A 143250-nucleotide genomic window follows, 5' to 3' on the forward strand; every position below is an offset into this window, starting at 1 on the left:
ATTTCAGACTGCTATAGGGTAGAGTGGTATTAGGGTGAAGCCTTATAAAGGATAACTAGGTGCCTTGGGTGTCCTAGCCTGAAGACGCCCTGTCTGTACCCTGCCTTTGCTGTCCGCTACGTCAACAGCAACTATCATTCACACTTGTATTCCCTTCTCCTTCCTCTACCACTTCCAGCTTCCTAGCTCTGCCCCTGTGTCTCCATCCCTATGACAGCAGTTTCTGCGGCCCAGAGGACGTTTTGCACACAGGCGGATGGGATGTAGATTGATGATAGACGGGATGGAGGAAGGACGTGTGGGCAGAAGTCTGCTTGGGTAGAGAGAAAGTTTTGTGGGATTTTGTGGGAAAGGTGCAAGTTGGAAATGGAGCCCATATACTCCAGGGAGTAAGGAAGGAGTAAAGGGCACCAGGGAAGAGGTGGTGAGAGAACTGGAGAAGAGGAGACAGACCCCATCATCTATCTATGGGCTCTTACAGATCTGAAAATCCCACTGCCACCCTCTCTTGCCCACACTCCTCCTGAAATCTACTGTCCTTTCCATCACGCTGATGCCACCCAAAGTACCACTGATCCTTCCCTCGCTCCCCCTCTTTTCAGCCTTTGGAACTGCCTTCCTTGCCCTTTTGCACTGTTACAGAACTTACTTTTCTTACCCTAAACTTGTTGGTGGCAGGAAAATTCTCTGAAGCTGAAAACCCTTGAGCTGCCTGGGCTGCGACCTGACGCCCGGGAATTCACCTCTCAGGCAGCCTCACAGGATCTGAGCTGTGCTGGCTCTTGCACCTCTGTGAGCTGCAAACATCAACTCCATCTTTGGTCCTACCCCCACCCCCAGCTGAACAGCCTCTCTGACGGGGTGACAACATGCCCACTTCCTACACACTTCTGTCTTTAGTGTCCTTTCCAAGCCTCCATTTTTTTCTGGTCCCTGCCCTTCTGTATGTCTCTGCTCCTTTTGCTCTGTCGGCATTTCCTTCTTTTTGATAATATTCAGTTTTTGCCTTATCTCCAGACCTAAGCTTGTCTCTTTGTCAGTCATTGGGGCTTACCAGCAAACTAGTTAATTCTGACTAAGTGCTCTCGTTAGACTTAAAATGAGATTAATGATAGAGTACAGGAGTTTGCACTTCTCAGGCACTGCTTTAAGCTATCCATTTTCTCAACCAGAGACCACTGCTTCAGTTATACCTGCTTGTATTTGATAGGTTCTCTCCCAAATCAGAGGCAAGACTTCTTTTGTTTTCAGAGGAATTCTTATAAACCAAGAACCTGAATATGCCATTTGGGCCACATAAACGTATGTTGGCCAGATGTTTAACACCCCTATTTCAATGTGTTTTGCTGACAATAAACGTATAATGAACGTTCCTGCAGGACAGTTTGATGTAGATTAGGATACAACAAATGTATTTTGACATTCCACAGTGTGAGAACAGTGGAGACAAACAAAATGAATGAAATGTAAATTCTGTTCTTATTTTTCCTCTGTGAACTTGGTATTTTATCTGTAGGTCTGAGTATAACACACATTGTGAGTTGACCAGCAATATACTAGAAAAACAAGACAAACAAGACACCCTAGCCCAGTCACAATGAATGCCACATATATCACCTCACACAACGGGTCTATGCAATTTGCCCCTCCTGGCTATGCTCAGCGTGTATCATCGGTTGCATTCCAGCAAGACTGAACTTGGTGAAGTAAGTAACAATCTGGAGTGTTTATGTGTTCCACCTATTGAAAAGATGAGTGTTAAAAATACTGACACTACAAGGGATCAGATTCTGCTGTAATTTATATATCTCAAAATCCCACAGGAGTTACTGGGTGTGTGTTGGTGTAACTGAAAGCAGCATTAGGCCTTCGATTTATGGAAGCAGTTTAGTACAACGATAAGCCTAGCAGAGATTAACACACACATAGTTTCTGCATTTTGTAAGCTGCCATCAATCCCCAGTACTGCCACCAGAGCAGATAATATCTTCTCGTCTACAATAAAATAAACTCTTTCTAAATTTGGTACCAGAAATGTTTATTCCTTGCACAGCTCAACCATATGAATAAAGAACTCAAAATGACTAGATCAGTTCCAACAGAAATCTGTTGGTATGCAGTGTGGTTTATGTCATATGGAGTACTTCAAGTTACATGCTCAAATATGACACCAGTCAACATATCGGTAACTTGGAGTATGAGATCCTGGTTCTGCTAAAATCATGGTCTAGTTGTGCCACTGCTTCCAATCGAGTTTGTCTCTGGGCAAGCCTCAGTGCTGGAATCCTGTTGCAGGGCATGGATGAAACTGGTGGGTGGACATTGATGTGCTTGAACTGTATTGTGCAGCCAGGACTGATCCCTAATGGTGTATTATCTTCTAACTGTTTAGCTCCTTTGGTCCTTAATGGCATTGCAAAAGGGACGAAGACGGACACAGTAACACAGAGGTATAACCACCACCAAAAGCTGAGCTGTTGTCCATTATCAGGGAGCAGTGCTTTTCACTAGAGGAAAGGGCACTCAGCCATGAAATCAGGAAGCACTGAAGAAAATAGCAAAAAACAGCGTTCTGAGGTAGGACTTAAAATGAGACTGGGACTGGACTAGGTGACATGGCATGTGAGGCTTGTGGGACTTTATTTGGGAATTAAGAGACGTGAACTGTTTTTCCAGCAGTTCCAATGGGATCAGCTTTTCCCCAGCTTGTGTTCCCTCTCTGTTCTGCGGTGCCTCTTCTATTTATCTCTTTTTTTTGGCATCTAACTTTTCTGAGGAAAGACTCCTCTCTCTTCTTACAGGGTACTGCAGCGCACATTACAGTAAAGACCTGATCCCTGTTATGACACTAGGATCACACGGCAAATGAAATAAAGGGTAAACAGGTGAAGATGGAAGTGCCATCTCTGCAACGATATCTAGAGATCCAGTGTCATTAAAAGCTGATGTCACTAAAAGTCTCTTTAGAAAAAGCCTCTGTTTCCCAAAGGTGGGATTTCCCTGCCAAGTGTGTAAACCCAGAAGACTCTAGTCTCAGCCTGTGTTGTGTAAGAATATATAAAAACAGCTACAGCAGATGAAACCATTCTGTGCAGAGTTCTGCCTCTGACAGTGGCCAACAGCGATGCCCTGGTAAGAGTACAGAGCAGGGCCCATATGAACTCGTATGAACTCATATGAACTTCTAGCATCCATAAAATTGTGGGAAAATGTATGCCAGAGCTTAACTGTGCGTCACATAAAGCAGCATGTTTCTTTGCTCCACTTTGAACCTGCCACCTGCCTGCCCTGAACACGTGCTGTGCTGCGATTCCGACACAGTATTTCTGGCCTCTCCTCCAAGCTGAGGTGTAGGAAATCATGTTTGCAGACTCAGCAGTGTTATGTATCATACAGCAGCATCAGAGACACATAGGAGATGGTGTTATTTTCATACCACTCCTCTTGGGTTTTCAAGAACCAAAAGATTCCTATTCTTCTGATCCACATTATTGACTGGATCTGACTTTCTGTTTTTTATGGATGGATGGACATGATGGAAAGCCTTCTTGGCATAATGAGTGACCTGACCATCAAAAAAGAATTTGAAGAGAGTCTGCTATGATTTTCTTCCTTCCTCTGATTCACAGTCATGTTTCATTTCACCAGCTAAAAGCCCTGAAGTGACACAGGAGGTTATTCAGGGCCATTCTGTGGCAGCGCAGCTGAGTAAAAAGTACAGTTTCCAACCTTACTAGCAGCTGAGCCTGCTAAATACACAACTATCTTGCCAGCATGAAGAAGTCATGTGTCTCCACCAGCTTTTTCACTGTAAAGAGGATGAAATAGATCTTCCAAGCTGTGCACAAAACTGTTGCAGTACAGCCTCCTTCCTCCCTCTGCATCGCTCTGCAACGGGTGTGAAGTAACAGATTAAGCACCTTTATAGCCATGTTAAAGTCCTTCCAATTTTCTGATAAAGCCTGTTGGTGTATATAAAAAAAAAGCCCTTACACGCTTTTTCAGACCCAAGTACTGTTTACTGCACAAGTGCAAACGCAAACGCTAGTCTGCTGCAGGGCTTAATGAGGTTGTGCCCTCCGATGCCGGCTCATGCTGCCTGCCTCGGTACAGGCAAGCCTCTGCAGTGACCGTGACAAAACATCTGACAGCAGAAATACTAGCAACAACAGCGCGTCCATTTAGAGTTTCACTTTTACTGTTTTTTGCTTGCCCTCTCCCAAAACGCCCTCTGTTCCTCTCTGAGAGAAATTATGCCTCTTCCCCTCTTCCTCCTGAATATATCAGTCCATGCAGTGGAGTTGTCCCTATTGCTTCTCCCTCTCCCTCTGACTCTCGGAGTGCCACCATTCCTAGGAAGGGACATCCTTGCACCTCCTGTCCAACCCGCCCCTTGTGGGAATGGGCTGCTTCTTCTTCCTCTCCCTCGAGGGCCTCCCTGACCTGTCCTCTGCCCACAAACCACCGAAGCAGCACAAGTGCAGCACTACCTGTGTTTAACGTCTGCTGCAGCTGCCTGCTGCTAGCACAGGCTGGATGTGGCAGGCGAAAGGCTTGTCTCTGGCTTACGGCTGAGCTTACAAGAAGAATACGAGAGCGCGAGCTGTTTCTTCCCTGAGCGCGTTGTCCGTGCTGTGAGAGAGACTGTCTCAAGCTCCTTCAGCAAACTGGGATGAAAAATGGCTCTCCTCTGCATTGGGCATGATGCAATTTCTGCATCTTCCACTGTGTTAGGCTAGCCCAGGTATTAAAACAAGCCTTTCTTAACAGAAGCACAATCATGAGTATATTTGCATCTTATCCGCACCTCATATACAGAATCATACACAGCTGCCGGCGTGCAGAGCTAAAAGATCCTGTTCCTAGGAGTTCTGGTCAGTGGCTCTTCCTCTGATTGCAGCCCAGAGAACAGATTCAGGCGACAGCTGGATCTGGCACTGGCTTTCCAGAGACCCAGAGCCAGATCTCTCTACACAGCAACGTACAAAAAGTGAGAGTCACCAAAGCGGGGAAGGATGTGTAGTGGAAAAAAAGCATTATTAAAGGACACTGGAGGTTCTCTCTGCTCTGGAATATTTGGGAAAATATGTGAATATAGGACGAATAAGGATGTTCTACAGGTTTCAAATATAACACACAGGATTGCTGCACAGAGAGTGAGCGAGAAAAAGACAGTTGTATATTTGATGGCTGAAATACTGCCAGTCTCTCTCCCCCGCCTCGAAATATGTTCATGACGCCTAGACATAAAGTTCAGTGTTTCATTCCATCTCAATAGGGATTTTATGACTAAAGTGCCGAGAATAAGAAAAGACCAATTTGTAGTTTTATTGATCAGGCTAAAGGTCAGGGGCAGACGTGTAGGTCATGGTGCTTCCTCTGAAGAGACACAGGACCAAGAGCCTACCTTCTGGAAGCTGACGAATGAAGGAGGGAAAGGGGAACTTACACTGATGAAACATGACAGCTGAGATGTCAATCATGACCAAATTGGACAGGCTCAGAGATGGGAGGCCTCGCAAGAACCATAACTTTGCCCCCATGCCTGCACGCTCTGGCAGAAGGACTTGTACTACGTGCTTGCTGAGGCTGTGATGTGGTGTATGGGCAAAAGCCAGCACACAATTTAATATAATAAAAACATAATTCATGCTGACGAAGTTTATGAGATCAAGTTTCCCAGTCCCAGCTGAACCACATAAAGCATATACTGTCACTACAGGCATTTTGGCTGAAATGGTAGGGGCTTCTGCTGCATGGAGATAGCCTGGAAGGTATTTGTCACCATGGCCCACTCTGGGCTGGCTGCAATAGTAGAATAACACAAAACTACATTGATTCATTGTCAGGAATTTACAGTTTAGACTTAAAATGTCATGAAGTGAAATGGTTTCCACAGCAATGTCAGTTTTTCTCCCTTACATACATTAATTTTGTCCTCATTCGCCCCTGTGAATCACCACTGAAAGTGAGACTTGGTCTCTGTAGTATATTCTGTTCCTGGTCCCTCTGTGTTATGTTTGCAGTGTAAAGCTGTTTATGGCTGAGATTGTGCTTACTGTAAAAGAGAGAGGACTCAGCACAGCTTTAATTAAAATGGTTTAAGCTAACGTTTGTTCCTGCTGATTCTGAACTATGCCACAAGTCATCTTCATGCTTCTGGAAGACCTCCCTTCTGTTCTCCCTGCTTACCCCACCAAGCATAGCAATGGAAGGAGGCCTTCATACTTTCCTACCATTTAGGATGCATGCAGGCCAAGTAAAGCCACTCCATTTTAGGTGGCTTAATTTAGATATTCCTTTTCCCAACCTCACTTCTTCGGATTTAGTCTGTACAAAGCAAAAAATGGGACTTTGTTTTACGGTAAATTTAATCTTCAGGTACAAAGGAAGAAGGATTCCTAACGCATAAGTGACAGGCTAACACAGCTAAGTTCTTTGAAGGCGATCCAGAGAGCTAAAACCTTCCCTTTAACTTCCCTTCCCTACATTAAGTTGAAGGCAAACAGCCTGAAAATAGGCAAGGCCCCAAGTCCCTGAAGAAGGTATATCATTACATGTACAAAACATCTTTTAAGTATTTGTCCCATCACCCAGACTGTCAGATGGCTTGATTAATATCCCACTATTTCACTAAATTTGTAGTGAAGGAAACAATACTGGTCATTTCTTGGTATTCGATCCTGGCTTGTGGCAGGGAAGGCAGACGACAAGGTGTACTGGTATCCATTTGAGCCCTGTTTTCTCTGAATTTGGAATTAACAGAGAGCCAGTTAAAGGCCCTGAGAAGAATAAGTTTAGGAATGGTGTATGTTACACATGAGATCTATCAGGAACTAAGATGGTCTAGCATACACACTCGCAAAAAATTGCACGCCGAAATGGAGAACAGGCCTACTTTCATTTACACTTTCTTATTCCAGATCTTACACTGGCTGAATTTTTCTCTGCCTGTACCATCTTCATCCTGATGGTTTCTGAGCTCCAAACAAAATCTGGTTTTATCACACACACACAATCTAGCAATCTAATTCATCATCTTTCTTTTTATGCTGTATTTCCTTCTTCTACTTTTTGATCAGCTGAGTAATGACGTTTCACGGTAGGTTCTGGAGATTATGAGACCTGAGGTCTCATGTCTTGAAGCAGAGAGCTGCTTAGCTACACAGCTTGGTGGCTTCTAGGTGCCTGCTGCACTGTTAGTCAGCTGGAGCTTCTTCTGGCCACAGCAATTTCATGACTGTGGTCAGCTGCAAGAAAAAGACAGATGTCGTGTCTAAGCACTCCTAAAGAAAAAGGTGCAGTCATGTGGTTAGACAAAATCAAATAATAGTTATCTATACCTCAGTAGCAACATTTATGCCTAGCGGACTTGAAGAGTCTGGTGTAACTCAGCACTCATCTCCCTGTGATCTATACCTTCTCTCTGGACTGTGGAGCTAAAGAACTGTCCTAACGTCACATAACAAGGATTGAATAGTCTAGGCTCTGTGTGTCTTCAAATTATAGCCTCAATGCTCCATTACTGTGCATTTCTATCGCCTTCACTACTTACATACTTGAATGTCAGGTAAATAGCTTGTTCTAGTAAGGAGGAAGGAAGGGTCATATTTACTTAGTGTAATAAGAAAATATGAGAGGAGCAGAAAACAAAGAGCTGCCAGCAACTATACCCAGCGTTTTGCAGCTGAAGGAGTTTGTGTCTAACAGCCATGCCTATTAGACCACATCAGATCTTCTAATTAACTAAGAGCAGTGGGGGAGAGACATTCACTGGGTGAAGCCAAACAGCAGCTGCAGTGTCTGTGCTCTATCTTATCGGGGAGTGACCCCTCAGTGTGAGGGTTTGGGAGGACAGTATCAAAGAAGGAGATCCTGTGCTGCAAATTGTTCAGTCTATGGAGAAGATGGGTAAGAGGCAGAGACTGTTAGAGGGCAAACACAGGGAGCGAAAGCTGGAGGCCAACAGGCATGAATTTGGTTCAGAAGAGCAGAGACAATAGGGTATTCTCATGTACACAGGCAAAACCTTAGTCTTGGAAGCAGCTTAGGGATATGGAGAAATGTTCCTTTTGATCTCTGATGTATAATTGCCGGTTAGGGACACGGTGAAATATTACAGAGAAACGGAGCAGAAAGATTTCTGCAACCATGTAAGCAGGGATGTAAGTGAGATGAGGATGAGAACTTGAGAGTTTAAAATGAGGGCAGAAGAGGGGTTTAAGGCTAGAACAACATGTTCAACTCCAAAACTGGGGCTCTACTTTGACTTTACAGGCAGGATAGGTGCAACGAGTCTCTCAGAGCTGAAACTGGAGATATGTTTCGCTAGCCAGGAAGGTGCATTTGAGATAAGGGTGGTAAAAAAGACGTGACGCACTACGGGTAGTAGGACAGCAAAGCTGAATTTCCTATTTTGTTTCAACCTAATTTCAGGACATCCTTTGGCATATGTTTGCACCACCAGGCTAACTCTCCAGGCTGGCACGCAGATGAAAGCAAAGCCTGACCTGTTCCCACAGGATCTGCTGTCACCCATGCATTTTGTAAGGGCTTCTGGAGCCATTTCCCGCTTGTGCTGCACGGCGCAGCCCCTCCCCAAGGAGCCGCGAGCAAATTTGCCTGCGTGGGCACACACGGGAACTGTGCAAAGGGAGCCGGGGTCCCAAGGGGCTCGGGTGGGCTGGTGACAACTTCTGCCACAAAGAGGGTGTGTGACAACCCCCAGTAACAGCAACTTCCATGCTTTGGGTCTGTGTCTCAGATTGGGGCAACCCCACCCTAGAGGGTTTTTCTCAGTGGGTGGAAAACAGTTGCCACCCCTGAGGAAAAGCCTGGTTTATTTCCCCAGGGAAGGAAAGCCCTCACCAGAACATAAACCTCGGTAGGGGAGCCACAAGGGCTGGCCATGACTGCCATGTTTTTGTCATGGGGGCTACTGGTGGCCACGTGTGATGCTTCTGGGGAGCCTTTTCATCTGAAAGCCCTCCTCTTGGAGGTGAACGGAGAGGAGAACGCAGCCCGGAGCTCGGCTCCCCACCCCGCTTCAGGGCCAGCGCACCCATCCACCTAAACCTCCATTTTTCAGGGCAGGTCGCCCCGCCACGGCCACCCGGGCCGTCAGCAGGGAAGGGCGGGCCCAGCCGCCCTGCTTGCCCGGGCCGCCGCTCCCCGCGGCACACGCCGGGCCGACCGGTCTCCCCGAGGAGGCCGCGCAGGCTCCCCGCGCGGGGAGGAAAATGGCCTCCCGGGGCCGGGTCGCGCAGCCGCGGCGGGCCTCGCCGCCTGCCACGGCCTTCCCCGGCGACGCGGCGGCGGCCGGGGCGCGGCCGGCAGCTGCTCGGGGCTGGTTTCCATGGCGACCCCGGCGGGCGGGGGGGAGATGTCTGCGGGGACGTGCGGGGGGAGTGGTGGCGGGGAGCGATGGCGGGCGGGGAAGGCGGTGTTAACCCTTCGCTGGGGAGGAAGAGGCCTCCCCGCCGGCCGCGGAGGGCGGCAGGAGGGAGCCCGGCCTCCCGGGGCGGGGGCTCCAGCGCAGCTGGGGCGGGCGGGGACGTTGGTCCGCGGCCATAATGTAGGAGAGCGACAGGGTGCGCAGGGGAGGAAGAGGAGGGTGGGGAGTGTGGGGAGCCCGTGGGGGTGCTGCCGGCCACAGCCGCTTTCGTGGAGGTCTGGCCTGGCGACTGCTCGACAGAGCTCTGCGGCTGCGTCCTCGCAGGAGCTCTCCTGCAGCAGGCTGGGGAAAGGGCACCAGCCATTCTCGCCATGAAATACTGAGCGGGTCCACAAGTCCAGCCGCACCGTCTGGTGGGAGCCATGGTGGAGATATTCAAGCCCCACCTGGACAAGGTCCTGTGCAGCCTGCTGTAGGTGACCCTGCTTCGGCAGGGGGGTTGGACTAGATGACCCACAGAGGTCCATTCCAACCCTGAACATTCTGTGATTCTGTGGTGCCCGTGGTCATCCCCGAAATGCTGCGGTGCTGGGTCACTGGGTGCGGGCAGGCGCTGGGTGAAGAGCAGGGCTGGGGGCACTGGGCTGTGCAGGCAAGACAAGCCGCGTGTGTAAATACACGGGCTTGGTCTTCGCACAGGAGCGAGGTGCAGAGTTCAGCGTGGTGGTTACCGTGTAGAAAAGTGCTTGTCACCATGGTGACCGAGCAATGCCGCATCTTCCTGGGAGTGGAAAGTGCCAGTCCCAGGGATTTGCAGTGTGAGACCAGTAGGTTGAACGCAGCTGGCTTCACCTTTTGAAGCCAGGTGTCACAATCTGCATTACGATTGTATAGATGTCCATGAAGTGAGTTGGTTGGCGTCAGCCTGGTGCCTAGCCGATGGCTGCACACATAAGGACAACTGCGAGTGTACACTGGTGTCCATTGCAGGCAGTGTCTTCCAAAAAGAGCCTTGCACAAACACAGGCAGCAGCAGGGCAGGACGGTGGAGGTGGCAGAGCTATTGTCTATCTAGTACTTTGAACAGAAAACTAAGTTTTATCTGAAGGCTAAGATGTGTTCATGTCATTGAGTAGGGGTTGGGATTCACCAAATTGTGGTTGAGGTGCTTGATGCCTACCAAATGTTCAAATTTAGGTAGTTACAACAGTGTGTATTTACATATATATTTAACATAAATATGTTGAATGTTAAGCCCAAAAGGATCCAAGGAAACTTTTTTCCAGTTTTAATTGCTCATGAGGCGTTTAGATACAACTCCTTGCTATCTATCTCCACGTGTACCAAGAGCTTTCCTGGTATTTCAGGGTTTGTTTTGTTTTGTTTTTTACCAGCAGCATATAGTAATCTGATAAAAGTTATTACTGCTCCATACAGACTTTGGTCCTCTTCAGGAAGTGCTAAGTATTCACCCCAGAATGCCAGCGAAAAGCTCTCTAAAAACCCTAGTCTTTGGTGGCTCCCAAGAAGGGTGACAACAAACCTCCCGGATCCACTGTCAAATTCCTCCATTACTGCATGTCTAGTGAAGAAGAGGGTAACTAAACGTGACCTAAAAGACTCGTCGTTCACTGGTTCTCATACCTGGGAACCCAAAGGCTCTGGATCAGAGGGAGGGAAAAAAAAGAAAGAAACTCAGTGGATTCTCTGTTACCCAGGTCTGCTTAGGGTCACTGTGAATGTAGCTTGGCTGGTGGAAGTAGCAGCAGTTTCCCAAAGCGCTTTGGGAGGATTTTGATGAAGGTGAGAGGGGATTTGAGTTCAAGAACTGCTTGCACCGCAAAAGACGGTGCCCGTGAGGGACGTGAAAACGACACTCATGGATGAGCTACCTGAAGTATGTTCAGATGGGTAAGGCAGCGCTGTGCTGTGTGTACTTGAGCATGCTCCAGATGAGCTGGTGTATCTGTGCTCACCCATGCAGAGACATAAGTCCTGGAAGAAAATTAGCCATATTAGCATAGTGTGACATTGAGGTTAATCTCCTTCGTTTCTGAGCAGAATTCGTTTGGTCTTGAGGCACGCGTGGCTGTATTGCTTCCAGCTCTGGAGTTATCTGGGGCAGAACTGCCCATGACCAGCTCCAGGAAAAGTAGACAGTAGCTACAAGGGGTACTGAAACACCTCCAGCCCTGCTCTGCCAAAGCCGGGCTGGCAACATCACTCAGAGAATGTCTGAGCTGTGTAAAACAACATTTATGGCTGACGTTACTGGCCTCTCAGAAACATCCTTGCTGCCTCTGTTCTCTTCCTCCTGGAGTGCTGGGGGATCCCCATTCCATTTCCTTTCTGCCTTCTTTCCCTTCTCAATCCTTTTTCTTTCTTCTCTGCTTGCACAGGAATAGTCCAGCTGAAATCATAGAATCATTAAGGTTGGAAAAGACCTCTAAGATCATCAAGTCCAACTGTCAACCCATCACCACCATGCCTACTAAGCCATGCCCTGAAGTGCCACATCTACACGTTTTTTGAACACCTCCAGGGATGGGGACTCCATCACTTCCTGGGCAGCCTGTTCCAATGCTTCACAACTCTTTCACTAAAGAATTTTTTCCTAATATCCAGTCTAAACCTCCCCTGACACAACTTGAGGCCATTGCCTATTGTCCTATCACTAGTTACTTGGGAGTAGAGACCAACACCTGCCTCACTACTACCTCCTTTCAGGTAGTTGTAGAGAGCAATAAGATCTCCCCTCAGCCTCCTCTTTTGCAAACTAAACAACCCCAGTTCCCTCAGCTGCTCCTCGTAAGACTTATTCTCCAGACCTTTCACCAGCTTCGTTGCCCTGATGCTCACATCAAAACTGAATTTTACCTGCACTGCTGAGAATTCACCAGCCACTTCTGGCACAGCCTTGGGGCATCTCTGCTTGGTGTAGCCACATCCCTTGAGACGCCCCCAGCTCAGATATGTTCGCTATAGCTAAACCTGGCAGAAAGCCCCTCTCCCTGTCACCCCTCCTCCCTTCGCCAGGACACTGTGGGAATGGCAGCAGCAGCAGAATTACCTGGCTGCTTTTCAGAAGAACATACCCCAGAGCAAAGTAAGGCAGTGGCCTCAACCACTCGGTGTAATTAAGCACAAGCATCATTTCTGTATAGCCTGTGCCGTGGCAACCGTAGCAGTTATTCAGCTGGAAGGTTTAGGAGGCAGAGCTGTGGTATTTCACAAAACATCCTCCTTGCAGTCAGTGCCTCAAACCATTTCATTGAATGAAATACACTCGTGGAGCAGAGTGCCGGAGGGGGGAGAGGGGGCGGGAGAAAAACACGCTGGATAGAAGCACACCACTTCTGGCTGTGGTTCAGTAACAGCTCTTGGGGCCGCACCTGATATACTATTAGGGTGAAAAAGGCTTTTTATACGTAGTGGTTTGGCACCCTGATAGCATCTCTGTTTTTTCTCTCTTTCTCTCTTGAGTTCCCCAGAGAGGCAATATATTGTCTTCCCACTAGTTAAAGGGAGAGGGGGCTGTTTGCATACACAGGTCACTCTGTTTCTGTTGAAGGTGAAATGAAAGGGCTAGCTAATTCGTGCACACGGACTAGAGGATATAGCACTGTACTGTCAGCCATTACAGGAGCTGTCAGTAAGACAGGGTGAGGCAGCTCGGCACGGTGCAGACAGCACTTGCCAGAGGAAACCTTTGGGTCAGGGTAGCAGAAAGAGTGATGCTAATAAAGAAAAGCCAGTCAGAGAGGAAGGGAAAAGCAGAATAAAAGGCAAGGGGTCAGATTTTTTGGCTGCTGTATATGAGCCTAAATAATTCTGGCACCATGGTGGGGAGAGAAAGGGTGTGGCCACAGCACTTGTGCTTCCCGGCTGTTCTGGACTCTAATAGACTCGACTTAGAGCCGGCTGGTGACATTGCCAAGGACAGAGTGGCAAGCACAATCTGGGACGTGCCAAAGAGACTGCGAGATCCCTTGCCACCTAGGATGGGCTCTCTGTGTTATGCTGGAGGTCCTGAGACGGACAGCCAGAACCTGGGTCATGATCTGCTGAGGAGACCAGCAGGACTGGAGAGCCTAGGGTTGGATGCTGCTGCCAATGAATGCAAAGGAGGTTTGGCAATCACCCTCATCTAGTGCAGGAGAATAATACCACCTGCATCTTACATAGTACTTTTCATCAAGAGCTCTCATGTCTGTGTCATTACTGCTAGTTTTTTATGTCACAGGAAGCAGAGATGTGGAGAAGGCGAGCGGAGTTGTCCGAAATTGCCGGGTAAACTGGTGGTGAAACAAATAGGAAACCTGCTGCCTCACACTGCCAGACTGAATTCTCTTGTCACACACACGGGAATGAAACATAAGGCTGCTGTCTTCCTCTCAGTCCTTCCGAGATAAAGCAGAAAGCTCCCTCTGAGGTTGCGGATACTGAGGTCTCCTGTGCCAGGATAGCAGATGCCTGCGCTGTGTGGGTCCCACGCCCTAGGAGGATCATTGTCCAGACAGCATGTCTCACTCTGCAACTGGTCTGAAGTATTTGTTCCTCACGTGGGATGGCAAATGGTGGGGAGGTAACTAGATTGATCTCCCTTGTAGGCCTTTGCCTGGAACTTGGTATGCAAGTTCCAGATGGTGCAAAGCCCCTGCTGCTTGGATCTGCACAAAAAACTGCATCTTCCTCAACCTATTTCACAACATATTTGGCTTGCTCTCGGTTGGTTGCTATTTGTACGAATTAAGCTGAGCTGCCAGGAACGTTTGCAAACAGTGAAAAGCAAAGTGGGATGCACAAAGCAAGTCAAAAAAGGTCTCAAATCTGGCAAAATGCCTGCAGGTGCTTATAGCATTTGACTTACTCTAGCCCATATATTACACACCCACACACTCATTCATCCAGCTTTCTCTTGCCCTCACGCCCACACATGCTCACCCTTCTCAGGTTCATTCACCTTCTCTTCTTCCTCCCCACTTTCTCTGCTGAACACTGTCATTCCCACACACAGATCTATCCCAGACACACCCTTTGTTCCCCGTACACAAACACACACACATTTATGAGTGCTGAGTGCAGTGTCTGTAGGTGGTGTATATACATTCCTGTAGCAGACAATGCTGTAATCCTATACCTATGCTGCAAAAAAGCCTTTGGGATTAGTGAGCTGAGAGCTCTGATTGCTCTCGCTTTCCTGTAAAATACCACTGATCCAGTTTATGGGGCTGGCTGTTTCCATCCTTCCCTGCCTCAGCCTGATCTCTGCCATTGTTTTCCACAGAACCTCCTTTTTTGCTCACCTTCCCCTTGACGCTTTCTCCCTGTGCTTTTCCTTTCCCACATTGCTCCCCAAGACCACGTTGTCTCAAGAGAGCTTGGCCATCCCTGCCTCTCTCCATGACCTAACGCTGGCCCTGATTATCTCACCACGAGAGTGAGCAGGGGTGAGCAATGAGCCTGCAAGGTGTGGTGAGATCAGAGGCAGAGACGGTAAGCGGTGGGGCGGACCACGCTGCCATCCGAGCAGCGCTGAGTCCGCCTGGCATCGAGCCTGCCTCTAATGGAATGTGACCCACCGCTGGGAATGAGCTCATCTGTAATCCACTTAATTGAGTTTTATGAGCAGGGCTCTCGCATCGGGGAGGCAGCCTGCCTTCTTCCTAGCACTCACCCCCCTTTGCTTGCCACCTGGGGGAGAGATGGGGAGTGGGGGGTGCATGTGCTGCTCCACCCTGCTGTTGATCGTCTGGTTTCTGACTTTCTGCCTGCCCGGGAGAGTGTGCAGGGAGCTGGACAGACGTGCTCGTCAAGAGAGCCACTGCCTCGTGGTCTCACGCTGTTCACTTTTGCTGCTCAAATTTCCTTGTCAATATTGGCGATGCTGTCAGGACTGTAGAGCCTTAAGTTCTCACAGCTGTTTATTCTCTGTGGCAGTGCTGGCTGCTCAGAGGAGAGGCTTTGATGTGCCGTACAGATCTCACGTATGCATGAACCATCTTACCTGGGAGTCCAAGTGGGATGGGGACAGAGGCATTCAGATCTCACTCTTGCTTTCACTGTGCAGTGATCTGAGTGGTGGAGCTGTCAGGATCCCATAAGAGCCTTTGTTTACTCTGTAATGTCTTGCCATCTTTAGCATCTGCATCATCGTCTGTTTGTACTATGTGAATTGGTCACATAAGGGCCAGCAAACAGAGAAATCTGTCTCCTGTCTGCCAAGGGATTTGCAGGCTTGACTCTGCTTGTGAAAGATGCAGCCTGTTCTCTTGGTGAAGCAGAACAGGGGGAGAAAGAGAAAGTGACAGAGGGAGCCTTCTCCCCAAGGGAGTGTTACTTTCCTTGGAAAGGGCTAGTAGAGACCCTTTGGCATGCGTAATTTGGGATGCATTCCTTCCAGTGCTGGCATAAATGCCTGTATTAGAAATAAATGCTGGGTGCAACTCCTGCTGCTCTCTATCACTTCTGGTCTACCTTGTAGGAGGAAGCTTTGACATGGTTTCAGATCTGATGTTGCATACAAATCACAGAGCAATAGCTCAGCAGTTCCAGAAATCCATAGCTTTAAGGAAAGGTCATGGCTTATGGAAGGGAAAGTGTCCTGAGACATTAACACAAAGACCGTAACAGACCTGTGCTGGGAACAGCAGTGTCACCACTGTGCATTGAGTGATACTTCAGGTGTTTCTTAAAATACTCGGACACTGGAATAAGGAAAGTACATGATAATAAAAGATTTCATTTTTGCAAATGTGTGCTTCTAATCTTCACATTTGCAGACAACACTAAAAAAATGGACCAGATGAAATCTTGAGGACTCAAAACCCAGAGAGGAAATAAAAGAACCCATATTATGTGGTTTGGTTTTTCTGAATGGCGTGATTTTAAAGCCAGTCTCACATGGAGGTGCAGTGACTTGCCATTGACATCCCGACGCTGAGACACTATAATGACTTTTCAGGATGGTTTGTTGCAGCTGTGCTACAGCTGAAGTGCCCATTTTCTTCCCTTCTTCTTTCTCAAGTTCAGGGCTCCCTATATCAGCTGTTGCTTTTAAAGAGGAAGTCTTTTTGTCTCATAGGCACCTAGAATGTGAATCCAGCTGGGTCAGCAATTCTCCTGTCTTTCTTTTTTTTTCAGATCCTTGCAAAATGAGCATTGCAGGACTGCAGGGTTCTTCCAGTACCTAGCACCTCACCTTCACCCATCCCCTCTGTCCCAGTTCCCGTGTACACCTACGTTTGAGCAAGGGTTTTAAAGCAATGACTCTCCTACTGTACTACTAGCAACATAACGGATAAATCGGTTGGAAATTGGTGCTGAAAGACTGGTATTCAGTTGGACAAACTTAGACAGAGACTGCCTTGGAGTGAACAAAGATACTTTTTTTTTGCTTTCCTACCATTTACTCTAAAATCTGAAAACAGTCATCCTAGCCAAATGGCCATGCAATCTGGATAGAGGTAACAGTCTTCCAGTGAATCCAATGCTGGAAATATCTTCTTCCAACTTAAGTACATTCCTCTGCCATGTCTTTTCACTGTGAAACTCCTGACATCATGTTTGGTACTATTTTATCCCTTGAGTAGTAGTTAGCTTCAAAAATGGCAGGAGACCCTCGGTATTGCCTCCGGCTCTCTCTGTTTACAGGATCCGCACACAACATATGGTACATGGAGAAAGGAAGAGCTGTTAAAAGGATGAAAGCTGTTCCAGTAAATGTGGTTGTTAGGAGCCAGTGGAGTATCTGTCATTGATGAGAGCAAAATATTTTAGGATATTTGTATTTTATGGCACAAATGTTTTCTAGAGAAGTTTTGTAAAAATGATTTTTTTGAAAAGTAAACTGTCCAGGAACTTGCTTCTGTTGTATCTCAGAGCATTAAAAATGTCAAATTTTCTGCAAAGTTCTGCACGGTGTTTCACTCTGCTGCTGCTTCCAACCCAAAGAGAAGCTTGTGTATGTCTTTTCCTCCCCATCCATAGCAGTTGGCCGAATAAAAGATGCTGACCCTTTCTACAGCATTTGCCTCATGTTTAGATGTTCGGGCAGTAGCGGGGGCTATCTTGTTTATCCAGGACAGGCAATCTCAAAGTAGCCAAGTCTGAAATAATTACTGCTCTTTCCTCTTCCTTCTCCCGTTGAATCTTTTCTTTGCATAGTGATTGCCCAGGTTTGCTGGTGGTGCTGAGCTAAATGCAGGAGACCGAGTGCTGACAGGGGCTGCGCTATGCTGTGGAGGTCCATACCCCATCAGCCATGGAAGGTCATGCATCTCTCCACTCTCAGTAATAAACACACAGCTTGGCTCTTCAGCCTAACCCTCCCCCACTGAGCCCTTCTTATACATCTATAAAACACCCACTCACATGTATGCTTATAAATAAGCAAACAAATCATGCCACCTAAAAAGCTAATTGAACAATTCCTCCTACAGCCTGGGAAGGAAAAGACGAAAGGAGGATGGTGGTTGTTTCTATTTCTGAAATATTGAAGAGCTACTTAACTACTATTGTGACAGAAAGATAGATAACTAGGTTGATTAGACACTAAGAAAAGAAGAGGGAAAGTGTGGCAGAGAGGAAGAAGCTTTGTCACATGGGTCTGTCAGCTTGATTAGTGGCTTTCTTCTGAATCCTCAATGGATTGGCCTCCATGGGTCAATCTCATTAGAGATAAAAATGGAAGAGCTGCAGGAGTCCGCACTGAGCTTTACCTAGGAAGTTTGACGGCAGGGCCTCTGCTCAGGCTTGGAGGAACAACAGCAGGGTCAGGAGGCGACTGAGATGGAGATGGCAGTGACAGCAGCACTGCTGACCGAGCGACCTGTGGAAAACCATTTGTTCAGCAGGGCGCAAAAAACCCGGCTTTGTTCCTAGTAACAAACCAGTGGCCAAGACACCACGACAAGTGGATGCTGAGCAGACAATTTTCCAAATGAGCTGACTAACCCACAGGTGACATTTCCGTATAGGTCCTCGGAGACTTGCTGAAGTGCGTCGAAGGTGATTCTGAGAAACAAATCTGTCTCACAACCAGCAAGTAGGGTTTTAATGTCAGCAGCCCTCATGGGGCAGGGCAGTGTGAGGCCTACCAAATTTTCTCAAGCAGGAATGACATCTAAGTAGCATTCAAAATGAGCAGGATCCCTAACGTCACGGTAGTTGATCTCAGGGAGAAGTTGTCAGGGAGAAGGAAAAAAGTCTGGAGCTACTGAGGGCAGCTGAACTAATTCCCCAGCCTGTTTTCTCGAGAATATTTTCCATGCAGCAGATGACCAGGTGGCTATTGGATATCTCAGCAAAGGGGTCAGGAAGCCCACGGGCTGTGTTGTTAGGCTTGTGGTTGCTAAGTGCCACTGCACTGGGTTTCTCACTGTAGAAAGGGGCTTAGTGATGCTTTCCTATCTTGGGGGTAGAGCGAGATTGGGTCCTGTTTGTGAAACGCTCTCTTGTCCTCTAATGCGATGCAGCATGCCGGTGCTGTGAACGGCCTTACGGATGGGATTGTGGACACTTGGCATCTGTTCTAGGGGGCAAGAGGGGAAGAGGCAGGTGAGGGTATGTGGTGTGTGTGGGAAGTTTGCAGTGCATCTGCTCCTGCTCTGTCAATTCTGTGGGTAGAACGAGGCTGACGTTAACACTCAGTGTATGGATTTTGCAAGGTCTGTGGTGATATGTGCTTCCTGCAGTAGATTAGAGTAAATTTCTGTCTTGTCAAAAGTGGTTAGAAGTAGTCTAGTTTTGCCACATGCTTGGCTTTAGGTATTTGCGTGGTAGCTCAAGGCTGAGCTGGTGGTGTCAGGAAACCACTGCTTCAGACTTCCAGTGGGATTATAGCCTAACAAGGGCCAGAATACTGCTGGGCATAGGGTTTTCCCGTGACCTGTTCAGTGCTGCTGACAAAGCACCTGTGCTATCTACAGGTGTCATAGCCAGGGGTACCACACTTTCACCCTTGTACCCTCTGACAGCAGCTCCAGCCTTTCATGCTCCTGAGATGGGATCCAGTGTCTCTCCTATTCTTTGCCTTCATCCCTTTGCTCCAGTTGCCTGTGATCCCAGTTGGTCCTGGCTCAGCAATCTTTCCACTGAGAGCTGTGTGGCCCTGCGCTGATGCAGGTAACCAGACAGTGTGCTCAAAGCAAGGTATCGTTAATCAGAGCGGTATCGTAGGCCATAAAAGGACAACCGTTCTTTTAGTCCCTTCTGGTAGTAGGACAGCTGCTTTTACTTTTCCAGTCTCTCAGTGGATCATTTTTTTTTGCGATTTTGAGCTCCAAAAAGGTATTCCCTTTCCCATTTCTCCAAGGAGGTGCTCTTAAACCCATGTTGATGCTTTGGCTCAAATTCTTAGGCAAGATCCCCCTTATGACCTAAAACTAGCATTTTCCCCGTAGCAAGGTACTGCCTGGCAATGACCCTACTTGTGTTTAGTGAAGGGTGCTTATTTAGACCTAAGACTACACCTTTGAAGCTGGTTTCCTGAGGTTTTTTTTTAAATAACTCTTTCCTCTGCAGTTTTTCTGTAAAGCCTCCTCTATGGAGCTTGTAAAAATCCTTGTAACCCAACACGGTCCTGCAAAAGCTTCCCCTTTAGCTAGTGTGGTACATCACTGAACAACTCCGGGTCCTTTTCGTATCGATATTTGTTTCTATTATGAGGTAATTTGGATACTCAAAATCAGAGTGCGGACGTGAACCTCACTTTTGCAGAGGTCGTCCCAAAATTACCAGCTAACTATCCTGGCTCTGTGTCAATGACGTGCAAAAGAGCTCTGTGTTGCATCCTCTAATTCCTACTGTTACCACTCTCCATTGTGTAAAGAAGCTCACAGAGGCAGACACTCATCTAATATTCCCATTAGAACAATCCTGCTAATACAAGTGATTTAAGCGCAGACTTTTGTTGTAGAAATAATAGCTTAAGTGGAGGTGGAACCTTCTCTATACATCTTCCTTTTTTCTTTTGAAATCTCAGGGCCTACAGCATATTATATGTCACAGGAAATATTGGTGTAACTGCATATTGTAATTTGCTTGCAGCACGTATCGTGGAATGTATCAGTGAAGTATTTGACAATGATAGCAATACAGAAATAATCTGTTTTTATGTTCTAGCAGACATTTTTTTTATCAAGCTGTTTAAGTCTCTTATTATTTGTTGGTGGTATAATATCATAAGAAGAAGCACTGTGTAACTAATACTACATCTAAAGTGAAAACGTTGCTTATAACATCTTCTCCATTGTAAAAAAAAGTCTTGCCAGAAAAGGCCTTTTTACCTGAGCACACAGGCGTTTGTGTGTCAAGGACTTCCCTCCGCATCCTCACATCTCTGCAAGCATTTGTGTAGTTGTGAGTGATGGAGTCTACAAATGAAAATGTCAGGCAGAGAGTGTTTATGCAATTTTGAAAATAATGTAGATACTGTAGTTGAATCTGAGAGAGATAAGATTACACTGTATGTGTCTGTTTGTGTGTCTGTGTGTATGAAAGGAAGTGAACGAGAGAGAGATTACATTGTGTTAGAAAAAGGAATGACAGTATGTATTCGAGCGAGATAAAATTGTGTTCTCAGGGCCTCTGCGTTAGAAAGGTTTCATTGTGCAGGTGTGTGTGGAGCTGTGCTTACGCTAAAGAGCAGATTTGTTTGTGTGTGTTTAGAGGGTGAGATTATGGTGTATATGCATTTTAGAGACGCAATGTGTTATAGTATCTATGCATGTGTGTGCATGCATGTGAACAAGAGAGCCTACTGTCTGTGTTAAAGAGAAGACTGTCACACTGTGTGTCCTCTGAGAAAGATAAGGTCACAATGTATGTCTGTGTCAAAAATGTAAGTATAAAAACAACACAGCATGTATGTTTATATATATGTGTCTGTATGAATTTTAGATAATTTGTTAACTCTGTTTCAATTTTATTTACCAAAGAAACCACTGTCAGTGTTTTAGAAACATTTTTCCAAAATTCTGGAATTTCCTAGAGCTTTTTATACTTTTTCACTCAAAGCACTTGGGCTTTTAAAAATTGCTATTAAAATATTTGTTGAAGATGCAAAACTGTATCTAGGGAAATAGAACTTATAAAATTCCCCCTTGAAAAAAAAAGTCAATTGGAATAAGTGTTCATTTCATTGATGAACAGCACTTGGAGCAAACAGAAAAATCAAAAACTATCAGAACTTGTAATTTGCCCAAAGCAAATTTTAATGACACTTGTTGGATATTTCATGATAAATTAATTCAAAACAGTAAGTTACCAGAAAAACATCCTTCCCTCCAGGAAACATGAACATGTGCTGGTGATTCAGAAGCTGGAAGTTGTGGTATAAACATACATTCTTTAAAATAATGCGGTATATCCTTTTTCACAAGTAATTTATGAATCTGAACTGCCTGCTAAAAGCATTTCTTTTCTGTTCAGAAAGTAGTCACCTGAATGGTGTTTTTATCTGCGTTGAGAAAAGGTAACATTTTGGATATGTTTGAGAATAAGTATAACTGAGCCATATGATGGAGAACTAAGGTACTCTTTAGGTGCTGAAGAGACAAAGAGACTTCCACTGTCTTCTGCCTGACTCAGATCTCTCCTGCATCTTGACAGCAATGCCTCTGCTTCCCTATGTCTTACCCATATTTAGCTCTCAGCACCAGGCACCCCCATCTTTACAGCTCTACTTGGGTGAGATGGCCCCTTCAGATGTGCCTGCATCATGTTCTGCTTTCACGGACAAGGACTGAGTGTGCAGGGCAGTGTGGCCCTGGGACAAACAAAGCAGAGACCACTTTCCATGGCCTTTAGTTTAGCCGTTTTAGCTTTTGTCACTTTACTCAGGAACAAAGGTGTTGGGTTGACGGTTGGTCTTGATGACCTTAGAAGTCTTTCCGAACCTTAATGATTCTATGGTTCTATGATTCTAAAGTTGAAGTGGACAACTGACAACTGCTTAAAATATGTTAAGCTGACCTTGGCTTCATCATTCATCAGGGCTGAATGGCAGAGCTCAGAGGGTTGTCGTCAGCAGTACTGAGTCTAGTTAGAGGCTTGTAACTAGTGGTGTCGCTCAGGGGTCTGTACTCAGCCCGGTCTTGCTGATGACACAAAACTGGGAGGAGTGGTAGATACACCAGCAGGCTGTGCTGCCATCCAGCAAGACCCAGACAGGCTGGAGAGCTGGGCGCAGAGGAACCTGATGAAGTTCACCAAGGGCAAGTGCAGGGTCCTGCACCTAGGGAGGAGCAACCCAATGCACCAGTACGGGCTCGGGACTGACCTGCTGGAGAGCAGCTCTGCAGCGAGGGACATGGGTGTCCTGGTGGATAAGCTGACCACGAGCCAGCAGTGTGTCCTGATTGCAAAGAAGGGCAATGGTCTCCTGGGGTGCATTAAGAGGAGTGTGGCCAGCAGGTCGAGGGAGGTTTTCCTTCCCCTGTACTCTGCCCTTGTGAGGCCATGTGTGCAGTACTGCATCCAGTTCTGGGCTCCTCAGTTCAAGAAAGACAAGGAGCTACTGGAACATGAGGAAGAATTTCTTTACTCTGAGAGTGACACAGCACTGGAACAGGTTGCCCAGAGAGGTTGTGGATTCTCCTTCTCTGGAGATATTCAAAACCCACCTGGATGAGGTCCTGTGCAGCCTGATCTAGGTGACCCTGCTTTGGCAGGGGAGTTGGACTAAATGATCCCCAGAGGTCCCTTTCAACCCCTGCTATTCTGTGATTGAGGTGTTTTAGGCTGTCTGTAATCCTGTGGTTTCATATTGCTGCATACATGTGGAATCTGGTCTCCCTGTCCTCTCCTGCTTGCAGTCCTTGAGGTGACTGTATGTTGCCTTGTGCAGTAAACACTGGAGAACTGGATGGTTAGGACTTGCTTCTGCTAATCTGAATGCAGCATCTGCATGTAGGCTGGTGTTCTCCACAACCATGATTCATATGCCCATCACTTCCATGTCATGGCAACCTTAGGAAAAGCTGTCGAACTGCCAGGACTGTCACCACACAGGTTTGGAGAGAAGCACTTGGCATCCTCCTTCACACCTGCTTCTAACAAGGGAAAGAAAATCTGCCTCCAAGTGTGTAGAGACTTCTCAGTCCTGCAAAGACATGTGCAAGGGGCAGAGAGAAGGTGGTAAGGGGCACAAAGGGCTATTCTTGTTTGGCTAGCAGTGGTTCTTCTCTACCTGGGATGGAGTCCAAACATTACTGCTGGCAGCCTTTTACTGTCAACAGCCATAAATCATTAATTCTGTGGGTATTCAGACTGGATGAACTCCTTTGGTATTAACGGGGATCCCTCAGTATCATTCTATAAGGCCCTCATTGCAATTCAGCAAGAGTTAACTTGTCTGTAAGTTTGCCTTTTGGCCTATAGTCATCTCACCTCTGGCTGCAAACTTGATGACAGGCTTGAGGCGTGAAGAAGGGTGAGACTCTGTGAATACTGAAGAGAAGAAAGTGAAGACAGAGCTCTTTCATCTATTTCAGCGCTAACCCAAATGCAAGCCATACTGCTAGCCATGCAGGATAGCCATTAAACATCTGTGCCACTTCGTGCTATCATATGATGAAACCTTCTCTGTCTCCCATGCTTAAGATGATAGGCAGACATTTACTCAGTCAACCTTCTCAACGTTCCTTCACCAAGACAGCTAGTGTGTCTAATTCTGGACCACACTGGTTTCAGAGCTGGTGGAATCTGGCTCTGCTATGCTTTGACAACAGCTGTACACCTTGTCTTGGTGGCTGTGTCTCTCCACACGAAAACACCCAACAAATCCTCCCTGTTGTACTCACTCATGCACTTTGTAGCAGGTGCATCTGCTGGTTCTCGTGTGCTGTTGCGTTTATGTGCTCTGCCAGGCTTGCCAACTCTCAGCACCTTCTTGTGATTCTCCTTGTATTTGCTACTTTTCTGCAAAGCCAGAGCCCCTGGAGTCAGGTGGTTGCATGAAAATGCTGGCTATCATTTAAAAAAGGATGCAAATTTGTAGCTTTTCTCATTGGGGAGAAAGCATGTAAATGTAGCGCTATAATGGATCAAAAGAAACAAAATGAAAAGACAACCTTTTTCTTGTTTAATTGCTTGATTCTAAATCAACTTAATGATTTTTTGGGGGGTGCGCAACTCAGGTTTTTGACTATCCAGTGTGGATTTAGATATCCCTTTGTATACACATGTGCCTTCTCAGCTGCATACATAAAAATATATATACAGTTGGGTGTAGATATGCATGTGTACACCCACTCCTGCCAACTACACGTATCCCCTTCTCACAGGAACCTTCTCTCCCACTCTGCTTTTCTTCCGCACATTTCCCTTTCTGCAGCTTCTGTCCACCACCTTTCTCTGAGTTATGGAATCTCCACTGTTACTTGCAGCCAGTAACCTTCTCCCCCGCTCTCCCTCCCTCCTCTCCTTCACTCCAGGAAAGCTTTTCTGATTCTCTTTTCACTGATGTCTGGCATTCGTACCTCTGTAGACAGAGAATGGCAGGAAGACAGTGACGTGAGCAGACAGAATAACCAGGGAATAAAAAAGAGTTGGTTGAGAATCTGTAATTAGAAGCCCAATTTCCATTTCCTTCTCAGGCACTTTTAAAATCCCTTTCAGGGGTTTCTTGACTGTCTCAAAATTGAATGTCATTGAGATTTTTTTCTTCTATTTTTTTTGCATCTTCTCGTTTCCTTGGCAACAAGTTGGTGATGCAGGAGCTAGAAATGTGCTGTGTCTCCGTGGAGATGTTGGCGTGGGTGTGCCATAGTGACATCCACGATGGACGCACAGCTTTACCAATCCTACCCCACTCCTTGCAATAAGCACAATAGGCCCAACCTCGGAGGTGACGCTTATATTTTTAGCTTCATAGGTGTTAATCTGCTCTCTTTTTATTGCACATACACCATGATGATGGGTCGTAAGATCTAGACGCCTCGTTAATTACATCAGCACAAATTGACTGAATTCAGGAGGGCTTCTGGGGCCAAATCTTCAGGTTTGATTTCAGGAACTTCTTAACTTAGAAGAATGTACACTCCTGTCTTGGAGGGGCACTCGTTGCGGTGACTAAAGTCTTTCCCCTTCTCTTAGAGAAGAAAGACTTACCAGTCATTAATGAATAGGACTGTGAATCAGAGCTCCTGTGTTTCATTTTATTAGAAATGAAGTCCTTTGTCTCTTTCATAACTCAAGGGCTGCTCATCTGGAATGCAAAGACGCTGCTATTGCTCTTGGCCTGGGGCATGGGAGATTAAATTTTATTGAGATGTTTAACTGGGATGTTCCAAGGCAACTTGTATACTCCCATAAGACAAAACTGTCTCCTCCAAAGAGTGTGCTGCTCAGATTGCTTAGCCCTTGTTTGGGTCTGCCCAACAGCATGCAGGTAGCCTATAGAACTGTTCACAAAGCAGTAGTGAGTTGGGAAGACATCTGAGAGTAGACCTCCCCAAACGCCTCTCTCGTATAATGCTCTCTCTCTCTCTCCTCCCACACACTCAATATCATTACAATATTTAGTTTTGTTGTGCATACAGCCTGTTCAGCCTTGTTATTCTGTATTTTGCATTCATTAATGTTCTGGCTGCAAGCCAAGACCCAAACTCTGCTTTGACATAGCTCTCGATACATACATTACAGAGTGGGGGCTAGCCACGGTCTCACCAAATATGCAGAGGTCCTGCTGCTTTTTTTGCTTCCTAGGAGGCTTTGTGACATCACACAGAAACTGTGATGTCAACAAGGAACCCTCTGGGTAGGCTTTTGAGAGGTTGCTAAGGATCTTCTTACTGCCAAATGACTGTAACTTCATCCCAATGGGATTTGCAACAGGACTCATCCATGCAGCAATAAAGCCAAGTATCAAATTCTTCTTGCCAGAAAGACCAATTAAAGGATTAAATGTGAAAAGCTGAAACCCATAACATCCATGGTGACAGGGTTTTCTTTTCTTTTTTAGGCTGTAATCATCTTTGCAGCATATTGTTCTGGGATCAGCACCCTTGGGGATACATTAGTACAGCGATTGACGGAAAGAAGCTGGAGAGGGAAACCAAAGTGAATCCAGCCAAGGCAAGATAAGCTTCTCTTCCAGCCATGGTCACAGATTTCTTTTGCCTTCTTTCTTGCATTTCTTCAGTGATTCAGGCCCAGACTGAGTTCCTTCAGCTTCCAAGATGGCAAGGTGCTTGTTCAAAAGGTGGTTTACTGTGTGAAACCAGAGGAAACGTGCGGAACAATCAGACACCAGCGGCACATTAAGAAGATGTATCATTGACAGACTATGTCAATGAGAAGGAGTGAATCCAGGTTCTGTTTTTAGGGACATTGTGTTCCAAGGCAGGCACATAAATCTGACTCAGATACCTTGGTTGTTGGATCTGAATGGAGTTGATTCCTGACTGCCACTGAAATCCAGGTCAGATTTTTCTTTTCATTTGTACTTGTATTAACAGATGAAAGGAGCTGACACATCCGCCCAGCTCCAACAGTATGCTCAGCATTGTATCTAATGTTGTCTAAAGGAGGTCTCCTGCCTCAGGGAACTAGCAGCCCACAGGTGTGATTTGATAAAATGCAGAACACTATACAAGAGACATTTCTACTAACTTTGATTAGTTAGGGGAAAAAGGCAGCATGTTTACTGGGAGTGGAAGTGACACAGCAGTGCCCCCAGCTTAAAACCGATTATGCAATGAATTACCTGGAATCAACAGTAAAAGTAGGGGAAGCTGGTGGAAGACTTGGTAGAGGAAATCTGTCTAAAATCGTGTGACTAAAATTAAATGGAGAGGAAGATGAGCTCAAAAACTTAGGCAAAACTATTCTATGGGATTTTTTTTTCCTAGATGCACTGACAGACAGTATCTGCTCTCTGCAGAAATTTTTAATTAAAACATTTTAGTGTTTTTGTTTGCAGCCCAACAATTGTTACTGATTTTGCAGGAAGAGTCAAAACTTTCCCTAAAGAAAAAAACCCCTGTTCTTCACAGAATCACAGGATCACAGAATGGTAGGGGTTGGAAGGGACCTCTGGGGATCACCTGGTCCAACCCCCCTGCCGAAGAAGGGTCAACTAGAGCAGGCTGCACAGGACTGCATCCAGGAGGGTCTTGAATATCTCCAGAGAAGGAGAATCCACAAGCTCCCTGGGCAACCTGTTCCAGTGCTCCATCACCCTCAGAGTGAAGAAATTCTTCCTCATGTTCAGATGGAACTTCCTGTCCTTCAGTTTGTGCCCACTGCCCCTTGTCCTGTCGCTGAGCACCACTGAAAAGAGTCTGACACCTACCCTTCAGATATTTGTAGGCATTTATAAGGTGCCCTCTCAGCCTTTTCTTCTTCAGGCTAAACAAGCCCAGCTCCCTCAGCCTTTCCTCATAGGAGAGATGCTCCAGTCCCATCATCATCCTCATAGCCCTCCGCTTGACTCTCTCCAGTAGCTCCTCATCTTTCTTGAACTGAGGAGCCCAGAACTGGACGCAGTACTGCACATATGGCCTCACAAGGGCAGTGTAGAGGGGAAGGAGAACCTCCCTCGACCTACTGGCCACACTCCTCTTAATGCACCCCAGGAGACCATTGCCCTTCTTTGCAACCAGGGCACACTGCTGGCTCATGGTCAACTTGTCATCCACCAGGACACCCAGGTCCCTCTCCACAGAGCAGCTCTCCAGCAGGTCAGTCCCGAGCCTGTACTGGTGCATTGGGTGGTCCTCCCCAGGTGCAAGACCCTGCACTTGCCCTTGGTGAACTTCATCAGGTTCCTCTGCGCCCAGCTCTCCAGCCTGTCTGAGTCTTGCTGGATGGCAGCACAGCCTTCTGGTGTATCTGCCACTCCTCCCAGTTTTGTGTCATCAGTGAACTTGCTGAGGGTACACTCTAACTCTTCATCCAGGCCATTGATGAAGAAGTTGAACAAGACTGGGCCCAGTACTGACCCCTGGGGGACACCACTAGTGACAGGCCTTCAACTAGACTCAGTGCCGCTGATGACAACCCTCTGAGCTCTGCCATTCAGCCACTTCTCAATCCACCTCAGTGACCACTCATCCAGCCCATAATTCCTGAGCTTCCCTAGGAGGATGTTATGGGAGACCGTGTTGGAAGCCTTGCTGAAGTCGAGGTAGACAACACCCACTGCTCTCCCCTCATCTACCCAGCCAGTCATGCCGTCGTAGAAAGCTATCAGATTGGTCAAGCATGATTTTCATCATCAGATTGGTCAAGCATGACTTCCTCCCCTTCTTCCCCATCTCCTGTCTCTGGAGTGATGGGAATGAACCCTGCAAGGAAGATCCTGCCACCTCAGATTCTTCTCCATTTTGGGCAGTCACAGGGAAATCCCAGAGCAACGTTCCTCATACCCAACAGCAATAATCTTTCCCCATGTCATTTAAGAAGTGGATACAACATGAAATAAAGTTCAGTTCAGATTCTTCTGGCACCTTCTGCTGTCTACCTCTTTCATTTTTTAGCACCCTTTTGTGCTGGGTGCTGTATGCACAGAATACATGAGAGACCTCACCCTATCTCTTGCCCCTAGGAGATCAGACAAGCATGCACTGAGTATGTGATTGCTTTTGATTTCTCTTCCCTTCTCCTCCTTCCCCTGACTGAGATTCAGCAGCTTCTGCAATATGACAAGTTCCTGTTGGCTGTCAGGGCACTAAAATAAACCTTTATCTCGTCTCCACAGTCCTGAATGACAGGGCTGGCAATAGGTGCACTGCAGCCAGGCAGCCATTTCTGCCGTACGCTCTTTCAACCTTACTACATGCTAACAGAGCAATCTGTAGCCTGGCAGATTTGCTGTTTTTCCTTGCAAGACCTACAAAAGGAGGCAACTCTAGTTCCTATCTCTTCCTATTGCAGTATCTTGTTATGCTGGGTTATAACATTATTTCTTTTGCCTTCTTATTCTAGCATTGGGTGAGAGTCAGAGCCAGAACACCAGTCCAGTGCTAGAGGATGAAAACCCTGCTAATTCTCTTAAATTAGAACTGGCTGCAAAAATGGCCTTGGGGCACACATCATAAATTGAGTTGAAAGCATGCATCATGCAGTTGGAGAGAAAAAAAGAAACATCTTCCTTTAGGGAGAGAAGACATTACATATTCACACTTCAAGCATGCACATCGTTGCCAACTAATCCTTCTTATTCCACAAGGCTAATTTCAAAACAGCATTTGTATGGCATGGTTTGCTGGGGAGGGCACTGATGAATCAGTTAGCTGCCCTTTATAATAAGCCTTGCACAACTGCTTCCTAGGCTGCTCTTTTCTACTGTCTTGTCTTCCAGTCATCTCTGTGCCACATGCTCCTCATTCAAAGGGCACCTGTTGAATAACCATGCAGCAAAGTCAGCGAGCAGGGGCAACAAATAAGGTGAAGCACAAATACGCAGTACAGCTCAAGCCACTACTTTTCTATGGTCTTGCTGCAGGGACATGGGGATTCTGCTGAATGGCTGTGCTGAGGCTTGAATGAGGAATGATAAGCCTGTAATTTACTTGCATGGCTGTGCGACTGCTTCCTGCTGAGTAGGAAAGCCTGGAAGAGTGTTGTTAGCCCTAACACTGCCGCAGCTCAAAGCGGTTCTTTGGCATCACAGGCATCACACGTGCCATTGGCTAACTGAGCCCTACACTACAACATTTGGTTAAATATTGCTGCCCAACAACAGCTGGGAAGTCCAGAAATTGCAGAAGAAATATGTTTGGAGCCAGCTGCTCTCAGAGTAGCTTCTGATGGGTCGGAAATGCTGTATTCATTGATTTGGAAACCTACCTATGGAGCACGTTGTATCAAGCATTACTCAGTCTGTCTGGCATCTTGAGAATGACCATGCATAGACCAAAGGTCCATCTAGTCCATGCTGTTTATTCAGGAGCCAAAACCAGGGACAGAGAGCAGCGATAACAGAAACAGCAAAGATGCTTCCCACAGACATGCTACCAACCTCTAACTGTTTGTAGCTCTGATACTTTCTGAGGTAGAGAGTGTCTGACTAATCAACAGACACTTAGCTCTGAAAGAGCCATGAAAAGTTCTGTTTCTGCCCTTATGACTAGGTCAGAAAAAGTTACTAGGGGCTGCAGGAGTCACATGAGGGTACCATGTACGTTCAAAGAGATGTCTGTGTCAGGGAGAGTTTAGAGAAAGTATAGTGGAGAGGAGATTTTAAGAACAAGGAGTAGATTTGGGGATACTGTGTGCAAAGGTATCAGAATAAGAAAGAGTTTTGCTTCATGTGACTTCAGAAGGATCAGATTTGAGACACTGCATAAAGTGGCATCACATACAGTGATGTTAATTACCTTAACCATGGATATGTTCAGCAGTAACTAATAAAAAAGATGAACTATGATGTATTTCAAAGGGACTTAAAGAAAGATGGGTAAGGATTTTTGATCTTGTTTAGGAATGTGGTAATTGGGGAAATGAAGTAAATTTATCAAGGTCCCAAAGCATATTAGGAGCAGTAAATATCTCACTGCAGTGAAAAACAGATACAGAATTCTTTGAAATCACAGAATAAAGGAGTGAGTGCTCTCTAAACATGGCGGCAAATGTATAGAGCTTTTAAATAATATGAACTCTAGGCTGAGCCTTAGGAAAATAGGCAATGCTGTTGACAGTGCGTAAATGTATACACATTGAGAAAGGATTGTTTGTTGCTCAGCTTTATATATCTTCCTGTTAAAGAATTATTTCCTAAAGCCTATGAAAACATCTGTTTGTTTCAGGAGGTGGTGTTGCTTTACTTTAAGCTTTACTTAGGAGTAGTTGAACACTGGGGCCAGAATAAAGCAGCAGATGCTCTTAGGGCCCTGACTGGGTGATGCAGGAGAGAAAGAAATGTGCTCAAAGTCAACATAGTATGAGTGGATCAGGTTCAACAGGATGTCGCAAAGACATCTGAAAAACTGAGAGGAAGCGGTTCTGCATCCAAATTTGAAAAAAAACTTGTAAACTAATGTTTATCAAGGCATCTTTTGGGCAGTCTGAGGAATCCTAGCTTTGATCCATGTATAGATTTAACTCTAGGAAGAAGGAATAAGGATCTTAGAAAGACAGAATTAAGAGCAGATCCAATAATTTATCAGTAAAACAAACAAACAAAAAGATATGAGATTATTATTAGAACACTTGGATAGATTTTACAAAAACACAAGACTGCACTAGATATAATGAAAGACTTTTAAATCCTCGGTAAAGTTATTAAGCTAGGGCAAATCCGCTTTTGTGGTTCAAGAAGCAGAGTGTGACTACAAAGTAGAATATTCCACTTAATAACGTTATAGGAGAGGGAAGGAAGATTTACGATCTCTTACGCCTTTTAATAATGTCTTTGTAAAAACTATTGTGAAATTCTCAGGATTAGGTCAAATGACATGTCCAGCACGAACAACTTTGATATGTAGGTGACCTCACTGCTACAAGACAGACAGAAAAGCTTTTACAATGGAAAGGTGGAGGAAGTGACAGAAAAGATAGGATTTAAGATCAGTTTTAGGATCAATGAAGGTAAAACAAAAGCTTCCTAAATTTTTTGTGTGCAGAGAAATAGAGCTCTAATGCTGAGCATGATTAAAGTTTTCGAAGTACAAAACCATCCTCTAATTTTCCTGGGATGTGAGATCAGTGTACCTACACAGAAAGGACTCATAGATGTCCTGGGAAATAATGAGGCAAATTTCGGGCCAGTGAGGTTGCACTGCATGTGAATAAGACCTAATAAGAGACTGCAGGAGTTTGACGAGATGGTAGAAAGGCAGATGCAGCAAAGTCCCATTTTCAGTGTGCACAGCATGATCAAAATTAAGTCAGACACGGTAGCTTAATATCCCTTGGGAGACCATTTTGACTTCTTGGATGACTAAACATACAAAGGAGGCAATATTCACCAAAGATCTAAGAATTAATAACCTTCAGTGTCTTCCAAGCAACAATACTAAATGAGCAACATGTTTCAGTAACTTTCCTCTCCCTGTTGGGCTCAGTTTTAGCCTATTAATTCCCAGTGGTTGCAGGAAATGCTGGAAGACCTTGAGGGCATCACAGTGCCTCAAGCCATGGCTTGGTAACTATTGAGGTTAATGCAAGAACTAAAATGACCGTGCTGCTCTCTATTCAAAGTTAGTGGCTAACAGCTAAGCAGGGGGGTCTGGCATGTGTCATCTGTAATATGGAGATTACTTGACACTGTAGGGTTGTTACCTCTTTGTGCTTGGTGTTGCCTGAGGACTTGGTGTTTTGTTTTCTCTGATCTTTTGTATTTTTCAGCTTTTATCCTTAAGAAGGAAATTAATGACATTTAAAGTTTTATGCGGAACTCAGGAGTGTTCTTGAACAGAATGGCCATGCCAGTCTTACCTTTGTACTGTGACTAACTTTGAGAAAGCTGGACGTATATAGCTTGCTTTTCTAACATTACAAAGACTTATTTCCATTTTAGAAACTACCCAAGGAAATAGCATGCAAAAAGCTATGTTGAGGAGACAGAGATCGCTGACTTGAAAAGAACTCTAAAATGAGGAAGCTCAGAATTACAGTTCATGAAGCTGCTGAAATTGTATTCTCTTGTATCTGTTCTTAACAATAGAACCTTTCAGTATATGATCATATGATACAGATAAGATTGTCAAACTCTATCATTTACTATGGAACATTGTTCATACTTGAGCTTAGCTTTCATAACAAACAGAGAATTAGCTTCGTTTTCCACCTCTTTCACTGAATAAATTAGGGTAACAAGGAAGAATTATCCTTCACATTTTACAGCATACAATATTAAAATAAATTTTAACTTGACCCCACTGAGATGAACACATACGAGAAGACCATCAAGATCAGCATACTTGTCTTCTCTGATGTAGGCAGTAAACGAATGCCATTTTCCTCCTTTCTGCCTCGAGCTGAAGTAGACCTTTCCACCTCCACTGAGCACTGCATCTCCTGTGCCGTCACCTGAGTAGGCATAAAGCTCCCTGTGCGCTTGGCTGTGGGTCCTTGTCACCTCCCTTTGTGCTTCCCGCTGCCTTCTTCAGGCTAAGAAACTCTCTCTGGCCTCTGCTTGTGTCAAGTTGTGCCTCGTCTACTGGAGAGAGGGGACTGGCAGCTGTGGGTGGCAATATACCAGGAGGATGGGTCAAGCTGGGTGAACTGTGCATGCAGGTTGTAGGGCAAAGAAAGGGATGCAGCAGGTGTGAAACAGGACTGGCTTCTCTAGCACGTCGCAGTGCCAGGCGAGCATGGTATGTGCTGCTTGTGTTGTATGATGCAGTTCTGTCAGGTAGTGAGGAGGGCTGTGTGACAGCCTGGAGAGGTTAGGCTGTCCCTCTCCAGAAAACGCCTCTGTCTCCTTGCCACCAGAATCGCTTGGGGAAGGAACTAATCCCCCAGATTTACGCAGTGAGAAAATTCACTGTTATGCTTGAGTGGCTTCTAAACCTCCAGAAGAACATGCTTCAGAAACACAGCTCTGTATCCTGTGGAGCTGAGCTAAAACAGGGCCTTTCGCTGCAACACACTTTCCACGCACGGGGCGGCAGGTTTGGATTCCCGCCTGCACAGTCCCGGACTCTTAATAAAATTCCATCTGTTTCCTGCCCTCCAGGGTGAATTGCTTTGGCTAACAGTGGGGTCTTGGAAAAGAAATAATAGTAGCTGTACCAGGGCACTATTATGAAGGCTGGGCATAGTGTGGTTCTGGCAATGTAGGAGAACTCTTTTCTAATACACACACCCACCACAGCACAGCTCTGATGTTGCTGGAGTGAGGTGATGATAATCAGAGTGATGGGAATCTTAACTATGAATTTCCATTCTCCGGTATTCATGATTTTATGGACCAAATTGAGCACTTGTAAGCTTGTAAGAGTGTTGCAGTTCCTACCTGCAATTAATATAGGTTTGATACTGGATTTCATCAAAGTCACTATGCGTGCATCTCCCACTTCTAGCAGGATTCTATTTAGAGGGAACTGTAACAAGATTTTGGTCATGGTGAGGCTGAATTACAGATCTGTTGTCTACCCAAGTCCCGTGCTCTGCATTTTGGACTGGGGAGCTCTTCCACCTTCATTAAGTGAGTTTTGTGTTGAGGATCCCACTGCAAGGGAACAGCTCTCTCCGTATGCCATGCCTGCCTGCCAGACTGAGGGATATGGGCTTTCCTCTTTCCTCTCCATGGGTATCTTGTGGCTAATCTAAATGAAGCCAAGGCAAGAAGAGATGCTTTTTGGAGCCTTAAAGCAGGTGGACGTTTACAGTTTTCCTGCCCATTAACTTTGCTGTTCTAACTCCCCCACGTACAGCTCTGGATAAGTGAAAGAGTCCTGTGAGCTCACTCCACCACCTCACACTTCTCCAACACAAATACCTCTCCTCTGCCCTTTAGCCGTCTCTGTGGTTTGTGGAGTCTACTGCTGTGATCCTGATCAATGCATAGGTGGGTCACCATATGCCTGTGAGTGAAGCATGGTCATGGTTAGAAATTCTTAATGCCCTTTCCTGAAGGGCTGAATGCTAGGGCAGATCTGATCTGTTGAGTGCTCTTCATCCCTCGAATCTTCACCCCATAGCTGACACTGCAGTGCCAAGTAAGGGCATAGGAAGGTCATCTTCAGCTTTTCTTTTCCTCTTGTCTGTTTCCTGGGTCCAGGATACCCCACATACCTTCTTTCTGCATGCAGACTGGTGCTGCTCAGCTCAGCTGTTTTGCTGGAGAGAAGGAAGAGTCTGATCAGCTGAAGGGACAGGAAGGAAGGAGAATGAACCTGGCCCTGCCCACCCACCTTCCCAGTGCTGGAGCAGCCCGATCATCATCCCCACTTTGGCTTGAACGAGGGGCATTGTGGGCAGGTGTGGAGCAGGGCCAGGTGGTCCAAAGAAGGCTCAGGAAATTGTGACTCACACCATAATACTGTCATGTTATCATACTGGTATCACTGGGCAGCTCCCACATTCAGTACTGCAGTGTTAGGGGAGTGGCAGTATATATTGCTGGAGAAGCCAGGAGGGGAGCGAAACAGTATTGAGATGGGCTTTTCTTCTCCAGTCATGCCCTGAAGTTAGCATGTAGGACTCACCTCAGTGTTTGTCTCTGTCCCGGTCCCATCACACCCCACAGCACGGAGCAGCGTAGACATCCCCCATGTGGCACTGTAAGGTGGCCAGCCTGGATGCTGACAGCAGCTTGCCATGGCACTGCAGGACTCGGAGAAAATGATGGAACCAGCCTGAGAAACAGGGTAAATTGGCCCATACTGAGCTCCTGTTTGTCACTGATTCTCGTTCAAAGCTTGCCTTGCTTTGTGCTACAGTGGAAGGGACTGCTGTGTATAGCCAACAGCACATACTGAAGGGTGCCTGGGGAAGCAGGAAGGGGCTTCGTGGGTCATCCTGTCTCAGATTTGGTTTGGTGTGTAAAGTATCACATTCTCCCCATGGCAGACTATAACTACACTGAGAATAGTAGCTGATAGGCTGACTGCTTTCTGTGATGACATTTTTCTTTTTGACAGACAAGCAGATGAGATTGCATTTTATTGAAGAGTTATAGTCTTCAGCACTAAGCTGTGCTGGGGTTTAACTGTTGTGTTTGCATTTTTGATGATTCTGAAGCTCAATAATAATTAACATTGACCTGAGTGTTGTACAGACCATTCTTTGTGCATGTTAAAAATCTTTCTACCCTTGCTTCCACTCAGATACTCAGTTTATACACACCATGCAAGAAAACCACATTGTTGCTAAGAATGATGAAAACAGAGAAATCATTGAGGCCATTTCTGACTATATTTCCTATTGCAAAGTCAGGTGTTTTCAGTGCTGTAAGCCCAGCTGTGCAGGCATGGGAAGAAAAGCGGAAATCACAGGGAATAAATGCAGCGCCCCTGTGCACAGCTCTTTGACGAGCACGATGGCAACAGGTGCTGGTGTCATGTGTGTTCAGTGTCCTGGAGGACGAGCAACCGAGCCGTCATTAAAGGCACTCAATGAATTAGAGTGTTCCTGGACTGGCGTTTTCTGAAGCCTTCTCTGCAAGAGTAAGTGGCACTGCGGCTTTTGAAAACCATGGGTTTAAAGCCACTTATTTCAGCCTGTGGCATATGGACAGTCTTAGGTGAAAATAAACTAGGCTTTCCTTTTGTATTATTAATAATTCAGGATTAACTGAAATCCAAGGTAAATTGACAGAAGTGATCCTTATACTGAGAAATGGGTACTCCTCTAAGGAGATTCATGACTATGTCTAAATCATTTAGAAAAGGAGTTTGGTCATAGTGCTGCACTGCACTGTTCTGTGTCACTAAGCCGTAGATGACTGAAAGGCCAAATGAGATCAGAGCCACAAAGCTACTGAAGGAGACTGAAAATGCAAGTGGGCCAACAGTGGGATTTTCGGGAATGCCTATTCAAATGAGGATCCTAAAAAATCTTTATAAAATTGGCTTTTTTCCCTTCATCATGAAAGTTGGCTAACGAAAGGCAAGGCTACCACTGTATGTGGAACACATGAATAAAGAGAAAACCCAGTCTATCTCCCAATGAGAGCAAGTCGCTCACTTCAGTGCTGTTTTTACTGAAGCTTTAAATATCCCTAGTAACGGGACTTTCTCAGTACATCTCTTGCAGAGACGCCTCTTCAGTTTAGCATGCTTACCACTGGGACAGCTCGTAAAGGCAAACTCTCTTCCTTCTTGGTTTCATTTAACTTCATCTGGCCACGGAATCAGCCCAATTACAGTCACAGAAGCAGGTTAAACTATGTGGTTCTTCAAACAGAAGCTGCATCTAAGCTTTTACTATTGAACCTAAATTAGCAGCTGAACTGAAGATTCTTTTTCCTTGAACTAGTATGGGCCTTGGGCTGCTGGGGTGACTGCAGGCACCGCTAAACCTTGCAGCAGAACGGAACAGGGAAAAAGCACTGGTTTCTGTCTCTCAGTCTACCCACCCTGTGTTGTAACAACCACCAATACGTCTCGTTACTTTGAAATGATCTGGACCCTCTTACATCAAAGACATAGCTTTGAATTAATGGAGTCATCTTAATAATTACTTTGTTTAAACCATATCCTCCTTGACAATGAAGGAACATGCAGCGTACACCAAGCAGTGTGTTATATATCACTCCAAATGATTCCTTTTCCTTCTTGAGGCTTACGGCTTTTGAAAATACCACACTTCTCCACCTCCTTAGCTGTCATTTAGTCAAATCTCACAGATGAAGCTTTTAAAATCTATGGTCATTGTTCACTCGCTCCTTCCAGCCCTCTTCCTCAGCCCTCCATTCATGTTATTCTTTGGAACTGCTCTTCCTTTTATTTGTGTAGATTGAAAAGTCAAGGTCAAAGGGGCCTTTCAGGGCATGTCTACACTGTGGGATGCAGTGTTATCCAGAAACTCTGAAGGAGTGCTGAACAAGCCAGTGTTGGCAGCGCAGTGGAGAGACAAAAGTGTCATTTGGATGAAAGCAACCCAACTTGACTTGGTGACTTCAAGAAATGGAGATTCACCTCCTTTTCTTCCCTTGAGTTTTGCTTCTGATGTTCAGTAATACCCTGGCTGAAGTTTGTGCCTTTAATTACCTCTCATTCCCTTCGGCCTTTTCATTGAGATGGACTTGTCCTTTTTTACTTCTGTGTTACCACAGAATTTACCTCACAGGTTGAAGTGATGACAGCCAAAATGGCAGGGCAAGGGATGCTGGGATGTGATTTTCAGAACCATACAATTGGCTGAAGAATTTAAAGTCCAACTATTAGATGTACTTAAAAGGTCCTGATTTGAAACAAGGGGGTGTTAGGAACTGACATGCCCTGAAAATTTGGGTCTCAGCTTACGGCTCTTCTAATGTAAGAAGATTAATTCAGAGGAAGCTCAGATGTGACTTGCAGTGGACTGGCCACTCACCACTAACTCTGCATGCGTGGGGAACCTATTAAGGGGTTTTTGTCTATATGGCAAAAGTGGTTTATGATAAACTAGAGCACAGAGTGCCCATGGGGCTGGGCATGGAGAGAGGTGGCTCTGCCTTTGGCTCTGACTCAAGGTGGTGAGCAACTGCCCTGGGTGTGCACAGGAAGGTGGCTTGAGCTTAGCTGGCTGCACCAACTCAGCCCTTCTGCTGCCAGCCTGCTCCCCCTCCACGTGGGTGTCTGGGAAGGATGGAGGCTGGGAAGGCTTTCCTCGGCAGGGCTCCCTACAGCAGGGAGGTTCCCTAAAAAGGCCTTGTCAGTGAAGAAAACAAGCTTCTAAAACACTTCTGAAGTGTGATTCGTCTGACCTAGTTTAGGCTCCTGCTTTAGGATGATCTGCATCACACCCTCGAAGTTCCCATTTCTCTTCATTGTCAGCAAAGGGAGTCCAGGGTGACGCTCTCAGCTGGGGACATCCATGCTTGACCGGAGAAGTCCCATCTCCCGAGGGCACAGGGAGCAGTAGCGTGGGTTAGCAAGTGCCCACCAGCTCATGACACACGAACTTCATCTTGGAGATGAGCCCCCAGCACCTCCTGGTGCTGGGGCAGAGGCTCTTAAGTCCCATAGGATTATTCCAAAATGCCATTGCACTGCTCCTCAGTGCTTTGGTGTGGTGTTGCCAGCAGCGGCCAAGGTCATAGACACCCCTTCCTCGGACTCGTGCCCCTTGCTTTCTGCTCCTCCACTTCTTGCCTGTCTTCTTTTATGATTGCGTAGTTTGCCTTCTTTTTCTCTGCGTGCATTTTCTGAAGCTGAATCTGATTTTTGTTATTTAATCTTTTGGTCTTTTTCTGTGTCAGCTGGTGTTTGCCACTCTTCCCAGTTTAGTATATTCTCTGAATGTCGTTATCATATAATTATTTCCCTTTTCTAGACTGTAAAACCAGCACTAACAGTGATACCTACTTGACCCTAAAAGGCACTTCCCTTAAATTACATGCAGATGTAGATAGCTAGCTAGATTCTCTTTAAAATGCTGTTTACTTTCCTTAAAAAAATAGTGGGTACTGGGAACTGCAGTGATGTCATAGCAACTGAATATGATTATGTAGGAGTCTGCGCTAAGGGGTATTCCAGAAACTGTATCGATATATGCATGTGTTTGTATAAGCGCACACGCGTGTGTATTTGTGTTAACAACGTGTTTAGATATATTTAGAGAGCAAAGGCCTTAATAATAACCTAACATGATTTTTCTCTCTTTTAGAGGCAGTTTTATATTAAAAATAAATTAGAACTAACTCCATGGTGTGGCAGAGAAGTTGATGTAGTGACATTAGTGCTAAAAAAGAGAACAGCATCTGACTGTGCCTCCCAGACACAGTAAATAAAATACGCCGAATTTGAATTTTGGTAGATGAAATCCCAAAATTCTAGCAGTCTTTTTATATTTTTAACATGATCAACGTTGTCATACTTTGGTTTAACTGTTGCCTGGAATATTTTTTTCACAATGACAGATATAGCTATCCTGCACATACATATTCTGAGAAAGCACTGTGTTGTAACTTTGAAGATGTGTGCTTGGGGGGGTGTGTGCGCGCATTAATGTTCGCTCAGGCTCACGCCTCGCCGTGATCTCCCGTGCATGCAGACCCATACATTTGTGTTCCCACACGTGCACGGGGGGTGGCTGTGCGAACACGTACATCTCCCTCATAATAGTTTACAGCAATTTGCAGGCGGAGATCAATACGCATAGAAATTACTTAGGCACTGAAGTTAATTGAGATCTATACAGAAGGGAAAGGGATGATTTCTGTAGGTGTTGAAGCTATTGTGAAAAAATAAATCCGTTACAGGAGCATCATTTTCCACGCCTGTGGAAGGTCTATAGGACGGACTGAGGGGACCAGGGAGAAAGTTGTCCCGTTGGGTGCTGCAGGACATCACCACGCAGGGTTTATGCCTGCAGGTATGAAGAAGGCAGCACGTACAGATATGTTTGTGAGTGTGCCGGGGAGGGGGAGGGGGATTTTTAACAGCCATTTTAGCATCTTTTCCGGTTCCCAGTTAGCTCGCAGCTCCCACCCAGGGTACGTCACCTGTGCTGGGCGCTGCCGTGGCAGTACCCCCCCTGCTTCTCCTCCCCTGTGCACCCACCCCACCCCACCTCACCCCACGCTTTCTTCACGCCTCAGTCCCACTCCTGGCCGTGGCCGGCTGCTCCTTGGGGAGTGGGGCTGGGGGCTTCCCACCCGCCGGGGCCTCCCAGACACAGCCAACCCCACCCCGGCACCCCCTCTCCAGCCCGCAGTGCCCCCTCTCCCCTGTCGTCTCCGTACAGTGGGAAAGTCGTTGGGTAATTGGGTCCAGATTGAAGATTTTAATTATTCATGAGGCTGGCAAGGGACTTGGGGGGGGGGGGTGGCTGCTGGGGTGGGGGTGGGGTGGGGAGGTGACTGGTCGCGGAGAGCTGGTGAACAATTCTGGGAAGGGTAGGGAGGCAGGCAGGGAGAGGCAGCGTGTGCATCTGTGATGAGCAGTAGCTGTGGACCTTACGGCTGCTGCTAACTGCCCTGGTGTGTGTGCGTGTGCGTGTGTGTGAGAGAGCGAGCGAGCGAGCGAGAGAGAGAGGAGGGAGGGAGGGAGGGAGCGGAGAGGGTGGGGGGGAGAGATAAGAGAGAGAAGAGGAAAAGGAGAGAGGAGAAGGAAGGAAGAAGAAGGAAGGAAGGGGACAATACGATCATGCTGTGCTGTATGAGAAGAACAAAACAGGTAGAGCTGAAGATTTTTATATGTCTTTGCGTTGAGAAATCTCGCAGGCTGCGGGGTGTCCGTGGGGTGCGTGTCTGCCTGAGTGTGTGAGGGGCTGGGGTAGGGGGGAGGAAATTTCAGCTGCCCTCAGCAGACTTCTCTTTTGCAATTCTTTAGCATCTTGGAACTGAAGGCTCTTTTCACACCCTGCAGCATGACTGTTTTGCCTTGCTGGGGCTGGTGATGTGGGGAAGGGGGGGTGGCCTACGTCCACATTTGGGGAGCTACCAGAATCTCCCCTCTATTCTTATTTTTAATAGTGGGCAGATGCATTGCCTAGGATTTTCTGTCTGTGGTTCTGAGGGTGTGGAAGGGCGGGGGGGGGGGGGGCGGCTGGCAAGAAACGTGATGAGGTCTGGCTCTACCTTGGAGATAAAGGAAGCAATTCTTCATCTTATGCCAAAAAAGAAAGGATGCCCAGTGAGCCTTGATCCCTGGTCAGAACAGCGTCTATTGCTCCCGCTCCGATGAATGAGAGATGCTTTATGTGCATGTGCTGTCAGGTGGCTCGGAGGACAGGTGCATTCATGGTTTTGTGCTACAGCAATCTGAGCAAGAATTAACCTGAAGCTTTTTTCTTCAATCTATGCTATAGTGAAAAAAGCAATTAATTAATAACAAAAGCATTAGCCAGGGGAGGGGGAGAGTCACCCTCTTTGCAATACCCTTCATAGTACAACCAGTTAGACAACTGTGCACCAGCTGGTAAAGAGACAGAGGACCACGCCTCTGTTAGCTCCGAACTCGAGTGGGATAAGAGAAGCTCACAGTGTGTGAACCTGTTGGAAACCAGTTCATTCTCTTTACTGGTACCACCTGGCTTTTCCTGTAAGGGAATTGTTGAGAAGGTTTGGGTGGTGGCTAGTTTTCACTGCCAATTTTTTTATGTCTAAATTGATAATGGAATTTGGAAAAAAGCTACTTAGATCATTCCCCTCTCACCCTACCCCCTTCTATTTGTGTGAAAGCCCAAACCTGCTCCTGATTAAGAGAGCCTTTTTTGGCTGAACCTATTGGACTTCCTTGGGAGGATGCAGGATTTATGCAGTCGGAACTTTGAGGAGGAACTGGCCCCAGGTATCTCTGTAAAGCATTTTGGAAACTTCCACAAATTACGGATTTGTAGGTAGTGACAAAGAGCTTTGGTCCTTGTTCTGAGTGCAAAACTCAACCTCAGTCTTGGGCACGGCACCATGCTGGTTACTTTCTTCATATATGCGTGCATTTATCTCTTACAGTATAGCACTGCAGTATTCTGGAGCAATAGCCTAACAGACTGATGTGAGTAACTCCGGTTAATGTAGATAGCGCAGTGTTGAAAGAAAATCCAGGTTAAAGTGTGCTTCTGAATGGAGATGTGTGTGTTATCAAATGAAGGAGCAATTTTGTAGAATAATGGGGAGGGGCAGGTGAATGGAATAGAAAGACACTCTGCGTCATCCTGTGTTTTTCCCCATGCAGGTTTTTCAAATGCCTTGCAATTAATGATACGTTCACTAAAATCTGGAGGGAGGTGGTGATAGCTGGGGGGGAAACACGTTGCAGCCAGCCAGCAGAGCACGTTCAGCTGGCAAATACGGGGTGGAAAGAGCAGAGGAAGAGAAAGAAGGCAGACAGTGAGGCAGAGTGACAGAGCAGTGGGCGGAGGCACACAGCAAATTTTAAAATAAAGTAGGTAGCTGTGGAATTCTTTTGAGTCAGAAGAGAGCTGTTGGGGGAGGGGGATAATTTTGCCCCTATCATCACAGGTTGAGCATTAAAGCGCCTGAATAATATTCTGATGTATCTGTTCTTTACATCTCTATGGGTTTACTCCTGTCGTTTTTGTGTTCTCACATATTTAGAAATGCATGGCATGCAGGTATCTTGATCGCACATAGTCCTCTCTTCCCACTCTGTACATTAATCCACCGCATGGTACACACCCCTTTGCGCGTGCATGGGCAGCACACATCTCCACTCTCCGGTCGCTCGCGTCTGTACTACACATATATGCACACGCACACATGCACTCATTCGCACATGCTTTCTGAGCCTGATGCAGCCATACAGCCTGTATGTGCCTGTCCGTGCATACTCGGTGGATGTTCCTGGGCTCAGAGCCCAGCTCCTGCTCCTGTACCTGAACACATACCACAATCGCCAAACTGGCGATAGAGCAGTTTGCTCAGCAAAGCTGGTGATGCGCCGGAGGAAGCTTTAATGTGGAGAAGAAAAAGACCTCGGTTTTCAGCTTGTGCTCTTCCTCTGTCCCCACCCAAACCTTTCACAGAGAGAAAAAGATGGAGTGGGTTCTTCAGCACAGGCAGGAGTTTCCTTCCCAAAATAAAGCCAGCTCTCCTCAAATTATTTTTCAGGGGAAACCCCTGGTGTCCCGCCTTTCTGGCAGCTAAAGAGCGAAACGTTGAAATGACAGACTTGGGCGTGGAAGAAATCTCTTCACATTTGTGTCTAGGTGTGCCTGTATGTGTCTGCCCTCCCGCCCCTCAAAGACACATATGTTCACACACTCATACCTTGCAGATTATTCTTTCTTGTGGGTGCGATGCCGATGTGAAAAGTGAAGTATCTGACTGACTGTGGCCGCCCATGAGAGATGTAGATAGCTTGGTCTTGTCGTTTCTGCCTACAGGTGACTGCTGCTCTGAATTTGTGCCCACAAAATATTCAGCTAAAAGGTGGCATAACCAAAAGACTGGGTCAAGCAATTTCTGAAAAATTGAACTTAACCTTTACTGCTAGCAAGAGATGCAGTCAGTATTATGCAGAGCTGGGTAGTTAGATAGGTGGCTAGAAATGCAAGCGTTGCATGCACTGCATGCTAGAACAGATGGACGTTATGGGGGTATGTGCTCAGTATTGGATTGCATGAGTGATTAAACAATAACCCGCGAGCAGGTTTCCCACTTGTGGGTGAGATGAGTCTCATTCATCACCAGCCATGTCCGACGGCTGCCCTCCCTTTCTGTCGTCTCCTCCTCACCCCAGTGCTGGAGAGCCAGCGGCTGCAAAGGTTTAAACCTGCCACACCCATCAAATCAAAGGAGGGAGGGGGGAAGAGGCAGTCTGCATTTCTTTCCCCTTCCACACGAGCAGCATGAATAAACAGGGCTGTACCTCTAAAGATGCAGTTTAATGCAATTGGAGAAGGAGAAAGCATTAGGGAACTGTTCTAGCAATTACAGCCAGCCGGCGAGGTGTCTTGTCATTCCAGGAACTGCAGAGGTGTGCAGGAAGGATGAAATGGAGAAAGACAGAGAGGGAGATGCATGCAGAGTTAAGGTTTTCTTGCCTCAGGATATTAAAATGTCTCGGACCTCATTTAGAATAACTTAATTATGCTGCACTATCCGGACGCTTCCAAACTTGCAAGGCATGTTCTTACCTTTAAACACCAATGTGGAGAGAGGAAAAGGGGTATTTTAAAGGACAGGTGTCCATCCATGCCCCTCCTCCCTCCACTTGCCAGCGTAGTGTAAATCACCACAGGCCATCGACTTCAGGGCAGAGGCACTTCATCTGCACCTGGAGAGAGCCTAGCCACAGCCTCTGCCTTTGAGAGACACGGAGTGGTTTCTGTGCTTCTTCCAGTAAACAATTGCTGTGTGGAAGTTTAATTACTCCAGGTCCTTACTATTTCTCTTCCTGGGGCGGTACCCCTGGGATTTGTCCTGAGAAGGGTGTCTCCAGAGAAACACCCCTCCCATCACCCTGTCCTCCTCCGCTGCCTTTGCTGACTATTAGAGACATTGATTTCTCCTAGATCGCATAATGTAACTGATCTTAATGGCACAGACAAACCCCCTCCTAGGGAACTAATTGCAGCCAGAGTTTCCAGGGGCAGAAGGACAGTGGCAATGCTTAGTGGGAAAGAAACCAGTCTGTTGATCCAAATCACCTATTGCCACTTGCTCTTGAATGAGACTCCCAGTAAAAACCAGTAAGGCAGTACCCACCAGTACGTAGAGGCATCCGTGCTGAGAGGACTGCATTGAATCCTGTGTCTGCCTGTGCCAGGCTGGTACATGTGTGCAGCCCGAGGAGCCAACACGTGTTGCCTGAGGGCTTGTCCTGGCCCAGTGCTGAGGGTGTCTGAATGATCTCCGAGCTGCTCCTGCCTCAACATGAGAAAATGGGCTGATAGCTCCAGATTCTGCCCATGCCATGCTGACAGAGTGGGCATCTCCTGGGGATGAGAGGGAGCCCTCCTCCAGTCCTGTGGCTTTGACTGACTAGAAGGAGAAAGTGTGAAGAGGTTTCACCTCATATCCATTCTCATTTCAGGCCAGCTGTCATGGATTCTGTGATGCCATCCCAGGGTCTAGTAGCCACCCTGCACAGACATTATATTTCCCTCTCCTCATTTCCCTGAGAGCAGGAATTCCCCACTCCTGGCAGCTGCCAAGTTGCAAGGCCTTCTTGTGCTAGCGAGAAGGTGAACTGCGCCCTTTGCCTATCACAAGGTGAAAGCGGGCTCATAGTCTTGCATGGCAGAAATCAAGGATGTGTATACCTGCTTGGGTTCGCTGGCCTCATGCTGCGAGGCATGTGCTCCCGTCAATGACTCTCATCTGCTCCATGTGCAGCTAACGTGGGGTGTAAGTGGGCTCTGCCTAGTCTGTACCAAGCAGGCATGTATATGCTGAGGGGTGGGTGTATTAACAGGTGAAAGAGCAGGCATAGCCTGAAGATTGCCTCTGCTTTTGGCTGAGATGGTATGAAGCCCAAGCACAAAGTACATATAACCTGAGACCTCTGCATGCTCCGGGTAGGCTGGTGGTGCAGTAGTGACTGCCATTTGCTCAGTCCATGCATTTCTGGTCCGTGCATTCTTCCCTCTGTACAACTCTCCTGTTGCACCCTCCTCCTTCACATGAATGACTCGCATCTCTTCTGTTGCTTTGGGCTCCCTCCCTACACAGGGAGGACTTTATTTGGATTTGAGAATGAGCGATAGCTGTGGTGACAGTTCCACACTAAAGACACCTGAGGATGGGAAACCTTTTGATGGCAGCTCTCTCTGTTGATGCTCTTTGGAAGTCGCTGTGTGATTTTCCTGTTTGCTGTGAGTTCGACAAGTTTCAGGGATAGATTTGGCAGCAGTCCATACCTAGCTGCGTCTGAGTTTTGAAGGCCCGGTGTCCAGCTGTAAGACAACCACCATAGCCCAGTAGCTCTACACAGGAGAATGTCAGGCTGGTAAGAGGAGGTCGATCATCCAGAAGGGCCAAGTGGAAGGTGTACATGCCTTGCTGGTGGAAATACCAGAATACCTTGCTGTGGGAATACCTGAGCAGGTATCTGGGTGAAACAGCTTTCAACATCTGAAGTCCAAAGTTGAAGTCTGGAATGCATCCATGTTCATTTCATCTATAATTCCAAGATCCTCCTGAGCACGCTGGGAGGTGACATGTAGCCTCAGAGCTCGGATGGCTTCATGTGGAGAAGGTGTTTATATTTTCTTAGGGCTCTCTCTATCACCTGCTGAGTGTGTGTGTAAAACTCCACGGCTTTTCATGGTTGCAAGCACCACAGGCCAGTAGTTAGTATATAGGAATTGGTTTTGGGAGAGCTGATTTTTCTTCCTAGCAGTGCTATTAACCTGCTTTCTGACTTGATCTAAGGACAGTTTCTCTGCCTGTCATGGCCGTCTCTGCAAGATGCTTCTTTAATTTGGAAACTAAATAATTAGTGTGTGGGAACAAAAAAAAAAAGGATTCAGATGCCCTCAGGTGAGAGGTGCTTTAGACAGGCAAAGCATTGTTTTATCCATCCTCAGTCACTCCTGCAGTGCTGGGATGTTTATTAGCCACTTGAGTTCCTCTAACACAAACCATTGATTTTTTTCTCAGACCCAGGCTTAATTACTATGGGCCAGAGCCTGAGATTAGGGCTACAACTTAGTTTTCTCCCTGCTATTCACCAGTGTGCTAGCTCCTCCCCTACCATCATAATGATCCAGCCTATAGTAACCTACAATATGTGTATGGGATGGAGGAATAGTGTAATGAAAATAGCAATTTGTTTTTAATGTAACAAAAGGAAATTGTGCTTTTGGAGTTACACTGATCCTGCTGTCTCTGCCTGTTATTCATTTTGTCTCCTCTCTCCATCTGTTCTGCTCCTCGCCTTCCTCCTGCTCCCTTGACCATACAATCCTCCTGCTGCTTCTCTCCTCCAGCTGGGTACCAGCCCTCCATTAGGCTGTGCTTCTTGGGGGCTCCTGCTGGCAGCATCAGCTGCTACCACCAGGGTCTTATGCCCTTCACCCTTCCTGGCACTGATGTCAGAAGGGAAGCTGGTAGAAGGGAAAACTACTTGAGTTCTCCCTTTGTGCTTCCAGTTGCTTCTGCAGCTTCCCCAGTTCTCCTTCAGCTGTCACAGCTGTCACAGCTACTGCACATGAGCACCTGCAGACAGAGACAGCGAAGTGGTGCACCTTCACCTATCACGTTGCTGTTAGCATAGGTAAAATGTTGCCCACCCCCAGCAGGCAGCTGGGGAGGGGTATGGCTGCCACAGGAGAAATGCATGCAGAACAAACTAGTATCACTATTCCTGCTTTCTTGAGGGTTCTCACTTCTTCTGGGCTTGTCCCTTGGCTAATAATGCCACTGTTGGGTGGCAGGCTGTGCTCCAGCTGTCTTGTTGGCTGAAGGGAGGATGTCCTGAGCCTGCCTTCCTCCCACTGGGGTTGGTTGGCTTTGATGCCTCGAAAGGGAAGCCAGGATGTACTTATATTCTTTTAAATTATAAGCAATAAATGTCAGTCCCATTCATTACTCATCTTACTTCTGAAGTTTCTTGAATTAATTCCAGCCGTAATCACAGTATATCTCTATTTATAGAAAGGTGGGACATCTCACAATATTTAAACATTCTCTCTCTCGGAGACACCTTTCTGTAAAGGCTGGTGATTAGTAAAGCTAATAGGCTCTAAAAGAATCCTACTTACTTGGTTTGAATGCTCCTAAAATTTAGGGGTGCAGAGGAGTGTGTTTGGATCTGAACGTAGCTCTGAAGCTAGTTTTATTTCACTCTTCTCATAATTGCCTAGGAGTGAAACTGTGGTCTCAGGAACTTCAGAGTTTTTATGAATTGGAATGATTTGTAATAATTGGTGATGTCCAGAATAATTTACAGTTTCGATTACTCTTACAATTGTTAAGACAGTTATCAATCGGCATCCAGTTCATCAGACTATTGAATGGAGTCTAATCCATTTATTTTATTAATAGTATTCAATGACCTTATAAATCTGCAATGTTAAATACTCAAGGGTGAGCGGGCTGGGCAGCATGGTACTATGCTTTACTCTTTTGCACAAGATGCCAGTCACTTATATTAGTTCAAACTGAATCCAGCAGGATGTAAACCACAATGGTTTTGAACTGACCATTGTTCTTCTCTTATCCTTCTTTCTTCTGTCTGCCCACAGCTTTAGGAATAAGGTATTCAGTGATGGATTTATAAATAATTCAACAAAAATCATCTAGGTTTGGAAGTGTAGACATAAAGAAACAAGTATCACTTGCTGATTTGCTGACAGTAAAATTTGCAGCTGTTTAGTTTCACGTAAGAGTGAGGTCTGCTGCTGGAAATCACCTGCTGAGAAAATGCGAGGAGGGCATCACCTGTGCCCAAGAAGTGTGGTGCAGCTGGGAGGTGATATTGGTATAGGGGGAACTGGAACAATGGGCAAATGAGTCAAAGGGGCTTTTAGAAGCTGGACCAAAAGTTTATCCTCAGCCAGGACACTTCACTTTAGATTGGAGAGCTGCACTGAAATGGCGCTTGTGTTCCTCAGAACTGAGGGCGCCTTTCTTAGGGTCAAGATTTTAATTCTTAGCTTGTTATGTTGGAGTAGTCAGGCTGGCAGCTTGCAAAGACCTGGATTGCACAGGCTGAGTTGAAATCTGCCAGAATGGAGACTTTGCCTGATCAGAGATAAAACCAGTGGCTTTAAGTCTTACTGCTGTTTGCATTTCCAGTGGAAGACCCAGAGAAACTTCAAGCCCTACGTAGAGTTTTGAGGACAGAAGCCCGCAACAGAAAATTGGTGTTTAATGCTGACTGTTAAAATTGCAGTCAAAAGCATGATAAGGATGCAAGCAGTCCCACCTAAAGCACAGGATCCAGAAAATGGACTTTCTGTTGTATCTTAAATTCCAGTCAGAATACCAGCTAGAAGAGATTAAATCCTAAGGAAAGGACAAATGGAGTAAGGAAAGAAGATCTCGCCCCAAAATAACTGAAGAACTGAAGCTAAATGAAACCTCCATGAAGTAAGCAGAAGTCGGATAACTTCCAGAGGATAGTTAGCAAAGTTAATATGTGAATCAATACCTGAATCTCCCTCTTATATGGTAAAATTAGATATGCAGCAAAAAGAACCCTCCATTATGATGCCAGTGTACAAGACTCTGTGGAAGACAACAGAATTAACAAATCAGTGAAAAATGAGCCCTAATGCATTATAGGGACTTTTAGCAAATCTTGCTTTAAAATTCAGTTAATTCTTCCTTATGTTCTTTGTTTTCTTCCTTTGAGTCATATGATTCCACAGTTCAGGAAGAGATACCATAAGACAATATCTTCTCTTGCAGAATTTCATTACTTTTTAATTAGGGTGTGGCTGACGAGGAGTCTGAAATGTATCACAGTATTTTATCATTGTTCTGAACTGAGAAATAAGGGATTGTTGTAAGTTCAACTACCTTCTTAGAAGTGTTTTTCATAGGCTGTAGAGCTTTAGAGCTTCCTTCCTTTCTCACTGTGGAGGTGCTTAAAGTCCTAAGATAATTACACCTGTAAAGTCCCCTCAACATTTAAAGGCATTTTTACTGACATGCCTAGATGATCCTTAGTTTTATAAGCAATAATCAGCTCAGTACCTACTTAACAGCTAAGCTACCATGGGATCTACAAAACATGTATTCTTCCAGGTGTTTTCCCTGCACAGCCAAAACAGGTAAGTTTGGCTGAGCACGCAGGACAAGTGTCCGCACAGAATGCATCCAAGAGGAAAGGAATGTACTACCCTCCTTTTCTCCAGAAACACTTTGATTAAAGAATTTACCCAGAGATATGGTGAATATACCATCTCTGCCTCAGTAGGTCTCTACCCCCACCTCCCAGGAGAATGTGCTATTAGGCTGTAGAATATACTGGGACCAGTGTTTCCTGGAGAAGCTGATCTATTTTGCACATACAAATAAAATATTAATCGGGACAGAGCAAGAGAGTGGAAGAATATCATCCTGACTCTCTACCTTAGTGTTTACGGTACTCATGGAGGGGAGGGAAGAGCTTTGGTTAAAGCTTTACATCATACATTGTCAATAAGGCCAAAGCATTTTATGCCCATTTTGCGTGTCTCCGGTAACATGGTCAACTGCAAGTTGATGGCTAAAGCAATTAATAGGAGCCACAAAGGAGGAAGATCAGAATCTAGGAAAAGGGCAGAACAAGTCCAGATGTATTGATGTAAGATGGTTGTTTTAAATTGTCCTGGCTTATTTACAAAGCTGTTGGAAGCAATCTCTGAACCACGAGCTTTGAATGCTTTGAAGACTCGTGAAGGCTGGGTGAGGTGTCAGAAGGCTGAAAAAGAACGAGGGAAAAAAATGGTGGAAATAATCAAATAAAGGAGATTATTAGGAGCCAGTACAGATCTGTCAAGAATAGATCATGTCAAACTAATTTAGCTTTCTTCTATACAAGCCTTGTAGGTACAGGGGAAGTAATTGTCATACCTTGTCATTTGTAAGGATTTTGACATTATCTCACAGGCTTTTATCATAAATGAAGCAAAGAAACATGGTCCAAAGGAAAACATTACAGCAGGGATGCAGAACTGGTGTAGATAATCCTACTCAGTAATTCTCACTGATTTCCTGTCGAAACAGAAGACTCTATCGAGCGGGTTGCCACAAGCTTGAGCTGCGGCCTGTTGGTGTTTCGTGTTTTCATTAAGTACATTGTACTTTATATTTTAATTTCAACCTGGATGACTGTCTAGAGGAAGTGTTTTTTAAAATCTGCAGATGGTATAAAACAGGCATAGGCTGGTGAAAATTACTGGAATTCAGAACAAGCTTGTCAAACCAAGGAGCTGGTTTGAACAGTACTGAAGTGAATGTAAAGTGCTCTCCCTGGGAATGATTAATAAATTGCAGCCAGCTGTCCATGGGAGCCAACAGGCCAGCTAGCTATCCTTCAGGAGGGAGAGACAGGTTCTCTAGAGGACCACAAGTTCAGTGTTAGTCTAGAACATCATTCTATTGCCAAAAAAGAAAACATCATCTTACCAGATTGTGCAAATGGGAGTATAGGCTATGAGACACTTCTAATAAGCCTTCAGCTCTGGTGAGCACAGGTAAGTCTCAGGTGAATTGTCATGCCTTAATCCTCTACTGTGCTCTAAGAAAGTGTGGTCCAGTGAGAGAGAGTGCAGACTGGGATAGTGAGAATTGCTGGAGGTCAAGGGAAGTATAACTTGTGAGGAAAGACTGAAGTAATTAGGGTTGTTTAACCTAAAAGGAGTAAGGCTGAGAGAGGTGAGAATGCTAGTGTGGTGAGTGCAAGAAAATGGGAATAATCTGTTCTTCCTGTTCAGGATGGATAAAACAAGGAGTAATGGTTTTTAATGGGCCGTCAGTGTGATTCAGACTAGACTTCAGGGGGAGTTCAAAAGGGTGGTGATGCACTGGTTGTCTGAGAAAACTGTCAGTTCCGGTCACTGAAGGACTGTAGGAGGTACTTCTGGACCAGAGGATGGGCTAAATGGTCTCTTGAGCTCTCTCAACACTATTTTGTATCATTAGTACAAAATATTCACTGAAGCAGGAACTAGACCCAATCTGTCCTCTTGCAGAAGAGTGCTTAACCAGTAGGCTATAAAGCTATATTTACTTATGTGCTCTCTCTGTCTCTGGTCTCATGCTTTTTTAATTCTTCCATGAAGAAAAGCCTAAGAGCTTAAGCAGGAAAGGCAAGGAGCAGCTTACTCTAAATAGTCTTCTGTAGGAGGAAGGCAAGACTTGAGATCTTTTCAGCTACAGTAGGGAGCTGAATCAACATCTCCTGTAATTTAGGGAAGCTAGTCTCTCCAGTGAGCTACTAGATAAATACCTATCTACTGCATGCTGTCAGAGAGGAACTATAGTTGTTGCCTCTTTCTGGGAAGGGGTTCAAGGCTTGGAATCCAAAACAGAAGATGCCTCCCAGATACCCAGAGTAAGATGCCAAAACTTTGACAGTTTAGATGTTGCTCTGTCTTCAGCATTTGCTATAGGCATGTTCAAAAGGCATTTATTTGGTGTACTGTGATACTGAGGTGCCTAGTTCTCCCCATATTTTCTAGTGGACTGAAGACTATGGTTTCTGCAAGGCATCTCACCTTCTTCCTAGACTTTGTTTCAACATCCATCTTCTGAGCACGGACATCTGCTGGAACTCCACACTGAGGTTTCCTTTTCATCATCCTCAGGAGACAATTATTACAAGGGATTTATCAGTTGGTGGCTTCTTCTACCTGCCTGACATGAATTGTCTCAAAGCGTTTATATGGCAGTAACTCAGAAATTCCCAACTGGAGTGTTGTACCCCTACTAGCACTCACCTTCAGTGCTTAATCCTCTCTGTTCCCATTATGATGTGTCCCAGTGGTTGCTGGGAATACTGAAGAAAACATGCTGAGATATAATATTCACCTTCACTGGATATATTCTTCTGCAGCAGAAGAGCTACTGCTGCATGAGAATACAGAAAAACTAAAGGTGACCTGTGGTATCTCCCATTATCACGTGCTGAGTCCATACAACCCTCAGGAAGATATCCTTTCTTTGGTTATTCCAAAGCCTTTACACAACACAAGAAGGGGAACAAGACACCCTGCCTATAGTCAGGATTACCCAACTTTTGGGGGGTGAGATAAACTGTAATAGTCAAGGACAATCTTTTCAACTACATAAAATTTTGCTGAGCTTTCCCTGCTTGGATAAGAATTTTCTTGGTAGGGGTCTTTTTCAAATAGACACTGTGGTTTTTTAATTTATTTGGCTGTATCTGTTGAGATAAGAACAATAAAGCTTTGAAAATGTAAAGAGTTTTGCAACCATTTAATTAGCAACTGTTGCGCCTTTATAATGTAAGGAAAGAGAATGCCATTATGATTTCAAATGATTAAATTTCCAGTTTTCTTCCTTTTTAGTTTATGTTTTTAAAATAAGAGATTAAACACTTTTGCTAAGCATACATGGAGTTTTTAAAGTTAAACACTTAGAATACAGAGAATTAATTGAAAGGGTTGCCTATCCATTTTAATTTGTCTTCTCTCATGTATAGGCATAATGATGTGGTCCTTAATTATAAGGTCAAATACTGGTATATATTTTTTTCAGTAGGATCCCTGTCTTATTCAGTGCACGGAATGGAATATACTTAGGGTCTGAATGAGTTTTGCCATAAATGAAAGTGTTTTCTGTAGGTCTCCTCTTTCATTTACTGCCGGTGATGAAGGTTGTGTATTGAACTGGGCAAGGGGCTGTTCAAAAACAGAAGAATGGTCTCATGTTTTGACAATTGAATACTGCCCTGAAGAATTAGGCTTTTTCCTTCCTTTTGCCATGAGTTCCTATGTGATATGAAAAAGCCGTATAAATGAGGTTTTCCATGGGTGGCCACTAATTGGTGTGTTCTCATCTTCTGAGTTCTCAGTCTGAGACACCTGGGGTCTGACTTACAGAAGTTCAGAGCTGGTATTGTATGGAGTTCTGCTCTCAACACGCATGCAGCTGGGGAAGTGCTAATCCAAGGCATCGCAAATTAGGGACCCAAAATTATTGGGTGCTCTGGCCATTTTGACCTTATCCTCTTTATGTCTGATTTCACTGTCTGTAAAATAGAGATAAGAACCCCACCTACCTCCCAGGAGAACATCCATTAAGGCTCGTGAAGCACTGAGATACTGTGGCAAAATAGCACCACAGAAATAAGATCATGAGGAAATTAGCATTCCACATTCAGTGATGGGTTTGAATGATGTGTGACAAATAAGGCACTTTGCCATGCCTGAAATTAGGATAACGGGAAAATACTGAATCACTACCCACTCAGCGAGCTCTGTCTATCCTTTGTAGTAGCCGGGGTGGGGGAGACTTGCAAGAAAAAAAAAGATGTGATAAAGACTGTTTAAAGGCACATGCACAAGGCAGTCAAAGCAAGGTTTCGAGGTAGTCTCCATTTTACATTTTCTGCTTCAGCCTTTAATATGTGCCCAGAAAGATGCTTGTAAAACAGGCTTTTTATGTAATATATGAGTCACGCTACTTTGTGCTTGTGCCTGTGAAGGATGAGTTGCAAAATAATTGGGAAAAAATGGGCCAAATGTGTTACCACTGAAACTAGTACTACACTTTTCACTGGTGTCGGAAGATGTCAGCTTAGCTCCCTAACAAATCAAGCCTGGAACACTCTCGTTATTACTCCCTTTGTATGTGAGGAAACTGAGGCACAGAAGAAAGTGGAATTATCTGCTGAAGTCATTCTGCCTGTTTTCTCTATATACAACCAATAGCTTTTAAACTAGTATTCACATGCCCTGCATGATTTAATCTAGAAATGACAGAAGAAGTATGGGTTTGTTCCTTTCTTCTTCCCCTCCCTTCTCCTCACCTGGAAGAAATAGCTTGAATAATGCAAATCATTTGTTTGCTTTATTTGCCAGTCGCTTCATATTTGTGTCTGTGGGACTGGGGTGTGTACCTGCCTACAGGACTCCATGGGACGATCTCCTGAGGAAGGGCTGAGCTGCAGACTTGAGGAAGCAAGCAAGTCTATGATATTACAGGTCCTATGTCCTGACCTTGGTGATTTGCTCATGAACTTCAGGCTCTCGGTTGCGGCCCTGGAGGATCTCCAGTTTGGGAGCTTGTGCTTGCAGCAGGAGAGGCAGCCTGTCTGGAACATAAGCTCCAGGCCAGGATGGGCTTAAGAAAGAGGTCAGAACCTTCAAACTGTGCTTAAAAGGAAGCCTGAGAAGAGGCAAGAACCTCAGTGATATGCGATCATAGATTTTTATTAATGAGAGCCTGCCTGGGGTTTCTCCCTAGTCCTAAATATGCTGTTGTTTGTGGAGACTATGCATGTCTGTACTGCCTTCCTCAAATCTCTGGTGCATAAGTTGGGACACAAGTTTCTGGTCAGGCACAGGTGGGAATTTTTCCTACCACTGCTACATATGCTGGCTGCTGATGAAATTATGTGTTGCCTCCTAGGCCTCTCTGTCCATGAATTATATTCAGAAGAAAGTTTACTTCTCCCAGGGGGGCATGAAGCAGCCTCACATGCTCAAGGGAGAGTTTTTCTTAGCAGAGACTGCTAAGAGACTGAAACGGAAATACAGAAATCCCAGTACAGAAATTAAGAAGTCTTGGAAAAAAAGCAGTTTGTCGGCACTCTGTAAGCATGGAAGAGGAATGGTGCCTATGTCTCTTGTCCTGAGGCGTGCCAGCATGGTGTGACACTGTAAACCCGTCAAATCTAGTCACTGGTTATGGCTTGAAGCCTATGCCTGGTGAGGATACCCTGTCTCCCATTCTGAGGACCTTCTGCTGAGATTGCCCTCCATGGCAGCCCAAGAGACCCTCCTCCTGCTCCTCTGGAGTTAAACCTATGGCTGTCAGGATTGATGCAGAGTTGATGGTCAAGGGCGAGTGATCCAGACAGATACTTCCTAGAGGCAGTGTAGATGGCCAAAAGAGAAGGTCCTGTTGGCAGTCTGGAGGAAGGACGCTGTCCCTCCTCCAGAAAGGAAATGGAGAGGCTGTCAGTGTAGGGAAGAAAGAGACCTTGTACCAAAGTGAACATGTGGTTGTCTCTCTGGTCCAAACCTCACTGCATGTTTGCCAAGAAGGTAGTGGAAATGTAGGTCTTGTGTTAGCATTTGTGAGGTGGTGGGGATTTTGTAGTCCCTACTGCTCCCAAAGCAGATGGGGTTTCAGCCTACCGCTGGGGCAACCGCTGCTTCTGGCTTTGTCACAGAAGTGTACACCGCCACAGCACAGAAATTAAAGGGGAGGCAGAAAAGGCGCTGGACTAGGTGAGGAGATAATTTTGTTGGAAGCATCTACAATCGTGTTGGTCCACTGACTTCTCCCCATAGAAGAAGCAGGACTGATCACAGCAGATGCTACCGTAACTTGTAAGCACCCACTCCAGAGCTGAAGGGCCCTTACCAAGCTAAGGCCAGCCTTTCCATCTTGCAAAGTGCAGAAGTGGTCCCATTGGCAGGGCTTGCTTCCTTCTCTTTCTCTTCTGTGGTTCTGACTGGTCCCTGCAGAGACCAAAATGTGCTCCTCGTTGCTCTGCCTCCCTATTTCCAGCCCCATTCAGTTCCATCTTTCACACATGATTCATTGCATCTCAGCTTTACACAGTATGGTATCATCGATGCTGATATCCCCAACCTGTAATTTTTCAACTTCTCTCATGTTTACTTCCCTCTAAGCTTTTCCTGCTGTCAGGCGCAGCAGAAGAGAGAGTATGCCGAGTACCTCTGAGGGGTACCGTACAGAGCGATTCTGCTGTTTGGAAATTTGTTTGTGAAAACTCTGAATAGTGCAGAAATGCCTGGAGAAGCTAATCGGAATTGGAGATGGGCACAGTTTTTAAAAACTACAAGTTTCAAGTACTGTGGTGTAAACAAGAGGTTGGTTTGCTGCCAGTGGCAGTGAAATAGCACTCAGTTATACAGAGCACGGGAAAATGCTGAACAGGATTTCTGTCATTCCTTTGCTCCACTTTTATCAACGCCCTGTGCTTCTGCCCTGCAGCACCCCTGCTATTCCAGCTCTGATGTTGTAGCATAGCCACTGAGTTGCTGATAACTAGGCAAGGATATAACTGATCCTTTGAACAAAGTAATTCTCTGTTCGGTAGCTTTTTCTACGTATTAAATCATTAAATCTTTAGGGGGCTTTTCCCTGATGCAGTAATTGTGCACTTATTAAATTGCCAGATAAGATTTACTTTCTATTATTTTTTGCTAAGAAAAATGTGTCATTTTCCACTGATAATCCTGCCTCACCTAATTCAAGGGTGGCCAACTTGTGGCTTTTAAGCAACAGGCAGATACTGAGCGATTGAAGTATGATTCCCACAGTGGACATATGTCATATTTCTAACAGCATGCTGCTTATGTTAGGACTACTTTTTTTATCAGTATCTCCATGTGGGAGGAAGATCTCAGGGGCTTCTGAGGCCAACAGCTCCCTACAAGCCCTGGACTCAGCTGGGCACCCAGCCTCACCCCATCCCACACTGGGTGCTGGGACCCCAGGGAGCTGTTGATGTTCTCTGCCTGGGAGCTACTTGTTGAAAAATCCCTCACCCCGCCTAAGGTACTGGATAGGGCTTTGACACCTCTTGGACAGTGGAAGGTTATTTTTAAGGTGCTCATGAGGCCAAGATGTTTGATTTAGTTAACTGCATTTTAGAAAGTGAAATCTGGGTAAAGGTTGAATTATCTTGCATTGCTAGGCTTCAGCTGCAACATGAACTAGTATATGTGTGAAAAAGACCACAAAGAAACTGTGTTGGAAGAAAGTCATTAAGGCTGCTAAGTCAATTACTAAAAAATTAGCCAATATTGGAAGTGCAGTTGCCTGTGCAATCTCAGCATGGTCTCCTCTTGTGAATGTATTTCAGTACACTTCTGGTGACAGAAACACGTCTTACTCTTCTTTCCAGGGATTCCTACCGTGTTCAGGTCACAGAATGGACAGTGCTCACTTAATGAGCAGTTATTCAATATTTTGTTCTCTCATAAGTCAGCGTGTGACCCCACAGCTTTGCTCAATAAATACTATTCAAACTCTGCTCTGAAATCAGAAACACTAATTTTCTGCTGGGCTGTCTTGTGATTCTGAGCACATCCCTAACATTACTAAGTCAATCTTTGCAACACCCATGTGAGACAATTGAGTATTTTTACTCCATTTTTGCAGATGGAGGCAAAGCGAGGCACAAAAGAGAGAGTTCGGTCAGCAGGACTCCCTCATTTTACATGCTAAATTTGAGAAACAGAGGACCTGACTTTTATCAGTAGTTTTTTTATTTTCAGTTGCACATGTCTGAAAACATCTGCCATTACTGTTAGCTGCAGCTCTGAGTCCTCAGCACTGCTCCAAATCAGACTCAAGGTGTCTGAAGCCAGCTGCTCAGAGATGCAGAACATACCACTAGGAATCACACCATGAAAAGTGGGGGCCAGGGTAACAGAGGGGATTCAGCAGCAAAGGTAGGGCAGTGCTGCAGGACAGCCGTCTGTTGGCTGCCCCAATGCTGAGATCCTCTGTTCTCCCTTGCCAAGCCTCTGCCTCCTGCATTTTAACTTTCCAACTTCCAACCGCAAAAAGTAGGACCAGGATTTCAGTGTAATCCCTTTATACCCCTGAGTTTCCTAAGCTTCAAATATCCAGATTTCCTACTAACGCTTTAAGTCTTCTTTAAGCTCCTTTGTTTTACTTTGCAATCTTTCAGCAGATATTTACAAGCCTAGTTCCAAACAGTGGCAGGGTGGTATCAGGTAATTTACAGAACTGTCCTAACAAATAAGATTTATACTGGCAGGAGCCTAGCAGGATTTTCAAAGAGCCTTGGTGCCTAATTCGCACTGGTTTCAATAGGATTAAGGCAAGTAGGCATTTGTCAAGATCCCACCATTCATTCCTTAAAACCTGGCCCTTTAATTCTTCTTTCAGTCAAGTTTGTGTTGGCCCACTACAGCTAAAGCATAGGAATGTGTACTACAATATTAATAATTCATGAATGTTTGTAAAGTGCTGTGAGAGTACAATCTGGAAAGCAGGCATCTTGGGGGGATCTGTTGTATTTTCTTCAGGCTTCAAAATAATTGCTTCTGCAACCAAAGCAAAATACAGGTGGAAACTTTTTTCCTCTGTTTTTCACTGAGATCAAAATGTTATTTACCTGAAAGCCCCAATAGGTCCTTCAGTTCTACACTGAGTACTCTTGGATATTACTAAGGATTAGGCTGCTTGAGTTAGTGACGGGTTTGAAAGAGTACAGAAAGTGTTTGTACATTCATAACTCCTGCTTTCTGGAAGGGACCAAATGACTCCTGTTGAATTTAATCTGTTTGAAAATAGTCTGTAGCTAGGCGTCATTTCTGATTTCATTTCAGCAGGATTTAGTGAATTGGTTATGCCAACGGACTTCAGGCAGTGGATTTATTGCAAATTACTTACTCCAGTATGTTTATATATATGTGTGTGTGTGTGTGTTTGTGACATGCAGTTTGTGATAGGTATGCAATATGAGTTCCTCTCTCTGACTGGGAAGGAGGAAAACGAAAGAGTTATCCCCAAAAGAGAAAAAAACCACACTCCTGGGCTACAATTTTAGATATGTAATCATTCACTATAATGAAATTTGCACGATTTGTGTCTGTTTTCATGGCTGAGGGACCAGACCGTCTGAAAAGGACAGTACAACTAATGGCATAACCTGGCCACATAACACAGATGTTTGCATACCATAATCTTTGCATACCATAATCTTTGCTTCATTTGAGCAGATGTACAGTTTGCTTAAGTCCAATGATGTGTCTTATGAAGGACTTAGTATTGTTATTGTTAATGGGTCAATAGATTGGACTGGCAAGAACCAGCCTTGTCCTCTGACTTCCTGAAGAAGCAGGCATTATGTCTCTCTACCAAGAAATGGCTCTGTATTTTAGATGGTGCTAGGAGAAAGCAAGCTGTTTCCTATAGTATCTAAATTGTTTTTCCTCTGTAAACCAGTGTGCTGCCTTGTGACCTTTCTTTTGTTCTGCTCAGTCCTGCTGTCTTGACTCCTGTTGCTTGTTTCATTGCTTCCTTTCCCGGCACCACAAGGGAGATATATCCCAAGGATGTAGAAATAATAATGGTTGTCATCATCATAAATCCTCATGCATTTGGCTCTTCTCACAGTGGGCACCTCTTCCCTCATCTGGAAGCTCACCATTAGGACAATGGGAGCCTGGATGGAAACTCTTGGAGAACCTCTGAAAAGTGTCTGACATCCTTCCACTCCATCTTACTTGTCCTAGCTTGCTCCAGCTACACAACTTCTTGACATCCTCAGAAAACCCCTAAATCTGCTGAACAGTATTTGGGGGAGGCTGACAGGAAAAGGAGCAGCCAGACTCAGGGCTGTGTTTAACAATCTGTGTGGATTGCTAGCTATCTATAGGACACTTGGCCATTCATAAGTTCCCCTAAGCTTTTTTTTTTTCTTCTTCTTTTTTTCCCCTAAGTGCTTAGCTATTTTCAGCACCATCTATGTTCGTGGCTGCAGCTTTTCCTGCTGCCTTTGGGAGTCGGATCCACACATGGATTTATTCTTAGCTATATTGCTAATTATTATTTTCGTGAGTATAGTGTTTCATTATTCATTAAAGCTGGGGAGACATTTTAGTCATTTCTCAGTAGAAAAAACGTAAATTCAGTAACAAAAGAAAGATTTCCGAGTAGGGCTTAAGAGGGCTAGGAAAAGCAATCTGGCAAAGAAGGATGTTATGACAGGTAAGAGCTGTTGATATACAAAGGAGTGTTACTAAGAAAGTAGAAACAAGCTATTCTCAACATAGACAAGATGTAGGAGTCTGGCCAAAACTCTGGGAGGAACTCATTAGTTCCCCAAAGGAATAAATTGCCAGAGAAACCCAGAGAACCATCCCTGGGGGAAATGTCCGAAGACTGGTAAAAACACTGCTCTTGCAGGGTGGTTTAAAGATGAAGAAAATCAGCTCTGCTGCAGTGCACAGGGAGGGCCTAGAGGACCCTGGAGATTTCTAATTATTCACTCTCCAGTGTGTGACAAAGCTTCAGTGTAAGCTGGCCCTTACTAACAGAAAAGGAAACACTGCACATTTTCTTGTGTTGGATTGTCTGTGCATACTTCCCGGTGCTTTTTGTCTGGCTTTGCGTGGGATCCTGAGGGAAGAAGGTTCCTGTTCCAGAAACTCACGAGTCCTTCTCAGGATGAAAACTCTCTTTCTGTAGCACATCTGCAGCAGAGCACTAAGAAGGGGAAGGAACTTTGTGCGCCCTGCCTGCCCAGCCATCCCCTCATCCTCACCAGGGCTCCATTTTCCCTCGACTTCTGTGCCAGAGGGGCTGCTGAATAAAGCCCTCCACAGAGAGGGCTCCAGTGGTGCCTGGATGTACAGTACAGTTGTGCTACAGGTGCACCAGACACAGTGATCTGACCTGAGTGCCTGGGGAAAACACACTACAATGTGCAGTGCTTTGAAGCTACTGCTGTGCTTCCTGGCTGAAGAATGGAAAAAAGCAAGAAGACTTTAGGACCAAGATGTTTAAAACTTATTGCAGCCCTTTTTTAACAATAACTTAAAGATGGGAAGCCCAGGGAGTGAAAAAATGGAATGAACAAACAGCTCTGCTACAGCAGAAAGCTTAGGAGAAGCTCTGGGTGACTACGTAAATATGGCTATGATATACTAGCCCTTAGAAGTGGCAAATCCAAACACTTGTGGCTTTTTTTCCCTATCGCATCTATTCAACATGTTCCATTTGGCTGGAGGTCTTCATAGCACTAACTTCACAGTCCCCACAAAGGGTCTATCGCAGCATGCACTGCAGGTTTGCCTTCCCCCTCTCCCTTTTTCAATAGGGCTGTATACAGTAGAGGAGCAAAGCAGGAAACCAAATGGCTCGAAGCCACATGTGCGTTTCCCATAGCTCAGTGCCAGTCTCTAGAATAAGTGATTAAGCCCCGAGGCTATTGGGTCTTGTGTTCAGCTGCCTGTGGCCCCAGAGGATATCTGCAGTCAAAGCCATGTCTGTGCTCTGGTGACAACCCTACCTGAAGGAGGGGAGAGGGGTATGGCACAACATTATGCCTTCAGTGCTGTACCACTCAGGAGTGACAGCTGCAATCACAGACCCGATTCATCAGTTCTGCGGACCTTGGAAAGCACTGAAGTTACACTAACTGGGCATGGTCTCAGGCAGTCAAGCCCATGTTCTTGGGTGAAGGAGGCTGTGTCAAACAGGTCCCCTCTGGAAACCTTTTCAGGTTCTGACAGACACTTATGCCTCCTTTCAGAATGTTCTCATCCTGCGCTGACACGAAGGAATAGATGAGAGCATAGATTAAATATTGCACAGTGCTTTACCTTGCTACAGCACCATGCAGTTGAGACTCTTGCAACCCTACAAACACTAATGCAATTAGATTCAGAGTCCTTCTGGAACATAACAGTGTCTCCTCTCACAAGTTGCTTGAAGCAGCAGACACAGAGGTCTTGTAAAAATTATCCCTAGTGAAAATGTCATTGAAATCTATAAAATTACGCTCCACTTTCACCATCTAATGTTGCATTTGGCATTGAAGTTCCAGTAAGGTTTCAGAACAACTGTTTGTTAATAAGCTGTAGAAGCTTCGGGATAGGAGGAATAGAGGGAGATGGTCTAGGTCTTCTCACACTTTGCTCTAAGTCAGCAGTATCTAAGATCATAGTGGGACCAATAATCTCTCTCCTATATCTGATATCTTACGAGTAGGTTTAACTCTTCCCCTTCTCACCTAAACTAGTGACTAAGGAGGAAGGAGATACAGGATCTCTCTCCTCCTTTCCCTGCTTGTACTTTAAACACATAAAAGGAATGAGAAAAAAATGTAGGTCAAGAGTGATTTCACAGGTAAGGTCTCTGGCATCCAAGACATGCTGTTGCTGTGAAGAATTCAGATCTGTAAGAGGGGTCCATGTCTTACCTGTTGCTTGTGGTGAGTTTCATACAGATACTGTTGTGAAAGCCCTATCAGCCACCTTGCAGAAGACCTGTGGAGCGAACATCAGCACCAATGCTACCATTGAAGTAAAGGTGGCTGGAGAGAATGGCCAGGGCAAGCCAGAGGAAGAAGTACATGTGGACACATAAGGGCAATTGCTGGGTCAGTCAAGCTCAGATGGACACGAAGATCCACAACACAAATTAATAAACAGAGGTCCCGTGAAGATCAGAGCCAGCACTCAACACCATCATTCTCTGCCTCCAGCAGCAAGGCTGACACACTGTCCTAGTGGAGCTGGGGCTGGTGTTAGTGGGGTCAGGCAATCCCATGAAGCAAGAAGCAGAGCCATGCCACTGAGACCTGCTGAACCCTTCAGAAGCTGAGAAAAAGCCAGCTGCCCCAGTGAGGAGATGGAGTCTATACCAATACAAAGAATCCTTTGCTATGGATTCCTGCTCTTTGGGGATACGAGATACTGGTATACACACAGAGTTCAACTCTGCAGTGGGGATGTGGGGTTGATCTATCTGGAAAAAAGCTGAAGAGGTTATGAGAGAGGATATCTTAGGCAGAGCTGTTTTAAAGGCAGTGTTTAGAATTATGTAGAGCTGCAACTCTGGTTACTTGGGTTTTGCTGGGGGCAACCCTGGTGATTTGGAAGATTGTACTCTGCTCCTTGGGGAATGGGGAAGCTTTTGGCTAAAGGTTGTGCTGTGGGTTAGGCTCTCTTTCAGAAGATTAGAAAAACAAAAGACAAACGTCTGACCAGGAGGATAATGAACAGTCAGAAAGTCCTTGCCAGATCCTGATCAAGAGTCTGGTTGCTACCTTCTTCAGGTCACCATGTCATTTCAGGTGGGATATATACCCCTGTCCCCCCTGAAGTTCAACTGCTGTATGTGGTTGTGGGCACAGGTAGCAGCTGCAGGGTTTCACCCCAGCAGGAGCTGCTGTTCAGGAGAGACCTTTTCTTCTTTGCGCAGATGCTAGGTGTAAAGCAGTGGGGGGTGAAAGATCCTGTAGAAACATCACTGTCCGGATGCTCTGTGTAGCAGAAGTTCATTGTTGAGAAGTGTGGGAAGACAGAGGAGGCTGGTGCACAGCCAAAGCATTTTCCTCATTGAAGCCTTAGTTGACAGGAGCATGGCTGATGGTGTGGTCTGTGATAATTGAATAGGATATTCATGAGAGCACCTTGCCTCCCCTGCAGCACCACAGCAAAACTTCAGGTTTCAAGAGCAGAGTAAACATTTCCCTTTACATTTTACAAGTAGAGTGACACAGAGCTACAAGCAAAGGACTGAACAGCCTTCATTCCCCACCTGGATTTCCTCTCTTGTATCTCCCTGCTGCTTGGGAGAAGCTGCTCCATCTCGCTTCCCCCCTCCACTGTCCAGGATGGGGAAGGAGCAGGAAAGGCTCTGCCCAGAGCTGTCACACATTAGCTCACCCACATCCAAATCAGCCTGCTTACTGACAGGGCCAGGTCCCCAGCAGGGCACTGCTGAGACACTAGTTCAGGGTCCTCGGGACCACTGCTAGCTCAGTGCTCATGGAAATGACAGCCAGGGTCATGCAGCGAGGTGGCGTGGGCCAGAGAGAGCACTGCCAACACCTCTCCCAGCTGTGGCACAGTCAGTCATGCAGATCTGCTCCAGGAGACCCTGCTCGGCTATTTAGCTGCCTGTTTTTTCTTGGTGTTTCCCTCTGTCATGCCCTTCGGCTGTGGATCAGTGCTTTTCTCTGTCTCTCTCCCTTACACTCTCCCTTCCTCTGTATCGCATCTCTGTGCCTTGGCCTTGGACAGGTTTTACCTCTCTCCCTGCCTTTCCTTTTCTCCTCTCTATTTGGTTCCTTTGTTCTTCCCTCTCCTCTACTCTCATTGCTTTCCTTTTCTGCCTTGAGCTCTGCCTTCTCCCTCTCTTCGCCTTCCGCCTTACCAGACCAGCTCCTCACAGTGCCTCTTCCACCCACCCTGGGTTTCAGCCCCACACCTCCCCTTCCCTGCCCACCCCAGCAGTGGCAGAGCCTGGGGCAGTGCTGGGGTGGAAGGTCGCTGCTGCAGTAGCAGAGCCCACCCTCTGAGAAGCTTCCCAAACCACTGAGAATTAGTTCGTTCCTTGCTTTCCCTAGTTGCTGGGGTTGTTTGTTTGACTTTAATGAACTTGCAAATGCTTTCTCAGAAGAAAATTGCTCCCATTTCCAGTGACATAAACTAAAATAACAATAATAGAACAAATAAAGCCCTGAGCTTACCGTCAAGCAGGGAGAGAGCTACTCGATGCTACTTGATGCTTAGCACTCTTTCATCACTAGGTTGAGATTTCACGGTGGTGGCAGTCACTCCCAGAAGGTGGTACCAGAGGACATTCAAGGTTAATAGGCAGGTTAAAAAGAAGGTTCAGAGACTGGATGGACTTGGGCCTTGAGCCTTTCATTGTTATTCTGCTGGCTGCAAAAACCCTGGGCAAACCAGCAAGGAGCACAAGCGGGTGCTGAGCTAGTGACAGGGCCTCGGTCTAGTTGCCCATGGACTGATGGTCCTAGCATGAAATTCCTCACAATTTCTAGATGCAACCAGGAAAGGTCAAGGTAGCCTCAGAGCCCAGCAGTGGAAGGGCTTGTATTATCGCTGCCTGCAGTTGACTCATGCTGGGGAGCCATAGGGATAATTCCTATCACCAGAGCTGGGTGCAGCCCTGTGTTCCCACGGAGGGAATGGGGTAGGAGCTGCAGGACGCAAGCTACTGCTTCTTGTGGAAATGGCTCTAGAGACCTTGCATAACCCTGGACCCTGGGGAGGCTCAGCAGCTGCCTGCACCGGATCTCAGGGAAGCAAGTCTGAGCTGTAAATTAGCCTCTGGCCCTTGGCTGCAGCTAGAGCAGAAACAAATGTGTCCAGCCATCATGGGGGCAGGCACTCTGAGCTACCAGAGGTTAATAACAGTTCTCTGAAAATTGTTGTGGAGTCCAAAACTAAGCAAGCAAGAAAAAAAAAGAGAGTGAGAGAGAAAAGGTGGTGAGGGAGAGAGATAGATAATTCAGGGTTTTGTTACATGCTTATGGTCAGTAGACCATGGGATTCAGAGTCTGAAGGTGTTACTTTAAAATGATTCAAATAGCAGCAACCATGCTTGCTCGAACTGCATTGAACAGGACCACACAAAACACATAATTTGAGCCTGGATAAAATTTCTCTTTAGTCCAGTAACATCCAAGCTTGTGTTTCTGTCTAAGCCCATCTGCAGCAGAAATCACATATTCTTTGAATGGACTTTTCTAATCAGTGCATAGTTCAAGGGAAATTTTTCACCTGGTCCTTTTGCTGAATTTCTTGAACATGGTCTATTTTGGGAGTGGAAGTACACTGTCAGCTTGTATACCTTCCTGCTTCATTTCCAGGCTTTGGTCCCTTGATTGTAATACCTGCTGGCTGTCTCCTTCTGGAGCAACACAAGTATTTCCCTCCAAAAAGAAGACTAGGCACAACTGACAGCACAGTATGTGCCAGGACCCAACCTGAAGCAAGAGCATACATGTTGATCATGCCAAACACCCAAGGCCTTCAACTCAGTGCACACAGACCTTGTGCCCTCAAGTGCCCTCACACTCTTAGGCCATACCCCAGGATATACACATGCCCTTGACATTAACTACAAAAGCACCACCTTGACAAGCTGCAACTCCGTCCTGTCTCTGAGACTTTGGGTGCTTTGAACTGAAAGAGGAGTGAATGCATCCTGTGCCCCGCAACCACTGAATTGCTCCACAGAGCCCAGATCAGACCCAAGGCAAAGGCTTTTCCCCAATGCTGTCTGCAAGCCACTCTGCTCCAGAAGGCACGAGTCCTGGACATCAGCCACTTTGCATCAGCTTCAGGGGTAAAGGTTTTCTTTCTTTCACCCAGCCTGCAAAGGCAGCATAGGCAGTACTGAGTGCTATAGAAGCTTCAAGATGGTAGATGACACCATGCTTGACCAGCAGCTTAGCAGAAATGGGGTGACAAACAGAAGGGAGAATCACAAAACGGATGAGGAGAGTGTAATGGATTTATTGAGAAGGCACACTGAAAATATCTCAATAGGTCTAGCTTAGATTATTTTCTACCTCTCTTTTCAGTCACTGAATGAATATGAATGAAATGAATATCATCCATCCATCTGCCTGACTATCATTAGCTTATTTCATTCCAGACACCGTAGAATAGAGGGGAAATTTCCTATGTGTGAGAGGATCTTGTAGAGGAAAGGATGGAAACTCCATTGTTAGAGGATTTGAAACTGGAGAGCTGAAACCCTGCTAGTTATACCCTGGGGAACCATCCTGCATAAGCCCTCAGAGAGATGAATTAACCTTTTCTCTCTCAGGGGTGTTTTACCCACCGTCACCATAGTCATCCTGGGAAAAAGAAATGAACTCTGTTTGTTTCCTCGCCTTGCAGACAGGTTTTGCCGAGAGGTGCCATTCTCTAGCCAGGTGTCTTCACACCATTTAACTGGGTTAAAAAAAGCTGTTCTCTGTGCTAAATTGCTTCCTCACTTCACAAGGCGTGACAGCCTTTTCTCTCTCTCTCGTGTGTCCATGCTTCACTCCTTCTGGGGAGACAGCTGGTCTTTTTTTTTTTTTAATGCATTCTGCTCCTTAAATACCGTCTCTGAGACAAATCAGGTCATGTAGAGCCAGGCCCACAAAAGCATTGAGGTGACTCAATCCTGTGAAATCAAGGAGAGTCAAGGGCCTAAATTTCTTTGTGAGTCTGGGCCCAAGTGACGTTGAGTAACATCAGTAGGAACACATTGTGCTCTAGTCAAGATCAGAGCATGGGCTGAGATGCACCTTAACCCCACAAGTACCACAGACGACCAGCTGGTTCAGCATACCTTCACCTAGCTAACTGAAGGAAAGATTTCCACACATACCTTAGCACAGGTGTCGTGAAAAAGGAATGACTTGGGGTCCTTGTATCTTTGCATGGGGAACACAGATTGTTTGGGGTTTTTTCCTTAATAATCAGGTATCATATTTCCCTTGGGCTGTGAAGCGGGTTATTGATAACTGTCACTGGTCCTACGGATGTCGAGGCTCTGGCCAGTATTGATGCCTTCTCTGGTGAAAGCTGTGTAAGTCCTAAGTCTGGACTCGTGGCACATGGGTTTCCAAATACCAGGAGATGGCAATGTGAATTGAAGGGCTCTGGAATTTGATGTCTTGTTAAAGAGGAGCTCCTATCTAAGGACAGAAAGGAACAGGATACCAGGATGATGACTGAGTATACACTCAGCAGTCTGATCCTAGGGTGAACACTGAGGAGGCTGGCACATGCTATATATTGGTGGGCAGAGAAACATCAGGAAAGGGAGAGAGATAGAGAGGGGCAGAGGAGATCGTATAATATTGAAAGACCTTTTAATGGAACAGCAAGATCTTTCTTGATCTCTCCATCCCAGCATCCAAAATACACAAAACTATGTGATTATTTTTCCAAGGTCAGGCAATGAGGTACACCACAGGAGACAAGTGGACAAACAGTAAGCAAGGACCAAAACACTCAGTCCCCTCCTTTCTTGCTCTTTGCCTATGTGTGGCTGCAAACACATGGAACATCTGGAAAACGTCTAGTTTCTCCATTTCTCCTTTCCTGACATACCAGCATGTGGAACATTTAGAAGGGCCTGGAGGTTATAGTAACACTTTCTTCATTCTTTGCCATATTTTGACCCCTCTGTAAACTGTGAGTTTGGAAGTGGAAGGTGGAAAGATGGCCAGAGATTAGAAATCTTCTTGGGGTCATGGCTCCATGCAGCTTCCTCATGCCTGGTACCTAAGAACTGACCTCTGCCCTGCCTGTGTCTTAAACATGAGTTTCTTATCTCCTACTCTCTCAGCTATATGACAGCAAGGAAACTCTCACTTACAGGAACAGTCAGCCTGGGAAGGGATGTCCTAGAAACTGGAGGTGTGGCAGACAAGCAGATGGAGATGGTGAGAGGATCATCCCTCTAGGATTGGAAAGATGTTGTGGGCTGTGTAGATAGAGACATAAAAGCTTAACAGTGTGTTTCATAAAGGCAAAGCTTTGCACTCTGGCTTCAGTGGGTATGTGGGGGTGGTCCTAATAAAAAAATGGACAAATTTGACTATGGGTGTCCTTTTATACATCCATATAGCTATGTATCCACCACCTTCAGTGATTTCAAGTCCTTCTGCCATTGAAGGATCTATGATTTGTTTCACACTAAATGAAACAGAGGACATTTGCTCTGTGTAAAATGACAATACATTGCATGCACACTTCTAATATAATGAATATGTCAATATTAAGTACTAGTATGAGTTTGCACATAAATGTGTAAATGAAGGGGAGTTTGATGGAACACTAATATATGAAACCGATCCTTACCAGATCTGATTGCTGGCTGAGAGCTCTAGATTCTGTACAAACACCATGACAGCTAGTAATAATAGTCACTTTATTCCAGCCACAATACTACAACCAAGATGTCATACACGCATGGCAGATAGATAAGACAGACAGATTTCTTGTTTTCCACTGAGATGCTTTTGAATACATCCTGGCAGGGCTGACTCACTCTTAGCTTTCCAAGAAAGATAAATTGCTTTCCAGGAGCTTCACTATATACAGGTTATTTTTGAGCAGCTTCCTTAATTAAGGTTTATCTGCTGTGTGCGTAATCCACAGATGAAGAGCCGTTGTCTTTTTTTTGTGTGAACAGAAGTTTCCCTCTGAACAATCTGTTTCTCACCCAACCCATTGTTATACAACATGACACACATACTGTATGGATACCGTGTCCTACCCCAGAAGTAGCTGCAGGCCAGTAGCCTGAAAATAAGTCACTTCAAATGCCTGAGATGCTTCAGTGGGGAAGGACTGAATAGAAATGGGATTCCTGAGGGCCACAGTTGGCACAGACAAACTATTAGTACATTTCTTTCATCCATGACCTTAAACTCCACCTCTGCCTCAGCTTCATGTTTCTTATCTCCTATAACTGAAATTATGCTGAAAGCACCCTGTTGGAAATACATTTTGCAGTTGCAAACCTTGTGCTCTGGCAAGGACTCAAACTGATGTCATCCCAACTGGGATAAGAGGACAATGATGTCATCGGAATAGCAAAGAAGCCTTTTAGCTCTGTTGTGCGGTAGGTGCGGGTGAGAGGTTTGAGTCTGACCTCCCTAGAGAGGAAAAGTGCTCTCCCATTCCCTGCCAGGTAGAGGGCTGGCTGCCAGTCACAGCTCTCCGGAGTTCATCTGTCAGAATAGCAGGGGAGCCAACCCTGCGGCTCCCTGCACCCCAGCCTTCTGCTAGCAGCGGGATGGAGATAACCCTTCGCAGAGCTGCATGGCCCAGGTAACAGGGTAACTCCTCTGGAGCCAGAGGCATGCCTGCAGCAGGCCACACTTCTTAACAGCTGTGCCGGTTGGCGCAGGAGGGATGTGGGATGTGAGAGCAGCAAGGCCAGAGGCAAGAGAGATCTCCCTTCAGTCAGTGATTTTCATCTTCGTCCAGGGATTAACAATTTTATCATGTTCACTAATGGTTTTGCAGGAATCAGGCATATGGGACGGACCGTTAGGGTCTTGTGGTTACGTCTAAATTGTCTTTCCAGTCTCTCAGTCCTGCTGGTGTTTGAAATTGGCCACAGTCTTTAGGGAGAGGAAGTCAAAGCTAGGGCATCTAAGTGTTACACAGTGCTATAAAGGAGTACCTAGTCTATCTTCACATTGCTGTGGCTACAGTGTAATGCAGGCATACTGAAGCTCTCCTTAAACCAGCTAGTCCAGGTATTAGTAGTTATGTTGCCACAGCAACACAGGACTTGCTGCAAGCTGCAGAACTTGCCTGAGGAACGGGATGGGTGAGCCTGTGCAGAGCTCTGCACTACCCTGGCTGGATCACAGCTTTCTGTGAACATGCTAGTTTAAAGGTACTTCCGACTGGTGCTGAAATAGGCTGAAAAGCTTAGCCCAGGTGCTCAGTAACACAGTGCAGAGTTAGCTGTGCGAGCAGAAGACATACATGAATGGTTATGGCATGCTAATGTCTGCATCGTCTTTACACATAACCATCACCTGCTCTCTGACAAGCTGACACGAACATGGAAGCCCACTTTCCGTACTACGTCACTTCATGCACTGTGGGGAAGCGTAGACGTATCTGCTCAGCTGTGCCCCTGTGAAAGGTACAACCACTGTTTTGTTCCTGGGCATGGTCAGAGCGCAAAAATGCCTTGTGCTGAATTCTGTGCATTAATATCAGTTGTGTGTTCACGCACGGGCTTTTTCACTCACCCCGTACCTAAGGATCCTGGCACCTAGTCTCACTCTCAGACTTCTTTCCTGCTGTGTGCAGACCCATCCTCACCCCTGTGCAGCTGTGTGGAGGGGCTCTTTTCCTTGATGCTTTGGGGCTACTTGTTCCTTGGCCACCATACCCACTCCAGCTCACCGAACCCACTCGAGCTCTCCCCTGTTTACGTGGGGAACGATCCCAGGTGGGGACCAGGGCTAGGGTGGGGGATCCTGTGCTCACTGGGGACCTGGGGGGAGATAGTGGGTACCACCTCTGGCATGCCAGTGGCCAGGCCTTTGGTTGCTGGCATGGCTTCGCTCACGTGTGTGTGCCCGACCCTGTCTCACTCTGTGGAAATGATCACTTCCAGTCTGTTTCCCAGTTATCGCTGCCAGTGTGGCCAGTCCTCTCTGCCCCTCTTCACAGGCATGGTGTTTCCAGTGCCGCACATGTATGTTGTAGTGGCTGCTTCTCCATTTTTCCTGCTGCACTCTTTTTGAATGTATTTATAGGCTGTCCCCTCTCTCTGCTGCTCTGGTCCTGGGCCTTCCCCCAGATGGCATCTCTCAGGTGGAAAAGCCTAAGGAGCGGCTTCCTCTTCCCACCCAGGAATAAACACTTGCTGTCTTCCTCAGCCAGCTCGTTGTCCTTCTTTAGTGACCTGAGCCAGTGTTGAAAACCAGATGCAGACAGCAAAGAGGCTGGTGGCTCTGCTTCTGAGTAGCTCTTCTGAATGCTTCCCAGTGGGAATATTAATATAACAGTGTCCTTTCATCAATACGCAGCTGAGCTGTTACTTGCCCAAGGGCTGCTAAATTATTGGGGTGAAGCATGGTATGTCCTGTAGATTCAGTGGGGGTTTACAAGCTGAGCATTATCTGTCTGCAGCAGACCAGCACGAGGCACAGGCTCTGTTTTAGTCGCATTTAAGACTAATGCATGGCTTAAGTCTAAAAAACATAGGGAATGACAGTTCTTTGTTGTAAGGCTGAATTCCCCCCAATAGTCAGAGATATAATAATCATCTGCTGAAACTGGAACGACTGATATCTATCTGCCTATTATTCCTTCATTGAAACCGTGAGTGGGAAGCAGAGGCAAAGTGCTTGGGGTGCTTGCAGGCAGGGCATTTGTCAGGAGTGTATCCTGTGAATATCTGTGTATGTCTGACAGCATGCGTCTGCCGTGGGGCGGGCAGCAATACTATTCTCTGTTGGCAATCCTGAGCCAAAAAGCCATAAAGGACAAAATGCTCATGCCATTAGAGTCACACACCTGTGAAACAAGGTGTCATTAAAAAGAAACAAAGACTTGAAGGCAAAGGTGGATTTGGAAGGACTGTGAAAATCCCCCTCGGGAGAGTGTTTTGAAAATGTGTAAGGGAAAAAATTGGTATATTTCAAAATGGATGGGAAAATAAATCATGGGAATAGAGACAACCCAGCTGGTGCAAGCCTTTCCACACAGCCAAGGTGCTCTTAGCATTGCTGACAGAGATGATGAGGTGCTTTAAAGTCCTTTTACAAACCCACTGTGTCTGTCCAGCCCTAGGATGTAATTAGAGCCACCTGGCTTCACACCCATACCAAATGGAAAGGCTGCTTTGAAACTTGTCACTGGTTAGCAGGAGGGGAAGGTGGGACATTCTCTATAAAACCAGAGCCTGGGCTGCACCTGGAGAAATCTTAATTTACCTCCCTGTTTTCTCCTCTGTCTTCCTCCTTTGTTCTTCTTCATAGGTTGAAAAAAATGAGGACGGAGACCAAAAGATTGAGCAAGATGGCATCAAACCAGAAGATAAAGCTCATAAGGCAGCCACCAAAATCCAGGCCAGCTTCCGTGGACACATAACAAGGAAAAAGCTCAAGGGGGAGAAGAAGGGAGATGCCCCGGCATCTGAGACTGATGCCGCCGACAAGAAGGAGGAAGGCCCTGCCGGTGGAGCGGCCGAGAACAAGGAGAGTGAGGCTCCTACTGCCACAGAAGCAGCCGCCGCAGACAGTGCCCAGCTGGAGGAGGGCAGCAAAGACAGCAGCGCGCCAGCGGAGGAGAAAAAAGGAGATGGAGCCGCCGACACGGGTTCAGAGCAGCCAGCCCCACAGGCTGCCACTCCTGCTGCCTCCTTGGAGGAAAAGCCCGCTGCTGCCGCCGCCGCCGAAACGGAAAGTGCCACTAAAGCTTCCACTGACAACTCGCCGTCCTTGAAGGCTGACGAAGCCCAAGACAAAGAGGAGCCTAAACAAGCCGACGTGCCTGCTGCTGACACCACTGCCACCACCACCCCTGCCGCAGAGGATGCTACTGCCAAGGCAACAGCGCAACCCCAAATGGAGACAGTGGAGAGCAGCCAAACCGAAGAGAAGACAGGTGAGTCTGGAGAGACAAGAGAGACAGGCCTCTCCAGAAATGGATGCCTCCCTCGGTCTCTTGGGGACGCATCTGAGGTTGGCCAGAAAGGGCTGGTGCGGGGTCAGACTGAGGGCTAACAAGGGAATCCCCTTGCTGGGTTTTAGGAGTGGAGGGAACTGCATGTTCTTGCTTATTAGCTGCTTCCCTGCTTCTCAGCAGCTTTTGGAAATACTGCAGCCCCTCTCAAGGCTCCCATTCCTCTAGGTGGAGGTGCCATCGAGCCCTTTTTTTCTGTGGTGCTGGGAGACTGTCAGCCAGCTGGGAGGCTTGCAGGAGCCTGGGAGAGCTCCCCAAGCTCTGCATATGCTAAAGGCAGATGAACCTTCCCAGTCACACTAGCACAGGCAGCTCCAGCAGGGCAACAAAATAGCCCAAGCTGATACCAGCACACTGGAGGCTGCCAACCTGACCTGAAAATCTCACAAGGCAAAATGCTCTCATACTGCAGAAGGTCATTTAGCGTTGCTGGTGGGATGGTCAATAAGGAGCCAAAAGGGTCTTTTTTCCATCTGCTTGTAATTCGATGAGATTCCTGGTACAACCACATCCTAGTCAGGAACATCTTGTTATCAGCATTGCTTATAGTTTCACTCACACCAATACTTCTAGCCTCTGTACTTGGAGTAGCCCATGACAGCCACACTTGCATGAGGCTTTTAGATGTGTCAGCTGGGTTAGACCCACATGGTAAGAGGATCAGGTAGGGAAAGGGAAGATCAAAGGCCCTGGCAGCTCAGTGAGTGAGGACAGAAGAGAGGGTTGAATGCAAACGGTCGCTCTAGGAAGTGTTGTTAATTCTTTGCTCTTGACAGAGTGCAACTCTGCTTAACTGGTTCCCCTGGGAAGAGGTGCAAAGTTTTGAGAGGCAAAAGTGAGCATTTTTGACAGAGGCATAGTGTTTCCAAACCATAAAGAAGAGCCGTTTTTGAATTGTGATACTGAGCTGCGTAGAAAATGCATCAAAGAGCTGAGGATACTTTTGCTCTTGTTCTTCACCTTCCTTATGTTATCAAAGAAAGAGAACATAAATAAAAAAAAAGGTAACATCAGAGGTAGGCACCACATAAAACTCCATCAAGAGGAAGCGCCAAGCATAACTGGCCTCCACATTTATGAAACATTCAGTTGTACAGGGCATTCTGCATTCATTAGCTTGTTGGGGCAAAAATGTGGCATATCACCTTGATATTCATAAACAACCTGATGTAAATGTTACAGAGCCTCAGCATCCAGTCTTGCATTTGCTGATGTTTCTCCATCATTTCATTTTGTCCACTACTTCTGTTCCACAAATTACAATTCCCACTCTCTAATTAGACTTCCAAGCTTCATAGTTAACTCAGGGCTTCAGGCAGCTCTGTTCCTGCTCAACAAAGTGGACCAATGGGGAAGAACAGATATCCAAAAGGACTGATAAGTACTGGGAGAGGAGCTCATGTACAATATTTATGATTTAAGGTATGGACAAGGGACGCAGATTTCAAGAGCGTGAGTCTAAACTGAATGTACACAACACCAAAAGGTTGCTGGTTTTACCTCCTTGCATTTAAACATTTCTAGAGATAAGCCTTGAAATTACATAGTCCAAGTTGGGTTTTTGTTGTCTAGGTCTCCTGCCCTTTGTTCTTACTCTGTGTGATGAGTTCAGTGGCAAAATAAATGTCATGTGATTTGTGAAATCGAATTTGGTATGTTGCATGCTGTACTTGCGTTGTTTTTATACTTGGTCAAAGTATAAACATCAATGGCAAAAATAGGACAGAGTGAATCAGAGTTTTGGGGACCTCTGTACATAGGATAATAAGTGCCAATTAACTCTTATTTAAGAATTAGGATGCCTTATTCCTAAAGAGGAATAGTGATTCTGCTTTGAATTGACATTCTATTTTTATTCAGATTAATCTGCTGTGATGGATAGTGGCAGGAAATTCATAGTAGCAGGCTATTTGGTTTGCTTAATTTTACCTGTTTTGAGTTTCCAGTCATCAAAGACTGGTTTATTCCTATGCAGTATTCTAAATTCTATGCAGATATCTTCCCCATGCTCTTGTTGGCTTTAACATCATTTGAAGTGGCCATTGAAATGCATGATTTAATATGCATTTTCCCATGATACTGTTACTTATGTAAATATCTAGCCAACAGAATAAGTTGGAAAATCTACAATCAAATATATATTTAAAAATGAGTTTTCAGTGATTGTTTGAGTGTTCAAGGCAAGTATGTGCATTTATTTATACTTATTCGATATGCATACAGTAATACTCAAGTTTACCAGTGTTTGCTGAAAGCAAACATGGAAGGCATGTGGCCACAGCCAAACTGACAGTCTCTGTAAAATGTTAATGAATATAGATTTTTTTCTAAATTCCTGTTCCAGTATGATATCAGCCTTCCAGTCACAAACTCGAACAGCTGGGTAAGTGCCCTCAGAGCCATCCAAGGAATAAACGCAAAAAACATTAAACAGGCCTTCTTGTCCATCTCTCTGAGGATCCTGGGTTGTGTTCTGCAATACACTCTATAGCACAAAGTCCAGAATAGTAAGAAGCTGCTTTCTCCTTAAAGAATATTCCACAAAAGAGCATCATCACAGTATAAAAGTTCCCACAGACAGGAATAATTTCCTGACAGAAAGCCTATGTTTTCTTTTCCTGTCTTCATCCTGTTACTCCCTCTCATCTCTTTAAACCTCTCTGTTTCTCTCTTGGTACTTGTTTGTTCCATAGACTTAAAGACATTTGCCATGTCTTGACCTTTCTCTCAGCCATCCCTCAGCAAACACAGCACTGGTGGTTGCTGGCACGGCTGCGACGGTGTGGTCATTCGTGAAAGAGGGAGGGCTACCAAACATCTGCCGCTCCAGTACTCCTCCAGCCTGGGGACAGATCCTCTTTCAGCTTCATCAGTCCCCTTCTCCCAGAAGTCATCCCCTTGGCTTTCAAAGGTCATCTCTTATCGCTTCTGTGATCGAAGACTGGCACAGTAGTATGCAGTGTCAGGCTGCCAAAAATAAATCAAATTGGCTTCCAGCCAGTGTCATCGGTTGGCTGGTTGCCATGGCATGCTTGGCTGCTACTACCATGAGGCGTGCCGACCGTGCTACTTTTGCGTGGTGATGTTCGTCTTCCTTGAATTTTACTACAATGGCTGTATTGTGTTATCTGTGGATATCTTCCCTGGTGCAAATACAAGCAAAAGGCAAGGGCACCTTCATCTGAAGGCAGGACAAAAAAGACAGGAAGAGGGGGAAGGAATAGCTAACCAGATAAAGAGAAGTGCATGATTTTTAATGCTTAATATTTAATGTTTCTGGAGTGAGGGAGAGGCAGGTGATTCTTTGTACCAGTCCCTAATTCCCCTGATGGCCCTCAGCTCTCCTTCTTATTTAGTTCCACATATTCTACCTGCCTGTTGGTAACAGCTTAGTGAATGGCTTCAAACAACTGTCCTGTATCCAGTATTAGTTGATCTTGTGCCCTGGGCATGCCCAGTTGTACAGCAGGGCAATTTCTAGGCAATCCTCAATGTATCAAAAAGCATATGGAAAAAGTAGGTGGATTCCAACCTGGGTAAACCATGAGATGAGTCACTGGGCTTCATTCAGTGGCAATGGGTGACTGAGGTAAGAAGGACAATGTTTTAGTTCTCTTGTCTCCTTTTGATGGGTGACTTTCATGCCAAGAAGGTGTTCTCTTATCTGAGCATTCTTGCCGTGACTTACGTTTACAGGCTTTCTTGTTACGATCCAGCTTTTGCCTCTTTGGTGTTGGCATTATGCTTAGAGAGGCTCCCTGAGATGCCAGCCTATTCAACAGGATAAAATTCAAAAGTGGTAGGAGGGAATTTATACATTACATATGGATGAGGAAGTGAGACTTATTCTAACCTAGGTTGCATTGGCTTAAATCCGGAGAGTTGCCATCAAAGTCATTGGAAAGAGTCTACATTAGCGCAGCTTTGAAATAAGATCAGCATCCAGCACAGCAGACTATAGAAGAAGATGGGCTACTGGGTGCCTTAGGGGGAGGAGAGGAGGTGAATGTCACACAATGTTGGATTCTTTTTGTACTTTCCCAAGTTTTTGAGTCTTACCTCCAAATTTGGCTAGCTCTCACATCAAAAGCACTCTCAGATTGTCAGGTAAGAATACAACAAAGCCCAGATATGTGAAAGAGTAAATTGTGCCTGAGGAAACAAATGGATCTTCTTTTGTTGGGAAATGAAGAATGCTTTCTCTGGCTTCATGAAATAGCTTTACAATAGAGCAGTTTCACAGCTGAAATGAAAAATCAGACAGATGACAATTGCTTTGCATGTAAGCGGGCCAGCAGTTCCCCCAGGGCCCTGTATCCTGCAAGCAAGGAGCACTGGGAGGCACATCTTCACTTCCTCAGAGGGAGCAAGTCCCTATGGATCCTTTTTTATGGTTTAGAGTTGAATCAGTTCTTTGTTTTCAGTTCAATCATCATATTGATGGAAGGACAATACTTGCTGCATCTGGGGAGCACTGGCTATATAAAGATTTGGAAAGGGAGACTGTCTATTGTCATGTACTCGCTAGAAGGTACAGCCTGCACTACACAAGGGGATTGCAGTTGTATGACTGGAATTTTAGTCTTGGCCCATGGGTAGCTGGGGTGAGGCAGAACACCCTCACTGCCCTTGCTGTTTCGTGGGAGCTTATCTCTGCTGCTACACCTGGCAGCCGAGGAAAGCAATGAAAATACAGCAGTCTTCCCCTGACAGAAAAACTCTAAGCAGGCGTGCCAGCATTTTCTTGTCTGTAGTACTACTCCAGCAACAAAGTAGATATATAAATGCAATTTAGGTTACCTGCAAAGTGCTGAAAGGTGTCAAAGTGTGTGCCTAGTCCTCAGTTGCTCTGAAATTTTTAATCTTTGCATTGTGTCTACATGGGTAGAAGCATTACATATGTATTTCACAGCCTGCTTTGCACTGGTGCAAATAGCCATGTGAGGGGCAGGAGGAGGAAAGTGGAATGCCACAATTTTCCAGAGAACAGGAAGCCTACACACTACCTGCTACAGATGCAGGACTTCGTCCTCTGTTGCAGTGAAATACTGTCTCTGGTCCCATGTGTGCCTCAGGTCTGCTATTTTCTACTGAGATGCAGCTTTGCCTCATATAGGTCGGAACTGCACTAGAGGGCTAGAGGTGAAGCAGGACCTGACGTCTTTTAATGAAATTTTAAGTGTCACTAAGCATATTTACTGATAACAAGGCGTGGGCTGACTCTGGAAAATGCCTCTTGAGGAGAGCAGGTTAAACACTGTTTTGCACCAAGGAGGTACCAGATCTTTTGGAAACTCAGTAAGAAAGGCGTGGACACTCAAGGATGGTTAACTAGTTTATTTTAAGAAGGATGGAAATTGTAGGAAAGGTGACAGCAATCTTTCATCCCTTCTGATTTTGGGAACCACAGCTGTTGCAGTATCGGCCGAGCCCCTCCTCGTTGATCATGACAAACTGCACAGAATTCCTGTTCACGGGGAAGTTGGCCAGCCTCACTCTTCTTCACATCTTTGTAGTATTCTTCCAACTGAACAAAGCTACCGGTCTTGAACCTGTACAATACGGAACTTTCTAGACGGTATACCAAGGCTTGCTGAGAGCATTATGCTCTTACACATCTCCATGGGAAGGAGCTCTTAAAAGCAGTACATCCAGGTGGTATTGTTTAAGGCAGTGCATACTAATGTCACGATATATTGTGTAGAGGTCGCTCACGATAACACACAGCTCTCCACAGCCAAGGCTGATGGTTAAATTCCACCTAGATTTTGCCTGAAATCACTGTCTCTTTGTTACAATGTTTTCCACAGTGGTCCACTACAGCCACACTCAGACCATCTTCGGAAAATGCTCTGAAATCCCCACATGGGAGGAAGAATTTCTGCCATGAATGATAACCACATTTTCTTCTGAGAAGAACAGCAGACCAGTGGACAGAATAGACAGATGGACAATGAAATTTAAGTGGCAGCTATTTGCTGTAGCTGCCAGCAGTGCTCTGCACCACCACCAGTGTCATCTCTTTACACTAGGATCAAGTAGGCTGAACTTTTCAGATGAATTTAAGCTTGCAGAGTATCAGCTGGGATTTACAGCTCCAAGGAGCAGCACTTTAAAAGTAGCAGTACTGACTCTGTGGTACAGATGACTGCCATGTGCAGAGGAAAGGGATTGGGAAAGTTCACCAGGTCAGCACACTCAGATTAGTTAGACATTCCTCGAGTGCTGTGTAATAGCTGCATTACTGCTGGATTATCAGTGGCAGTTCAGTGATCACTTCCAATCTCTTCAGCAGCTCCCTGCACTCTGGCAAGGTGATGTTGAGCTCTCAAGCATCCGTGCAAATAACTGTAGAGGAACATAGGAATTGCCAAGCCAGGTTAGACCTAACATCAATTTACTGCACTACTCTAGCAGTGGCTAGCACCAAATACTGCTGTGGGCAGATTTGGGATTAACTATCTCTCTACCACTAGGACTTATCCCTGTCCTCTGCTGCCTAGGATTTGGTTTAATACTTAAAATGTGATGTATTATCACTTTTGATACCAATTAAAACTGTAGCTTTATATGGCATATATAAAAATGCACAATATCTCCTTGACTAAGTGTCAACAGCTTCCCCAACTCCTACCAGCTGTACAGTGGCTGGAAAGTTCACCAATGAATCGCCACCATTTCCTTAAATATCTTTTTGTACTTGTGTTATGTCACAGAAAGAGCAAAAGCTTCTAATAGCCCTACTTTATGCCATTGCTTATTGTCTATAGCATCATACAGTATGTGCATATGCACAGAGGGCATAGTACTATAGGCCTTGCCGTTCATCTCTTTCCTGAAGAAAACACGAGCAATGCTTTCAATTGCTTTTTATATGAAATGATTCCCATGCTTTTCAGCATCTTTGCTGCTTTTCCCTGCACTCCCTTTAAATCTGCAAATGTCCTTTATGAGATGGGGTGAGAAACACTGTACACGTTAGCCCAGAAAATGCTGTACTTTTATACACATGTTCCCACAAAGGTAATATTTCTTCTGTTTTGCTCCTCATCCCAGCCTTTATGCATACCAACATCTTTTCTTTTTGAAGACAGCTTCCCAATGAGTGCTGATTGCTGTGATGACATCTAGGTCCGTTGTGGACTTGGGAGTTCTCCTCTTTGTAAAGGAACTGCACAAATATTTTATTAATTCAGCCATATGATCATCTGTGAGACTGGGCAGTGGCTAAGAGAAACAAAGAAAATCTAGGCAGTGACAGGAGGCTTACAAGTCAAGCCACTGGCATCAGCTCTGTGGGATAGTTTCCACCTTGAGTTCTGGACCTCCAATAGACCTGTGAAAGCCCCAGCGTATGCAAGCTCAATTTGAACAGGTGTCTAGCCACAAGACTACATTCATGCTGCAAGTTTGACTCAGAGGAGGGCTTCCTCATTCCCTAGCTTTCTTCTCTGTTGGTGCTGAATATCTTTCAGGCAGAAAATTGAGGAGACACAACTACAATGTATGGGGGAAAACTGAATGATGGAGGGTGCTGTTATTGTGTGCTTAGCTGTTCTCTGAAGGGGAGTCTGGTCTGGTTTTGCAGGTTACTAGAACTGTGACTTTCTTCCTAGTTCTGTATTCCCTGCTAAAGTCTCCCTTTGCATATCCTTTAGCTCTCATGGCCTGTACCATATGAAAAACCTTGGCTTTATCATCACCAGATGTGAATGTGATCTGTGGAAATGTTTCTTTTTTCTTTCTGTATCCTTAGCTACATCACTGTCAGGATGGGACACTGGAACAGAGCTGAAAATCTCAGCTGAGATCCTGGCAGCCAGGAACCCATGTTGGACACCTGCCCTTTGCAGTCCTGCAGAGTAGTCAGGAAAAGAACTATGGAAACCTGGATAGGGCTCAGAGATGTAAAGGAAAATGCTCTTCTCCTAATGACAGGAAAAGTGAGACTCAAGGCTTCATGTAAAGAAGTCTTAGATAAAGGTCATAAGGTCCCAATTATCCAGTGCTCAAAGGACCGCACACTTCCCAGCTATACCCTGAGGCAATAGCTAAAGAGTCCTCTTTTCATTATGAAAGAATGCAGAAGGTGGAAGACACTACTCAACCTCTCCATCTTCCTTCAGCAAGACAGAGTAATTGGGAATGCTAGTAACGATAACCGGACATTACCTGTAACCTACAGAGCTTAATGAAGAAGAAAATCAGCCTGACATTTGGAAGAGCATCCCAATCCCAATGCTAAAGTGGTGCAGTGCTGCAGAACCATAGCTGACAATGCATTGCACATACAAGGAAAGGAATGGTAGCGCAGGAGCAAGAGCTGTGACCAGTCTGCAGGAGCATTCCCCAGTGCTGCTGACTTTGGCAGAACCATCTTGGCAGCTGTGAAAAATGTTTTAAAGACCTTTTCAGGATAACCATTTGAAGAGATGGAAGAGGGAATAAAGTAAAAGTAATTTAAAGTTGGGGTGGTGGAAAGTACTTTCAAAAACCCCTTTGCTGTTCTTAAAGGCTTTGGGCACCCATTGATTTGGAAATGACACAAGCCTTTAAGAGGGACGTGTGAATGCAAGCTCATGTGGACTAAGTCTATGCCTAGTTTTTAGATGAGTATAGGAGTCCATCCTCTTACTAGATGTGGGCTTCCAGCTTAGACACACTGTGTTACCTGTCCCAAAATTTCTCTTCCAAGCTCCCCTTCTTCCTCCCTCCTTCCTTCCATCTCTTACAGCCTGTTCGGACGCAATATTTACCAGCTGTAGCTGCAGCTACAGGGCTGAAATCTACACCTCACTAACTTATGTAAGGCTAGGATTTCACCCATGATTTCAGCATCAGTGTCATAAGCAATTCAGAGTAATCTTCAGTCATCAGTGCTGAAAGAAGGGATATGCTACCGGATACCAAGCCCTGGGCTGGAGCCTCCCTGCCGCACTTGAGAAAGATGTGCAAGTTGAAGGAGTCTGTGGTCTTAATCTTTGATCTGCTCACAAATAGTCTGTTTGTTTCTTCCCCTGGGAGGGACTCAGTGCAATATTGTAATATTGGTCTTCTGCTTTCCCTTGTGGTCAGAAGGGGCGGAAATCCCCCGCATTCACAGGGTCTGATCAGAGCTGCTGTGAGGTTATCTTCAGTAGGGCTGCTACAATTTATACAAGCAGCAATTTATCTGCATTCACAGTCGGTTATTCAACTGGTACACCAGGGATCCAGATGGTGAAAGCATGGCAAAAGGAAGTAACTTCTTTACTGCCAAACAGCGAGCAGGCATGACTGTCACCTAGATCTCCTAACCCTGTACCACACCTGCTCAGTCCTGCGCCTGTCCCACAGTACAGCTCCTGCTATTTGGCATGGGCGCTTGGGGTGATGCAGGTTTGCAAATCAGTGGGACCAGTGGGTGTCTGAGAGATCCTTCAGCAGTGCAACAGTTTTGGCACATTCCTTTGAGCTTATCTCTGGGAATGAAGGTACTCTTGTCATAAACCTATCCCAGCACTACCACCAAGCCCCCATTGGGAGACTTAGTGTGGCCAAACACGGTGCCAGGCACAGAGACTGAACTTGACCTCTTGTCCATGACACAACCTCTCCCAAAAACACCTGGGGCCCAGCAGGAAGGCAGGGGGAAAAATACACAGCACTGCTGCTGAGCAGCACCGCTTCTCTAGATGAACAGCAGACTTTGGTCTCAAGAGATACTAACGCAGCATTGTTCACTGCACTCAATAAAGAGACACAAAATGAGAAAGAAAACATTTCTTTGTGCCTCAAGCTAGAAACCTTCTTCATGGCTGAAGCCAAATGACTATGAGAAAGATGGATGGAGTCACTGATTTTTACATCAGGGAACAAGGAGAAAATTCCAGCTGTTCCTAACTGATGTAGCATGCAAGTACTTCTCGTCCTCATTTCTAGCAAAACACATACATGTGTTTCTACCAAACAGAGGAGTCAAGCCTAGCTGCAGTTTGAACTGCCTCCATGCAGGGCCGTTGAGTCCTGCCAGGCTGGAATTTTTCTATGAAACTCTTTTTTTTCATTAAAGAACCCTTTAATTTGTCAAAACCAAGCATAATGTACCAGTACCAGGAATGATGGGGTTTTTAGATTAAAGTAGTAAGAGAAACCTTTGCCTGCTTTTAGAGTAGCTAGGACATGAGGGTGAGGTACTCCCTGAAGGGATGAGAAGACTAGGTGGGCCCATGCCTCACTGCAGGAAGCTGAAATCCAGTGAGCTTTGCAAGCAAGCCATCGGGCTGCTGGACGAAGTTCCCCAGGATCCCTCCTGCTGTTCCACTTTGTATAAATTATTTATTATTTGCTGGAGCCAGGATGTGGAGTTTGGTCTCCCCCATTCCAGATGAGTGCCCTCACCACCGGTCTACAAAGCCAATGTTTTCCTCTGGCCCAATGCATATTTAATGATTTATGGAAGTGGAACAGCTCCAGGAGGAGAGGAAGAGACATGTGTTCATTCACGTGGATATCTCACGACACCGCTCTGTGACCAGCAGGCGAGACCCGAGCCAAGGACCTTTACAGCAAATAAAATCAGCCAGAGGACAAGGGGAGACAACATGAGCATGAAATGGTGGAGTGCCATTTCCTATGCCTCAGTGCAATTTCAGAGCAGCTCCGGCCTGATGGGTTCATGCCTCAGATAAGGCTCTCTTCTGTGACAGCCATTGTCCAAATGATGGTGTCCAAGCCAAAAGTATAGGCTGCTCCAGCTTGGCCAAAACCTTAGAAACTCTGCAAGTGGGAACTGTGGTAACTCACAACTTCTGTGGACCTGTGCAGAGCTGGGCTTCGTAGCAGACTTTGGCTACGCATGAGGTAATGGAGGAGGGGCTACTGCTTGGCCCCACAGCCAGGGCAGGGCCACCTTGGGCTGGCAGTGCTAGAAAGGGGACAGCCGCAGCAGTGCTGAAATGTCCTTCGATGAGAAAGAGAGAAGCCTTCTCATTGTAGGCTAGCTCAGGAAAGGACTGTCTTAGCATCCCGTAAGGGTACTTTTTTCCACCGTAGTGGACAGTACTGAGGAGCTTTGACTTTGCCATTGGCAACCCGGGCATACCTGCTGCTCCAGGGTGTTAGGTGATGCAGCCTGGCCTCATGCTGCCACGGCATGGCTGGCTGTGCGCAGGGCATGGGGGTGCCTCGCTGCGCCCCTATGAGTTCTCCCCAGCATTTGCAGCTGCCCCGCTGGGTGCCTTCGTGTCAAGGCCGTTACCCCCCCGATTGAATTGTTATTGTGAAAAGCCAATTGAACCAAGATGGCTACTCTGGAACAGCCACACCAGTTTGCTTGGCGCGGTGCTCAGAAAGTTCAGAGGCTGGAAAGTCCCTCCTGAACTGGGAGAAGGTTGGGTTTAAAAAAAAAAAAAAAAAAAAAATCCTAGATTTGAATTAAAATCAGAATTATGGATGCTAGCTACTGCTGCCTTCACAAGAAACACTGCCTCTGGCAAAAAGAGCACTTGTGAAAGTTTTTCCAGGCAGCTCCCTCCTTCCTTCCCACTGTGCAGCTCAGCTCTCTGCAGATGGCCAGCACCAGGCGCAGGGCTGCCCTGCACCTTCCTTCCCCCCAGGGCTGAGCACTTACTGGGCAAGCATCACCACGCCTTTGGCCACAGAGAATTCTTGGGGTGCCAGAGGTGACAATGCAGTCCGACCTCCCACCTTAAGCCAAGCTGTGGCTTTTTGCCTCCCAACCCTTAGGCTTTCTCACGGGCACCGAAGGGATAAGGCGACAGACCAAGGAGGATCTGGCCCTTGCAGTGTGAGCTGGGGAAAATGTCCAGCTGCCCACCCGGTTTTGCAGGACGGGTGCTGTAACACCTCCTCTTTCCATCCCTGGAGGGCTGTGATTAAGCAGTCCCAGACAGGGGAGTTTGGGCAGAGGGGAGGGTTGCTCTGCACCAGCAATTCTACTCCATGTTGTCTCGAAGTGGGGATTTCCCCATAAGTGCTCGTAGTCCAGCATGCCTCTTCCTATGTCTGGGCTGTCATAAGGTGTGTTGAAATTGAAAGCAAAGGCTCCCAGGAGCTTCAGTGGGTATCTCATTGAGCCTGAGCTGCCTCCTGGAGAGCAGTGGCTGTGTTTCAGTGCCCATTCTGCACGAAACACGTTGGGATCCTACGTGTGTGCACACCAGCTGTGCGTATGGGAAATATTAGTAGTATCTTTGATGCAAGGAGCGGGTGTTGTTGATGTTGCGACTGCTGGGAATGGTTATCAACAAGATGGCTGTGGAAGGCCTGACAACAGGCACTTAATTCATTTTAGCATCCAATTTGCAGAGCCTTGGTGTATGATGATGGACAGAAACAAACTAATGATCTCTAAATGAAATTTCTCCTTCATTTAAACACAAAATGGGAGAATGGCAAAGGGAAGAAAAAGAGACATTTTATATCCTCTCCTTGATTGTAATTCCCTGCCTTCAGCTAGATCAATATCATTTCTGCTGGAGATGGAGGCTGCCTCCGGTTTCCATGGCAATCTGGTTGTTGGAGGCTTGCAGGCTCCATGAATCCCCAATTTATCAGCCTTCTCGGCTTTAATAATGGAGACCAGCAGTCAGGCAGCTTATGAATGGCACATGTCTTTTGGGCTGGGGGAAGGGAGGCGGGAGCGTGGTTTGTAGTAAGGGCTGCAGCAATTTGTTTTCCTGCCACCGACAGCTGACGGGGGAGGAGTACCAGGGGAGGAGCGGTGCATTAATTCTGGATGCACTGAAGGAATTTCTAGACCTTTTTGCTGCATTATAGAAGATTTCCTCCTCTGGCCTCTTTTCCCTGGCCAACTCCAGCCTCACAGCCGGTCCTGTGTGATGAGGTGGGAGCTGTAGCTGGAGAACCCAAAGGCTCCAGCACTCTGCGTGTTTCCTTCCTCTCCTTAACCCTCTTTATTTCAGGATCAGCAGTGCGTGAATGCCAGCAGTCTGCCATGCTTTTGGGCTGATTTTTGTCCCCCTGCTGATCCTACCACAATTGCCAGGCTGATCAGCAGGGCTGTAAGATGGGCAGACCTCTGAGGATCTGATCTGTCTGTCAAACTTCTGTCACTTGCTGTGCTATTCTCAGTGCATCTGCCAGGCCTCTCCAAACCCAAACCTCCATCCCCAAAGTGCCATAAGCTTCACTCCCTGAACTAATTGCTTTGCTAGAAATGTTCTGGCTGTACAGGAATCACTATCAGTCATTTCAGCAAAGCTGCATTTTGCTCACTTGGCCATGATCTACTCAGGGTATTTCTGTTTCTTCTTATATTTTTTTCTGATTTCTCCCCTATGATGTCACAGGGCAGCCACCCTAGAGAGGTTAAAGAATAAATCGATACATCTTATCAGGACCTTGTCCTTCTGTCCCCTCACAGGCCCTCTGTTTCTAAACCATCCTCCAGAACTTAACACAGCAAAGGGGAAAAAAAGGGTGACACAAAAGTATACTGTCGCATGAGATGGGGACATCCTGTTTTCCAACATGTGTGCCAAGAGCAGCTGCCAACTGCTATATTCAACAGCTGGAAGCAAGTAAAAACCTCTACATTCAAGCTGTTCGAGTCACAAGGTATTTAAGGAATTAAAAAGAGTAGCCTTTCTGGTCTGCAGGACCTATGTGAAATCAACAGGGGCAGGGGAGGAGAAGAGTAAAGGACAGCTTCAGGGTTATTTCTGCTTAGGTATTCCTCAGGTGAAGTAATGAATGCATTTCTTCTACCTGCCTTCCTGTGATTTTTTTTTTTGGGGGGGGGGGGGGGGAGTTTTGCTGAGATTGCTGCACCTTCAGTTTTGGCCTGAAATTAGGACTGTGGAATTTTAGAAATCACAGGACCAGGGCACCACACCTATGAAAGTGCTGCTGTGTGCAAAGTGGCTGGTTGAGATGCTGGAATGAAAAGCCAAGGCGACTCAGCCTCCTGGGCGTTTGTGTGACCACAGCCCAGTTCTTCATACTTTGCTCATTCTCAGATTCTGATAAAAACCTTTTATTTCTTCACTGGGATGCCACAAGGGTAAAATACCTCCATGATTGTGAATTAGGCCTTTGTTGTGGTGACGAAGAGCACATAAATACTTGCATTGCTGGCCACCTGTCGCAATTTGGGAAGGTCACAATGGAGACAGCTCTTGATGTTCACAAAAGGTCTGAGTTCATCATAAATGTGTGATCTGGATATTATATCCTGGTTTATCTTATATATCCAGAATGATCTGGATATTGTGTCTAAAAAGAACAATACTCTACCTTGCTAGAAAGTCAAGTAGTGGATACTGAAGAACTATGGTCTGAGTGTCTGCAGAGGCTTCTTTGACTCTGGCTCATCCTTTTTGCAGAGATGGAGAGACTGGTAGCTTGGAACCTCTCCTGAAGGGAGCCTTTCTGCTCCTGCAGGGCAGCTGAGCAACTGATTTGGAATCAGACCAGCTCTGACCCCAGCTGACGGCTGGGAAGAGCCTGCGCAAGTCACTTCCCATTTCTCCACTTCAGGCTCCCTGACTGTAAAGACTGTGGAGCCTTGATAGGAGTCTGTCGAGGTCAGCACCTTTGACTCTGGCAGGAGGCCACTCAATACCAGTGCAAAACATCTGCCTACAAGGCACCCTCATCCTGAAAGGGCTCTTTCATCTCCCCTTTGGCCACTATACTACACAGCCTACCACTTGCCCACCACTTTCTGGTGACACAAAGCATCCCCACAGAAGCACTGTGACAGATCACACTGCTGCCAGGTGGGAGGACCCTGTTCTCCCTGGAGCTGCATTTGCTTGTAGCAGTGAAGGTGGCCAAGAAAGAGGCATTGTTAAAGGAGATCTCACTGTCCAAAAACCTAACCGCTCTGGTAGGCTTCTTCACCCTACCTGGATTGCAATTGCCTCGTTATAGGTACTGTACACAGGACATTTGGGCCAAAAAGTGCTGATAATAGGCAGGAATAAATGACCAGCCAACAATAGGCATGTCATTTGTCTCATCCTTCAGGCTTGGCTGTATCCATGAGTTCGGGAAGGAAATGGCAGTGAAAGAAAGAAGGAGAGCTGCCTCTTTCCCATTCTGCAAGAAGCAAAAATATTTGCAAATGTAGCTGTAACAGGGTTAACACCTCACATTCACAAGGACCATCCTCCCTTTTCTCTCTCCACCCTCTTCCTCCACCACTCCCATTTCTCTGGAGACCTCCCTGCTCCCTCCAGTCAGCCAAAGTTGGGGAGTTTCCATGGCAACCTGGCAGCTGGTGTCTAGACACTGTGAAAGATGCTTTGCAATGGAGCTGTGAGCCTGACTCCCCTCGGCATCCCCCTCCCCACCGCTGTGCTCCCCCAGCGTCTCTCCCACCACTCCCTGCCTTTCCATCTACTGCACACATGGATGCCGACGCAGGGTGGGATTTCCGTGGTGGTGCTGGGGAAAGAAAGGCACCCGCGGGAGGAGAGGGAGAGGAAATCCCTTAAGCCACTGGCTCTTCAGCCTGACAAAGCGCAAAGGCAGCTGGGGCGACAGAACTGGGGCTGGCTCTCCTCTGAGGATTTAGTAGGATCACAAAAAGAGGCAGCCATCCAAGCTTGGACCAATGTCATCATCCATGGGACTGGCAGAAGTTGTTTTTCTTCTCTCTGCTAGAGCAACTGAGGTTGCCATATATGGTGCTGAAACAAACATGAGGCAGTCCAGGAACAGGAGGCCCAAACCACCACGTATTGTGGCCGTATTCACCTTTTTGTTTTAACCTTAACAGGCTGCTTTGACTGCTTCTTTCCAGTAGTTACTGGGAAACTTCCTTGGACCTCCTGCCTGCTACTTGCAGTGGGGACGTCCCTCCCCACCACCTTGTTGCAGGGTTTGCCAAGCAGATGCAGATTTCCCAGGTGCCATGTGCCCACCAGGACCCCGAGGGCTCACAGGAAGCAGGTGGTACGCCGTGTCCATCTGTAGCAAGTGAGAGATTCACCAGGGCTTTCGGAGAAATCACGCAAGTCAGTCGCCTGGACCAGACACAGCCACTCACCTGAAATGCCCAATTCCTTCATTTCTCAGTGTTTTGCTGGACCACCATAAGTCTGCCAGTTTTCAGAAGCAGCGCGTGGGGAGGGCGTAGGATTTTAGCAGTGCATATGACGCATCGTAGGGCTGACTGCAATGGGCTAACTTGGATCAGGAAGAGAACTGTATAAGCAACAGCTCTGAACCTGAACTGCATCTCATTTCAGCAGTTTCAGACCTACCATCGTCTGCCTGGAATTGGCTTCTGGCTGGCTAGAAGGACAGATGGATTGGGACAGATGAATCAAGCTGTGAAGCCTGGATCAAAATCTGGATCCAAATGTCATTAAAACTAGGAGAGGCTCAGGTTAGCGATTCTAAGTCTTCCAGTGCTTCTGACCCTCCAAAAAATCTCTCTAAACAGATTCATCTCTGGGGCAGAAAAGGGGTCCTTGTAACAGGGCAGCAAAACCCAGATTAATAGAGAGAGGACAAAGAGGAGACCAGATGAAGCACAGGTTTAAAGTCCCATCTCTGACCAAGCTGTAGCTGGCAGAGGAGAGAGGGAGAAAGGAGTGAGCATGGGAAATGCTAGAGAAATAGCAGCAGCTGAGGAGATTTGGGCAATATTTTCACAAGAAGGCATGGGAGAATTCTAGTGGCACAATCAATATCAGCAATAATTATGCAAACAGTGGGAAAGTGGCAAAAGAAAAATCCCTGCATCTGTAGTAGAATCCTAGAGTGTTTGTGCAATTTCTCTTCTCTTGGCATCGGCTGTGGTAATTTAAAGATCTGCAGTGGAACAGAGATGAAAAGGAAAACAAAACCCAAGCCACCAGCCACAAAAGAAATGATCAGCAGAGAGGTTGCTGCTACTATGGTCATAAGCTGATGTCTGCTCTGATTTAATTAATCTTGGCAAGTCAGACGGGAGCTGGGCAGGTCCCAAGAGACAGTGTTTTACCCGGAAATCCACTCAACCTAATTTCACTAATGTAGGGCAGTGGAGAGACTTGGAGAGGAGCCTGCACGCTCAGCCATTAGAGCACAGCACAGGCAAAGGCAGCTGGAAGTACCACCATCCAGCAAAACTGCTGCTTGCTTGCCTGCTTCAGCTTTACAGCAACCAGAACTGCATATGTTCAAGGCGTGTGCTCCCCAGCAGGGCTTACAGACATGATTCTCACCCTTTCCAGGAAATAAATGGAGTGCTGAGGGGCAGGAGCTCTCTAAGACCCTATTTCAGCAAGGACTTGTAGTTCCCTTCCATATTGTTTCTCTTCCATGGGCAAGGCAGTTGCCTGGCAGGTACTGGCTGGGGGTGTGGGTACAAAGCACATCTGTGACACAGGCCGCTCGGCTGGGAAGCAAAAGCACTTCAGCATCTCCCACCACGCAGCCCTATTGCTTAAGCAGTTGTGCAGTTGCAGCTTAAGGTTTGTCTGAGGCTGCCCAAAAGGTTTCTTAAGTTGGCTGCTCCATCCAGGGTGTTAGATGGAAGTGAGATTGGTGGCAGCTCAGCCCACAGATGCCTGTCTCCGTGGCAGAATTATCCCATGCTATAGGATGATTTGGACTGCAGCATGAACTACAAAAAACTGAATCAAGAGGCAAATCTGCAAAACAAACTAAAATCTCAGAGCTGTGTCTGGGGGGCACCACAAGGCTGGAATAACCAGGAACAGTGCAAGTGATGCCTGATGTGCGTTAAAACAACTGTGAAGGTGATGACTGCAAGCACAAATGAGGTGGGTTTTGTTGTTGGTCTTGTCTTGTTTTCTTTTTGGGGTTTTTTTAGCCTTTTGACCTAGCCGTTCCTGCTTTATCCTTCAGGACAGACTTTATTTTTGGCCCCTCTTCAAGCTCGTTTTGCTTCATATTGCAGCTCAGTCTCCCATCCTGTTCTGTTTCCTCCACGCGTGCACATGTTATGTTCTCATTTTGTGAGTTCAGGCTCTTCTTTTTGCTCTGTGGCTGGAATGCTCTAGAACAAATGTGGGTATCTATCTCCACCTTGGCTGGCTAAAGATGTAGGTGTTCTCAGGCTGCAACTTCTCTTCTCCTAAAGTCGTCATCTAAATAGGTCAGGTTAATAAAGTCCTAGAAATGTCATGTTTATTTCCACAGATTAGAAAGAGAGCAGAGGGTGAGAAGATCATCTGGAGTTGTCTCTGTGTAGATGTCTGGAGTTAGGCGAGATGTCCATCTGCTCCCACTTCAATTTTCCTGTTTCCCGATCTCTTCATATACATCTCAGTGCTGCCCCAGTCCAGGCCCATCTTAAGATACACCTCACTGCCTCCTGCTTGTTGTCTCCCTCACAAGTGGACACAGGGGACTCTAACCTTGTGGAAGGAGCACTCATAGTGCTGGCATGTTCAGAAGGGAGGCAGCTTTAGACAGGTGGAAATTTGGCCACCCAGGATTAAATGCTTCTTTTCCTCAAACAGAGGGCAGAACATTTTGCCTAAATGCCCTGAATTCTCACCTGCTTTTTTATCACCTTTTACACCTATTCCAACACAGTGCAAAGTGAATGTAAAATGCCACAGCTGTGCAGTTCTGTCTGTATAACTGTATCTGTCCACTACAAACCAACAGGTGCCACAGCCCAGAGTTCAAGCAAGTGGGAAATCAAGACTAGAAAAAAGCAACGTAAAAAATACCCTCTATGATGTATGGAATCCCCAGGATAGCTATCTTCTAATCTCCCCAGGGATACCTTGCCCTCCTTTGCTGGGACACTTAAAAAGTAGGCTGGAGAAAACCCCAGAGAACATAACATAGAAAAAGCCTGCATCAAACAAACTGGTGAAGGGTGAGTCAGATAAACTGTCTCACCTCTCCTTGTGAATCAGAAACTGCTATTAACTGGCCCTGATGTCAGCAGGGTTGTGCTGCGTTGGTCCCACTGCACAGAGAGAATCCTCTTCTTTTCACTGCTGTAGTTTAGCAGTGTCACAGCTTGAACTTTATTTTTCTGTGCTGAATTTTTTATCCTTTGTGATATTACTTCTTGCTAAAGTTCATTACTATGTAATAACACCAAGCTGCTTCTTTTCCCTCGTCCCAAAGATCAGTGAAATGCTGCTAAAGCTGCTAGGAAACAACATAGCTTAGCAGGATGCAGCAGTGCATTTGGTGTTTCCTCTTATGGCTTCAACACTGTGCAAGACAAGAGAGGAAGAGTGGCTGGCTGAATTTTCTGTGATGATTCTCATTCAGAAAGTTAGACCTCTTCTTCACACTTGGGACATCCACAGTCGTGAAAATTTGCTCTAGTTCGCCATGTGTCCAGCATTTGGTTTCTATGATTCCTCTCTGGAATACATGGTGAAGTGACTTTAAATCCTTTCTGCTGCTCCATGACCTCAGAGTCAGTCCAGGCTACTTCAGCCACGGCAGAAATCAGTGCAGTCCCTGGTCTGCGTCAGCAGAGTCGTCTGCCCACCGCTAACTGTTCCTCAGAGAAGAGCAACGGGAGCATCGAGGCACCCCCCACGCAGTTCCTTTGCCAGTCACAGATCTCTGGGCACCACGGACACTCCCTGGAAATTAGATTTGCCACTGTGGTGAGCCAACAGGGAACAAAACATGGCAGAAAATTGTGTTTCAACCTGCCTACTTGTTCTAAGAGCAAGAACAGGAAGCATTGTGAGCCACCCCACGTCACCAAGGCTGCCAGTTCCCCTACTTTGAGTGCAACCATATTTCCTGCCCATCTCGCTAGGACAATTGCCAAGAGCCTACCACTTTAGGAGCTGGTGTAACGGGGTCATCTGTGTGACTTAGCAGTTTGTATGTCTTGGGCAAGGCACTCAGTATCACAGCAGCCATCCAGTGTCCATCCCTGTGCTTGCTGCATTATCGGTCCTTCTGTGGTGCTGTTCTGAGGAGGCTCTGGGGACTGCTGGGTAAAATCTGTGCATATTATCAGTAGGAAGACACAGAAATTTTTAAACATAATGAAATATAGTGTCAGGGCTTGTGTTCCTGAAGCCACATTGCCCATCCTTTGTTGATCTTTCATTCATCTTGTGTAGGTGTGGAAAAAACAGAAATTTTGCCTTACTAGGATCTATTAGAGCCTTATAGCAAAGCATGCTTTGCTGCTGGCTAGCGACAGTCTTTTGGCTCAAATTTAGGGGTAGATGGTCGTGCATTGGGATTCTGCTCTTGGCTCCATAGTTCAATGTGTCTTCTGCTGTGAATGCCTTGGAAAAGAGCAGGATTAAAAGAACTCCCCTCCCTAATGGACTGTGATCAAGTCATTCAGGAAAATTAACAAAACTAGGGCAAATTGGCCTGCTTTGCCTTGCAACAATACTCATATCCTATTTTAATCAGTAGCCTATTTTGTCTTTGGTTTGTGGCTGTAGCTGTACCATTTATAGAAGGAGTCCTTGAGCAGCATTCTGTTTAGCTGTTCAGTATCAAGGGAAAGAAAGTCCACCAATGTTTTTGCTGACAGGGGATTTGCAGATGCAGGGGCTTAGGCCATGGAGATGTTCCTACAGACTTTTTGCTTTTGGAAAATCAACAGTCAGAGTTTACTAAGACAAAAAGTATTTGAAGGTCCAGAAGAAGAGCTTTTAATGAAAATGATTCAGAATAAGAAGTTACATCCATCTTAAAGGTGATCCATATGGAAGTGGTGCCTAGGAACATATTTAAAAGTTAAGCTAAAGAGCGGAGGGGGAGACGGAAGCAGGAATGCAGCACCTACTGCCAGTGCTGGAAGCAAATACAAGTCTGCCATCTGATGGCATCGAATGGACCAGGCCAAAAATGCACAAACAGTGTCAGTAAGGAAAGTTTCACATCCCAGTTAACATTCTCACTACTGCTAAGCATGGGTGTGACGATGCTAATCCTCACAAACTAAACATTGGCAAGTGAATGTCTGTATTGTTAAGCTGACAGCATGGGCCATGGTGTGATTTTTGAATACGCCAACTAACTCTGCTCCAGACAGCTCCCAGACACAGCTGCCCCGTTCTGGAGAGTGAGAGAGTTTAGCCATATGGACGTGAGCTGTGTGGTGCCAGCTGGCCTCGGGGCCAGAGAGCATTTTATTTGCTGGCATAATGTGATCTGATAGCCCATCAGAGAAGCCAGGAACTGTCCCGGGACCCCATAGTCCTCTCTGAATGACCACCAGAGATACAGTGATGCTATGGAGGTGTGTTGAGTGCCAGCACTGAGGTACATGGCATACCAATCTTGTGGTCTGTCCCACACCACCCAGCCCATCAGCACTTGTTTCTTTTCCCTGTCCTTTATCCCAGGTCTGGAGTGATGCTGCTTGCTTGGCCTCTCCATGGTCTGTGTGTACATGTGTGTGGGAGGGAGAGTCAGTGAGGAATGGGGAGAGATGGCGATGGAGCTGACCAGCCACTACAGTGCCCAAAGACCCTTCTGCGTTTGCCTTGTCCCTCCTGGCTGCCTCTGCCTTCCCCTCAGTTCTGATCCCCTGTCTGGTTCATTGCTGAGGGATTGCTCCTAGCATTCATTTTAACTTCTCAGGTGAACGGTGTGCCAGAACAAGGTGTCTGATTGACAGGCAGACCGAGCCACCCTCCAGTTACACCCGTTGCTTCCCCATGGGGCAGCTCTGCCTTTGAAAGGAGAGCCCGGAAAACTGGAGAGACGTGACAACCTCCTGGTTGAAGGCTCCCGCTCTTGAAAGCTAGAGACATTTCTGTAGATCTCTGTGCAGCATAACAGCAGTCTGAGTTACAAGTTATAAAATTTTTCCCTCTGGGTCTTGCAAGCTTCAAGTGTGTGTGGAGTTTTCTCTTTGTGACCTCTTTAAGTGTTGGCTGGGAGGATCCATAGCGGTAATTCAGGGGCAACACTTCAGCAGTGGTTGGCACGGCCAGTGGGTTCAGTGAAAGCGTGTGTGATCTAGCTGGTAAGCCAAGACTCTAATCAGTGCGCCTGATGAAATGAATGGTGGTTGCCTGCCACACCAGCAGCGAGCTAGGCAGCTCTTTCCAGTTGCAGGTGCTTTCTGGTGGGGCAGGAGTTTTTTGTGAAAGCTGCACACTTGCCTGCTGTGCTGAACCCTGGCACGCTCTTTCAGTGCTGCAGAAATGCCAGGGACTTTGAGACCCGGGTCACTCTGGGGAGAGAGAAGCCTGAAGCCACGCAGTCCGTTATGTGATGGCTGTGTGCACGTGCAGTGTGCTCTAGATCATGGCTGACTAACCCTGGACAATCTCTTTCCCCACTAGATGCTGTAGAAGAAACCAAACCTACTGAAAGTGCCCAGCAGGAAGAGGTGAAAGAAGAAGAGAGCAAGGCGGACCAAGAAAATGCCTGAACATTAAGAAATGACTCCCCGTTGCCCCTCCCTCCCTCCCCCTATCCTCTATCCTTCCTTCCCACCCCAATCTCGATCTCCCCGCTTCCTGCTCACATCTGTGAGCCTGTCCATCCCTCTCCCATTCCCACTTAAACCCTTTTTCTCTCTGTGTGGCAAACATTTAAAGAAAAAAAAAAAAGCAGGAAAAATCCCAGTCAAACAGTGTGGCTTAAACATTTCTTTGTTTCTTGGTGTTGTTATGGCGAGTTTTTTGGTAATGATGATCCAATCATTTTGGGAAAATTCTTGCACTGTATCAGAGTTCTTTGACCTGGCGCGTGCGTGTGTCTGTCTGCCCACCGCGAGCGCGCTCTCTCTCTCTCTCTCTCTCTCCTCTCTCTCTTCTCCAAGTGTGTGTGTGTGCAATGTTACGTTCATCCGAGGAGTCCAGACTTACCGAGTGAGTTAAAACAAAAGAGGAAAAAAAAAAAAATTCCTTTTCTTCCTTTTTCAATGTGATGGAATGAACGAAAGAAAAAAAAAGACCAAACCCAACAAACAAATGAACGAAAAGTAATATGAAACCCCAGTTTGTTTTCAGAACTAAAACAACAAAAAGTAATGTGCCAATTAGCGTAATGCTTGGCTCCAGGCTCCTTTTTCAAACTGAACAATAATTATAATAAATGAGAATAATGATCATTAATACCACCGTGTCGCATTTCTATGCTGCCATACACCCTGCCGGCCTGCGGTCTTTGGTGGGTCACTTCTTGCATGGCCCCGCTGTGCTCCACGGCCACCGGTCAGTGACCGACCGCTCTCCCTGGCGCTGCTGAGGGGGTTTTTAAGGGAAGCAGGCTTGGATTTTGAGTGAGGTGTTAGCACTGACTAATATGGATAAGGAAAGAAGTAAAATCAGTTTTAGGAAAGAACAAAACAAGCAGCCCTCTAGGAGACCTCTAGGCCCTGACTTGGAGACGTATGGTGACCTTGCAGGGATGAGCCAGCAGACGGGCCGGCTTTGGTCCATGCTGAAGGTCCGACACCTGCCGAGGGGTGCACCAAGAGCTGTGAGGGGACAGGGTCCCGGGGCCTGAGCTCCTCCAGGCAGCAGGGCGATGCTCACCCCATCGGGCTGGAGTTGAAGAAGTCGTTGAGTAGCATAGTGTGGCCCTCCAAAAAGTGTTCTGTTTGGCAAAATAAATTAGGCCAATGCATTGAATAAATAGGCACGTGGGCAGGACAAGGTCTGGTGGTGTAAGAGCCAGTTGACGGCACTTCGACAAATACCTCATTCCCGCTCCCCGGCAAAACCCGGGACGGTTCACCCAGCTCTAACGAGGGCCAGGGCTTTTAGGTCTCATTTGTGGCCATGCGCTGCAGCCAGCTACAAGTGTGGCGCAGGCCCAGCACCACCTCGCCAGCCTCCCCTGCCGCCTTCCACGGGTCTGGGATGTTCCCCGGCGCGCGCCGACTGCACGGCCGCGAGACCCAGCCTGTCCCGGTGCGGGACTGACAGGCGCCCGGCCCTGAGCCTGACCAGCCGACGGGGTCGGCTGCTCTGCTTATGAGCTGCCAGAGCGAACAGTTGAAATGTATTCAGTAATAACTCGGCTTTCATAAAAGCCCAGTTACTGCTCTGTCCCTGCCCCGATTACTACCACGTGCTTTCCCACCAGCTTGTGCGTGGTTTCCTGGCCGCATTGGCAATGGCAGCCAGCGGAGCCTGCAGGATTGCCGTACAATGCTGCGGGGACACGATTAAGTTAGCCTCACAGCAGTAACACCAAAAAGATGGGTCTGCTGACAGCCCCAATGTCCCTTGGTGGCTGCTGCACGGAGGGGCAGCCCCACAGCCTTCAGAGGGCTGGCTGGCCCTCCCTGCCCTACTCCTTTGTTCTCCTCCATCTCTTTGTTGGAAACAGGGAGAAAAGATGAATGGTGTCTCCTCGGAGATGATCGGTTTGAACGTAGACCGCTCACTGGAAGTGCCATCAAAACGCGTCAGGATTCATTTCCATGTGCTTCCTGGCGTCGTGCAGAAGTAAGAGAGAAAGAGAGTGGGAGGATTTGAAAAAAAGAGAGGGAAAGAGAGAGTGGGAGAGAGATTGGACAGAGATTTTTAAAACAGGGATTAGAGAGAGGAGAGGGAAAAGATTTTCAAGTGGATAGATGGATGATAGGGAGAGAGAGGGGAGTATAGCTAGAGTAAGAAAGGTTAGAGTGAAAAAGATGAGAGAGAGACAGGAAGAAATTAGGTAATATGGAGCAATAGATGACTGATAGAGATAGTGAAACGTAGCTAGCTAAAGTAGATTAGACAGACTAAATAGGTAGAAAGATGGGCTGACTGACAGATAGGTATTGTGTCATACTTCATAAACGATATATATGCTAATATTCCCATGTCATGATGGGTGGTAAACCCTGAGACACCTTCCAGCCTGACCTCAATTCAGCAAATGTAGCGCGGACATCAGGCACTGCTTGGACCGTATGTCAGGTCCCACCCCCCTGCCTGTCCCTGCCGTGGCAGCAGCGGCGGGGTGGGTGGTGTTTGGGGAGGGAGAGCGCTTGGATGGACACGGGGGGCCGAGGGGCAGGGAGGAGAGACGTAGAGTATGTTTGCTGTTCGTAGCACACGAGGTGCCCAGCCCGGCTCGGGCGTTGCTGACGCCCCGTGTCTCTAGCACCGAGTCGAGAGAACTGAGGTTCAGCTCTCAGGATCTGTGGGAGAGGTGTTTGGAAGGAGGCAGGAAGGAGAGAGCACGGTTTTTGTTTAGCCTCATCTCCTGTCATGACCATTTACAAGAGTTTTCTTAAGGACTGCCTTGCCTGTTTCTGCCAAGACTGCGTGGTCTCCCTGCTCTTCTGACTTCAGACCCCAAACTTTTAATCTTGCCTCCACTTTACTATTACTGTTTTTAACTTTATAAGGAAAAGAAAATTGCCTCTCGTGTCTTCCTGGACATAGGCCTTCCTCCCTCCTCGGAAAACAGAAACATTTTTCTCTCCCCAGGGATGTTTTATCTTTGTATTTCGCATGTTGCCTCCCCCTTGGCTGATGGCTGGGGCATCGCGCGTTTTGTCACCGTTCGCAAGAACATACTTTGCCATGTTGCTTAGAGAACAAAGGGTTGGGTTTTGTGTTTAGGTTTTTTCCCCCACAAAGAGAACGGGGTATGTGGTTACGAACTGCAAACCTAAATAATTTAAATACTAATTCCTCTCCCTTGGTTCCAGTGTAAAATTACTAGCTGTAACCAAGCACTCCCAATCTTTCTTATTGTACCGTGTCCTGATCCTGCCAGAGAGTCAGGGCAAAGAGAGCGTGAGAGAGAGCACACAGACAAACCCTGCCTTGAGCAGGCAGTGGTTTAATGTGTAATACACAAGATCTGTATAGGAAGCTGGGCTGTCTTCAGAGTACAGGAAGAGAGCAGAGAAAAGCATTTGGATTTCCTTGAGTTGCCTCTTCAGCCAGATTTTAGAAGACTAGAAGGAAACAGTATAAAGGATGTAGCATGGGATGGAAACTGGAAGGAGAACAGGGGTATCTGAGGAGCGATTTTTCTAGCAAGATGCCAAGTCAACTGAGAGCAGCACAAGAGGCAGGAGGTCCCAGAAGTAAAGAGTGGAGCAAAGAGTGTCCAGCAGAGTAGTTGGAGCTTTTCGGCTACTCCTGATGCAACAACCAACACGAATTCCCCAGGGAGTATATATCTAATCCGCTCTCCCTGAAGAAGATATAGCTTTGCCTGGAGGTGTCTGTGGTTGTCACTTTTTCTACGGAGAAGGAAGGGCATGTCAGAATTGCTCACACTGGGAATATGGTGCCTGACCTCACGTACAGTGCTGTGAAAATTCAGAGTCCAAGAGGGGCTTTTTCTGTGCCTCTGTAGTAAGATAGGCTAGTGATCCACATCTGTACTGAATGCTCGTACCAGCTGTAGGCCAGCTCTTGACATTTCACCTCATCTAGACTAAGCCTTGGAAAAGCATAAAAAAATCCCAGCCTAACACCCCCAGTCGACACAGTAGGTCATTCGCATGAATTTGGGCTGCTTTGCAATGCTTGTGGCATCCACAGACTGTCTGCGCTGATAGCGTATGAAAACCCACAACCCTTGCAATGGTTGCATCAGCCAAGAAGCTCCACCGCGAGCCACATTCAAAAGGGAGGGGAAGGGCATCCTGCTGAGATCCCTTCAGACCCAGTGTTTTCCAGCCCCAAACCCTAATGCAGCCCCGTGAGAGGCCTTAGCGAGAAGGAACTCACCTGTGGTGACAACGTAAACACCACCGCTTGGGGATTGTGTTACTCTAAATGAAAGAAATGGCCATGACCGGAGGAGAGGGGTTTAGAAAGAAAGGAAAGAAGAAAAAAAGAAAGAGGGAGTGCATACCAAACTCGCCACCAGAGATATTTCTTTTTTTCTGTGCTCTCTGAACTGCAAACTAGCACGTGAAGCTTTTTGTACCAAAGGTCTGGTGTTTTTGTCTTAGGAAGGAAACAGAGCGTCTGTGGTTTGCAGAGGCAGAGGGAAGGGTCCGAGTGAATGTTTTTGTGGCCCCTCTTGGCTAAGAAGTCCGTTCGGTGGTCACCTGCAGCTCAGCGGCGCGGGGGTGGTGGTGGGGGTCCTCTTCCAGGCCTGTGCTCAGATTCCCTGCTTTTCCGCATTGCCACATTAGCACTTTCACTGGATATTTAGAGCACCTCAGGACTGGTCCTCCTCTCGCTCACACCGGGGTAACTCAGGAGTAGCTCCACTGGAACCAGTGGTGTTAATCTGGTGTGAAAGTAAGGCGAGAGGAGGATTCAACACCTCGGGGGGGGATTTTCCAGGTCCCCGAGGGGGAAAAAAAATCAATGGGAGTTACATGTCTAACTGCCACTTGTGCCTGTGAAAGTCTGCCCCTTACCTACCCATATGTATATAGGGTACAGTTTTCAGAATAACCTAAGTGACGTGGGTACTTGTGAGCACACATTTCACTGGCTTTCAAAGAGTCATAAGCTCCTAAGGCCCAGATGCTGAAGGATGTCCAGGCTCCTCTCTGCAGCGAATTTGGGGCTTCAGGCCTAAAATTCTCCAATCATTTTCCAAAATGGAACTGAAGATCGCGAGTCATTTAGGTGGTCCTGAAAGCGCTATCCTCTATCCATTTTTCAGGGTGTTGATCTCAGGTCATGTGCGAGCCTGCATTCTTACCTACAATGCTTTATTACTACATTCCTCTGTTGAGCAATACTTGGAAGAAGAGGCGAGGTCGAGATTTGCAGAACAGGCTAGTGACCCCGGTGGCTCACGTCTGGGGTGCCCAACTGGAGAGACACCTCGCTGGGGCCCAGTCCACAGGTCCCCTGTGTACTCTGAACATCAAGATTCATGTATTACACACCCAGAACCACTGGTCACTCCCCCCAAAAAAAATCCCAGCCTAAGACCTAGACTACTCTCACGAAAAAAATCCTAGGTGAACCGTTCATCCAATAGCTTGTTTTTTCTGCTCATGCCTGTTCCCAATGAATGAAACACATCCCTGTGCATCACCTAAGCCCTATTTTGAGGGGTTACACTGGCATACAGCTGAAGTAACACATTAGTAAATTGGGGCCTGAAGAAGGCGGCTACAGCCTAGAGAGTATCAAGAACTGTGACGTGTCTGGAAGCTAATACGAGCAGAACTTGACGATTAGAGCGGCCCATTTCCGATGCTCTTGTGTGAGGATCTGGAAAGAGTCTCTCACTCATTGTACTTGTGCATTATGAATGTGTCCATCTGCAGAGATCTAATGTACACATATGTCCTGAATATTGTCCTAAGGTTGCAAGCTTCAAAAATGAGCAGAAAACATTCCCGAGAAGTGAGAATAATACAGATGTCTGTATTTGAAAAATTGGTTCAAATAAAGTCTCTCACTTATAGATATGTGTAGTTGTGTGCAATTATTTGCTCCTGGAATAGAAGTTTCTCCCTTGTGTAGGATTTCAATGCTTTTACAGAAAATCTCATTCCATTCTCTCTTGACCTTCTCAGTCAAGTCCTATTACTGTGGAAAGAAATACTTTCGACTTCTTCTGTCTGGGTAAAAAGCTATGTTAAAAAGAAAGGGTGAAGTAAATGGCCTGGTATGTTTTTACTGTTGCTAAATATCTATTGAGCTAGAAGATACAGGTCTGATGCAAGACATGGTCTCCCCGTGCAGAAGTACTAGGTATTTATGTAATAAGAAACAGACATCACTGTAGACGCTCTTTGACCCGGGAAGGGCTGGCGTGTGGCTGTCTAGACACTGCCTGAAACCAGGCTGAACCGAGGGAAGGTGTGCTTCGGCACCACATATCTGAAAAATGTCCATGGCAAAATGCTGGGCCTGGGATGCTCCAAGTAAGGGAATCTGCTCGGGTGTAGAAATGGTGACGTGGGCCACCGTTCAGGAAAGCAGTCGGCATTTTTAAGGAAAAATGAGTACAAAATGGAATCAATTCTTTTAGACAATTGGGCAACCTTGTGCAAGTGTATCTAAAGGTATGAGATTCCTTACTGGATATAAAGGTTCACTGGGGAACTCCAGAAGTTTTGAGCTAGGAATATATTTTTCAGCCCCTAAGAAGCCCCACCAAGTTCTTTCGCTCAGTACCAACTTTGTGGCAAGTGCAATGAAATATGAACACAGCGGCAATTGCTTGCGCAAGCTGTGCTAGGCTGCTGTCTTAATGCTGTGCTGTATCTGTCAGCAGCTCAAGAGCAGAGCTGAAATCAAGCATTTTTATCACAGCTATTCATCCCAGGAAGCTTTGCAACCACTATTTAGAAATCACTTGCAACTCATCTCTGAAATACAGCAGCTGGCTTAGCAAGGGCCCAAGAAAATTCCTGATGAGGCTCCAAGGAGCTGCCTGGGAAACAGAGCAGACCTCGGCACCTCGCATGGCTTCTGGACAAAGTGCCAATTTACAAATGAAAATGAGACAATTAGATGTCTGTATTCTTGCATGTAATCATCAGTTGCCCCGTGCCTTCTCCAAAAAAGGCGTGGACTCCCGCTTGTGTGCAAACAAATATTTAGCATTCAAAATCAAGTGGTTTCAATTATCCACATCGCTAGATTGCAGGGCTGAACCGTAGCAGGTTGGCTTTGCTTCACTGGGGCAAAACACCTGTAAAAGGGCAGCCAAGGACCTCCCTCCAAGTAAATGGCTGTCTTGGGGCAGCAAGGCTGCCTTCCACTCTGTTATCGTCCACACAGCAGAGGCCAGGCAGGAGGCTGAACGGTGTTCCCATGGCATGTGTGCCAGCTGAAAAACTCAGCCTAACGTAAGCCTCCACCAGAGACTTTCTAACCAGGCACACAAAGCTCGCTGTGTGTGATTTCCAGTGTCACGCTCTTGCCACTGTGAGCTGGAAATAAACTTTCTGCCTGAATTGTGCAAAACGACCCGTGACTCACCTTGGGTGTTCGCCCCCCCACTGCCTCTCTGCCCAGGTGAACTCCCTTCAGATTACTGCTTATATTCATGGAGAGCACTGACAGCCTTTCCCGAGCTTCTGTGGGACGTGAGGGAGTGACGTTTTTCCAGTTCCCATGATGGTCGTCCAGCTTAGCCCACACTGGGCTGGGGGAGACCTCCTCTTGCTGGGGAATCCACAACAGGAGCTTCAGGTTTTCCTGGGTTTTGGCCATGCTAACAGCATCACGGCAGACTTGCCACCTTCCTTGCTCTGCTGAGGTCACTGGCAAAAGGCCAGTGTTTCTCATACTGTCACTCAAATTTCGAAGTCTGCTATCCTTTACCCAGCAGGCAGCATGGAGCACCCTGTAATGGACATTTACAGTCTCCTAATCTGCTGTGCTTTGCCCTGGTTTACCATCGTATGTGTAGCTGGCATCCAGGCTGACAGGGGCTGCTGCCCTCTGAAGATGAGCAGAAAAAGACAGACAAAGGAAATTACGCACTTCTGTACCTAAGATCATTTTTGTTTATTAAAAATGAAATTATTTTTCTCCATGTAGGGCCACTTTTGTTTATTAAAGAGGAAATAATTTTCATTTAGCTTGGCATGGAATAGTGAACATGAATAATAAGCGAGGCAAGGAAGTAAAAGCCCATTCTCTGAGGGGCACCAGCTGAGAGGCAGGGTTTCCAGAGAGGTGGTAGCTTGTACGAGGCAGACTGCCACAGCTGCAGAAGCAGGCTTGGGGTAGTTCCGTCTCTGTAAATGCACCAGCCTGCAACCCAAGCTACAAGCTGGGTACAGGTAGAAAGGGACTGCTTCATGCTTAATTTAATTATGGTAGTTGATTAAGCAAGTTACAAGCAAAATGTAATTAGCACTTTGGAAGCAATGGGTGGATGCTAAGCCGAAAGAAAGAGAGATAAAACTCATTATCTGTGGTGGGAGAGAGGAAGGGTGCTACAAGTCATCACTGGCTGGATAACAAGGAAGGGTTAATTAGGATGAACTGAAAAATGCCGGTGAGGTCTCTCTCTACAGAGCCCATGATTATGCTTTTTTTTGTCTTGAGACAGTTGTCTTCCGAAGGGTTTGTGGCCATTCTCAGGACCCTGACCCAGAGAGGGAAAAACAGTTTCTCTCACTGGAGGAGAGCTCTAATGGAGAACGTTCAATTTTCCCCCTCTACACCAGGTGTGCTCATCCTCGGCCATTTATCTACACACAGTCAGTCAGTCTGTGGTTTAAGTTTTGGTGAGCCTCAGTCAACTCCTGTCTGTGCAGCAGCTCATGTTTAAATGCAGGGACAATTCCACTGCGGGTGCTGTGGGGCAGAGTCTTCTTCCTTGTGTTTGCCCTGGGCCTGAGGCTTTCATTCTTGGATCTCTTTCATTTTGAGGCAGACTTGAGTGATTTAGGAACAACATGGCAAAAGCTAAGAAACTGCCAGATTTAACGGTGTCCTAAGCGGGTGCTGGTGTCTTACAGAGGGGACACTGGTGGGTTTGGATGTGGAGGATCAATGTTCCTGGAAGCCGTGGAGAAGAACTTCATGAGGAGCAGCCCTGTGAGTGACGACGGGTCACCTTCTCTAGAAGACCTTAAAGATCAAAAGACGATTCCTGGTTAAATGCCAGCACCTGGCAAGGGAGTGAGGAGTTTCTGATCGTTGCCACTTCGGCTTCCCAAACCCTGTCGCTTCTCTGCAGCAAAGAGAGAGGGGACCTACAGCCATGGGCTGCTGGCCCCCGGCTCCTCTCCACTGACGACAGCCAAGCCTGGTGCCAGACCCACCATGGGGTGTGTTTGGGAGTCGGGGTGGAAGCGCGGGGTGCGACACAGGCTGCACAGACTTAAAAGATCTTGTGTGCTGCCTGGTCCCTCAGAAGAAGCCGAGGACCCCGGGGGTGTCACGGCCCCGTTCCATGCCCGAGGGGAGGAGGGCAGGGAGGCAGGCTGGCTGCCATGGCCTGGCGGTGCGCGGGCAGCGGAACCTGGTGGCTGCCTAGCCATGGTGGGACAGCCGCACCGCCGGCCTGCGGCACTGCCCGCCTCGCCACCCCTGCCGGCGGAGAGCCCATTAATAAAGCTTTCCAGCCTGTCACTTCCACGCTGAATCCTCTGAAAGCCGCGCTCCTCTGGGCCCATTAGAAGGAGGAACTGTCTCTGCCGAAACATATGGGGCTGTCAGGCTCTGTCTGGCTGTGGCTGTGAGAGCTGCCGCCGCGCTGGCTGTTGGCTGACGGGGGGCAAGAGCTGCCTCGAGGATGCTCTGATGAGGATGGGCGCTTGGTTAGGGGCTGGGGGAAGATGGCAGGTGAGCCAGGAGGGAAGCTGGTAAACAGTGTGGTGGGCTGCTGTAGGAGGACATTGGGTTAAAAGCCAGCCAAAGGGTGCTGCTGGGCAGCTCGGGGGGAACCCAGCATGCTACAAGCGTAATAGTGGGAAGAGGTGCCTCTGAGGACAGCTGGGGTGAGCTGGGTGGTGAATAGGTATGGAAGAGCAGGCTGCGGCAGCAGAAGACATGGCTGACAGCAGAGTTGTCTGGGCTTGGTGGGGGAAGGAGAGGGCGGCAGCAGCGCTGGGGGCCTCTATGGGGCCGGTGCAAAAGGGAGGCTTTGGAAAGCTTCGTGCTGTCACAGCAGCCTGGAAGTTGCTAGGTGCATTCCTGACATCGCCTGAATGCCGCTGGAGCTGCTCATTAACCAGCGCACCAGCCCCCCCCCCCCCACGCTCCATTTGCAGAGACTGAAGAGGATTTAATGGAGTCCCTCGACTTCTTCCTCTGAAATATTCATAGGTTTTAGCAGTCCATTTCATGCTCACCTCCTCCTCCATTAGAGAGCATCGAAGAGGGACTGGGTGGAAAGCACGCTGCTGCAGGGCCAGGGAGACAGATAAAGAGACCTGTGGTTCTGACGAGAGGCTTCTGGGAAGTGATCTGCTCCTGGGCTGCTCCCTGCCCCTCTCGCCAGGCCCACAAAATGGCTCGAAATGAGCCCTGGGCAGCGTACACCGGGAGGTGATTAATACAGTGGGAAAGGAAGGAAACCAATTTGGCCGCGAGCGCTGTCTGGAGCTGCTGCCCCCCACCCCTGTCACAGGCATAACCCCCACGTCTGTCTCCCTGCTCGTCTTCATAATCTGCAAGGCCAGGAGCTCTGTAAGAATCGCACAGGCTGACGAAAAATGCCTGGAGGCAATTAGTTTCCTCCTTGCCTCACCACTAATGCTGTGCTAGGATACAGGGAAAGTCCAGAGCTTCATTGAGACAGTGCAGAAGTGTGCTGGGTTTTGGATGCCCTGTCTGCAGTACCTGACACAGCAAGGAGCTTGTTGGGAAGTGTGGAGAAAGGGTGCGGTAAATAGTGCCATTGCACTCTGCTGTCTGAAATGCCTCAAAAGATCAGGGCCAGGTGGGACCTCAGAGCATCATCTGCATCTTCCCCACCTTGCGCAAAACAAGAGCGACTGGGCTCGTGGCACATCCCACCGTGATATAAAATAGATCCTTCTCAGGTGTAGTCATTTCCATTTTCTTGCTTTCTGTCTCTCCAGTTTGACATTTTCCAAAGCTGTTAGCTACTAAACCACGATGCTAGTGGTCTAACCAGCTGATACATTCCCTCTAAAGTCCCAGAACCAAATACCTCTGAGATTTTGGGGGTGGGGAGAGGTGCAAGTCTCTGTTTCAGATTCAGACCTCTAATGCAGCAGCCACACTCCTAAAGCTTGCATCTTAAAGTCCTAAACAAGTTTTTATCACAGACTCCACAGACTACAGTAGGACCTGAATAGTGCCCTAAGAAAACAGATTGTACCTGCACCAGTGCTATGACAGCAAAATGTACAAGAGATGCTCAGCAAGGGGTTCCCAAGCCCACTTGGCTTCCCTCTGCATTAGTACTTAGATGAACCAAAAGAGCGAAATCTTCATGCTAATGAGTTGTTCACTCTGTCTGACAGAGACAGAAAGCAGGATTATAAATGTACAAATTCCTGTGGTTCCTCCCTGCTGGATTAAAAACCAGAACAAAGTCACAAATGCTACAGCACCTATTTATTCTTACTCTCAAAACACTTGTCAGGCTGCTTCACCTTCCCTCCCATACACACACACACACGCGCACACACACATGCCTGTGCCCCGGGAATCAGATGTTTATGTAAGTATTTGCAGGATGTTCCATCTCACCCTGAAATGATAATCAACGTACCCAGAATCAGCTTAATTACTAAGCATTCATCATACGCCCACAGGCTCTTCCATGGCAGCTCCACGCAGCATCTCTATGAATGAGTCTGCATGTTTTTCCTCCGCTGCCAAACACTGCTCATGATCAAGAGCTCAAGCCCTCACATTTGAGCGGTTGGTTTGTCTGGTTTTTTATTTATTTCCAGGCAGGGAAAGAAATGTTTGTAAAGCACAAGCCGACACAGAGAGTGTCTCAGGGTGAGACTTGGTTATCTATACCTTTTATGCAGCACTCTCTCCATGCAGGATAGATATGAGTGATCCCAGTTTTAAACAAGCCAAATGAGAGGTTTAAACATGCCAGTCCCACAGTCTGGCAATTAAGTCTCTCTGTAGGAAAGGCATAAATCAACAATCTAAGTACCAAGAAGTGTGAAACTATGAAGCTTTGCTTTCCATGGGTTGCACCCTGATACATACAGGTGCTCAGTAGATAGGAGCTTGCAAAAGAACCAAAGAACTGCTTGGTTTAGCTGAGGCAGTCAGAAAACACACTGCTGAGGTAAGGAAAGCAAGCACTCTCTGAGGTAGGAAAGTGCATCTCCTGTAAGAAAGAGCACCGCTCACGGCTGATCAGAACCCTTCTGAAGGATCTTCTGGACAGAGGCTGCAGGCATCTGCAAAGATCATAGTCGTGCCTTCACTTTCTATCAGTGCACTTTCTATCACCCCACAGCAAACAATCCCTCACGTAACTTCTCGGGTGATTTCACAGAGGTACAAAGCACAGGTGGAAGAAAGATTCAGGCTCCCCCTCACCACTCTGCAGTTACCATCGCCTCTGTTAGCCTGATAAGGTTTGGACTCTTCACACAACTGTACCTGTCTTCAATTCCTTCCCGGTGGCATCGCACTAGCAAAACCCACATGATGATGCTGTCACAATTATTACACAGACTGGAAGCATTTCAGGCCATTAAGGTCATGCTTCTCTAGTTCATTGCTTTCTTGAGGAGCTTGAGGACCACAGGGCCCAGAACCAGGGAACGCCTTTCTGTCCCTACTGTGCTTGCCACCAGATGGCAAGACATCTCTCTTCATTTAAAATACAAATCCTGGTGTCAGATGTGCCCTGAAACAGAGAGATGATCAAACCAGCATTTCGATCTGAAGCAAGGGGGAAGCTCACAGACACAGGTTCCCTTCTCCACCCAGGCACGTTTAGACACAGGAGGTGTGACTTTTCCTCTCTGTTCATACAGGAAAATTCTAAAATGGCCAGAAACCATTTTGCCAAATCTTCCACATTCCAATTCAAGACCCTTCGTGTGAACAGGCCATTGCTCACACAGGCACTTGGCTGTTGGTTGCCATCACAGACGAGTAAGATGCTCCAGCAGCGTCTGGGTGCCCAAATGGCCGGCCAGCTCTAGCCGTTCAAATCTGGTGTTAGCAATGCCAAGACTAAGGGACTGTCTCACATCGCTGGTGATGTCTCCAGACCTCAGAAATCTGCCAGCCTCAGCATCGCAGCATGTCTATCACACTGTACCCAGGCGCTGTCAGTACTCTAACAACGTTATCCTCGCAACCCCTCGAAGGATGGGTTATTACAAGACGGGGCTGCGAAGGCTTAGGCTCTCAGAGCATTTTACTACACCCACCTCCCAGTTGTGAAGTAGGGCTCTGCCGCTTGCCCAGGGGCACGGGAAGAGGCTGCGGCAGAGCACACAACTGAGCTCGTCCCTCAGGATTTCGTGCAGATCAGATCAATAACTACTCTGCTCCAAAGTATTTATTCTGAAGAGAAGAGGATGGGAATAAAACATACCTTTAAGCCTTGTTAAAAATACATGCCGCGAAGACAGCTGTCTAGAAGGGTAAAAGCGTCTCCAGGGATGATCTCTGGGGAACGCCTCTGTAAGTAAAAACACCCAGCAGGGAAAAGGCTTCTCGGGACCGTCTCTGCAGGTGAACGCTCTGCTAAGTGAAATGCCTCGGGAGAGCACGTACCTGCGCAGCGTGCTGCCTACCTCTGTCTCTCCCTGAATAGATCTTCCCATCCTTGTGGCTCTGAATAAGCCTGATGTAGTCACTGAAAGTCTGCACATGTACATTAAGGCTTTCTTTTAGTTCATCTTTATTGACCTCATTGAGGTCAAATTTTACACTAGCTGAGCTGTGCACAGAGCCTTGGCACTGCACGTGGGCATGGGCCTCTGCTTCCAAACAAGCACAGTGAGCTGCCCCTTACGCTTTAGTTAATATCCAGGTTTAAACACGACTGTCATTCAACTGGCAGTACAGTGATGGCCACCTCAACTGGGCAGCCTTTGCCATGTGGTTAGCTGGTGTGATAGGGAAGGAGAATGAGGGTGCTGGGAGGCCTTGGCATAAGGAAGGCAAAGCACTACTGAATCAGTGACTGGGGGTGCACCCCGTGCACCATGCCGGTGAAGAGGGGGGTCAGGGGCGGCAGCACCCCGACAGCGCTGCAGGGTTTGGAGATGGGGCAGCCAGGGAACCATGCAGCCCTGCATGGCAGCCACAGCAAAGCAGCCCTGTGCTGCTCAAAGCAGACCAGCCCTGCTTTCTGCTGCTGTTGAGACTGCTGGAGGGGAAAATTAGATTTGCCTTTTGTTCAGCAAGCCTCATGGAAAGCCTCAGCTCAGCGGCTGGTCGAAAAGCAGAGCCCACTTATGGTGCATGCATCTGGGTATTGGCTCAGCTGAGAGGGACCCTGAGAGCTGCACCTTCGCCTCTCTCAGCTGGCGCTGATAGCTCGTGCTGGGGTAGAGGCGCTGCGTCCCCCCCACAGAGACATCAGCCTCCCTCGGCAGCTACCCCACTGCCCTGCTTGTGGTGGAGAAAGCCATATTTTTAGGTGATGGCAGAGATCCTTGGGATCCGTCCTTTGCTAAACCAGACTCAAGACCCATGGTGCACGCATGTACTTCCTTGGCTGACTGTGGATGCCTCGCAGATATGCCCTGCCCTTGTCCCATTTTCGCCCCACCAGAGAATGCCGTGGCACATGCTGATGACATGCAGCTAAAGAAGGGGACAGACTGCCCTCCACCTTTCCTCACATAAACCCTACTGCATACTGGCTGGTCACCTCAAAGGCAGCTCCTGCAACTTTTTCCGTGCAAAAGGCACTGAAGCTGGAGCAGCATTTAAATTTATGTTCCCATAAAATATTTTTTTCCATAAAACACTTTTTTCATAATCCATGGGACAGATTGGAATCTGACAGGTTCAGCTGTCACTGGATGAAGGGAAGAGCAGAAGCAACAAGAAATTTTTAGGAGAACTATATTAAACTCTGTGTAGGATTCTGATTTAGTAGTAATAGCAAAGTGAAATTCGAGCTGGGATTCCATTATCCTCTTTGCAGTACACTCTAATAGCATCTCCATTCATAAAACAGTTCAGCTCCTGTGCTTTACTGTTGATCTATTTGTTTTGCTCTAGAGCAGTTTTCAACATGCAATGGATTTGCATTCCTGCGTATCTGTGTGTGTAGGGACAACACCTCTCCAGGCTGCCAGCCTTGCATTTGTGTGTTGGATCCTGAGAACGTATCCTGAGGATATATATGTGTTGTTTCATATGGGCGTCCCTCTGCAAATCTCTCTGTGAACACTTGGTCAGCTGTCTTTCTTTTCCCATCTTCTGGACTAGTAGAGGGCAATGTGAGCAGATAGGCAACGAAAAGAGAGAAACTACAAAAGGCTGGGCTAAGAAAGGGTGGGGGCTGGGGAGGGAAACTAATTTTCTGTTTCCACCCGACCAGGACCCAGTGACCCATTACAAGTGCGTGACTTGCCTGGTTTTGCAGAAATCCCGGTATGCGGTCTCACCGGAGGGCTGCAACGCCTCTCCCACTAAGCCTGGCTTGAACTAGAAATCCTTTGTTCTCTTCGGCTCTGCGGGCAGAGCCAGGCTGTACAGCCGGCACCCAGGCAACTGCGCAGCGCCTGCCTGCGCACGGTGAGGGATGAGCTTCCAGCCCATCGCAAGCACAGGTGCAACGTTCTTGTTGCACTCGTTCCTGAGAATTTCCTCCCTTCTTGTTGGAAATTGTAATAATGGGCCTTACTCTACACTGATACTTTCTTAGCACCTCTGCAAGGTGAATGCAAAGCGCTATCAAATCCCAAGGGTATTATTTTACCCCTGCTTTCTGGTGGCATAATAGATAAATCACCCTATACAGCGAGTTCAGCCTGATTTGTTTCCCTTTTCTGCTCTGTTCCTATCAGATACTGCAGCACCTCAACCTCCTTCCCTGTCTCCCAGCTCCTGCAAGACGTGCAGCTACTTCTAGACAGCCTCTTTCTACACCACTGCTAAGTTACTAAGCAGTTGAGATAAAAGGTTCCCACCTTCATAAATAATCAATGCGGGCCAAATGGCTTGTGCTTGCTCAACAAAATCATGCACTAGAAACAGAAATGGAAGAGGCAAACACTCACCCTGCAAGGAGATTAACTACCTAACACCAATAAAGGTGCAAAGGAGAGTTGAATAATGGAGAAGCAAAAGAAAAAGTAGAAGACAACGGAGCTGAGCACCTATCAAACACTTTCCTATGTAGCCACACTTCTATCTGTTCATAAAGTGTCTGGAGACTGGCTTCGATTTTAGATAATTTGCTCATTACAAGGAAATTATTAGAGCAGCCTGGTACCTGCCAGCACGCTCCAGCCCCTGGGTGAGGCTCAGTCTCCGCCGTTGTGCCCCGCTCGGCAGGGTCCCACTGCCCGTGTCTCTGATGGGCTTGCTCACGGTGATTTGCTGGCAATGGAGGGATGTGGGTGTGCAACCAGCACTGGAGGGACCGGTGAGCCCAGCGTCAGGGGTCCAGCTGCAGACACGGGGTGCACACAGAGGAATCACAGGGCTGCCTCTCCTCTGCGAAGGGCAGCTCAGGTAAACGGGATGCCCAGCGCATTACACTTCTAGGGCAAGACTGCCAGTATGGGACAGCATGACGTCAAGGCTCCGCAGGAGCTGCCACACATTATGCCTGCCCTTTGCCTCTGTGGCACTTGACAAGCACAGGGTCCCATCACTGTATGACATGGGTGAATCCCTCCTGTTTGATAGGTTCTACGCATAACAACTCAGACGCAGGACAGGAGCTCACTAGCCAGTACAGCAGACCCATCGGTGTCAGTATATCAACACTGATTTTCACCGCGTGGCTATCTGGCCCTTAAGGGAGGTGTCTGTGCCTAGAACCAAAATTGCACAGTAATCGCCATAGTCTTTTCAGGTGGCAGAGCCGCCGGGTGAGCACAAATAGTGCGGTCGTGCTGTTTCTCTTGGAGTTATCCACAGGCATTGGTAATGAGCATATATGGAAAAAACCAAAACGCACTCGTGCCTGATGCGCCACCGAGTAACCTCTCACACCAGGCTGGTGCCATCCTTTTGAAGCGAGGCTAAAGCAGTGCAGAGAGCCAGGTCTGGCATGGTTAGCTTGGGAGGTGTCCATAAGGACTCTGGGCAGGTTCTAGTCTCTCTCTGGTAGGAATCCCTACTGTTTGTAAGCATCGGACAGAAACAGCTACCATGGCAAGAGTCCCAGCAGAGTCCCGTGCTGTAGGCTTCCCACTCCCTAAATTGCTGCCTTGCTTTGGCTGCCCGAACACACAGACCCAGGCCTGGCTGTCAAGCCGTGTTACTCGGTCACGGGTGACCCTGGGGTGGGCACCAGCTATAGGAGGACGCACAGAGCGGTGCACAGGCTCCCTCCCCACGACGCATGCCTCTTCCCACCCTTGACAAGCTTATGTCTCTTAAGGAAAGAGACTGCAAGGCTAAAAAGTAACCACATGTCAGAGCATGAGAATGCAATGGCATTGCCAGTGTTTCCAGGATGGACAGGGACAGAGTTCAGCAATTAAGCAAAACTGCCCAGCTGGCTGAGAAAGGGGACTATTCCCTCTGGTATACAAGCAAAAATCATCTTACACAGCCGCTGTCCTTGTGCCCCAAGACAAAACTTCCCTGATCCTAACCACGATCAGGCCATCCCAGTTTCTCAAACTGTTGCGTGAAACTTAGCACATGAGCTTTTGGCCACCGGAGTAGTGATGGCTTCCTACTCCTGTTCGCCTTCACTGCAGACAGAAACTCTTTGTTGCAGATAAATACTTATAAATATCTTAAGGGTGGATGTCAGGAGGATGGGGTCAGACTCTTTTCAGTGGTGCCCAGCAACAGGACAAGGGGCAACGGGCACAAACTGAAGCATAGGAAGTAACATCTGAACATGAGGAAGAACTTCTTTACTTTGAGGGCAACAGAGCACTGGAACAGGTTGCCCAGAGAGGCTGTGGATTCCCCTTCTCTGGAGATATTCAAGCCCCGCCTGGACGAGGTCCTGTGCAGCCTGCTGTAGGCGACCCTGCTTTGGCAGGAGGGTTGGACCCACAGAGGTCCCTTCCAACCCCTACCATTCTGTGATTCTGTGATTCTATGAATTTAAAAAGGTGTGAGGGAGGATAGCATCAAAGCAAATTCACCCTCCTGCTCTGAATAAACGTTTTCTCAACTCTAGTATTTAAATAAGAGAGAGGGGGATCACTAACGGGCAGGGAGGGAGTGCTCTGAGGGTACAGACAGCAACCGAGGGAGCGTGCAGGAGCACTGGAGTCCTTGGGAGATAAAGTTTCATTGCTACCAAGTTAATCTCCTGAGCTTCTCATTGCAATTCTGTCTCATTCAGTGCCTCATGAAATGAGTTTCCATTTGTCTGTCTGGTGCTAATTTTCTCTCATTTGCCGCATGGAAGCCATCATTAGAGGCACAAAGTGCCTCCGTTGTCTTTTCCCTTTCTTCAGTCACTTTCCTTAGTGCCTCTTGGTCTGTTAACTCTGCTGTCACTCAGGTGCAATCGGCTTCTATTAGTCTGATCCGGCTACCTCAGGATGCCCCATCCCTCCACTGCCTGAGGACGCATCGCTGCCTGGGGTAGCTGCCTGCGGCAGGGGGCCAGGGAAGTGCTTTAGAGCAGTTGCAAACCTTTGTTTGCAAGTGTTACAGCGCCTTCCCAGAGACGTTTGGTCTCTTTTCTTATTTCCATTTCAACTAGCTAATGGGGGTAACAGGAGCAGAGCAGGAAGGCTTTGGACAGCCCTGCAAATGCCCTCTGAGCTCGTGGTCCTTGCCCTCATGCTGATTCAGGGATCACCTGGAGCCAGGAGCTGGCTCTCAGCCGCTGGCTCCTTATAAAGAGGTGCTCAGTTGTGCCCCTCGGGATGTAAACCCTCCTTGGCAGCCGGCAGCACAAATCCCCATGTCTTCTCCCAGCCCTTGGGTCCCCAAGCACACCAAGAGGTGCTGCTCCCTAGAGACAAGCCCCCTTACATCACCCTCCAGGAAACAGTAGCCCAAGGCCACGCTTGCACACCCACCCGTCCCGCAGCCCCTTGCTGCCAGATCGCTTGGCAGGGAGGGGCCTGGCTGGGCGCAGGCATACGGTCGCATTTCTGTCCCGCTAACAGAGTGCACAGTACGGCTTGTGCTGACGGGTACCAGGGCCGTGTCAGCTGGAACTCCATCCTGCAGCATGGGAGGCTTGTCCTGATGCCTGCCAGCATCTCTCCCGTGCCAGCCGCCGCCCCGGAAGAACCTCGCGGAAGAGCAATGCACCACCAGCAGCAAGAGCAACTCGCTTCCAGAGCATGGCACTGTGTTCATCGCCGCCATGTGCCGTGGATAGAGACAGCAGCACTGCTCCCTGCTCTGCCTCAGCCACAGTGAGAGAGGCCACACGCCGTGTTGGGGTACCAGAGGTGCAGCTGGGGCCATCAACTAGCAGCTGCCTTCAGCAATGGACCTCTGGACATCTCAGTTTCTGGGCCATGGAGAAGAGCTTTGAGCAGCGGCAGGAGGCTGTGCTGAAGGTGTGCAAGGCTCTTTGGTGGAAGGAAGACCTCAGGCTGGGTAAAGTAACATGCATGGAAAGATATGGTGAGGCCATCCCTTCCTTCACAAGACAGACAACCAACACACAAGCACTGGTGCTGGGGAGGGGGTTGTCTTGGCTCTGCTAAGCAAACTGGTAAAGTCAGAAGCTAGTGAGATGATATGGGAGAGGTTCTCCACAGCCGGAGAGGTTCTCAGGCCACTCTACACATGGGTAATGGACCCACAGGCAGGCACAGCAGCCTTTATTTGAGCAGGCTTCCCAAACCACATTGCAGAGAGGATGCATAATCTTATCTCAAGCTCTCCATCAGCTCATGGGTGCTCTGGTCGAATGCACAGTGCCTGTGTTTTCCACGACTTGTGCCAACTGAAGCCATGTAAAATAAGCAGTATGTCCCTGAGGCAGAGCTCCTCCAGTAAAGATGGTCGTGCCACCCATATGTCCAGAGACTGAGCCGCCTCCTTGTGTGACCTGGCTTATGCTGTCACTTGCTGAAGTCTCTGGCACTTCTACAAGCTCTTCGTGTGCTACCTGCTGGGCGGCAGTGGAAGGGTGCTGGCTGCCAGACAGCCAGGTGGAGGCAGGGCTCCCACCATCAGTCTCAAAGAGGACCTCCTGTTTTTCTGACAGCATCCCTTGTGGTTCCTCTGCCTCTGCACAGCCCTGAGAACACAAGGGTTTGGAGATGGCATGCGGCTGGGTGGGAGGGCATGGGGAAGCCCAGCTGGAGTCAGAGCTTCTCCCTGTGGCCGTTTCAGCTTGCCCAGTTGCCATGTGTTCACTTGCCCAGGGAATGGGGAGGGATGGGTGGCAAGGAGCACCCCTGCAGGGTCTTTGGTGCAAGATCCTTGCTTTCTGTGTTGCCATATCCCTCGGTCCGAAAGCAAAATAGCTTCTCTCATAACAGCATGCGTCTTTTGATCCTGACTCTGCCACTTGCCTGCAGTGGGGATTAGACCATTGTTCCCCATGAAAATGTCGATGCTAGACATAGTGCATGGCTTCAGCGCTGGGAGGGGAACCCAGCAGAACAACAGGGTAAAAATAAAACCCGACTCAATTCCCGTGTCTACAGGAAACAAGGCTGCACGACTATTAGAGTTACGTATGATCACGTAGGGCTGAGTACAGGGCCAGGACTGGAAGCTGGGTGCACTGTGAGGGACTGAAGCTCTGCTGGATTCCTGCACTTGTGCCAAGTGCCTTGTGCATCCCCACCGACCCTTTGTCTGGGCGGCATCCTCAAGGCGCTCAGGCCCTGGAGAGATTTCTCCAGCTAGGAGGACTGGGTTGCAAAACAGGTTGCAAGCTGGAGAAACAGTCTTGGAGGCTGGGGTCCAAGAGGTGGAAAACGCAGCTCCCCGTGTTGAGCTGGCAGAAGGTGGGACCGTCCACTTCTACCAATGACTTCCACAAACTCTCCCGTTGCTAGTACTGCAGCCTGTCACCACAGGTGTCAGGGGACCGCAGCCCTCGAGTCCCAGGCACAGAGCTGGATTAAAAAAATCAGCACCCAAGGAAGGGGCAACTGCAGATCAACACAGAAGCGTGATTTCCAGACCAAGCCTAAAGGGTGCCTTGCTGCCCCCCAGCCCTGTAACAATTCTGGAACAGCTTTCATCTGGCAGAGTGGCATTATTCCTGCTCAGTGTTTTGCCTTTTAGTTCTAATATTTTAAAAGACCTAAAATCAGATTTATCACCAAGGTTATTGGAATGTGTGATCACTGTATTCTGCATTTCAGTTAGCACCTTCCTCTCTGAAAAATGGTTCAGACATTCATTCCTCTAGCTTCCTGGTCATCCCACCATTTTTAAGCTAAGGTAGAAAGGCAGCACTTTTGAAGAGGAAATAGCAAATATTCTACAAACCATATATTATGAAAATATTAATCATCAGAAAGCATTGTGTGAAGCTCGTACTCTCCAGCGTGTTCCCAAGTTTTTACAGGTACCACACCTGCCATGTGTGGACAGAGTTCGTAACACAGACGACAGACCAGTAACAAGATGTTAGGTACAGGCATCTCTCTGGAAGCAACTCACTACAATTTGCAGGTCTCATAGGTATCCCATGTCACAGCCACTCAAAGATGCCCCCCTGCTTCTGGGATGCTTGGGTGTGGATTGTGTGATAAGTTGTGGCATTTACATCCTGATTTATAACCCAGCTTGAAGTGTCACATTTTGAGAAATCTTATGAGAAAAATTCTCTATTTGACATCCCAAGCATCAAAATATGGTGTCTTTATAATACACTGCCTTGGGATTCCAGCTGCCGATGGGCACAAGTGACAAGTCCTGTCAATCTTAATAGTGCCAACAAGTGCACAGTTGTGGCAAATCTTATCAGGTGTTTTATCCGTCTCAGTTTACCTCTCTAAACCCAGCTCTTTGCCTGTCCTGACAATGCCTGCTTTGGACAGCAAATGCCAGTCTTGGCTGAATTGCAAGATATTTTTATGGACTCACATTTTCCTGTGGCCTTTGAGCACCATAACCCTTAAAATCATTTCCAATTGCAGTTTAGCCATGTTTGAGCATAGTTCTCCAGTGAGGAAGGATGAAGAACACAGTCCCCAGAACGTCTCATCACTTTTCTTACTCTTCTGGAAGTTTTGAGTTATGGTAAGTGCCAAGAATTTAGATCCTCGTTTACCGGTAGGTCTGCATCACTGCTAATAATTTCCTATGTACCTTTTCCAGTGAGAATGGGGTACATCTAATAACTACTGTTACAGATACAGAAAGCTCTTTGTGGTAGTAAACGCGGCAATTAATGCTAATGAGTCTGCTGTTAGCAAGTAATACTATTGGTGTTATGCTCACGCCTCACCAAATGCAAAGCTTCAGTTTGTTAAGCAGATGCCAGTGTTAACAGCCAAATTCTCTTCCCATGGATAAGTTAGTGTTAGTTAAATGTACCATTAAAAATAACCATTTAAAATGTTAATGAAAAGAGACGTTGTGCTTGCCAGGCTTTTGTTTGTCTTCTTTTTAGTCTCAGCTTCAAGGTAGTGGAGGTGAAAAGGCACAGACAGCTTTCCCAGGTGAGTTCAGAGCAGCGTTGAGGTGCAGCCCTGGTAGCCCTGGTGACATCCATCTACAGCACCAGAAGCACGGCTTGCTCCGTACTGACCTTCACATCCATACAGCACAGCAATACCCCAGCCCGGGGCTCCCCCCGCCAGCTCTGCCTGTGCCCCCTGCCCTGCAGCCCCCCGGCTCTCCCAGCGCCAGGGAAGAGAATGACGGCGATGAAGGAGTGTTCATAATCCACCGCTGCTTCTCGGCCTCGAATAGCAGAGGTGTGGCAAGTGCTAGCCACGTTCATGTTCACAGTCCTGCTTATGCCTAGTGCTTACTGATGCACCTCTCAGCACGCTGCTTGTGCTGAGCTTCTCACAGCAGGCTTTATTTAATTTCATGCAATTCAAGAAGCAAGTCTGTACTCTACTGAAAACTAGGCTTTCGTTGTCCTATGTGTTGTGTTCCAGAAACAAAATTAGATAAACCTTTTCATAGAATATACCCCTGTTTTGTGCATAGGTCTCAAGTCTCTCCGCCAGCAAACTAAATAGGCAGTAGAGGAGAAGCTGGCAGGTGAAATGGAGTCAGTGAAGGCACCACACAGACGCGGGGCAGAGCAGACCCAGAAACAAGAAGCTCTGGTTTTTCACGCTCCAGCAGCATGCGAGGACGAGACCACCTTGCTCTCGGAGCAGACGCCAGGCTCTCCCGCCCACGGCGCGGTGCGAGCTGAGCCCAGCTGTGTGCAGCCGCACGCTGCTGCTCCGGCGCTGCGGTTGCTTTTCCCCTGGTGCTGGCGCACGCTGCTCCGTTCCCCAGGAGCCGCAGGGTGGGCTCACGCTGCTCAGTTGCCCCTGGGCTGCAGCCCTGGGCTGCCCTAGCCCCCCGCACAGCCGGCGCCGGGATCCCCGCCGCACCCCTGCCTGGTGCAGCCGCACATTTAGCTGCGTCCCCAGGGACAGGCGGGAAACACGCGTTCTCCCGCCGGGACAAGGAAGGTGTCGCAAGGCTGTGACATCCAGGCGGCACCGATGGGCAGCCTAGCTCTGGACAGATCCCGACGTTGGGCTGTAGATGTCCTGGGCTCTCCATCCCTCGTACTTGCCGTGCTGAGACAGCCCAGCTGCTGCTTCCTCCTTTCACCAGACTCCTTGGATCCCACTTCTTGGTTTCTTTGCCGCTTTGGCCGTGTTTTGTTGTAAACTTGCCCTGGTTACTCTGCTGCACCCTCCTTCCTGCTCTCTTTCTTCTAACCTATTCTTTCCATGCCTGCTTGTGCCCATGGTACAGGACTCCTGCCCCTCTGCCCCTTGTCCTGGCTGCCCTCGCTCCAAGCCCCAGGCCCTCTCCATTCCCCTGTGTCCCCTCTCCCTTCCTCAACATAAAACCTGGCCTCTCCAGTGTTGTGTCCTGCTCTGTTTTCTTGGCCAGCATTTCCTGCATCCTGCCCTACTGGCCTCCTCCTCCTCCTCCTCCTCCACCATCGTGCTCCATCTTTCGGTGCTCCTCTCCCATGCTCACCTGTGCTTCTCAGCCTCAGCCCATCCCTTCCATCTGCTCCTTGCTCTTCCCTTCCTGGGACCGCAGCCCTGATCCTGACCTGTACCTGCACACACACACACGCACACACACAATTATGCTATTTAATTTTAAAAAACATGATTATTTGCACGAGCTAGAGGCAAGCGCTGGCTTCAGAGCTGGGCACTGTGGTTTCTCCCCTCCCGCCCAGCTGCGGACAGCCTCCGCACCCCCCTCTCCTCGCGGCAGCCCCTGTTCACACCTATCTTCAGCCAGCCTGCTCCCTTCACCCGCCGGCGCTGCACCCCAGGGCCCAGTCTGCTAGGGGTGACCCTCAGCCCCAAGCCAGGTGCCCCTGCCCTGCCTGCAGCCCTGCACCGCCTTGCCCCGCCAAGGAAGGGGAGGGAAGGGGCAGCCCCCAGCTGGGCTGGGAAGTCATCACTAGACACGACCAGAGAGGAAAAAAGCCAGGATATGCAAGGAAGGGAGAGGAAAAGAAGAAACATTACCTCCTTTTCACGTTTATTTAATTTTTGTATTTTTTTGTATTTTTTTAAGATCACAGAAGAGCAGAGCATTCATACATGTAAAGAAACGGAAACGAGATAACAGAAGTTAAATACATTGAGAAAAGAAAAAATAAAAAGCTTTTTTTTTTCCATCACTGGGTTTTGTTCATTCATTTGTTGGGTTGTTTTGTTTTTTTGATCGGTTCTTTTACACACACACTTGCGCTTTTAAAACTTTCTTTCACAGAGCTAGTTCCAAAAACAAACCAATGGCAAAAAATAAAACGGCCGTTTTCTCGTTTCATTAAAGAGAAGTTCAGCTCATGTCTACAGTGCTGGGGAAAAATATATATAAAGATATAGATATATATATATATTTATATGTATATAACACTGTTAATGAGGAGAGTTCTAACCACCCCACCATGTAGCAAGAAGAAGGGACTGGCCTTCATTCTCAAGGTCTAGAGGATGAAACTTGGCTCCAGCTGGGAAAGTTGAAAGACTTTGGAAGGTGACGGTGGCACGGTGGAGGCAGGCTCCTGCTCTTTGCCCGTGCCTCGCTTCCCTGGCACACGCGTGTGCTCCAGCAGGCGCGGGCACAGGTGCTTTCTCCCGGTCTCCTCTGGAGGCCACCACGTACGTAGCTGTGTGGGCAGACAGAGCCATGGCCGGGAGCAGGTGGAGAAGCACGCGTCCGGCTGCGGTGTGGCGGAGGGCCTGGGGAAGGTGTGCGTGCGTGCCCGTGTGCGGTCGAAATGAGGAGCAAACCTCACGACTTCAGAGAAGGACAGCCCCGCTTGCAAGGTGCTCTCCTCACTGGCTGGCTCCTAGGCGGTCTTACTCCTCGTCTCCATCCGTGGCCCGCACGTTATGTACAGAAACATCCACATGCCTGTTCCCAGGGCACGGCCGGAGCAGCGTGGTGTGCACGTCCCACGGGATGCACCGGGAGCACGGGCAGGGAAGGAAGGAAGGAAAATCCTGCCCTGCCTGGGAACAGCCCTTCTTGCCTGCGATCGCTGCCCATTCCCCAGCCGTGCTGCCCCAAGGAGCCCAGCTGTGCCGGCAGCCCTGCCATCCATGCTGCAGCCGTGGCCCCCAGGCTTGCACTGCTCCTTCCTCCTCCCCTGCCTGGGCACTCCTACGAGGCTTGCCAGTCAGGCTGAGTCGCTGCGGCACCAGATAACCTGAGCCTGCAACAAGTGAAGGACCTTTGCTTGCCACCTCTCTGGGCTAATTAGGAGAGCTGCTCCTCTTTCCCAAGCCCTGCCTTGGCTGGTCTCCTTGCCTCACAGACATCACCCCAAAGCCACAGAGATACAGAGGACCGTACCAACACAGCCTCACCAAGCTGACTTCTGCTTTCTTGTTATGGTGAGTGAATCGACAAGCAAACACCACATATTGCCCTAATCGGAGCCAACCATGAAGCAAAATTTGGGGGGGCTGTAGGAGCTGCCTGAATATCATTCCAGCAAGTTACAAGAAGGAAAAGAGAAAGAGGTTTTAATGGTGTGACACAGCTCTTAGCAGGAGTCATGCAGTTAAAAACAAAAATCTTCTGGGCATGTCACTGGAAATGAAGCTGCTCTAAAACTAGCGTTGAGAGGCCACGGTCTCCTAGCTGGTGAACCTGGAAGTTCTGCACACAGATGGTGGACAGCACTCATCCCTACCCTCTTCCACCCGCATCACATGTTGGAAATTACCAGCCAGTTTCTCCATCACTTCCCTGCCTGAGGTTTTGCTCTTTCCATGGGGCGGTTTGCTGCCGGCATCCCTAACTCAAGAAGTTTTGTGTAATCGAGTCAGAGAAGCAGTAAGATTGTGCACCATCAGAAGAGAGAGAGAGAACTGCTTGCCCCCCCCTAGCTTCTCCTTTGTAGGACTGTCTTGGTTAGCTGTCCTCGGTTAGATGTCCTCAGATCAGTTGCTACATCACATCAAGCACCATGATGACTCGGGCTGTGGGTCAGTGTGGTCGGAGGAGAGGAAGCAGAGGTGTGAGAGGGGTTGGGAGGAGAAGAGCTGCTGCCCTGTGCCCATAGATTCCCTCATCAGGGAGGGGTGAAGTGGTAAAGCACTGCACAAAGCTTGAGCTGAAACGTCACCTGGTGGTGGGGCCGTGAAGGACTCTAAAGTAGCTCCTCCAACTTCCCAGATCCTCTTGAATCATCAGGACTCGCTGTTTCTCCCCCAAATTCCTTCCAGATGTGCACCCTACGCTCAGCCTGGAGACCATGTGGCTAATGATGGTGACTTTGTCCATGCTGTGAGCCTGGACTTTCCGAATGGGGTTGCTCAGACAGGTGGCTTGGGAGCATGGTCTGGATGCACCTGGAGCTAAGAAGAGCTGGTGGGGCTTGGATATATTTTGACCAAACATGGGGCAAGCAGCAGTACACAAGAGATCTGCCCAAGCGGTGAACAGTCAGTGGCGTGAGAAAGGTGCGCAGACAAAGACTAACTCTCGACACAATGCATGTCACCAATGAAATCTTCATGAATGGCACGTTAACATGCACTTGGTGCTAGCATGGGGCGACACAACTTCACTGGTGACGAAAGCGGGAAGGGGGGAGGAGGGGAGTGCATCACTGAGCAACATATCCGCAAGCTGCGGGGCCGCAAACAAAAATGAACACAACTGCCAAGATGCAGGTGTCGGCTGGAGCGTCCCACGTCGCCCTTCCCAGCCGCTGAGACAGGCGTCTGCTCCGTTTTCCATCTGACCAGACACACGCTCCAAGCAACATGCTGCAGTCACGCATGGAGTTCATGTGGCTCGGGGTGGCTGCGTTTCCCCTGTCCAGTTCCTTTCAGAAAGGCTTGCCTTCACCCCTCCTCTCGGTCATCTGAAAAGCGTTAGAAATTTGCTAGCGAGTATGGGGCCATACATTAAATCTAAGTCTTTGTTCCTCTGCTTGGACATTACCAGACATCTCATGTAACTCTTGTAATATTTACAAACCAGTAGAAGAAGTACAATTTTTTTCTTTTTTTTTTTTTCATTTTGTTCTTTTCTTTTTATAGCACTAAATGTTAAATCTCCATCCATCAAACACGGTTACACTGACAAGCTCAAGGAACTGGTGTCCCATTCCAAACTCCCGTCTCCTCCAGTCCCCAACCAGCTGAGAGGCAGTGGGAAGCAAGAGTGCAGCTTTTTGGGAGGGGATGGGGAAGACAGCAACATGAATGCAGAGTAGAGGAGAAACAGCTTCAGAGTAAGGGGCCTGAGACATGAGAAAATCCTCAGCAACATCTCTGTCAAAGATTGGAGGGAGAAAGAAAATGGGAAAAAGTGTTTGACCTTGCCTGCATTTCCCATGTTCATCTGGGATTTCCTCTTCACTGATGCTTTGAGTGATCCGTGCCTGAGTTCAGGAGAAACAGGGGGATGTTCACAGCATCCCATGACACACACAGCAGCTCACAGCATTAGCTTCTTGGAGTAAATCAAGCTCCAGCCTGCCCACGACTCCCCCAGCCCTGCTAGGAACAGACATTGCCAGGAGCGGAGCTCCCAGCACTGCTGCAGATAACAGGCATACTTGGTATTTGTGGCTTTTCACAGACAGGTCTGCAAATAACTGGCTTTAATCCCATTTCACAGCCGCACAACGGAGGCACAGATCTGCCCAGGTCCTGCAGGCAAGACCAGATCTCAGCACCGGGGTTGTGGCTGTTTCCCCTAGCTAACAGGCAGACGGCTTCAAAAAACGGATGTTCTGTTTTTAGTAATATATTTCCCTTTAACCTTAAGCCTCTGTGCCTTGACATCTAAAAAAATATCCCCTCAAAACTTCTTCAAACCGAAAAAGATGTGAGGCAATGAGGTACCTCCACCACACCACAGGGCTCTGATATGTGTGAACCCAGTGCCTAGGAGTGACCCCACAGCGAGAAAAACACCAGCAGAGGACAACAGGCGGGACAGACCTTACAGCAGCAACCAAGAAGAGAATCAAAGAGAAGCCTCAGCCTAAAGAAAATGGTGGGCTTGGCCCAAGCCCTTAGGAACAGCCTGTGGCAGCGAGCCACTGCCGGCTGCCCACCTTGTTGTAACAAGCCTATGACAATAAATCCAGACACAGGTACAGCCCCAAGAATGAGAAATGCCAGCGATGCGGTGTTTTCCCTCATGCCAGTGTGCCGGAGAGGGTGTAGGTCCCAGCCCTGGCCTCTGGAACCAGCATCAGCTCGTGGCAGGACCAGAGGGATGAGGAGCCCTGTTGCAGCAGGATGTCCGGAGTTGTTCCTACAACACCAAACGGCACGACCCTCCGAGAGGCAGGCATGAGGACTGGGGTGTCTGGATGCTCTGAAGGATACCGGGTGTTTTGTTCCTGGGCCGCAGCATGCCAGACTCCAAAGGAGATGCACGAGTCCCATTCAATGGCTGCCCTGTCTCGGAAGGGGAGAGCCATCCCTGGATGCCTTGGGTGAATTGCAAGCACCAGTTGCCCAGCTCTCCCCTCTTGCACCAAGGCACAAACACCCCCAGGTACGGCTTTGGGGCCTGGAGGAGCGGAGGGAGCATAATTTACCTCCACCCAAATCCACAGCAGATCTATAGAAAGTCTGCCATCACCCAGACTTCAGCCTCTCGTGTCTCTAATTTTTCCTCGCTCATTCTGGCTGTCTGCGAGGAGCCCTTGACTGCCTGCTTAATTGCCTGCCTGCTGCGGCCCGAAACAGCTGAGCTCAGCAGAGCGGAGGCAGGCGCCGGCAGTGCCGCAGTGCAAAGACGGGGATGGGCTCACAGACAGCGATTCCCACTTTCCTTCCCTCCCCTGCCTGGTGGGCATCCCCTCCCGCACGCCGCAGGCCTGCAAGCCAAAGCTCTTTTCCCCTTGCCTTCAAAAGGGCGCGAGCATGGCTGCCAAGTGTTCTGCTGCTGCGCCAATTCACAGGGCGAAGAAGAAAAGCAAAGACAGAAAAGCAAGCTTGCTGGCTCGGCGGTGCCAGGCACCTGTAAAACACTGTGCTGCCGTGGGATGGTCACTCGACTCGTGGGCTAACTCAAGTCCCTCCCCGCACATCCCTCCCTCCAAAAAAAACAAGTGGCTACCTGATAAACCCTGTGTGTTACCATCTTTGCTGCTGTGGTTGCTAGGGCTGGTGACTGGCCAGGAAACACCGGAGTCTTCTCCCCACTGCCCCTGCAGCCACCGGAGCGTTTGGCTGTTGGCTTCCCCGCTCCCACTGCTCGCTCTGGCTCCTGCGCCAGACCCGCGGCTGGCGTGGCAGTTCCCAGCCGCCGCCCAGCATTTTCTTAACCCTGTTTCTCACAGCCTGTTCTCTCCCTCTCCTCCTCCTCCTCGCTCCGGAGCCACTGGAGCATCTCCTGTTGGGACCTCTGAGTGTGATTCTGCCACAGGAAGGACGATGGCAAGCAATAGCCCTCTCCAGCTCAAAGCAGAAGAGCAAGGGGAATTGTGCTGCCCCCTTCTTTGCTGCACCACTTTAAGCTCCTTCTTCATAAACCTAGGAGTTTGGACCTGACGTTTGTTTTTCTTCTTACATTCACAAGTCCTGGACATTTCTTGACCCAGCTTGTTTCAAATGTGGAATTTGCAATGTGATCTTTGTAGTGGCAGTGGTGTACAATACACGCACGTGCACGCACACACACCCACACACACTCACCCTTCATAGCATACATTTCCTTTTGCAACAGGGAGGACGGTAAGAACAACAACAAAAAAGGGTATTGGCTCTATTTCTGCATGACAACCAAAACAGCTAGGAATGACCAGATCGTGCTTTTCACGTTGAGGCATCGCTCCTACGCCCACACTATACCTACAGGAATGGCTGCTCGGTGGTGTCCCAGGTCTCATCGCTCACATCCCACCGGCCCAGCTGTCCCTCCCCAGGAGGAGCGGGCGGCCGCCCCGTGCACTCCGTAGTGCTGCAGGCCAGTCCTGGTTTCTTCTGCGTACTTGGACAAATGCACACGTGTGCACACCCCCACACGCGTGTGCAAGCACTCATATGTAGCAGAGGCTGCTATGCTGGTTCTTGAAGGCTGAGAGCCAGAGAGGTGGGAGAGGAAAACAGGCTAAACAAGGGTGGAGACTGACTCTTGCAAGCAAGGTGGCCAGGACTCAAAAAGCCAGTGAGGACGCCGGAGAGGGGACACCATGGGAACCTGTGTTGCAGCCGCCCCTCTCTCCTCACCCCTCTCCTCTGCCCGAGCGATCTCTCAGCATCTCGTCTCACACTTACAAGGCAGGACGTTATCTACAGCAGGATGAGCATATGTACACATGGACCGTTCCCTTTGCATGCTTAGAGAGAGCGACAGAAAGAGAGAAAGAGAGAGAAGACAGAGCGAGAGCCACACGTACATGCATGCACGCACGCACACAGGCATACATGGGAGAAAGACACCTGGTCGAATCGAGGGGGGAGAGGAAGAGGATTGAAAAAACAGAAAAGAAAAGTATGGTTTTGGTAGAGTTGACACAGCTTTAGTTCAGGTCAGCAAGCGCCATGTTGCAGGAAGGAGGGGACAGGAGAAAAGGTGTTTAGGAAGGGCTGGGTGCACAGGAAAGCGGGGGGAAGTGAAGAGGGGAAGGGGTTCTTCACAGGACACCAGTGTGCAGAGAGCTTCAGGTGACTTGCTCTGGTTTTGTGGCTTTTTTTTTTGTGTGGTTTTTTTGTTTGTTTGTTTTCAAAAGTATGAACTGGCTGAGCATTGGCTCACACAAATGACCCAGGGCATCCAAAAAGTTAAGTGGCGAGAGACAAGGAAGCAAAGACCTCTTTCCGCAAAAGAAAGAAAGAGGAGGAAGGAAGGTGAAGGAGTATGGAAGAGGAAGGAGAAGAGAAAAGAAAAGGGATCTTCTGTTTGATTGGCTTTGCGGCTTTCGTTGGATTGTTTACACTGCAGCATCCTCCGGCGACACGATCCTTGCTGGTGCCCCGTTCTCTCCCTCGCTTCGTGTTGCCTCCTAGACGGTCGGTGACTTGACAGCCGGCTTGTCAGGTTTCGGATTAAATGTTGCTGAGTCTTCTTTGCTGTAATTTTTCCTCTCCCCCCTCTTCGCTCCTGAACACACAAAAGTTGTGAAAGAAACAGTCCTCTCTCTCTCTCTCCCCCACCCTCTCTTTCTTCTCTCTCCCCTCTCTTCGCTCTGTCTCCTGTATAACGCGTTTTGTTTTGTGTGTTGTTGTTGTTGTCGTGTTGTTGGTTTTTTTAATTATTATTATTTTTTTTTTTTTAAATTCTGATTTGTATTAACATTTGCTGAGTAGGCAGAGCAGGGACGCTGCCAGCAGCCACAGTGGGACGGCCAGACTCACGGAGCCGTTGTCTACTCTCCCCGTGCCGGGTCCTGCAGGGTGCGAGAAGGGAGAGAAGAGAGGACAAGATTACGCGCGGCCGGGCGAGACGGGGCATCGCAGGAGCGCGGCGCTTCGCCCCGCGGCTGCTCCGGGGCCGCAGGGCACAGCCCAGCACCCTGCCCTCCCGCCCAACGCTCCGACCACACGCGGCTCTCCCTGAGTGACACCCGGGATGGAGACGCAGGGCCTGGAGCAAGCGGGAAGGCTCGTCCCCGGCCACCGACCCCATCCCGTTCCTCACCGTGCCTCTGGACGGGAGCTGCCCGGTGCGGGGGCACGGCTCGCACCTCGGCATGGCGCGGCTGCCAGCCCCGCACCTCCCCATGGCCATGCGACGCCGGGGCTCGTTGCCATTCTGCGCGGTGGCCAATGCCCGCCCGCAGCCAGACACCGGCTCCGCGGGGGCCGATTCACCGCAGCGGCCGGATCAATAAAACACGGGCCCAAGCAGCGGCCGTCCCCCCTCCCGGGGGCTGTGCTGCACTCACCGATTCCCTAACCGGGGTGGGGAAAGCTTCACTGCTGCGTTTACGGCCCTGTGGCGCAAAACCTACGGGGTGAGGGTGCAGGGTGTGCCGGGGGGGGGATTTTTCATAAGGGTGGGAAGCGAACTCGCCACGCGTCTGTGCGTGGGTGCACGGGGGTCTGTCAGAGGGGGCAGGGAGGAGCGCTCTGCCGCAGCCACAGATAACGCAGCCGCACTCCAGGAATATTAAGCGCTAACACTCCTGACGTCTCCTCATTCATCCTCTCATTTACGGGTTCCCTTTTCTGGGTGGCTTTAAAGGCAGCGACGCCGTTTTAAATTCACCCCGCAGTACCAAGCCTTGGCAGCCTTTTCTTTATGGTGGGGCAGGGAGGTGCACATGGCTGTGGTTTTGTAAATGCACGCTCATCATGTATATGTACACATATATGTACATTTATATGTACATGTACACATGCACGTACATGTGCTCATATCTGTATGGGAACGTGCATGTGTACACATATATGTATATGCATATGTACATGCACGTGTACACATACACACGTGTATGGTTCAGCCGGCATGGTGGTGTTGGGTTGACGGTTGGACTTCATGATCTTAGAGGTCTTTTCCAACCTTAATGATTCCATGATCCTATGATTGTATGTATACGCAGTGTTTTACACAGAAGGGGTGCAGAAAGACGCTGGAGACGAGGAGAGCCCCACGGGACCGAAGCGCAATTGCTCCCTCTCACAAGCTGCAGAGTTCACCAGGCGAGGAGCCCCTCTCTGCTGGGTGGAACACAGGTGCCACAGGCTTGCTCAGCAGCAGAGTCACGACTAAACTGTAGCTGGCGACTAAACGGCAGCAAATCCAAGAAGGGTGTCCCCAGAGCCCCTGAAATTCTGTTGCACTTTCATTTGTGTGATTTCTTCCTAATGTAGCCCATCACTGACTAGGTCAGCTGTTTAGGCCCCTGTTGTATTCTTTCATTATTAGGTAAGTATGTGCTGAATTGTGTGGAAAATTTATATTCCACCTATGGCTTCTGTTTTCAGTTAGTCCCTGCTCATCTTCTGTAGCTTGTCACACAAATCTTACAACATTGTTTTTCCACTCCTTGTTTGGGTGATCGGAACTTATTTTTCCCTCTAAGTTCAGGAACAAGTTTAAGTACAGCCTGTACACTTACCTGACCTGCGTCTCAGAGAAAGCATTTTTCATGGCCAAGTAATTGGCAGGAGGCTGTTTGTGGTTATTTGCATCCCATAATGTCAGTGAAGAAGTCCCGAAGCATGACTCCTCTGGCCCAGCAAATAATCGAGAACATACCAGGCAGGGTGTGTTGCCCACAAAGTTTTCAGCCATCACATTTTTACTATTTGGTTAAAATACTATTTGTCTAGCATGTACATGGACATGTTTGTAATACATACACACACGTGGCAACCATCCCCCCTGCTTCCCACTTCTCCAGGGTGCACATGCAATCAGAGCAAAGGCGTACGCACCCACGGAGGCACGCAGTGCACCCCGGGCACAGCGGGGGCAGGGGGTGGGTGGCCTCGGCTGGGTGCTGCTGCCTTCACGGCTGTGAGCGCACGGCCCTGGGTCTGTGTGCTCGGGGCGGGGGACAGAGGTGTGGTGTGGTATAGAATCACAGAATCATTAAGGTTGGAAAAGACCTCTAAGATCAACAAGTCCAACCACCAACCCCGCCCCACCATGCCTGCTGAACCATGCCCTGAAGTGCCATATCTACACGTTTTTTGAACACCTCCAGGGATGGTGACGCCACCACCTCCCTGGGCAGCCTGTTCCAATGCCTGACCACTCTTTCAGTAAAGAAATTTTTCCTAATATCCAATCTAAACCTCCCCTGGTGCAACCCGGGGCCATTGCCTCTCGTCCTATTGCCTGTTACTTGGAAGAAGGGACCAACACCGGCCTCACTACAATCCCTTTTCAGGTAGTTGCAGAGAGCAATAAGGTCTCCCCTCGGCCTCCTCTTCTCCAGCCTGAACAGCCCCAGCTCCTCAGCTGCTCCTCATAAGACCTGTTCTCCACACCCTTCACCAGCCTCCTTGCTCGTACGGTACGGTCTGGGGGGGTACGGTGAAGAGACGAGCTCCTGCAGTCCCTAGGTACGAGGGAGGACATGCAAGGCGCAGCGTGATGAAGGACTTGGGGCAGGGTGACACCACCTTCTGCCCTGCTTGGGCCTGGGCGCGTAAGCTCGAGACCACCCGACAAGCCACGGCCCCTGCCCCTGCGGTAGAGAACCGGTGCGAGCTCCGTGCCCGTGCCAGCGAGGCGGCAGGGCTGCTGCGGAACCCCCGGCCACGTGGAGCCACGCGGGTGAGGGGCCGCGCGCCAGGCCGCCTGCGAGGCGCCGGGGCCTGCTGGGCCGCGGCAGCCCCTGCGTGTGACCCCGGGGGGGCAGGCGGCCCCCGGGTCCCACCACAGAGCCAGCCAACGCTCGCCGCCAGGCCGACGGTAAAACCGCGGGAGGGCTGCGGCGCAGCCACCGAATAAAGCCTGGGAAACTTCCAGAAGTTCGGCTGGGGGCGGAGGGGAGGCGGGGGGGGGTGGTGTCCCCGCCCGCCGGCGCCGCGGCCTCCACCGCCCCCTGGCGGCCGCCGCCGCCACTGAGCGAGGGTGCCGGGGGGAGCCCACAGCCCGGCCTGCGCCGTGTGGCGGCACCGAGAGGCTGGGGACCGCGCCGCGGCTGCGGAGGGGGCCCCGCAAACAAACCCTTCGGGGACCGCGGCCGCCAATCGGCCGACCGAGTCAGGCCACGTCCATCAAGTCGGGAAGGAACGAGCTGAACGTGGGCGAGGGCAAACCCGCTGCCCCTCTCCCCCGCCTCGCTCCAAGCAGCGGGGCGAGGCCATGGCCCCTCGCAGGGCGCCGCGCCCCTGCCTCGGCCCTGCCACCCGCCCTGCCCGGGCGGCCCGCCTGGGCGTCAGGGCGGCGGTGCGGAGAGCCGCAGCTCTCTCGGGGCCAGCCCACCCCCTGGCCCTGCGTTTGGCCGCGGGGCAAACAGGGCCGTGGCCCCGCGGCCCCGCAGCCGCTGCCCGCCCTGCGCAGCCCGGCGCAGGCGTCAGAGGGGCGGGGGGAACGAGCCCGCGATGGGCGTTCGCCTTGGGCCGGTTCTGGGTTTCTTTGAGGTGAAAGAGCAGCAGCCAAAACACTTCTGCTGCATCTGAGAGCAAGGCTTGAGGAGGGGGAAAAAAAAAAAAAAAAGGTTTATTTTAATCATAAAAGAAAAGGGAAGCCAACGACTGTCCCTCAGAACATTTTTCTGCTCTGATGCTTTGGCTCCAAGCCTTGCAACAGTGCAGCGATTCGGCCCTTCAGAGAAAGGTAAATAGCTACACAAAACTCTCTGCCTCCAACACCTATGGGGAGGGGGTCCCCACAGCCTTCACACGCCTTGACCGACTCTCCGGGACCACCTCAGTGGGTCAGGGCTTTGGCCCCCCACAGGTTTTAGCCCTACAAGGGGCACAGCGCAGCAGGGCTTGCTGCCCTCGCTCGTCCCCGGGGGGCTGCGAGCCAGGCTAGCCCGGGTTTCACTGTCGGCGACACTGGGGTGTACGCTAGCTTGCATGGCACAGATGCAATGCTTTTTTTTTTGGGGGGGGGGATGTCATGGCTTGTGTACGGCTCCTGTGAAGGGTGCAGGACAGGACATGGCAAGAAGGGTGGTGGGGCTTGGGGGAGATGGTGGGGGGAGACGGGAAAAGCAGAGTGCTGCTTACGTTCACAGCAAACCACAGCAAGATGGCAAAGCCCAGAGCTGCTCTTTTCCCCCAGCCCAGCCTGCCTCCGAGAGGGGCACACCACAGGGAAAGACCAGCTCTGCTGGGTCAGTCCAGGGGTCTTCTCTAACCTTCAGTCCTGTCCCCCACAGGTGCTGGATGGGGGCCAGGCGGGAGCACACGGCATCATTTTGGCCTGCCTCAGGGGCTTCAGGGTCACCCCGAGCCAGCAGACACTGCACTCCTTGACAGATTCATTTTCCCTTCCATGAACTCATCCAGTCCCTTCCGGACTGCCTGAAGACTTCCATATCTACAGCCTCCCTCAGCTCTTAAGGAGCACAGCGGCAGTCAGCTTCCAGCGGTGACATTGTGGCCACGCGTTAAATTTGGGTGCTATGCTCTCCTCTGACTTGAGGACCTTGGCATTAACAGAACGCCTGGCGTGCTGCTCTTTACTAATTGCTACCCGCACTGGCTAGAATAAAACTGCCTCAGCCACTCCCCGGTCTGCGGTCTCCTCTGCTGACTGCAGGAGAGCCAGGCGAAGGAAGCGGCTCAGCGTGGGAGGAACGAGCTGGGGTGTGTTCAGATCTCCCTAGAAAAGAGAGAGATGAGCTTTTTGTCAAGGAAACTGTTGAGAAAGAAGCCACCCAAGCATCAAGAGATTGGTGGCCACTGAATGCTCAAGCCCTGAACTGCAGAGCTGGGAGTCTCCCCGCCAAACCCGGGGCACAGCTATTGCCGAGCCCTCAGCGAACACTGCCCAGACAGCTGACGACCACTGTTTAGATGTGAGAGGGCTTGGCACGATGCCCCTGAAGACCTAAGCAACTGAGGCTCCAGTGCATCTGGACGCCCACAAATCCATGGACCCTGATGGAATGCACCCACGAGTGCTGAGGGAGCTGGCAGATGTCGTTGCTGAGCCACTCTCCATCATCTTTGAGAGGTCCTGGAGGACAGGAGAGGTGCCCGAGGACTGGAGAAAAGCCAGTGTCACTCCAATCTTCAAACAGGGCAAGAAGGAGGACCCAGGGAACTACAGGCCGGTCAGCCTCCCCTCCATCCTGGGAAAGGTGATGGAGCAGCTCATTCTAGAAGTCATCATCAAGCAAGTGGAGGAAAAGAAGGTTATCAGGAGTAGTCAGCATGGATTCACCAAGGGGAAGTCATGCCTGACCAATCTGGTAGCTTTCTACGATGGCATGACTGGCTGGGTAGATGAGGGGAGAGCCGTGTTGTCTACCTCGACTTCAGCAAGGCTTTCGACACAGTCTCCCATAACATCCACCTAGGGAAGCTCAGGAGGTGTGGGCTGGATGAGTGGTCAGTGAAGTGGATTGAGAACTGGCTGAATGGCAGAACTCAGAGGGTTGTCATCAGCAGCGCTGAGTCTAGTTGGAGGCCGGTAACTAGTGGTGTCCCTCAGGGGTCAGTACTGGGCCCAGTCTTGTTTAGCTTCTTCATCAATGATCTGGATGAAGAGTTAGCGTGTACCCTCAGCAAGTTTGCTGATGACACAAAACTGGGAGGAGTGGGGGATACACCAGAAGGCTGTGCTGGCATTCAGCGTGACCTGGACAGGCTGGAGAGTTGGGCAGAGAGGAACCTGATGAAATTCAACAAGGGCAAGTGCAGGGTCCTGCACCTGGGCAGGAACAAGTACAGGCTTGGGGCGGACCTGCTGCAGAGCAGCTCTGTGGAGAGGGACCTGGGTGGGTGTCCTGGTGGACGACAGGTTGACCATGAACCAGCAGTGTGCCCTATGCAGCCTGCTGTAGGTGACCCTGCTTCGGCAGGAGGGTTGGACTAGATGACCCACAGAGGTCCCTTCCAACCCCTACCATTCTGTGATTCTGGCCCAGGTCAGGAGCCTGCTCGGCAGCCCTGTGCGTGCCCCGCCTCGGGGCTGGCGTCGGCCCTCGGAGCCGGCCATGCCCTTTCGGGGCTGGGGGCTGCACCAGGCGGTGGTAAACACGGGAGAAAGCCCGTGCCAGGTCAGAGGCGTAGGGAAAGGCCGCTGCGAGGAGGGACGTAAGGAGGGGGCAGTACGGACTGCGGCGGGGTGATGAGCCTTGCACTTGCACCGGCGCGGGGCTACGGCACCGGAGACGATACCGGGGAAGGTCTTCAGCTGGAATGGGAACATGGTCACGCTCGGCTCCGGACACCGAGGATGGCGAGAGGAGGAGACGTCGGCCAGGGTGAGGACGGGCAAATGTGGGAGCTGACACGAGCGGGTGCTGGGAGCAGGGGAGAGGAAGGGAGGAAATTAACCCCCGATCAGGCACAGGGAAGCGGGGATGGCGGCAGGTGCCGGGGAACGGCGGCGCTTACGGCAGTCAGCACCGGGCGCGCCAAGGCCGGGAGGCGGAACCAGCGCGGGTCGGGACGGCGGGAGCAGCAGCGGGGGTCGCTGCGGAGCCGCCTGGGCACGGCGGCCGTGCCCGGCCGAGCTCGGGCGCCGAGCGGGCGCTGCCAGCTCGGGCAGCCGGCGTGCCGCGCCGGGCCCGGTGCGCTCAGCCGGGCCCGGTGGGCTCAGCCGGGCCCGGCGGGCCCAGCCCCGCGTCCCCGCCGCCGGGGCCCTCGCCGCCGGTCCCTCCCGCCCCGCCGGGCCCGCGGCCGGAGCTGCCGACCGCCTCCTCCCCGCGAGGTGGCAGCCGAAGGCCGGGAAAAACGCGACGGGCCGGGCGCTCCCCCGGCCCTGCTCCCGAACGCGGCCGGCGGGAGGGTGCCGGGGCCTGCACGGCGGAGCCGCCCCCGGGACCCCGCCGAGGAAGGGGTGCCCGCGCTGCCTGCTCTGAGCCGGCCGGGGCCGAGGCGGCCCGGGGGGGCCGTGGTTTGTGGCACAGGAGACCCCCGCCCGCCCGGCCCTCTGCGCGGCCGCTGCGCGGCAGTGTCTCTGGTAGAACTGCCGGGGGGGGCAGATCTGGCCTGCTGGTTGGGCATCCCCGCCAAAAGCAAGACATCTAGACCTCAAGCAGAGGTTGCAGGGAGTGGTGGTAAAGTTTCTAGCCCACTCTACTTCCTCCGCACAGAGATTCCCCCCTCTCGCCCCCCAGCTCCCTTTCACCACCCCGACAGCACCCTTGAAGGAAGGGGCCCGTAAGGGAGGGGGACAGGGGCTCTGCCCTGCCGTGTAACCCTTGCCAAGCAGGCAAACTAGGTCAGACTTGCAAAGTAAATCCACAAATCCTCCTGACTGCATAGAGGCGTGCCTCCTAATGCCATCAGCAACGTGATCACCACCGGCAGAAATGGAACCTATGCCTTCCAAGGTTCCCAACACAGACCTTCGGAAAGGGTCATCTGAGATGCAAGCAGAAAGCAGATGTGTGGGTCCGTACCCAGAGGGAAAAAATCACCCACCCATCTACTCGTTTCACACCCACATTCGCCAGTCTAGAATATTCTGCTGGATCCTGTGTCCCATCATCGGAGTAAACCAAAATGGAGATAGGCAAAGAGGCAGCTGGTGCCAGTTTTTCTCTTATTTACATTAACAAGACTCGAGGGCTTGACGTGTTTGCAGTCCTGACGGAGAAGAGCCCACAGAGAAGTTTCAAAGGGCATCAGAGAGCTACAGGGTCCTTACTTACTTTAGGGAATCTGCACTTGGGATCCTGTCAAACAATGGAAGCTGAAACCTGGTGTAAGAGGACAGCCAGCCTCTGTGAGTTTCTAAGTGGACATGAGGCCAGGAGGAGGCATGGGACAGGCTAGGAGGACTTGTCTATGACGGGAAGGAAGGAGTGATGGTGAACCAAGCAGAGCTGGCCTGCTGTTTTTCCAAGCACTCTCCCCCCTGAGTGGATCTGGGCTCCATGCTGCTCACAGGCTGACTCTACTTACAGTGAAGGCTGGAGTCTTGCTTCTTGAGCAAAGAAAAGGACCAACAATGAGAGAGGACTGAAAAAAACCTCTAAAGGAGAAGGTGCAAGGGAAAGGGGATGTGCACCATACCGGTCTCTCTCTGTCATCTCACTCTCCGGGGCCTGGAGGGGTCTTAGGTTTTACACTTGCCAGCTCCTCTGCAGGAAATAATTTTTCTAGTCTGTTGACTCTCTTGCCAGGGCTTCAGAAGATGAAATCTTTATTATCATGAAGGCTTAAAAGGGAGGAATACTGTTAATTCCATTTTCAAGGTCATACTTTGAAAGTTATTAATTTCTTTCTTCCAGGGCTTTGCACTCTACACTGAGGCTTTAGGGATTAGCAGCTTTTACTTACTAGGGTTCATTTGGGGCTTTTTTCCTTACCACTTTCCTGTGTCCCCCCGCCTCCCCTTTGAGAAGAAGACACCATTTTTCACTCCGTGCTCTTAATGTTGAAACTATTTTGTTCACTGCCTGTTTGTACCCCATGCTCACTACCAGTTCTGCTCCTGTAATTAAAACTTGACTGTGACTGCAGTGGCAATAGGCTGCCTTTTCTAGAGGTGGAAGTACCACTGTGTAAACTAGGGAGGATGCCCTCCAGCAACTCTCCAACAAGATTAAGGAAATGTCTCTGGTGTCTATCCATCTTAGCACACGGTTTAATGTATTTCAGAATTTGCTCATGCTTTTTTAGCACCGAACAGTTCTTCCCCATGTTTTGGAGCTCATTCACGGTGTGCTAAGTACTCATCTATCATACCTCATGTCTTCGTGAAGATTCATTCTGTAATGCAGCGCACCCATCCTTCCCTGAGGTCTAAAGAATATCCCTGAAACTGTATTTCTCAGTGTCTTTCTGAGAAGGTCGTGCTGTTCAAGAGCTGGCTGCTTATGCCATTTATCCTATAGCTGGTTTGCAGTACTCCTAGTCTAGAATTGAACTGTTATCCTGACCAGTGAGGCTGGTGGTGGCTAGAAGACCACCAGTGTTGCAAGGTTACACAGATCTTTCATCAGCAGATCTCCCCTGTATATATCAAAAAGTTCCAAGGTTTTCTCACAGCTGAAAAATAGTTTTCCCACCCTTTCCATTTCCCTAGCAGCTGGAGGAGATTTTAAAAAAAAAACAAACCATCTGGCAAACTACTGACACAAAATCAGTTACTTAAAACTGCTTTGTCTTCAAACCATTCATTGAAGACTCTCATACTACAAGCAAAACATCCAAAAAATACATAGCACAGACTTCTTCAGTGTCCGTCACAGGGAAGATTTGAGATTTTTCTGCTTTTCACTTTCCTAGGACATAGCAGTCCCTCCCCTGCTCACCTCTCAAGCACACGTGTGGGGCTCAGCAGACCAAAGGTGACGCCAGCACAGAGTCTGGTGTCTCAGTAGGGAACAAACAGCACAGCCCCCCTCACCCGGAGCACACACAGCCCTAGGAGGCAGGTTTGCTAATCGGACACTCTGGAACCTCTTGAAAAATTAATATTTTCATCAGCTTTACATCTCTCTGTTTACCCACTTCATCCCTGCTATGGTTTTCCACAAGCTTTGCCGGATATTTGGCATGAGAAAGATTTGAGTGGCTGTGAGCAGAAATGAAGAGGGAGGGACATGCCGAGGGGTGACTGTAAAGGAGACTGGAGCAGAAGGAGAACTAAATTGGGGTGGAGCGTGACCAGCATGCTTGAGGTTGCTCTGGTACTGAAATCCAGTCGTATGGCTGCCTCTGCCCTTCCTATCCTTCTCCTCTAGTACCTGCAGCACAGAACGCCCCTCAATTGTCGTTGAGGTCTTCTTAAGGCCACCGCTCCTCTCTAGGGACTCCCTTGCAGTGAGCTTAGCCAAAACCAACCCTGGTCCCCATCCCTCCTTGCCCAGGCATGGAACAAGCTAAGGAGGTTTCAGCTAGACTTCATCAAGGGCTGCTTGTGAATGATGACAAGTATGGGACCCATTTCATGGGAACACTATGAACAAGGCTGTGCGCTTCTCTCAGCATGGCAGTGAATTAGAGATGTCACCGGAGCCAGGCTGGGCCCACAGACCAGTGTATGTCCCTAAAGCGCGTGGTCTAAGGACGTATTACTTTGTGTCACCTGTAGTGACATCCAGGTATGGACGCGTGTACGCGTGTGCAATTCCGGAGCGAGACTCCTGGTCGCCTGAGTGCCCGAACAGGGCAAGCATGGCTTTAATGCCTGGCCCAGGCATGGGGAAAGCTGGAGCCGAAGGCCACAGTGGCTTCCCACAGCCCGTTCTCAGAACAGTGATTAAAAAGGGAAAGTTATACAGGCAGCTAAGCTGGCCTTCAGCTGGATGAGCTGGGGCAGTGGAGAAGATGCCTGCAGCCACTTCGTTTCATCCTTTAGATGTTCTAGGGTGCCTAGAAACTGCTCAGTGACTGCGGGATGTGCCTCCGAGCACGGGGTGCATAATAAGGTGACCTGGCTCAGGAGTGTACCGGTCCATCAGTGAGCACGCGTGTCTATAACACCTACCGTAGAGGCTGCCTGGCCAGACCTCTCTGAAGCTCTTCTGGTTACAGCATGTCCTTCTCCACGGCCTGACCCCTTGCTCCTGTGCATGCACTCAGTCCCCAGACTGCAGAGGGACACGCAGGCGATGGTAGGGAAGGGCCAAGCGCGTTTCTCCTTTGCTGGCCTTGCCACCGGGCCTCCTCCTTTTGCAGGGGAGCTCTGCTGACAGACCTGCTCGCCCACAGGAGAGAAGGCCTGCCAGGAGCACTCTGCTTTTTCTGCAAGCCTGATTTCTTTGGAATGGTTGACTTTTTCCCTGTGCACCCCCTCCCTCCCAAATCCCACACCTCCCTTCTCCCGGTTGTTTTTGTTTTTAGAGAGAGCGCTTAGACAGCTGTATTAATCACGCAAGCCCAGCCATGTGTAATGCGCTTTATCAACAGCAGAGCAGACACTGAATGGCAACCGGTTCACAAGCGGGCCCAGCGCAGTGCCTGAGCTGGGAAGATAAACCTGCCGCTTCCCAAGCCGACGTACCTACCGTCACGGGTTAGTGAATGGAGAGACTGTTCACTTGGGACAATAACCAGAGGGGAGGCCAATTTGTTAGGCAAATTCTTGGGTGGTTTAAACTGGAAATGGAAGGGGGAGGAGGGGGATGAAGGTGGGAATTACTCCTTGGTCATTCTCCCTCAGGGGTGGGAGGAGTTTTTGTGTGCACCTAAGGATTAAATCACTACAACAGTGGCTGTTCTTCATCCTCCTCCTTGCTGCCCTCCACACTTCGGTCCCAGTCAGCCCAGCTGGCAGCTCAACATGGGAAGCAAGTGGAATGGGAGGGAGAGAGCAAGGGCTTAGGTACACCTGCTGTGCAGTGGGTATAAGTTGCCTTCATCGTCTCCAAGGAGGAAAGTTCAGTTGATGGCTTCAGAAACTCATCTAACATACAGATCCTATCAGGCTATAAGTGTCCCCCGGGCTGAGGATATCTGTCTCAGGAGGGTTATAGCCTGCCAGAGCTCCGCTCTGCAGGGTAATCTGCCCGTGCTACACCGCTGACACTATCAGTGTCCCTACTGGACAACTGATTTTCCACAGCAGTTGCTCTTCCATGGGTTTGTTTCTAATCTCTGCAGTGCAGTTGTGTGTTTTCTCCCCCACTGGTTTCATGCAGCCGCTGCTCTCCCACCTCACTGCTGTGCCCTAACCTCTGTTTTGCACGGCTGTTCTGCATGCATGCAAAGCCACACCTGTGACTAAACAGATCTTGAAATGCCTTCCCTACCCCAGTGCAAGGGCCCAGCTCAGAGGAATATCTTTGTGGGACTTCCAGTCTCGGTTCCTTCCCTCTGGTGCTCTTCCTCACTCGCTGGATTCTCTACAGCATTGCTACTGGAGAGGGTTATGCAAATATATGCAACCCAGGGCTTATTTTGGAATAAATCAATCTAAATTAAAATTAATGAACAAAAAGTACAGAAACAGATCAAGCAGTAAAGCCATTTCTCTCTCTTTCCCCCGTGTCTCTCTTTTTTTTTTGAAGAAAGATGGTTTCTTTATGCTTTTTTTGGGGGAAGCAGCAGACTGGTTTGCTTTTTGGTTTTTTTAAGCAATCTCAGCAAACAGAAACTGTCTGTTGCTATCCAGAAAAACCCATCAAGCAATGCCAATAGCTGTAGTAGAGATAATTCTTGGCATGTCTCTTTTCTCTAAGGTGCTGTTTCCAGCTACATCCCTACTACCCCTTTTGGAAGACACCATCATCACCTCTGACTTTGATTTTATCCACTTTCAACCAGATGGTCAAAATGAGATACAATGCCACACCTTGCCTGGTACCTACAAAATAGCAAGAAACAATTAATATGAAGTTGGCCTTCTGCCTTCACCCTGTCTTGTCCTTCTTGTTCTCTTGGCCTGAAACCCCTGCAGTCTTGGTACCCAACGTGGTCCCAGCCTTCAGTGCCTGCACAGCTGGCAGGATGGACGGACATTGACCCCAAGCAGCAGGAGGAGCTTGGCCTGCTAGAACATCCACCCTGCAGAGCCACCCCCTTCTGCACTCATGAAATGGAGAATGAGCTCTTTGGAAAATCTGGTGGGATATAACTAGCGGGAAGCACGGAGATCCTGAGCTATGCTTCCCACCCAAGGTCATGGCCATTATCAGGTGCCGATGCCTGGGGCTCAGCCAGCTTTCAGGGAAGAGAGAGGCATGCTCCGGGTAGTCAGGCACACATCAGTTGCTGAGTGGTGAGTACAGCTCAACTATGGCCCCTGAATGCCTGAGGATTTATGGAAATCCCAGGCATACACATGGCTCCAAATGTGCCCTCCTGTGTTTGGTCCCTACGGCCATTATTTTTTCTCTGCTGGTAGTTTCTATGTCAGGATCACCATAGGATGAGATTGGCTATTTTGGCCTGTTTATGCTATAATTTCCCCAGCATTGCCACCTAGTTTGTTTCAAACGCTGCGAAGGCTTGGGTTTTCACTGACCCTTACTTGGGGCCCGGCTGAGAAAGCACCCACCGGCCCCAGTGAAGAGGACTCCAGAGACGAACGGGTTCTGTAGCTGACCACACCGTACTGGGAGGACAGGTTTCTGTGGACTGCTCCCACACCACTGCCTAGTCATCAAACCCCCAGAATGTGTTAACCCTTTACAGTCTGTACTCTCTGATGTATTACTCTATGCTTCTCTGCTTAGCTTCGAAATATTTAGATGTTCATCCTTTTGCCAAAGCAGACCCCGCTGACACGAGAGCTGCCTGCTCAGTAGGACTGACAGGGCCATGCATTAGAGAAAGTGAAAGGGGAGCAGGGATGGATGGAGGTGACCACTGCAACAGATGAGCTCTCTTCTCCACAGCTACGACCTCCATAGGGAGGGAAGAGGACTGAGAAGGTATTAGAAAGAAAGTTGCTCTCTGTTCCCCACTCTGGTCATCAGACCCCAATGAACATCTCTTTTTTCCCTTCCCCCAGCTCCCACCCGCCTGATGAAGGCATTAGTGACAGTACAGGCTACACGGGCTACAGCTAAATGGAGACTAGCTACGATCTACAGCCATACAGGGTCATTCTCCAATCAGTCTGCATTTTGGCAGAAAGACAAGACTGCTCATTCTCCTTTTCCCTCCCCCTCCTCCAGTTACTAACACACTGTTGCTATAAATCTTCTTCCACCCTGCTGATGGCCATGACTGGATTTTGTCTGATCAGGCCCCAAGGACTGGCACCCTTGATGCCCCGCGGGCAGTTTGGGAAGTGCTGCTCTCTGGGAAACACGGCATCACCCTTGCAGAGCTCCCAGGGCATTCAGGCTAACCATGCTGAGAAAGCCCTTGGTTAATCTGTGGTAAGACCTCATCGCAAATCTCCTGAGAAGACTGGTGGGTTTTGAAGCCCATCAGTCCAGCCAAGCCATTCTGTTGTGGACACCAGGTGCTAATCACAGGGGAGGGAGTTTGTGTTCAGAGGGCTGAGGGCAAGGGACAGTGGAGGACAGAGATGGACCATAACCTCTTTGAGGTCCAGCAATGATCTCACTTGCCCTGTCATTGGCAGGTGTGGTATGGGATGAGCAATTTCTCCTTTTCCAGAAGAAAATTCTTTTGAAAAGCCATCTGATGGTGCAGTAAGGCCTCCTTTGTGACAGCCAGGTCTTGTGTCATCCCATTATAACATGATGTTACAAAGCAGACAGGAAGATGCGATGACGTGGCATCATCCCAGAAGACATTTCAGGGCATTTTGAGTGCCCGGCTGCAAAATTAGGAGGGCTGGAAAATTTACCAGGGACAACTGTGTTGAGAGCTGAATCAGCTGGGCTCCGCCAGCCTTTTAGGACACTGCCTCATCAAATTCAAGTCCCACGTGTTTAGTTGAATGGGCTGCTTCCGAGTCTCCAAGCCTGCCTGAAAGCATGATGCTTCCACAGCAGCTCGCTAATGATAGCAATGCTTAGCTGTGACTACAGCACTCTTCATCTCAAAACACCTTCCTTTAAAATTAATGCTCAAAACCCCACAGGGCAGGGCAGTGTTACCAAGGCTTAAGAGAAATGGAAATTGAGGGAGAAAAAGGGAGGAGGCTGTGAATCTGGTCATTGAGGAGAGGCTCATTTGAAAGCTGAGGACTGCATCTCAGAACATCAACGCATGGGGAGAAAAAGATCTAACAAGAAAATTTTATGCCTAAGGTTTCTTTGAAAGTGAACAGCAAAGTAAAACCAATGTTGAGATGAGTGCCACTATCTGTGCTGAACGCCCACATTGGAGAAGCTGGTAGGGGCTTTCAGAAAACAAATAAGAGTATTTAAACTCTACTTTCACCCTCTGCAAAATCCTCTTTGCATGTCTTGGGTCACTGAAGATATCCCAGAATTTGGCACCAAAACATTACTGGAGACTCCTCACAGGAGTCATGTCACACCAGGATGTCCTTCGAGATGATCTCAAGAGACTGGGGAGCAGTAAAAGGAAAAAAAAGAACAACTTCAAAGACAGAGGGGGAAAGTGTTTTAAAGGACTGACTAAAGCTGTGCAGGATGGCCTTGGCAGCTTGATTAGGAGGGGT

General features: G+C 48.2%; 2 protein-coding genes across 5 annotated transcripts in view; one reads left to right on the plus strand and one right to left on the minus strand.

Annotated features, from left to right (window-relative positions):
- Window positions 1-41004: 41004 nt before the first annotated feature.
- On the plus strand, window positions 41005-101979 carry GAP43 (growth associated protein 43). The gene is made up of 3 exons (XM_075436865.1): window positions 41005-41112; window positions 73036-73663; window positions 95974-101979. Exons 1-3 carry the CDS (start codon window positions 41083-41085, stop codon window positions 96060-96062), a joined length of 747 nt encoding a protein of 248 aa, XP_075292980.1. The 5' UTR covers window positions 41005-41082; the 3' UTR covers window positions 96063-101979.
- Window positions 101980-122827: 20848 nt separating this feature from the next.
- The window catches only part of LSAMP (limbic system associated membrane protein), a 1018802-nt gene continuing 998379 nt past the window's right edge, over window positions 122828-143250 (minus strand). For 2 of the 4 annotated variants that reach the window (XM_075436886.1, XM_075436903.1), the window contains one exon: window positions 122828-128056. In XM_075436886.1, the coding sequence (XP_075293001.1) occupies window positions 127959-128056 (98 nt within the window). In that variant the 3' untranslated portion in view covers window positions 122828-127958. Of the gene's footprint in view, window positions 128057-140392; window positions 140509-143250 lie in introns of those variants that run through there. The other 2 variants (XM_075436896.1, XM_075436878.1) reach the window with 1 other exon arrangement.

The sequence above is a fragment of the Opisthocomus hoazin genome, chromosome 1, assembly GCF_030867145.1.
Source record: "Opisthocomus hoazin isolate bOpiHoa1 chromosome 1, bOpiHoa1.hap1, whole genome shotgun sequence".
NCBI lineage: Eukaryota > Metazoa > Chordata > Aves > Opisthocomiformes > Opisthocomidae > Opisthocomus > Opisthocomus hoazin.

What these genes read in the sequence shown, in the direction of transcription:
- GAP43 (XM_075436865.1), top strand. Translation starts at nt 41,083, where the DNA reads ATGCTGTGCTGTATGAGAAGAACAAAACAG. An exon ending in GTATGAGAAGAACAAAACAG is followed by an intron (nt 41,113 to 73,035) that starts GTAGAGCTGAAG and finishes TCTTCTTCATAG; the next exon opens with GTTGAAAAAAATGAGGACGG. An exon ending in CCAAACCGAAGAGAAGACAG is followed by an intron (nt 73,664 to 95,973) that starts GTGAGTCTGGAG and finishes TTTCCCCACTAG; the next exon opens with ATGCTGTAGAAGAAACCAAA.